Source organism: Balaenoptera acutorostrata, chromosome 17 (assembly GCF_949987535.1).
Source record: "Balaenoptera acutorostrata chromosome 17, mBalAcu1.1, whole genome shotgun sequence".
Lineage (NCBI taxonomy): Eukaryota > Metazoa > Chordata > Mammalia > Artiodactyla > Balaenopteridae > Balaenoptera > Balaenoptera acutorostrata.
Window position 1 is genome coordinate 47,238,514 of NC_080080.1, and position 140,314 is coordinate 47,378,827.

A 140,314-nucleotide genomic window follows, 5' to 3' on the forward strand; every position below is an offset into this window, starting at 1 on the left:
CTCCACTCAGCATACACAGAGTGACTGGGAAAGGTTTCCGGGCCTGGATGTTTCTTAGCAGCCCAGTGGAGCCTGCCGGTCCTCGGTGTTCTTGCAGGGAATAGGGTGCCCACGCGAGGTCCTCGGTGTCTTGAAAAGCTTACTAACCTTAAAAGAAAACAGACCTGAAACTAAGGCCTCAAGGCAACTGCTCCAAGCTGAGCTTCGGCCGGGCTAGTCAAGGCTTTACCTTGAGAAAAGGACTCACGTCACGTTTCCTTTCAGCTCTAGGGCGTCTCTGGAGCAGCTCCCACCCCGGCTATGAAAGCACCCTGTTGATGTAGAGAACACTCGTTCCCTTCCCAGAGCCCTGCCTACAGTGACTAAAAGCACGTCCTAAAACTGTTATTTAGGTAGCTTCCGGGCAGCATGAATGGAGCTTTCAAAATGGGAAAGCAAGGCTTGTGCCATAAGGTCCCCGCTTCCAGCGAACACGCAGCCTACCTCCTTGTGATTTCTACCAAGTAAATATACACTCTAGCTACACACTGGTCCCTTCCTTGAATAAAGTTTATTTGGCACGGAGTTCTGCGTGTAGCCAACCGCCTCCCCCAAGGAGCGCTCTAGGTAGGCTATCGGGCTTAGCTTCTTCTAAAACCCTGCAGTGTAAGAGGAAGAACTGTGCTTTGGTTACAGCAGGAACGCAGGCCGACTTTCTCCTGTAAGGATGGGGTCCTAAGGTATGACTTTGTAGGAGGAATGCGAAGCAGTTTGGGTTTCTCAGTGCCGCTCAGCCTAGGGCAATGAGGCAGATTAGCATGACATGTAGGACGGGAGAGAACACATTTCCTGGAGCTGTTGGAGTGCTGAGGAAATCTAGCTCTCCCAAGGAAGAGTGCAGTGTGTTGCCCTCCACTCAGCATACACAGAGTGACTGGGAAAGGTTTCCGGGCCTGGATGTTTCTTAGCAGCCCAGTGGAGCCTGCCGGTCCTCGGTGTTCTTGCAGGGAATAGGGTGCCCACGGGAGGTCCTCGGTGTCTTGAAAAGCTTACTAACCTTAAAAGAAAACAGACCTGAAACTAAGGCCTCAAGGCAACTGCTCCAAGCTGAGCTTCGGCCGGGCTAGTCAAGGCTTTACCTTGAGAAAAGGACTCACGTCACGTTTCCTTTCAGCTCTAGGGCGTCTCTGGAGCAGCTCCCACCCCGGCTATGAAAGCACCCTGTTGATGTAGAGAACACTCGTTCCCTTCCCAGAGCCCTGCCTACAGTGACTAAAAGCACGTCCTAAAACTGTTATTTAGGTAGCTTCCGGGCAGCATGAATGGAGCTTTCAAAATGGGAAAGCAAGGCTTGTGCCATAAGGTCCCCGCTTCCAGCGAACACGCAGCCTACCTCCTTGTGATTTCTACCAAGTAAATATACACTCTAGCTACACACTGGTCCCTTCCTTGAATAAAGTTTATTTGGCACGGAGTTCTGCGTGTAGCCAACCGCCTCCCCCAAGGAGCGCTCTAGGTAGGCTATCGGGCTTAGCTTCTTCTAAAACCCTGCAGTGTAAGAGGAAGAACTGTGCTTTGGTTACAGCAGGAACGCAGGCCGACTTTCTCCTGTAAGGATGGGGTCTTAAGGTATGACTTTGTAGGAGGAATGCGAAGCAGTTTGGGTTTCTCAGTGCCGCTCAGCCTAGAGCAATGAGGCAGATTAGCATGACATGTAGGACGGGAGAGAACACATTTCCTGGAGCTGTTGGAGTGCTGAGGAAATCTAGCTCTCCCAAGGAAGAGTACAGTGTGTTGCCCTCCACTCAGGATACACAGAGTGACTGGGAAAGGTTTCCGGGCCTGGATGTTTCTTAGCAGCCCAGTGGAGCCTGCCGGTCCTCGGTGTTCTTGCAGGGAATAGGGTGCCCACGCGAGGTCCTCGGTGTCTTGAAAAGCTTACTAACCTTAAAAGAAAACAGACCTGAAACTAAGGCCTCAAGGCAACTGCTCCAAGCTGAGCTTCGGCCGGGCTAGTCAAGGCTTTACCTTGAGAAAAGGACTCACGTCACGTTTCCTTTCAGCTCTAGGGCGTCTCTGGAGCAGCTCCCACCCCGGCTATGAAAGCACCCTGTTGATGTAGAGAACACTCGTTCCCTTCCCAGAGCCCTGCCTACAGTGACTAAAAGCACGTCCTAAAACTGTTATTTAGGTAGCTTCCGGGCAGCATGAATGGAGCTTTCAAAATGGGAAAGCAAGGCTTGTGCCATAAGGTCCCCGCTTCCAGCGAACACGCAGCCTACCTCCTTGTGATTTCTACCAAGTAAATATACACTCTAGCTACACACTGGTCCCTTCCTTGAATAAAGTTTATTTGGCACGGAGTTCTGCGTGTAGCCAACCGCCTCCCCCAAGGAGCGCTTTAGGTAGGCTATCGGGCTTAGCTTCTTCTAAAACCCTGCAGTGTAAGAGGAAGAACTGTGCATTGGTTACAGCAGGAACGCAGGCCGACTTTCTCCTGTAAGGATGGGGTCCTAAGGTATGACTTTGTAGGAGGAATGCGAAGCAGTTTGGGTTTCTCAGTGCCGCTCAGCCTAGGGCAATGAGGCAGATTAGCATGACATGTAGGACGGGAGAGAACACATTTCCTGGAGCTGTTGGAGTGCTGAGGAAATCTAGCTCTCCCAAGGAAGAGTGCAGTGTGTTGCCCTCCACTCAGCATACACAGAGTGACTGGGAAAGGTTTCCGGGCCTTGATGTTTCTTAGCAGCCCAGTGGAGCCTGCCGGTCCTCGGTGTTCTTGCAGGGAATAGGGTGCCCACGCGAGGTCCTCGGTGTCTTAAAAAGCTTACTAACCTTAAAAGAAAACACACCTGAAACTAAGGCCTCAAGGCAACTGCTCCAAGCTGAGCTTCGGCCGGGCTAGTCAAGGCTTTACCTTGAGAAAAGGACTCACGTCACGTTTCCTTTCAGCTCTAGGGCGTCTCTGGAGCAGCTCCCACCCCGGCTATGAAAGCACCCTGTTGATGTAGAGAACACTCGTTCCCTTCCCAGAGCCCTGCCTACAGTGACTAAAAGCACGTCCTAAAACTGTTATTTAGGTAGCTTCCGGGCAGCATGAATGGAGCTTTCAAAATGGGAAAGCAAGGCTTGTGCCATAAGGTCCCCGCTTCCAGCGAACACGCAGCCTACCTCCTTGTGATTTCTACCAAGTAAATATACACTCTAGCTACACACTGGTCCCTTCCTTGAATAAAGTTTATTTGGCACGGAGTTCTGCGTGTAGCCAACCGCCTCCCCCAAGGAGCGCTCTAGGTAGGCTATCGGGCTTAGCTTCTTCTAAAACCCTGCAGTGTAAGAGGAAGAACTGTGCATTGGTTACAGCAGGAACGCAGGCCGACTTTCTCCTGTAAGGATGGGGTCTTAAGGTATGACTTTGTATGAGGAATGCGAAGCAGTTTGGGTTTCTCAGTGCCGCTCAGCCTAGAGCAATGAGGCAGATTAGCATGACATGTAGGAGGTGAGAGAACACATTTCCTGGAGCTGTTAGAGTGCTGAGGAAATCTAGCTCTCCCAAGGAAGAGTGCAGTGTGTTGCCCTCCACTCAGCATACACAGAGTGACTGGGAAATGTTTCCGGGCCTGGATGTTTCTTAGCAGCCCAGTGGAGCCTGCCGGTCCTCGGTGTTCTTGCAGGGAATAGGGTGCCCACGGGAGGTCCTCGGTGTCTTGAAAAGCTTACTAACCTTAAAAGAAAACAGACCTGAAACTAAGGCCTCAAGGCAACTGCTCCAAGCTGAGCTTCGGCCGGGCTAGTCAAGGCTTTACCTTGAGAAAAGGACTCACGTCACGTTTCCTTTCAGCTCTAGGGCGTCTCTGGAGCAGCTCCCACCCCGGCTATGAAAGCACCCTGTTGATGTAGAGAACACTCGTTCCCTTCCCAGAGCCCTGCCTACAGTGACTAAAAGCACGTCCTAAAACTGTTATTTAGGTAGCTTCCGGGCAGCATGAATGGAGCTTTCAAAATGGGAAAGCAAGGCTTGTGCCATAAGGTCCCCGCTTCCAGCGAACACGCAGCCTACCTCCTTGTGATTTCTACCAAGTAAATATGCACTCTAGCTACACACTGGTCCCTTCCTTGAATAAAGTTTATTTGGCATGGAGTTCTGCGTTTAGCCAACCGCCTCTCACAAGGAGCGCTCTAGGTAGGCTATCGGGCTTAGCTTCTTCTAAAACCCTGCAGTGTAAGAGGAAGAACTGTGCATTGGTTACAGCAGGAACGCAGGCCGACTTTCTCCTGTAAGGATGGGGTCTTAAGGTATGACTTTGTAGGAGGAATGCGAAGCAGTTTGGGTTTCTCAGTGCCGCTCAGCCTAGGGCAATGAGGCAGATTAGCATGACATGTAGGACGGGAGAGAACACATTTCCTGGAGCTGTTGGAGTGCTGAGGAAATCTAGCTCTCCCAAGGAAGAGTGCAGTGTGTTGCCCTCCACTCAGCATACACAGAGTGACTGGGAAAGGTTTCCGGGCCTGGATGTTTCTTAGCAGCCCAGTGGAGCCTGCCGGTCCTCGGTGTTCTTGCAGGGAATAGGGTGCCCACGCGAGGTCCTCGGTGTCTTGAAAAGCTTACTAACCTTAAAAGAAAACAGACCTGAAACTAAGGCCTCAAGGCAACTGCTCCAAGCTGAGCTTCGGCCGGGCTAGTCAAGGCTTTACCTTGAGAAAAGGACTCACGTCACGTTTCCTTTCAGCTCTAGGGCGTCTCTGGAGCAGCTCCCACCCCGGCTATGAAAGCACCCTGTTGATGTAGAGAACACTCGTTCCCTTCCCAGAGCCCTGCCTACAGTGACTAAAAGCACGTCCTAAAACTGTTATTTAGGTAGCTTCCGGGCAGCATGAATGGAGCTTTCAAAATGGGAAAGCAAGGCTTGTGCCATAAGGTCCCCGCTTCCAGCGAACACGCAGCCTACCTCCTTGTGATTTCTACCAAGTAAATATACACTCTAGCTACACACTGGTCCCTTCCTTGAATAAAGTTTATTTGGCACGGAGTTCTGCGTGTAGCCAACCGCCTCCCCCAAGGAGCGCTCTAGGTAGGCTATCGGGCTTAGCTTCTTCTAAAACCCTGCAGTGTAAGAGGAAGAACTGTGCATTGGTTACAGCAGGAACGCAGGCCGACTTTCTCCTGTAAGGATGGGGTCTTAAGGTATGACTTTGTATGAGGAATGCGAAGCAGTTTGGGTTTCTCAGTGCCGCTCAGCCTAGAGCAATGAGGCAGATTAGCATGACATGTAGGAGGTGAGAGAACACATTTCCTGGAGCTGTTGGAGTGCTGAGGAAATCTAGCTCTCCCAAGGAAGAGTGCAGTGTGTTGCCCTCCACTCAGCATACACAGAGTGACTGGGAAATGTTTCCGGGCCTGGATGTTTCTTAGCAGCCCAGTGGAGCCTGCCGGTCCTCGGTGTTCTTGCAGGGAATAGGGTGCCCACGGGAGGTCCTCGGTGTCTTGAAAAGCTTACTAACCTTAAAAGAAAACAGACCTGAAACTAAGGCCTCAAGGCAACTGCTCCAAGCTGAGCTTCGGCCGGGCTAGTCAAGGCTTTACCTTGAGAGAAGGACTCACGTCACGTTTCCTTTCAGCTCTAGGGCGTCTCTGGAGCAGCTCCCACCCCGGCTATGAAAGCACCCTGTTGATGTAGAGAACACTCGTTCCCTTCCCAGAGCCCTGCCTACAGTGACTAAAAGCACGTCCTAAAACTGTTATTTAGGTAGCTTCCGGGCAGCATGAATGGAGCTTTCAAAATGGGAAAGCAAGGCTTGTGCCATAAGGTCCCCGCTTCCAGCGAACACGCAGCCTACCTCCTTGTGATTTCTACCAAGTAAATATGCACTCTAGCTACACACTGGTCCCTTCCTTGAATAAAGTTTATTTGGCATGGAGTTCTGCGTGTAGCCAACCGCCTCTCCCAAGGAGCGCTCTAGGTAGGCTATCGGGCTTAGCTTCTTCTAAAACCCTGCAGTGTAAGAGGAAGAACTGTGCATTGGTTACAGCAGGAACGCAGGCCGACTTTCTCCTGTAAGGATGGGGTCTTAAGGTATGACTTTGTAGGAGGAATGCGAAGCAGTTTGGGTTTCTCAGTGCCGCTCAGCCTAGGGCAATGAGGCAGATTAGCATGACATGTAGGACGGGAGAGAACACATTTCCTGGAGCTGTTGGAGTGCTGAGGAAATCTAGCTCTCCCAAGGAAGAGTGCAGTGTGTTGCCCTCCACTCAGCATACACAGAGTGACTGGGAAAGGTTTCCGGGCCTGGATGTTTCTTAGCAGCCCAGTGGAGCCTGCCGGTCCTCGGTGTTCTTGCAGGGAATAGGGTGCCCACGCGAGGTCCTCGGTGTCTTGAAAAGCTTACTAACCTTAAAAGAAAACAGACCTGAAACTAAGGCCTCAAGGCAACTGCTCCAAGCTGAGCTTCGGCCGGGCTAGTCAAGGCTTTACCTTGAGAAAAGGACTCACGTCACGTTTCCTTTCAGCTCTAGGGCGTCTCTGGAGCAGCTCCCACCCCGGCTATGAAAGCACCCTGTTGATGTAGAGAACACTCGTTCCCTTCCCAGAGCCCTGCCTACAGTGACTAAAAGCACGTCCTAAAACTGTTATTTAGGTAGCTTCCGGGCAGCATGAATGGAGCTTTCAAAATGGGAAAGCAAGGCTTGTGCCATAAGGTCCCCGCTTCCAGCGAACACGCAGCCTACCTCCTTGTGATTTCTACCAAGTAAATATACACTCTAGCTACACACTTGTCCCTTCCTTGAATAAAGTTTATTTGGCACGGAGTTCTGCGTGTAGCCAACCGCCTCTCCCAAGGAGCGCTCTAGGTAGGCTATCGGGCTTAGCTTCTTCTAAAACCCTGCAGTGTAAGAGGAAGAACTGTGCATTGGTTACAGCAGGAACGCAGGCCGACTTTCTCCTGTAAGGATGGGGTCTTAAGGTATGACTTTGTAGGAGGAATGCGAAGCAGTTTGGGTTTCTCAGTGCCGCTCAGCCTAGGGCAATGAGGCAGATTAGCATGACATGTAGGACGGGAGAGAACACATTTCCTGGAGCTGTTGGAGTGCTGAGGAAATCTAGCTCTCCCAAGGAAGAGTGCAGTGTGTTGCCCTCCACTCAGCATACACAGAGTGACTGGGAAAGGTTTCCGGGCCTGGATGTTTCTTAGCAGCCCAGTGGAGCCTGCCGGTCCTCGGTGTTCTTGCAGGGAATAGGGTGCCCACGCGAGGTCCTCGGTGTCTTGAAAAGCTTACTAACCTTAAAAGAAAACAGACCTGAAACTAAGGCCTCAAGGCAACTGCTCCAAGCTGAGCTTCGGCCGGGCTAGTCAAGGCTTTACCTTGAGAAAAGGACTCACGTCACGTTTCCTTTCAGCTCTAGGGCGTCTCTGGAGCAGCTCCCACCCCGGCTATGAAAGCACCCTGTTGATGTAGAGAACACTCGTTCCCTTCCCAGAGCCCTGCCTACAGTGACTAAAAGCACGTCCTAAAACTGTTATTTAGGTAGCTTCCGGGCAGCATGAATGGAGCTTTCAAAATGGGAAAGCAAGGCTTGTGCCATAAGGTCCCCGCTTCCAGCGAACACGCAGCCTACCTCCTTGTGATTTCTACCAAGTAAATATGCACTCTAGCTACACACTGGTCCCTTCCTTGAATAAAGTTTATTTGGCATGGAGTTCTGCGTGTAGCCAACCGCCTCTCCCAAGGAGCGCTCTAGGTAGGCTATCGGGCTTAGCTTCTTCTAAAACCCTGCAGTGTAAGAGGAAGAACTGTGCATTGGTTACAGCAGGAACGCAGGCCGACTTTCTCCTGTAAGGATGGGGTCTTAAGGTATGACTTTGTAGGAGGAATGCGAAGCAGTTTGGGTTTCTCAGTGCCGCTCAGCCTAGGGCAATGAGGCAGATTAGCATGACATGTAGGACGGGAGAGAACACATTTCCTGGAGCTGTTGGAGTGCTGAGGAAATCTAGCTCTCCCAAGGAAGAGTGCAGTGTGTTGCCCTCCACTCAGCATACACAGAGTGACTGGGAAAGGTTTCCGGGCCTGGATGTTTCTTAGCAGCCCAGTGGAGCCTGCCGGTCCTCGGTGTTCTTGCAGGGAATAGGGTGCCCACGCGAGGTCCTCGGTGTCTTGAAAAGCTTACTAACCTTAAAAGAAAACAGACCTGAAACTAAGGCCTCAAGGCAACTGCTCCAAGCTGAGCTTCGGCCGGGCTAGTCAAGGCTTTACCTTGAGAAAAGGACTCACGTCACGTTTCCTTTCAGCTCTAGGGCGTCTCTGGAGCAGCTCCCACCCCGGCTATGAAAGCACCCTGTTGATGTAGAGAACACTCGTTCCCTTCCCAGAGCCCTGCCTACAGTGACTAAAAGCACGTCCTAAAACTGTTATTTAGGTAGCTTCCGGGCAGCATGAATGGAGCTTTCAAAATGGGAAAGCAAGGCTTGTGCCATAAGGTCCCCGCTTCCAGCGAACACGCAGCCTACCTCCTTGTGATTTCTACCAAGTAAATATACACTCTAGCTACACACTTGTCCCTTCCTTGAATAAAGTTTATTTGGCACGGAGTTCTGCGTGTAGCCAACCGCCTCTCCCAAGGAGCGCTCTAGGTAGGCTATCGGGCTTAGCTTCTTCTAAAACCCTGCAGTGTAAGAGGAAGAACTGTGCATTGGTTACAGCAGGAACGCAGGCCGACTTTCTCCTGTAAGGATGGGGTCTTAAGGTATGACTTTGTAGGAGGAATGCGAAGCAGTTTGGGTTTCTCAGTGCCGCTCAGCCTAGGGCAATGAGGCAGATTAGCATGACATGTAGGACGGGAGAGAACACATTTCCTGGAGCTGTTGGAGTGCTGAGGAAATCTAGCTCTCCCAAGGAAGAGTGCAGTGTGTTGCCCTCCACTCAGCATACACAGAGTGACTGGGAAAGGTTTCCGGGCCTGGATGTTTCTTAGCAGCCCAGTGGAGCCTGCCGGTCCTCGGTGTTCTTGCAGGGAATAGGGTGCCCACGCGAGGTCCTCGGTGTCTTGAAAAGCTTACTAACCTTAAAAGAAAACAGACCTGAAACTAAGGCCTCAAGGCAACTGCTCCAAGCTGAGCTTCGGCCGGGCTAGTCAAGGCTTTACCTTGAGAAAAGGACTCACGTCACGTTTCCTTTCAGCTCTAGGGCGTCTCTGGAGCAGCTCCCACCCCGGCTATGAAAGCACCCTGTTGATGTAGAGAACACTCGTTCCCTTCCCAGAGCCCTGCCTACAGTGACTAAAAGCACGTCCTAAAACTGTTATTTAGGTAGCTTCCGGGCAGCATGAATGGAGCTTTCAAAATGGGAAAGCAAGGCTTGTGCCATAAGGTCCCCGCTTCCAGCGAACACGCAGCCTACCTCCTTGTGATTTCTACCAAGTAAATATACACTCTAGCTACACACTTGTCCCTTCCTTGAATAAAGTTTATTTGGCACGGAGTTCTGCGTGTAGCCAACCGCCTCTCCCAAGGAGCGCTCTAGGTAGGCTATCGGGCTTAGCTTCTTCTAAAACCCTGCAGTGTAAGAGGAAGAACTGTGCATTGGTTACAGCAGGAACGCAGGCCGACTTTCTCCTGTAAGGATGGGGTCTTAAGGTATGACTTTGTAGGAGGAATGCGAAGCAGTTTGGGTTTCTCAGTGCCGCTCAGCCTAGGGCAATGAGGCAGATTAGCATGACATGTAGGACGGGAGAGAACACATTTCCTGGAGCTGTTGGAGTGCTGAGGAAATCTAGCTCTCCCAAGGAAGAGTGCAGTGTGTTGCCCTCCACTCAGCATACACAGAGTGACTGGGAAAGGTTTCCGGGCCTGGATGTTTCTTAGCAGCCCAGTGGAGCCTGCCGGTCCTCGGTGTTCTTGCAGGGAATAGGGTGCCCACGCGAGGTCCTCGGTGTCTTGAAAAGCTTACTAACCTTAAAAGAAAACAGACCTGAAACTAAGGCCTCAAGGCAACTGCTCCAAGCTGAGCTTCGGCCGGGCTAGTCAAGGCTTTACCTTGAGAAAAGGACTCACGTCACGTTTCCTTTCAGCTCTAGGGCGTCTCTGGAGCAGCTCCCACCCCGGCTATGAAAGCACCCTGTTGATGTAGAGAACACTCGTTCCCTTCCCAGAGCCCTGCCTACAGTGACTAAAAGCACGTCCTAAAACTGTTATTTAGGTAGCTTCCGGGCAGCATGAATGGAGCTTTCAAAATGGGAAAGCAAGGCTTGTGCCATAAGGTCCCCGCTTCCAGCGAACACGCAGCCTACCTCCTTGTGATTTCTACCAAGTAAATATACACTCTAGCTACACACTTGTCCCTTCCTTGAATAAAGTTTATTTGGCACGGAGTTCTGCGTGTAGCCAACCGCCTCTCCCAAGGAGCGCTCTAGGTAGGCTATCGGGCTTAGCTTCTTCTAAAACCCTGCAGTGTAAGAGGAAGAACTGTGCATTGGTTACAGCAGGAACGCAGGCCGACTTTCTCCTGTAAGGATGGGGTCTTAAGGTATGACTTTGTAGGAGGAATGCGAAGCAGTTTGGGTTTCTCAGTGCCGCTCAGCCTAGGGCAATGAGGCAGATTAGCATGACATGTAGGACGGGAGAGAACACATTTCCTGGAGCTGTTGGAGTGCTGAGGAAATCTAGCTCTCCCAAGGAAGAGTGCAGTGTGTTGCCCTCCACTCAGCATACACAGAGTGACTGGGAAAGGTTTCCGGGCCTGGATGTTTCTTAGCAGCCCAGTGGAGCCTGCCGGTCCTCGGTGTTCTTGCAGGGAATAGGGTGCCCACGCGAGGTCCTCGGTGTCTTGAAAAGCTTACTAACCTTAAAAGAAAACAGACCTGAAACTAAGGCCTCAAGGCAACTGCTCCAAGCTGAGCTTCGGCCGGGCTAGTCAAGGCTTTACCTTGAGAAAAGGACTCACGTCACGTTTCCTTTCAGCTCTAGGGCGTCTCTGGAGCAGCTCCCACCCCGGCTATGAAAGCACCCTGTTGATGTAGAGAACACTCGTTCCCTTCCCAGAGCCCTGCCTACAGTGACTAAAAGCACGTCCTAAAACTGTTATTTAGGTAGCTTCCGGGCAGCATGAATGGAGCTTTCAAAATGGGAAAGCAAGGCTTGTGCCATAAGGTCCCCGCTTCCAGCGAACACGCAGCCTACCTCCTTGTGATTTCTACCAAGTAAATATACACTCTAGCTACACACTTGTCCCTTCCTTGAATAAAGTTTATTTGGCACGGAGTTCTGCGTGTAGCCAACCGCCTCTCCCAAGGAGCGCTCTAGGTAGGCTATCGGGCTTAGCTTCTTCTAAAACCCTGCAGTGTAAGAGGAAGAACTGTGCATTGGTTACAGCAGGAACGCAGGCCGACTTTCTCCTGTAAGGATGGGGTCTTAAGGTATGACTTTGTAGGAGGAATGCGAAGCAGTTTGGGTTTCTCAGTGCCGCTCAGCCTAGGGCAATGAGGCAGATTAGCATGACATGTAGGACGGGAGAGAACACATTTCCTGGAGCTGTTGGAGTGCTGAGGAAATCTAGCTCTCCCAAGGAAGAGTGCAGTGTGTTGCCCTCCACTCAGCATACACAGAGTGACTGGGAAAGGTTTCCGGGCCTGGATGTTTCTTAGCAGCCCAGTGGAGCCTGCCGGTCCTCGGTGTTCTTGCAGGGAATAGGGTGCCCACGCGAGGTCCTCGGTGTCTTGAAAAGCTTACTAACCTTAAAAGAAAACAGACCTGAAACTAAGGCCTCAAGGCAACTGCTCCAAGCTGAGCTTCGGCCGGGCTAGTCAAGGCTTTACCTTGAGAAAAGGACTCACGTCACGTTTCCTTTCAGCTCTAGGGCGTCTCTGGAGCAGCTCCCACCCCGGCTATGAAAGCACCCTGTTGATGTAGAGAACACTCGTTCCCTTCCCAGAGCCCTGCCTACAGTGACTAAAAGCACATCCTAAAACTGTTATTTAGGTAGCTTCAGGGCAGCACGAATGGAGCTTTCAAAATGGGAAAGCAAGGCTTGTGCCATAAGGTCCCCGCTTCCAGCGAACACGCAGCCTACCTCCTTGTGATTTCTACCAAGTAAATATGCACTCTAGCTACACACTGGTCCCTTCCTTGAATAAAGTTTATTTGGCATGGAGTTCTGCGTGTAGCCAACCGCCTCCCCCAAGGAGCGCTTTAGGTAGGCTATCGGGCTTAGCTTCTTCTAAAACCCTGCAGTGTAAGAGGAAGAACTGTGCATTGGTTACAGCAGGAACGCAGGCCGACTTTCTCCTGTAAGGATGGGGTCCTAAGGTATGACTTTGTAGGAGGAATGCGAAGCAGTTTGGGTTTCTCAGTGCCGCTCAGCCTAGGGCAATGAGGCAGATTAGCATGACATGTAGGACGGGAGAGAACACATTTCCTGGAGCTGTTGGAGTGCTGAGGAAATCTAGCTCTCCCAAGGAAGAGTGCAGTGTGTTGCCCTCCACTCAGCATACACAGAGTGACTGGGAAAGGTTTCCGGGCCTTGATGTTTCTTAGCAGCCCAGTGGAGCCTGCCGGTCCTCGGTGTTCTTGCAGGGAATAGGGTGCCCACGCGAGGTCCTCGGTGTCTTAAAAAGCTTACTAACCTTAAAAGAAAACAGACCTGAAACTAAGGCCTCAAGGCAACTGCTCCAAGCTGAGCTTCGGCCGGGCTAGTCAAGGCTTTACCTTGAGAAAAGGACTCACGTCACGTTTCCTTTCAGCTCTAGGGCGTCTCTGGAGCAGCTCCCACCCCGGCTATGAAAGCACCCTGTTGATGTAGAGAACACTCGTTCCCTTCCCAGAGCCCTGCCTACAGTGACTAAAAGCACGTCCTAAAACTGTTATTTAGGTAGCTTCCGGGCAGCATGAATGGAGCTTTCAAAATGGGAAAGCAAGGCTTGTGCCATAAGGTCCCCGCTTCCAGCGAACACGCAGCCTACCTCCTTGTGATTTCTACCAAGTAAATATACACTCTAGCTACACACTGGTCCCTTCCTTGAATAAAGTTTATTTGGCACGGAGTTCTGCGTGTAGCCAACCGCCTCCCCCAAGGAGCGCTCTAGGTAGGCTATCGGGCTTAGCTTCTTCTAAAACCCTGCAGTGTAAGAGGAAGAACTGTGCATTGGTTACAGCAGGAACGCAGGCCGACTTTCTCCTGTAAGGATGGGGTCTTAAGGTATGACTTTGTATGAGGAATGCGAAGCAGTTTGGGTTTCTCAGTGCCGCTCAGCCTAGAGCAATGAGGCAGATTAGCATGACATGTAGGAGGTGAGAGAACACATTTCCTGGAGCTGTTAGAGTGCTGAGGAAATCTAGCTCTCCCAAGGAAGAGTGCAGTGTGTTGCCCTCCACTCAGCATACACAGAGTGACTGGGAAATGTTTCCGGGCCTGGATGTTTCTTAGCAGCCCAGTGGAGCCTGCCGGTCCTCGGTGTTCTTGCAGGGAATAGGGTGCCCACGGGAGGTCCTCGGTGTCTTGAAAAGCTTACTAACCTTAAAAGAAAACAGACCTGAAACTAAGGCCTCAAGGCAACTGCTCCAAGCTGAGCTTCGGCCGGGCTAGTCAAGGCTTTACCTTGAGAAAAGGACTCACGTCACGTTTCCTTTCAGCTCTAGGGCGTCTCTGGAGCAGCTCCCACCCCGGCTATGAAAGCACCCTGTTGATGTAGAGAACACTCGTTCCCTTCCCAGAGCCCTGCCTACAGTGACTAAAAGCACGTCCTAAAACTGTTATTTAGGTAGCTTCCGGGCAGCATGAATGGAGCTTTCAAAATGGGAAAGCAAGGCTTGTGCCATAAGGTCCCCGCTTCCAGCGAACACGCAGCCTACCTCCTTGTGATTTCTACCAAGTAAATATGCACTCTAGCTACACACTGGTCCCTTCCTTGAATAAAGTTTATTTGGCATGGAGTTCTGCGTTTAGCCAACCGCCTCTCACAAGGAGCGCTCTAGGTAGGCTATCGGGCTTAGCTTCTTCTAAAACCCTGCAGTGTAAGAGGAAGAACTGTGCATTGGTTACAGCAGGAACGCAGGCCGACTTTCTCCTGTAAGGATGGGGTCTTAAGGTATGACTTTGTAGGAGGAATGCGAAGCAGTTTGGGTTTCTCAGTGCCGCTCAGCCTAGGGCAATGAGGCAGATTAGCATGACATGTAGGACGGGAGAGAACACATTTCCTGGAGCTGTTGGAGTGCTGAGGAAATCTAGCTCTCCCAAGGAAGAGTGCAGTGTGTTGCCCTCCACTCAGCATACACAGAGTGACTGGGAAAGGTTTCCGGGCCTGGATGTTTCTTAGCAGCCCAGTGGAGCCTGCCGGTCCTCGGTGTTCTTGCAGGGAATAGGGTGCCCACGCGAGGTCCTCGGTGTCTTGAAAAGCTTACTAACCTTAAAAGAAAACAGACCTGAAACTAAGGCCTCAAGGCAACTGCTCCAAGCTGAGCTTCGGCCGGGCTAGTCAAGGCTTTACCTTGAGAAAAGGACTCACGTCACGTTTCCTTTCAGCTCTAGGGCGTCTCTGGAGCAGCTCCCACCCCGGCTATGAAAGCACCCTGTTGATGTAGAGAACACTCGTTCCCTTCCCAGAGCCCTGCCTACAGTGACTAAAAGCACGTCCTAAAACTGTTATTTAGGTAGCTTCCGGGCAGCATGAATGGAGCTTTCAAAATGGGAAAGCAAGGCTTGTGCCATAAGGTCCCCGCTTCCAGCGAACACGCAGCCTACCTCCTTGTGATTTCTACCAAGTAAATATACACTCTAGCTACACACTGGTCCCTTCCTTGAATAAAGTTTATTTGGCACGGAGTTCTGCGTGTAGCCAACCGCCTCCCCCAAGGAGCGCTCTAGGTAGGCTATCGGGCTTAACTTCTTCTAAAACCCTGCAGTGTAAGAGGAAGAACTGTGCATTGGTTACAGCAGGAACGCAGGCCGACTTTCTCCTGTAAGGATGGGGTCTTAAGGTATGACTTTGTAGGAGGAATGCGAAGCAGTTTGGGTTTCTCAGTGCCGCTCAGCCTAGGGCAATGAGGCAGATTAGCATGACATGTAGGACGGGAGAGAACACATTTCCTGGAGCTGTTGGAGTGCTGAGGAAATCTAGCTCTCCCAAGGAAGAGTGCAGTGTGTTGCCCTCCACTCAGCATACACAGAGTGACTGGGAAAGGTTTCCGGGCCTGGATGTTTCTTAGCAGCCCAGTGGAGCCTGCCGGTCCTCGGTGTTCTTGCAGGGAATAGGGTGCCCACGCGAGGTCCTCGGTGTCTTGAAAAGCTTACTAACCTTAAAAGAAAACAGACCTGAAACTAAGGCCTCAAGGCAACTGCTCCAAGCTGAGCTTCGGCCGGGCTAGTCAAGGCTTTACCTTGAGAAAAGGACTCACGTCACGTTTCCTTTCAGCTCTAGGGCGTCTCTGGAGCAGCTCCCACCCCGGCTATGAAAGCACCCTGTTGATGTAGAGAACACTCGTTCCCTTCCCAGAGCCCTGCCTACAGTGACTAAAAGCACGTCCTAAAACTGTTATTTAGGTAGCTTCCGGGCAGCATGAATGGAGCTTTCAAAATGGGAAAGCAAGGCTTGTGCCATAAGGTCCCCGCTTCCAGCGAACACGCAGCCTACCTCCTTGTGATTTCTACCAAGTAAATATACACTCTAGCTACACACTGGTCCCTTCCTTGAATAAAGTTTATTTGGCACGGAGTTCTGCGTGTAGCCAACCGCCTCCCCCAAGGAGCGCTCTAGGTAGGCTATCGGGCTTAGCTTCTTCTAAAACCCTGCAGTGTAAGAGGAAGAACTGTGCATTGGTTACAGCAGGAACGCAGGCCGACTTTCTCCTGTAAGGATGGGGTCTTAAGGTATAACTTTGTATGAGGAATGCGAAGCAGTTTGGGTTTCTCAGTGCCGCTCAGCCTAGAGCAATGAGGCAGATTAGCATGACATGTAGGAGGTGAGAGAACACATTTCCTGGAGCTGTTGGAGTGCTGAGGAAATCTAGCTCTCCCAAGGAAGAGTGCAGTGTGTTGCCCTCCACTCAGCATATACAGAGTGACTGGGAAATGTTTCCGGGCCTGGATGTTTCTTAGCAGCCCAGTGGAGCCTGCCGGTCCTCGGTGTTCTTGCAGGGAATAGGGTGCCCACGGGAGGTCCTCGGTGTCTTGAAAAGCTTACTAACCTTAAAAGAAAACAGACCTGAAACTAAGGCCTCAAGGCAACTGCTCCAAGCTGAGCTTCGGCCGGGCTAGTCAAGGCTTTACCTTGAGAGAAGGACTCACGTCACGTTTCCTTTCAGCTCTAGGGCGTCTCTGGAGCAGCTCCCACCCCGGCTATGAAAGCACCCTGTTGATGTAGAGAACACTCGTTCCCTTCCCAGAGCCCTGCCTACAGTGACTAAAAGCACGTCCTAAAACTGTTATTTAGGTAGCTTCCGGGCAGCATGAATGGAGCTTTCAAAATGGGAAAGCAAGGCTTGTGCCATAAGGTCCCCGCTTCCAGCGAACACGCAGCCTACCTCCTTGTGATTTCTACCAAGTAAATATGCACTCTAGCTACACACTGGTCCCTTCCTTGAATAAAGTTTATTTGGCATGGAGTTCTGCGTGTAGCCAACCGCCTCTCACAAGGAGCGCTCTAGGTAGGCTATCGGGCTTAGCTTCTTCTAAAACCCTGCAGTGTAAGAGGAAGAACTGTGCATTGGTTACAGCAGGAACGAAGGCCGACTTTCTCCTGTAAGGATGGGGTCTTAAGGTATGACTTTGTAGGAGGAATGCGAAGCAGTTTGGGTTTCTCAGTGCCGCTCAGCCTAGGGCAATGAGGCAGATTAGCATGACATGTAGGACGGGAGAGAACACATTTCCTGGAGCTGTTGGAGTGCTGAGGAAATCTAGCTCTCCCAAGGAAGAGTGCAGTGTGTTGCCCTCCACTCAGCATACACAGAGTGACTGGGAAAGTTTTCCGGGCCTGGATGTTTCTTAGCAGCCCAGTGGAGCCTGCCGGTCCTCGGTGTTCTTGCAGGGAATAGGGTGCCCACGGGAGGTCCTCGGTGTCTTGAAAAGCTTACTAACCTTAAAAGAAAACAGACCTGAAACTAAGGCCTCAAGGCAACTGCTCCAAGCTGAGCTTCGGCCGGGCTAGTCAAGGCTTTACCTTGAGAAAAGGACTCACGTCACGTTTCCTTTCAGCTCTAGGGCGTCTCTGGAGCAGCTCCCACCCCGGCTATGAAAGCACCCTGTTGATGTAGAGAACACTCGTTCCCTTCCCAGAGCCCTGCCTACAGTGACTAAAAGCACGTCCTAAAACTGTTATTTAGGTAGCTTCCGGGCAGCATGAATGGAGCTTTCAAAATGGGAAAGCAAGGCTTGTGCCATAAGGTCCCCGCTTCCAGCGAACACGCAGCCTACCTCCTTGTGATTTCTACCAAGTAAATATACACTCTAGCTACACACTGGTCCCTTCCTTGAATAAAGTTTATTTGGCACGGAGTTCTGCGTGTAGCCAACCGCCTCTCCCAAGGAGCGCTCTAGGTAGGCTATCGGGCTTAGCTTCTTCTAAAACCCTGCAGTGTAAGAGGAAGAACTGTGCATTGGTTACAGCAGGAACGCAGGCCGACTTTCTCCTGTAAGGATGGGGTCTTAAGGTATGACTTTGTAGGAGGAATGCGAAGCAGTTTGGGTTTCTCAGTGCCGCTCAGCCTAGGGCAATGAGGCAGATTAGCATGACATGTAGGACGGGAGAGAACACATTTCCTGGAGCTGTTGGAGTGCTGAGGAAATCTAGCTCTCCCAAGGAAGAGTGCAGTGTGTTGCCCTCCACTCAGCATACACAGAGTGACTGGGAAAGGTTTCCGGGCCTGGATGTTTCTTAGCAGCCCAGTGGAGCCTGCCGGTCCTCGGTGTTCTTGCAGGGAATAGGGTGCCCACGCGAGGTCCTCGGTGTCTTGAAAAGCTTACTAACCTTAAAAGAAAACAGACCTGAAACTAAGGCCTCAAGGCAACTGCTCCAAGCTGAGCTTCGGCCGGGCTAGTCAAGGCTTTACCTTGAGAAAAGGACTCACGTCACGTTTCCTTTCAGCTCTAGGGCGTCTCTGGAGCAGCTCCCACCCCGGCTATGAAAGCACCCTGTTGATGTAGAGAACACTCGTTCCCTTCCCAGAGCCCTGCCTACAGTGACTAAAAGCACGTCCTAAAACTGTTATTTAGGTAGCTTCCGGGCAGCATGAATGGAGCTTTCAAAATGGGAAAGCAAGGCTTGTGCCATAAGGTCCCCGCTTCCAGCGAACACGCAGCCTACCTCCTTGTGATTTCTACCAAGTAAATATACACTCTAGCTACACACTTGTCCCTTCCTTGAATAAAGTTTATTTGGCACGGAGTTCTGCGTGTAGCCAACCGCCTCTCCCAAGGAGCGCTCTAGGTAGGCTATCGGGCTTAGCTTCTTCTAAAACCCTGCAGTGTAAGAGGAAGAACTGTGCATTGGTTACAGAAGGAACGCAGGCCGACTTTCTCCTGTAAGGATGGGGTCTTAAGGTATGACTTTGTAGGAGGAATGCGAAGCAGTTTGGGTTTCTCAGTGCCGCTCAGCCTAGGGCAATGAGGCAGATTAGCATGACATGTAGGACGGGAGAGAACACATTTCCTGGAGCTGTTGGAGTGCTGAGGAAATCTAGCTCTCCCAAGGAAGAGTGCAGTGTGTTGCCCTCCACTCAGCATACACAGAGTGACTGGGAAAGGTTTCCGGGCCTGGATGTTTCTTAGCAGCCCAGTGGAGCCTGCCGGTCCTCGGTGTTCTTGCAGGGAATAGGGTGCCCACGCGAGGTCCTCGGTGTCTTGAAAAGCTTACTAACCTTAAAAGAAAACAGACCTGAAACTAAGGCCTCAAGGCAACTGCTCCAAGCTGAGCTTCGGCCGGGCTAGTCAAGGCTTTACCTTGAGAAAAGGACTCACGTCACGTTTCCTTTCAGCTCTAGGGCGTCTCTGGAGCAGCTCCCACCCCGGCTATGAAAGCACCCTGTTGATGTAGAGAACACTCGTTCCCTTCCCAGAGCCCTGCCTACAGTGACTAAAAGCACGTCCTAAAACTGTTATTTAGGTAGCTTCCGGGCAGCATGAATGGAGCTTTCAAAATGGGAAAGCAAGGCTTGTGCCATAAGGTCCCCGCTTCCAGCGAACACGCAGCCTACCTCCTTGTGATTTCTACCAAGTAAATATGCACTCTAGCTACACACTGGTCCCTTCCTTGAATAAAGTTTATTTGGCATGGAGTTCTGCGTGTAGCCAACCGCCTCTCAAAAGGAGCGCTCTAGGTAGGCTATCGGGCTTAGCTTCTTCTAAAACCCTGCAGTGTAAGAGGAAGAACTGTGCATTGGTTACAGCAGGAACGCAGGCCGACTTTCTCCTGTAAGGATGGGGTCTTAAGGTATGACTTTGTAGGAGGAATGCGAAGCAGTTTGGGTTTCTCAGTGCCGCTCAGCCTAGGGCAATGAGGCAGATTAGCATGACATGTAGGACGGGAGAGAACACATTTCCTGGAGCTGTTGGAGTGCTGAGGAAATCTAGCTCTCCCAAGGAAGAGTGCAGTGTGTTGCCCTCCACTCAGCATACACAGAGTGACTGGGAAAGGTTTCCGGGCCTGGATGTTTCTTAGCAGCCCAGTGGAGCCTGCCGGTCCTCGGTGTTCTTGCAGGGAATAGGGTGCCCACGGGAGGTCCTCGGTGTCTTGAAAAGCTTACTAACCTTAAAAGAAAACAGACCTGAAACTAAGGCCTCAAGGCAACTGCTCCAAGCTGAGCTTCGGCCGGGCTAGTCAAGGCTTTACCTTGAGAAAAGGACTCACGTCACGTTTCCTTTCAGCTCTAGGGCGTCTCTGGAGCAGCTCCCACCCCGGCTATGAAAGCACCCTGTTGATGTAGAGAACACTCGTTCCCTTCCCAGAGCCCTGCCTACAGTGACTAAAAGCACGTCCTAAAACTGTTATTTAGGTAGCTTCCGGGCAGCATGAATGGAGCTTTCAAAATGGGAAAGCAAGGCTTGTGCCATAAGGTCCCCGCTTCCAGCGAACACGCAGCCTACCTCCTTGTGATTTCTACCAAGTAAATATACACTCTAGCTACACACTGGTCCCTTCCTTGAATAAAGTTTATTTGGCACGGAGTTCTGCGTGTAGCCAACCGCCTCCCCCAAGGAGCGCTCTAGGTAGGCTATCGGGCTTAGCTTCTTCTAAAACCCTGCAGTGTAAGAGGAAGAACTGTGCATTGCTTACAGCAGGAACGCAGGCCGACTTTCTCCTGTAAGGATGGGGTCTTAAGGTATGACTTTGTAGGAGGAATGCGAAGCAGTTTGGGTTTCTCAGTGCCGCTCAGCCTAGAGCAATGAGGCAGATTAGCATGACATGTAGGAGGTGAGAGAACACATTTCCTGGAGCTGTTGGAGAGCTGAGGAAATCTAGCTCTCCCAAGGAAGAGTACAGTCTGTTGCCCTCCACTCAGCATACACAGAGTGACTGGGAAAGGTTTCCGGGCCTGGATGTTTCTTAGCAGCCCAGTGGAGCTTGCCGGTACTCGGTGTTCTTGCAGTTAATAGGGTGCCCACGCGAGGTCCACGGTGTCTTGAAAAGCTTACTAACCTTAAAAGAAAACAGACCTGAAACTAAGGCCTCAAGGCAACTGCTCCAAGCTGAGCTTCGGCCGGGCTAGTCAAGGCTTTACCTTGAGAAAAGGACTCACGTCACGTTTCCTTTCAGCTCTAGGGCGTCTCTGGAGCAGCTCCCACCCCGGCTATGAAAGCACCCTGTTGATGTAGAGAACACTCGTTCCCTTCCCAGAGCCCTGCCTACAGTGACTAAAAGCACGTCCTAAAACTGTTATTTAGGTAGCTTCCGGGCAGCACGAATGGAGCTTTCAAAATGGGAAAGCAAGGCTTGTGCCATAAGGTCCCCGCTTCCAGGGAACACGCAGCCTACCTCCTTGTGATTTCTACCAAGTAAATATACACTCTAGCTACACACTGGTCCCTTCCTTGAATAAAGTTTATTTGGCACGGAGTTCTGCGTGTAGCCAACCGCCTCCCACAAGGAGCGCTCTCGGTAGGCTATCGGGCTTAGCTTCTTCTAAAACCCTGCAGTGTAAGAGGAAGAACTGTGCATTGGTTACAGCAGGAACGCAGGCCGACTTTCTCCTGTAAGGATGGGGTCTTAAGGTATGACTTTGTAGGAGGAATGCGAAGCAGTTTGGGTTTCTCAGTGCCGCTCAGCCTAGGGCAATGAGGCAGATTAGCATGACATGTAGGACGGGAGAGAACACATTTCCTGGAGCTGTTGGAGTGCTGAGGAAATCTAGCTTTCCCAAGGAAGAGTGCAGTGTGTTGCCCTCCACTCAGCATACACAGAGTGACTGGGAAAGGTTTCCGGGCCTGGATGTTTCTTAGCAGCCCAGTGGAGCCTGCCGGTCCTCGGTGTTCTTGCAGGGAATAGGGTGCCCACGCGAGGTCCTCGGTGTCTTGAAAAGCTTACTAACCTTAAAAGAAAACAGACCTGAAACTAAGGCCTCAAGGCAACTGCTCCAAGCTGAGCTTCGGCCGGGCTAGTCAAGGCTTTACCTTGAGAAAAGGACTCACGTCACGTTTCCTTTCAGCTCTAGGGCGTCTCTGGAGCAGCTCCCACCCCGGCTATGAAAGCACCCTGTTGATGTAGAGAACACTCGTTCCCTTCCCAGAGCCCTGCCTACAGTGACTAAAGGCACGTCCTAAAACTGTTATTTAGGTAGCTTCCGGGCAGCATGAATGGAGCTTTCAAAATGGGAAAGCAAGGCTTGTGCCATAAGGTCCCCGCTTCCAGCGAACACGCAGCCTACCTCCTTGTGATTTCTACCAAGTAAATATACACTCTAGCTACACACTGGTCCCTTCCTTGAATAAAGTTTATTTGGCACGGAGTTCTGCGTGTAGCCAACCGCCTCCCCCAAGGAGCGCTCTAGGTAGGCTATCGGGCTTAGCTTCTTCTAAAACCCTGCAGTGTAAGAGGAAGAACTGTGCATTGGTTACAGCAGGAACGCAGGCCGACTTTCTCCTGTAAGGATGGGGTCTTAAGGTATGACTTTGTAAGAGGAATGCGAAGCAGTTTGGGTTTCTCAGTGCCGCTCAGCCTAGGGCAATGAGGCAGATTAGCATGACATGTAGGACGGGAGAGAACACATTTCCTGGAGCTGTTGGAGTGCTGAGGAAATCTAGCTCTCCCAAGGAAGAGTGCAGTGTGTTGCCCTCCACTCAGCATACACAGAGTGACTGGGAAAGGTTTCCGGGCCTGGATGTTTCTTAGCAGCCCAGTGGAGCCTGCCGGTCCTCGGTGTTCTTGCAGGGAATAGGGTGCCCACGCGAGGTCCTCGGTGTCTTGAAAAGCTTACTAACCTTAAAAGAAAACAGACCTGAAACTAAGGCCTCAAGGCAACTGCTCCAAGCTGAGCTTCGGCCGGGCTAGTCAAGGCTTTACCTTGAGAAAAGGACTCACGTCACGTTTCCTTTCAGCTCTAGGGCGTCTCTGGAGCAGCTCCCACCCCGGCTATGAAAGCACCCTGTTGATGTAGAGAACACTCGTTCCCTTCCCAGAGCCCTGCCTACAGTGACTAAAAGCACGTCCTAAAACTGTTATTTAGGTAGCTTCCGGGCAGCATGAATGGAGCTTTCAAAATGGGAAAGCAAGGCTTGTGCCATAAGGTCCCCGCTTCCAGCGAACACGCAGCCTACCTCCTTGTGATTTCTACCAAGTAAATATGCACTCTAGCTACACACTGGTCCCTTCCTTGAATAAAGTTTATTTGGCATGGAGTTCTGCGTGTAGCCAACCGCCTCTCACAAGGAGCGCTCTAGGTAGGCTATCGGGCTTAGCTTCTTCTAAAACCCTGCAGTGTAAGAGGAAGAACTGTGCATTGGTTACAGCAGGAACGCAGGCCGACTTTCTCCTGTAAGGATGGGGTCTTAAGGTATGACTTTGTAGGAGGAATGCGAAGCAGTTTGGGTTTCTCAGTGCCGCTCAGCCTAGGGCAATGAGGCAGATTAGCATGACATGTAGGACGGGAGAGAACACATTTCCTGGAGCTGTTGGAGTGCTGAGGAAATCTAGCTCTCCCAAGGAAGAGTGCAGTGTGTTGCCCTCCACTCAGCATACACAGAGTGACTGGGAAAGGTTTCCGGGCCTGGATGTTTCTTAGCAGCCCAGTGGAGCCTGCCGGTCCTCGGTGTTCTTGCAGGGAATAGGGTGCCCACGCGAGGTCCTCGGTGTCTTGAAAAGCTTACTAACCTTAAAAGAAAACAGACCTGAAACTAAGGCCTCAAGGCAACTGCTCCAAGCTGAGCTTCGGCCGGGCTAGTCAAGGCTTTACCTTGAGAAAAGGACTCACGTCACGTTTCCTTTCAGCTCTAGGGCGTCTCTGGAGCAGCTCCCACCCCGGCTATGAAAGCACCCTGTTGATGTAGAGAACACTCGTTCCCTTCCCAGAGCCCTGCCTACAGTGACTAAAAGCACGTCCTAAAACTGTTATTTAGGTAGCTTCCGGGCAGCATGAATGGAGCTTTCAAAATGGGAAAGCAAGGCTTGTGCCATAAGGTCCCCGCTTCCAGCGAACACGCAGCCTACCTCCTTGTGATTTCTACCAAGTAAATATACACTCTAGCTACACACTGGTCCCTTCCTTGAATAAAGTTTATTTGGCACGGAGTTCTGCGTGTAGCCAACCGCCTCCCCCAAGGAGCGCTCTAGGTAGGCTATCGGGCTTAGCTTCTTCTAAAACCCTGCAGTGTAAGAGGAAGAACTGTGCATTGCTTACAGCAGGAACGCAGGCCGACTTTCTCCTGTAAGGATGGGGTCTTAAGGTATGACTTTGTAGGAGGAATGCGAAGCAGTTTGGGTTTCTCAGTGCCGCTCAGCCTAGAGCAATGAGGCAGATTAGCATGACATGTAGGAGGTGAGAGAACACATTTCCTGGAGCTGTTGGAGAGCTGAGGAAATCTAGCTCTCCCAAGGAAGAGTACAGTCTGTTGCCCTCCACTCAGCATACACAGAGTGACTGGGAAAGGTTTCCGGGCCTGGATGTTTCTTAGCAGCCCAGTGGAGCTTGCCGGTACTCGGTGTTCTTGCAGTTAATAGGGTGCCCACGCGAGGTCCACGGTGTCTTGAAAAGCTTACTAACCTTAAAAGAAAACAGACCTGAAACTAAGGCCTCAAGGCAACTGCTCCAAGCTGAGCTTCGGCCGGGCTAGTCAAGGCTTTACCTTGAGAAAAGGACTCACGTCACGTTTCCTTTCAGCTCTAGGGCGTCTCTGGAGCAGCTCCCACCCCGGCTATGAAAGCACCCTGTTGATGTAGAGAACACTCGTTCCCTTCCCAGAGCCCTGCCTACAGTGACTAAAAGCACGTCCTAAAACTGTTATTTAGGTAGCTTCCGGGCAGCACGAATGGAGCTTTCAAAATGGGAAAGCAAGGCTTGTGCCATAAGGTCCCCGCTTCCAGGGAACACGCAGCCTACCTCCTTGTGATTTCTACCAAGTAAATATACACTCTAGCTACACACTGGTCCCTTCCTTGAATAAAGTTTATTTGGCACGGAGTTCTGCGTGTAGCCAACCGCCTCCCACAAGGAGCGCTCTCGGTAGGCTATCGGGCTTAGCTTCTTCTAAAACCCTGCAGTGTAAGAGGAAGAACTGTGCATTGGTTACAGCAGGAACGCAGGCCGACTTTCTCCTGTAAGGATGGGGTCTTAAGGTATGACTTTGTAGGAGGAATGCGAAGCAGTTTGGGTTTCTCAGTGCCGCTCAGCCTAGGGCAATGAGGCAGATTAGCATGACATGTAGGACGGGAGAGAACACATTTCCTGGAGCTGTTGGAGTGCTGAGGAAATCTAGCTTTCCCAAGGAAGAGTGCAGTGTGTTGCCCTCCACTCAGCATACACAGAGTGACTGGGAAAGGTTTCCGGGCCTGGATGTTTCTTAGCAGCCCAGTGGAGCCTGCCGGTCCTCGGTGTTCTTGCAGGGAATAGGGTGCCCACGCGAGGTCCTCGGTGTCTTGAAAAGCTTACTAACCTTAAAAGAAAACAGACCTGAAACTAAGGCCTCAAGGCAACTGCTCCAAGCTGAGCTTCGGCCGGGCTAGTCAAGGCTTTACCTTGAGAAAAGGACTCACGTCACGTTTCCTTTCAGCTCTAGGGCGTCTCTGGAGCAGCTCCCACCCCGGCTATGAAAGCACCCTGTTGATGTAGAGAACACTCGTTCCCTTCCCAGAGCCCTGCCTACAGTGACTAAAGGCACGTCCTAAAACTGTTATTTAGGTAGCTTCCGGGCAGCATGAATGGAGCTTTCAAAATGGGAAAGCAAGGCTTGTGCCATAAGGTCCCCGCTTCCAGCGAACACGCAGCCTACCTCCTTGTGATTTCTACCAAGTAAATATACACTCTAGCTACACACTGGTCCCTTCCTTGAATAAAGTTTATTTGGCACGGAGTTCTGCGTGTAGCCAACCGCCTCCCCCAAGGAGCGCTCTAGGTAGGCTATCGGGCTTAGCTTCTTCTAAAACCCTGCAGTGTAAGAGGAAGAACTGTGCATTGGTTACAGCAGGAACGCAGGCCGACTTTCTCCTGTAAGGATGGGGTCTTAAGGTATGACTTTGTAAGAGGAATGCGAAGCAGTTTGGGTTTCTCAGTGCCGCTCAGCCTAGGGCAATGAGGCAGATTAGCATGACATGTAGGACGGGAGAGAACACATTTCCTGGAGCTGTTGGAGTGCTGAGGAAATCTAGCTCTCCCAAGGAAGAGTGCAGTGTGTTGCCCTCCACTCAGCATACACAGAGTGACTGGGAAAGGTTTCCGGGCCTGGATGTTTCTTAGCAGCCCAGTGGAGCCTGCCGGTCCTCGGTGTTCTTGCAGGGAATAGGGTGCCCACGCGAGGTCCTCGGTGTCTTGAAAAGCTTACTAACCTTAAAAGAAAACAGACCTGAAACTAAGGCCTCAAGGCAACTGCTCCAAGCTGAGCTTCGGCCGGGCTAGTCAAGGCTTTACCTTGAGAAAAGGACTCACGTCACGTTTCCTTTCAGCTCTAGGGCGTCTCTGGAGCAGCTCCCACCCCGGCTATGAAAGCACCCTGTTGATGTAGAGAACACTCGTTCCCTTCCCAGAGCCCTGCCTACAGTGACTAAAAGCACGTCCTAAAACTGTTATTTAGGTAGCTTCCGGGCAGCATGAATGGAGCTTTCAAAATGGGAAAGCAAGGCTTGTGCCATAAGGTCCCCGCTTCCAGCGAACACGCAGCCTACCTCCTTGTGATTTCTACCAAGTAAATATACACTCTAGCTACACACTTGTCCCTTCCTTGAATAAAGTTTATTTGGCACGGAGTTCTGCGTGTAGCCAACCGCCTCTCCCAAGGAGCGCTCTAGGTAGGCTATCGGGCTTAGCTTCTTCTAAAACCCTGCAGTGTAAGAGGAAGAACTGTGCATTGGTTACAGAAGGAACGCAGGCCGACTTTCTCCTGTAAGGATGGGGTCTTAAGGTATGACTTTGTAGGAGGAATGCGAAGCAGTTTGGGTTTCTCAGTGCCGCTCAGCCTAGGGCAATGAGGCAGATTAGCATGACATGTAGGACGGGAGAGAACACATTTCCTGGAGCTGTTGGAGTGCTGAGGAAATCTAGCTCTCCCAAGGAAGAGTGCAGTGTGTTGCCCTCCACTCAGCATACACAGAGTGACTGGGAAAGGTTTCCGGGCCTGGATGTTTCTTAGCAGCCCAGTGGAGCCTGCCGGTCCTCGGTGTTCTTGCAGGGAATAGGGTGCCCACGGGAGGTCCTCGGTGTCTTGAAAAGCTTACTAACCTTAAAAGAAAACAGACCTGAAACTAAGGCCTCAAGGCAACTGCTCCAAGCTGAGCTTCGGCCGGGCTAGTCAAGGCTTTACCTTGAGAAAAGGACTCACGTCACGTTTCCTTTCAGCTCTAGGGCGTCTCTGGAGCAGCTCCCACCCCGGCTATGAAAGCACCCTGTTGATGTAGAGAACACTCGTTCCCTTCCCAGAGCCCTGCCTACAGTGACTAAAAGCACGTCCTAAAACTGTTATTTAGGTAGCTTCCGGGCAGCATGAATGGAGCTTTCAAAATGGGAAAGCAAGGCTTGTGCCATAAGGTCCCCGCTTCCAGCGAACACGCAGCCTACCTCCTTGTGATTTCTACCAAGTAAATATACACTCTAGCTACACACTGGTCCCTTCCTTGAATAAAGTTTATTTGGCACGGAGTTCTGCGTGTAGCCAACCGCCTCCCCCAAGGAGCGCTCTAGGTAGGCTATCGGGCTTAGCTTCTTCTAAAACCCTGCAGTGTAAGAGGAAGAACTGTGCATTGCTTACAGCAGGAACGCAGGCCGACTTTCTCCTGTAAGGATGGGGTCTTAAGGTATGACTTTGTAGGAGGAATGCGAAGCAGTTTGGGTTTCTCAGTGCCGCTCAGCCTAGAGCAATGAGGCAGATTAGCATGACATGTAGGAGGTGAGAGAACACATTTCCTGGAGCTGTTGGAGAGCTGAGGAAATCTAGCTCTCCCAAGGAAGAGTACAGTCTGTTGCCCTCCACTCAGCATACACAGAGTGACTGGGAAAGGTTTCCGGGCCTGGATGTTTCTTAGCAGCCCAGTGGAGCTTGCCGGTACTCGGTGTTCTTGCAGTTAATAGGGTGCCCACGCGAGGTCCACGGTGTCTTGAAAAGCTTACTAACCTTAAAAGAAAACAGACCTGAAACTAAGGCCTCAAGGCAACTGCTCCAAGCTGAGCTTCGGCCGGGCTAGTCAAGGCTTTACCTTGAGAAAAGGACTCACGTCACGTTTCCTTTCAGCTCTAGGGCGTCTCTGGAGCAGCTCCCACCCCGGCTATGAAAGCACCCTGTTGATGTAGAGAACACTCGTTCCCTTCCCAGAGCCCTGCCTACAGTGACTAAAAGCACGTCCTAAAACTGTTATTTAGGTAGCTTCCGGGCAGCACGAATGGAGCTTTCAAAATGGGAAAGCAAGGCTTGTGCCATAAGGTCCCCGCTTCCAGGGAACACGCAGCCTACCTCCTTGTGATTTCTACCAAGTAAATATACACTCTAGCTACACACTGGTCCCTTCCTTGAATAAAGTTTATTTGGCACGGAGTTCTGCGTGTAGCCAACCGCCTCCCACAAGGAGCGCTCTCGGTAGGCTATCGGGCTTAGCTTCTTCTAAAACCCTGCAGTGTAAGAGGAAGAACTGTGCATTGGTTACAGCAGGAACGCAGGCCGACTTTCTCCTGTAAGGATGGGGTCTTAAGGTATGACTTTGTAGGAGGAATGCGAAGCAGTTTGGGTTTCTCAGTGCCGCTCAGCCTAGGGCAATGAGGCAGATTAGCATGACATGTAGGACGGGAGAAAACACATTTCCTGGAGCTGTTGGAGTGCTGAGGAAATCTAGCTTTCCCAAGGAAGAGTGCAGTGTGTTGCCCTCCACTCAGCATACACAGAGTGACTGGGAAAGGTTTCCGGGCCTGGATGTTTCTTAGCAGCCCAGTGGAGCCTGCCGGTCCTCGGTGTTCTTGCAGGGAATAGGGTGCCCACGCGAGGTCCTCGGTGTCTTGAAAAGCTTACTAACCTTAAAAGAAAACAGACCTGAAACTAAGGCCTCAAGGCAACTGCTCCAAGCTGAGCTTCGGCCGGGCTAGTCAAGGCTTTACCTTGAGAAAAGGACTCACGTCACGTTTCCTTTCAGCTCTAGGGCGTCTCTGGAGCAGCTCCCACCCCGGCTATGAAAGCACCCTGTTGATGTAGAGAACACTCGTTCCCTTCCCAGAGCCCTGCCTACAGTGACTAAAGGCACGTCCTAAAACTGTTATTTAGGTAGCTTCCGGGCAGCATGAATGGAGCTTTCAAAATGGGAAAGCAAGGCTTGTGCCATAAGGTCCCCGCTTCCAGCGAACACGCAGCCTACCTCCTTGTGATTTCTACCAAGTAAATATACACTCTAGCTACACACTGGTCCCTTCCTTGAATAAAGTTTATTTGGCACGGAGTTCTGCGTGTAGCCAACCGCCTCCCCCAAGGAGCGCTCTAGGTAGGCTATCGGGCTTAGCTTCTTCTAAAACCCTGCAGTGTAAGAGGAAGAACTGTGCATTGGTTACAGCAGGAACGCAGGCCGACTTTCTCCTGTAAGGATGGGGTCTTAAGGTATGACTTTGTAAGAGGAATGCGAAGCAGTTTGGGTTTCTCAGTGCCGCTCAGCCTAGGGCAATGAGGCAGATTAGCATGACATGTAGGACGGGAGAGAACACATTTCCTGGAGCTGTTGGAGTGCTGAGGAAATCTAGCTCTCCCAAGGAAGAGTGCAGTGTGTTGCCCTCCACTCAGCATACACAGAGTGACTGGGAAAGGTTTCCGGGCCTGGATGTTTCTTAGCAGCCCAGTGGAGCCTGCCGGTCCTCGGTGTTCTTGCAGGGAATAGGGTGCCCACGCGAGGTCCTCGGTGTCTTGAAAAGCTTACTAACCTTAAAAGAAAACAGACCTGAAACTAAGGCCTCAAGGCAACTGCTCCAAGCTGAGCTTCGGCCGGGCTAGTCAAGGCTTTACCTTGAGAAAAGGACTCACGTCACGTTTCCTTTCAGCTCTAGGGCGTCTCTGGAGCAGCTCCCACCCCGGCTATGAAAGCACCCTGTTGATGTAGAGAACACTCGTTCCCTTCCCAGAGCCCTGCCTACAGTGACTAAAAGCACGTCCTAAAACTGTTATTTAGGTAGCTTCCGGGCAGCATGAATGGAGCTTTCAAAATGGGAAAGCAAGGCTTGTGCCATAAGGTCCCCGCTTCCAGCGAACACGCAGCCTACCTCCTTGTGATTTCTACCAAGTAAATATACACTCTAGCTACACACTGGTCCCTTCCTTGAATAAAGTTTATTTGGCACGGAGTTCTGCGTGTAGCCAACCGCCTCCCCCAAGGAGCGCTCTAGGTAGGCTATCGGGCTTAGCTTCTTCTAAAACCCTGCAGTGTAAGAGGAAGAACTGTGCATTGGTTACAGCAGGAACGCAGGCCGACTTTCTCCTGTAAGGATGGGGTCTTAAGGTATGACTTTGTAGGAGGAATGCGAAGCAGTTTGGGTTTCTCAGTGCCGCTCAGCCTAGGGCAATGAGGCAGATTAGCATGACATGTAGGACGGGAGAGAACACATTTCCTGGAGCTGTTGGAGTGCTGAGGAAATCTAGCTCTCCCAAGGAAGAGTGCAGTGTGTTGCCCTCCACTCAGCATACACAGAGTGACTGGGAAAGGTTTCCGGGCCTGGATGTTTCTTAGCAGCCCAGTGGAGCCTGCCGGTCCTCGGTGTTCTTGCAGGGAATAGGGTGCCCACGCGAGGTCCTCGGTGTCTTGAAAAGCTTACTAACCTTAAAAGAAAACAGACCTGAAACTAAGGCCTCAAGGCAACTGCTCCAAGCTGAGCTTCGGCCGGGCTAGTCAAGGCTTTACCTTGAGAAAAGGACTCACGTCACGTTTCCTTTCAGCTCTAGGGCGTCTCTGGAGCAGCTCCCACCCCGGCTATGAAAGCACCCTGTTGATGTAGAGAACACTCGTTCCCTTCCCAGAGCCCTGCCTACAGTGACTAAAAGCACGTCCTAAAACTGTTATTTAGGTAGCTTCCGGGCAGCATGAATGGAGCTTTCAAAATGGGAAAGCAAGGCTTGTGCCATAAGGTCCCCGCTTCCAGCGAACACGCAGCCTACCTCCTTGTGATTTCTACCAAGTAAATATACACTCTAGCTACACACTGGTCCCTTCCTTGAATAAAGTTTATTTGGCACGGAGTTCTGCGTGTAGCCAACCGCCTCCCCCAAGGAGCGCTCTAGGTAGGCTATCGGGCTTAGCTTCTTCTAAAACCCTGCAGTGTAAGAGGAAGAACTGTGCATTGGTTACAGCAGGAACGCAGGCCGACTTTCTCCTGTAAGGATGGGGTCTTAAGGTATGACTTTGTAGGAGGAATGCGAAGCAGTTTGGGTTTCTCAGTGCCGCTCAGCCTAGAGCAATGAGGCAGATTAGCATGACATGTAGGAGGTGAGAGAACACATATCCTGGAGCTGTTGGAGAGCTGAGGAAATCTAGCTCTCCCAAGGAAGAGTACAGTGTGTTGCCCTCCACTCAGCATACACAGAGTGACTGGGAAAGGTTTCCGGGCCTGGATGTTTCTTAGCAGCCCAGTGGAGCTTGCCGGTACTCGGTGTTCTTGCAGTTAATAGGGTGCCCACGCGAGGTCCACGGTGTCTTGAAAAGCTTACTAACCTTAAAAGAAAACAGACCTGAAACTAAGGCCTCAAGGCAACTGCTCCAAGCTGAGCTTCGGCCGGGCTAGTCAAGGCTTTACCTTGAGAAAAGGACTCACGTCACGTTTCCTTTCAGCTCTAGGGCGTCTCTGGAGCAGCTCCCACCCCGGCTATGAAAGCACCCTGTTGATGTAGAGAACACTCGTTCCCTTCCCAGAGCCCTGCCTACAGTGACTAAAAGCACGTCCTAAAACTGTTATTTAGGTAGCTTCCGGGCAGCACGAATGGAGCTTTCAAAATGGGAAAGCAAGGCTTGTGCCATAAGGTCCCCGCTTCCAGGGAACACGCAGCCTACCTCCTTGTGATTTCTACCAAGTAAATATACACTCTAGCTACACACTGGTCCCTTCCTTGAATAAAGTTTATTTGGCACGGAGTTCTGCGTGTAGCCAACCGCCTCCCACAAGGAGCGCTCTCGGTAGGCTATCGGGCTTAGCTTCTTCTAAAACCCTGCAGTGTAAGAGGAAGAACTGTGCATTGGTTACAGCAGGAACGCAGGCCGACTTTCTCCTGTAAGGATGGGGTCTTAAGGTATGACTTTGTAGGAGGAATGCGAAGCAGTTTGGGTTTCTCAGTGCCGCTCAGCCTAGGGCAATGAGGCAGATTAGCATGACATGTAGGACGGGAGAGAACACATTTCCTGGAGCTGTTGGAGTGCTGAGGAAATCTAGCTTTCCCAAGGAAGAGTGCAGTGTGTTGCCCTCCACTCAGCATACACAGAGTGACTGGGAAAGGTTTCCGGGCCTGGATGTTTCTTAGCAGCCCAGTGGAGCCTGCCGGTCCTCGGTGTTCTTGCAGGGAATAGGGTGCCCACGCGAGGTCCTCGGTGTCTTGAAAAGCTTACTAACCTTAAAAGAAAACAGACCTGAAACTAAGGCCTCAAGGCAACTGCTCCAAGCTGAGCTTCGGCCGGGCTAGTCAAGGCTTTACCTTGAGAAAAGGACTCACGTCACGTTTCCTTTCAGCTCTAGGGCGTCTCTGGAGCAGCTCCCACCCCGGCTATGAAAGCACCCTGTTGATGTAGAGAACACTCGTTCCCTTCCCAGAGCCCTGCCTACAGTGACTAAAGGCACGTCCTAAAACTGTTATTTAGGTAGCTTCCGGGCAGCATGAATGGAGCTTTCAAAATGGGAAAGCAAGGCTTGTGCCATAAGGTCCCCGCTTCCAGCGAACACGCAGCCTACCTCCTTGTGATTTCTACCAAGTAAATATACACTCTAGCTACACACTGGTCCCTTCCTTGAATAAAGTTTATTTGGCACGGAGTTCTGCGTGTAGCCAACCGCCTCCCCCAAGGAGCGCTCTAGGTAGGCTATCGGGCTTAGCTTCTTCTAAAACCCTGCAGTGTAAGAGGAAGAACTGTGCATTGGTTACAGCAGGAACGCAGGCCGACTTTCTCCTGTAAGGATGGGGTCTTAAGGTATGACTTTGTAAGAGGAATGCGAAGCAGTTTGGGTTTCTCAGTGCCGCTCAGCCTAGGGCAATGAGGCAGATTAGCATGACATGTAGGACGGGAGAGAACACATTTCCTGGAGCTGTTGGAGTGCTGAGGAAATCTAGCTCTCCCAAGGAAGAGTGTAGTGTGTTGCCCTCCACTCAGCATACACAGAGTGACTGGGAAAGGTTTCCGGGCCTGGATGTTTCTTAGCAGCCCAGTGGAGCCTGCCGGTCCTCGGTGTTCTTGCAGGGAATAGGGTGCCCACGCGAGGTCCTCGGTGTCTTGAAAAGCTTACTAACCTTAAAAGAAAACAGACCTGAAACTAAGGCCTCAAGGCAACTGCTCCAAGCTGAGCTTCGGCCGGGCTAGTCAAGGCTTTACCTTGAGAAAAGGACTCACGTCACGTTTCCTTTCAGCTCTAGGGCGTCTCTGGAGCAGCTCCCACCCCGGCTATGAAAGCACCCTGTTGATGTAGAGAACACTCGTTCCCTTCCCAGAGCCCTGCCTACAGTGACTAAAAGCACGTCCTAAAACTGTTATTTAGGTAGCTTCCGGGCAGCATGAATGGAGCTTTCAAAATGGGAAAGCAAGGCTTGTGCCATAAGGTCCCCGCTTCCAGCGAACACGCAGCCTACCTCCTTGTGATTTCTACCAAGTAAATATACACTCTAGCTACACACTGGTCCCTTCCTTGAATAAAGTTTATTTGGCACGGAGTTCTGCGTGTAGCCAACCGCCTCCCCCAAGGAGCGCTCTAGGTAGGCTATCGGGCTTAGCTTCTTCTAAAACCCTGCAGTGTAAGAGGAAGAACTGTGCATTGGTTACAGCAGGAACGCAGGCCGACTTTCTCCTGTAAGGATGGGGTCTTAAGGTATGACTTTGTATGAGGAATGCGAAGCAGTTTGGGTTTCTCAGTGCCGCTCAGCCTAGAGCAATGAGGCAGATTAGCATGACATGTAGGAGGTGAGAGAACACATTTCCTGGAGCTGTTGGAGTGCTGAGGAAATCTAGCTCTCCCAAGGAAGAGTGCAGTGTGTTGCCCTCCACTCAGCATACACAGAGTGACTGGGAAATGTTTCCGGGCCTGGATGTTTCTTAGCAGCCCAGTGGAGCCTGCCGGTCCTCGGTGTTCTTGCAGGGAATAGGGTGCCCACGGGAGGTCCTCGGTGTCTTGAAAAGCTTACTAACCTTAAAAGAAAACAGACCTGAAACTAAGGCCTCAAGGCAACTGCTCCAAGCTGAGCTTCGGCCGGGCTAGTCAAGGCTTTACCTTGAGAGAAGGACTCACGTCACGTTTCCTTTCAGCTCTAGGGCGTCTCTGGAGCAGCTCCCACCCCGGCTATGAAAGCACCCTGTTGATGTAGAGAACACTCGTTCCCTTCCCAGAGCCCTGCCTACAGTGACTAAAAGCACGTCCTAAAACTGTTATTTAGGTAGCTTCCGGGCAGCATGAATGGAGCTTTCAAAATGGGAAAGCAAGGCTTGTGCCATAAGGTCCCCGCTTCCAGGGAACACGCAGCCTACCTCCTTGTGATTTCTACCAAGTAAATATACACTCTAGCTACACACTGGTCCCTTCCTTGAATAAAGTTTATTTGGCACGGAGTTCTGCGTGTAGCCAACCGCCTCCCACAAGGAGCGCTCTCGGTAGGCTATCGGGCTTAGCTTCTTCTAAAACCCTGCAGTGTAAGAGGAAGAACTGTGCATTGGTTACAGCAGGAACGCAGGCCGACTTTCTCCTGTAAGGATGGGGTCTTAAGGTATGACTTTGTAGGAGGAATGCGAAGCAGTTTGGGTTTCTCAGTGCCGCTCAGCCTAGGGCAATGAGGCAGATTAGCATGACATGTAGGACGGGAGAGAACACATTTCCTGGAGCTGTTGGAGTGCTGAGGAAATCTAGCTTTCCCAAGGAAGAGTGCAGTGTGTTGCCCTCCACTCAGCATACACAGAGTGACTGGGAAAGGTTTCCGGGCCTGGATGTTTCTTAGCAGCCCAGTGGAGCCTGCCGGTCCTCGGTGTTCTTGCAGGGAATAGGGTGCCCACGCGAGGTCCTCGGTGTCTTGAAAAGCTTACTAACCTTAAAAGAAAACAGACCTGAAACTAAGGCCTCAAGGCAACTGCTCCAAGCTGAGCTTCGGCCGGGCTAGTCAAGGCTTTACCTTGAGAAAAGGACTCACGTCACGTTTCCTTTCAGCTCTAGGGCGTCTCTGGAGCAGCTCCCACCCCGGCTATGAAAGCACCCTGTTGATGTAGAGAACACTCGTTCCCTTCCCAGAGCCCTGCCTACAGTGACTAAAGGCACGTCCTAAAACTGTTATTTAGGTAGCTTCCGGGCAGCATGAATGGAGCTTTCAAAATGGGAAAGCAAGGCTTGTGCCATAAGGTCCCCGCTTCCAGCGAACACGCAGCCCACCTCCTTGTGATTTCTACCAAGTAAATATACACTCTAGCTACACACTGGTCCCTTCCTTGAATAAAGTTTATTTGGCACGGAGTTCTGCGTGTAGCCAACCGCCTCCCCCAAGGAGCGCTCTAGGTAGGCTATCGGGCTTAGCTTCTTCTAAAACCCTGCAGTGTAAGAGGAAGAACTGTGCATTGGTTACAGCAGGAACGCAGGCCGACTTTCTCCTGTAAGGATGGGGTCTTAAGGTATGACTTTGTAAGAGGAATGCGAAGCAGTTTGGGTTTCTCAGTGCCGCTCAGCCTAGGGCAATGAGGCAGATTAGCATGACATGTAGGACGGGAGAGAACACATTTCCTGGAGCTGTTGGAGTGCTGAGGAAATCTAGCTCTCCCAAGGAAGAGTGCAGTGTGTTGCCCTCCACTCAGCATACACAGAGTGACTGGGAAAGGTTTCCGGGCCTGGATGTTTCTTAGCAGCCCAGTGGAGCCTGCCGGTCCTCGGTGTTCTTGCAGGGAATAGGGTGCCCACGCGAGGTCCTCGGTGTCTTGAAAAGCTTACTAACCTTAAAAGAAAACAGACCTGAAACTAAGGCCTCAAGGCAACTGCTCCAAGCTGAGCTTCGGCCGGGCTAGTCAAGGCTTTACCTTGAGAAAAGGACTCACGTCACGTTTCCTTTCAGCTCTAGGGCGTCTCTGGAGCAGCTCCCACCCCGGCTATGAAAGCACCCTGTTGATGTAGAGAACACTCGTTCCCTTCCCAGAGCCCTGCCTACAGTGACTAAAAGCACGTCCTAAAACTGTTATTTAGGTAGCTTCCGGGCAGCATGAATGGAGCTTTCAAAATGGGAAAGCAAGGCTTGTGCCATAAGGTCCCCGCTTCCAGCGAACACGCAGCCTACCTCCTTGTGATTTCTACCAAGTAAATATACACTCTAGCTACACACTGGTCCCTTCCTTGAATAAAGTTTATTTGGCACGGAGTTCTGCGTGTAGCCAACCGCCTCCCCCAAGGAGCGCTCTAGGTAGGCTATCGGGCTTAGCTTCTTCTAAAACCCTGCAGTGTAAGAGGAAGAACTGTGCATTGGTTACAGCAGGAACGCAGGCCGACTTTCTCCTGTAAGGATGGGGTCTTAAGGTATGACTTTGTATGAGGAATGCGAAGCAGTTTGGGTTTCTCAGTGCCGCTCAGCCTAGAGCAATGAGGCAGATTAGCATGACATGTAGGAGGTGAGAGAACACATTTCCTGGAGCTGTTGGAGTGCTGAGGAAATCTAGCTCTCCCAAGGAAGAGTGCAGTGTGTTGCCCTCCACTCAGCATACACAGAGTGACTGGGAAATGTTTCCGGGCCTGGATGTTTCTTAGCAGCCCAGTGGAGCCTGCCGGTCCTCGGTGTTCTTGCAGGGAATAGGGTGCCCACGGGAGGTCCTCGGTGTCTTGAAAAGCTTACTAACCTTAAAAGAAAACAGACCTGAAACTAAGGCCTCAAGGCAACTGCTCCAAGCTGAGCTTCGGCCGGGCTAGTCAAGGCTTTACCTTGAGAGAAGGACTCACGTCACGTTTCCTTTCAGCTCTAGGGCGTCTCTGGAGCAGCTCCCACCCCGGCTATGAAAGCACCCTGTTGATGTAGAGAACACTCGTTCCCTTCCCAGAGCCCTGCCTACAGTGACTAAAAGCACGTCCTAAAACTGTTATTTAGGTAGCTTCCGGGCAGCATGAATGGAGCTTTCAAAATGGGAAAGCAAGGCTTGTGCCATAAGGTCCCCGCTTCCAGCGAACACGCAGCCTACCTCCTTGTGATTTCTACCAAGTAAATATGCACTCTAGCTACACACTGGTCCCTTCCTTGAATAAAGTTTATTTGGCATGGAGTTCTGCGTGTAGCCAACCGCCTCTCCCAAGGAGCGCTCTAGGTAGGCTATCGGGCTTAGCTTCTTCTAAAACCCTGCAGTGTAAGAGGAAGAACTGTGCATTGGTTACAGCAGGAACGCAGGCCGACTTTCTCCTGTAAGGATGGGGTCTTAAGGTATGACTTTGTAGGAGGAATGCGAAGCAGTTTGGGTTTCTCAGTGCCGCTCAGCCTAGGGCAATGAGGCAGATTAGCATGACATGTAGGACGGGAGAGAACACATTTCCTGGAGCTGTTGGAGTGCTGAGGAAATCTAGCTCTCCCAAGGAAGAGTGCAGTGTGTTGCCCTCCACTCAGCATACACAGAGTGACTGGGAAAGGTTTCCGGGCCTGGATGTTTCTTAGCAGCCCAGTGGAGCCTGCCGGTCCTCGGTGTTCTTGCAGGGAATAGGGTGCCCACGCGAGGTCCTCGGTGTCTTGAAAAGCTTACTAACCTTAAAAGAAAACAGACCTGAAACTAAGGCCTCAAGGCAACTGCTCCAAGCTGAGCTTCGGCCGGGCTAGTCAAGGCTTTACCTTGAGAAAAGGACTCACGTCACGTTTCCTTTCAGCTCTAGGGCGTCTCTGGAGCAGCTCCCACCCCGGCTATGAAAGCACCCTGTTGATGTAGAGAACACTCGTTCCCTTCCCAGAGCCCTGCCTACAGTGACTAAAAGCACGTCCTAAAACTGTTATTTAGGTAGCTTCCGGGCAGCATGAATGGAGCTTTCAAAATGGGAAAGCAAGGCTTGTGCCATAAGGTCCCCGCTTCCAGCGAACACGCAGCCTACCTCCTTGTGATTTCTACCAAGTAAATATACACTCTAGCTACACACTGGTCCCTTCCTTGAATAAAGTTTATTTGGCACGGAGTTCTGCGTGTAGCCAACCGCCTCCCCCAAGGAGCGCTCTAGGTAGGCTATCGGGCTTAGCTTCTTCTAAAACCCTGCAGTGTAAGAGGAAGAACTGTGCATTGGTTACAGCAGGAACGCAGGCCGACTTTCTCCTGTAAGGATGGGGTCTTAAGGTATGACTTTGTAGGAGGAATGCGAAGCAGTTTGGGTTTCTCAGTGCCGCTCAGCCTAGGGCAATGAGGCAGATTAGCATGACATGTAGGACGGGAGAGAACACATTTCCTGGAGCTGTTGGAGTGCTGAGGAAATCTAGCTCTCCCAAGGAAGAGTGCAGTGTGTTGCCCTCCACTCAGCATACACAGAGTGACTGGGAAATGTTTCCGGGCCTGGATGTTTCTTAGCAGCCCAGTGGAGCCTGCCGGTCCTCGGTGTTCTTGCAGGGAATAGGGTGCCCACGGGAGGTCCTCGGTGTCTTGAAAAGCTTACTAACCTTAAAAGAAAACAGACCTGAAACTAAGGCCTCAAGGCAACTGCTCCAAGCTGAGCTTCGGCCGGGCTAGTCAAGGCTTTACCTTGAGAGAAGGACTCACGTCACGTTTCCTTTCAGCTCTAGGGCGTCTCTGGAGCAGCTCCCACCCCGGCTATGAAAGCACCCTGTTGATGTAGAGAACACTCGTTCCCTTCCCAGAGCCCTGCCTACAGTGACTAAAAGCACGTCCTAAAACTGTTATTTAGGTAGCTTCCGGGCAGCATGAATGGAGCTTTCAAAATGGGAAAGCAAGGCTTGTGCCATAAGGTCCCCGCTTCCAGCGAACACGCAGCCTACCTCCTTGTGATTTCTACCAAGTAAATATGCACTCTAGCTACACACTGGTCCCTTCCTTGAATAAAGTTTATTTGGCATGGAGTTCTGCGTGTAGCCAACCGCCTCTCCCAAGGAGCGCTCTAGGTAGGCTATCGGGCTTAGCTTCTTCTAAAACCCTGCAGTGTAAGAGGAAGAACTGTGCATTGGTTACAGCAGGAACGCAGGCCGACTTTCTCCTGTAAGGATGGGGTCTTAAGGTATGACTTTGTAGGAGGAATGCGAAGCAGTTTGGGTTTCTCAGTGCCGCTCAGCCTAGGGCAATGAGGCAGATTAGCATGACATGTAGGACGGGAGAGAACACATTTCCTGGAGCTGTTGGAGTGCTGAGGAAATCTAGCTCTCCCAAGGAAGAGTGCAGTGTGTTGCCCTCCACTCAGCATACACAGAGTGACTGGGAAAGGTTTCCGGGCCTGGATGTTTCTTAGCAGCCCAGTGGAGCCTGCCGGTCCTCGGTGTTCTTGCAGGGAATAGGGTGCCCACGCGAGGTCCTCGGTGTCTTGAAAAGCTTACTAACCTTAAAAGAAAACAGACCTGAAACTAAGGCCTCAAGGCAACTGCTCCAAGCTGAGCTTCGGCCGGGCTAGTCAAGGCTTTACCTTGAGAAAAGGACTCACGTCACGTTTCCTTTCAGCTCTAGGGCGTCTCTGGAGCAGCTCCCACCCCGGCTATGAAAGCACCCTGTTGATGTAGAGAACACTCGTTCCCTTCCCAGAGCCCTGCCTACAGTGACTAAAAGCACGTCCTAAAACTGTTATTTAGGTAGCTTCCGGGCAGCATGAATGGAGCTTTCAAAATGGGAAAGCAAGGCTTGTGCCATAAGGTCCCCGCTTCCAGCGAACACGCAGCCTACCTCCTTGTGATTTCTACCAAGTAAATATACACTCTAGCTACACACTGGTCCCTTCCTTGAATAAAGTTTATTTGGCACGGAGTTCTGCGTGTAGCCAACCGCCTCCCCCAAGGAGCGCTCTAGGTAGGCTATCGGGCTTAGCTTCTTCTAAAACCCTGCAGTGTAAGAGGAAGAACTGTGCATTGGTTACAGCAGGAACGCAGGCCGACTTTCTCCTGTAAGGATGGGGTCTTAAGGTATGACTTTGTAGGAGGAATGCGAAGCAGTTTGGGTTTCTCAGTGCCGCTCAGCCTAGGGCAATGAGGCAGATTAGCATGACATGTAGGACGGGAGAGAACACATTTCCTGGAGCTGTTGGAGTGCTGAGGAAATCTAGCTCTCCCAAGGAAGAGTGCAGTGTGTTGCCCTCCACTCAGCATACACAGAGTGACTGGGAAAGGTTTCCGGGCCTGGATGTTTCTTAGCAGCCCAGTGGAGCCTGCCGGTCCTCGGTGTTCTTGCAGGGAATAGGGTGCCCACGCGAGGTCCTCGGTGTCTTGAAAAGCTTACTAACCTTAAAAGAAAACAGACCTGAAACTAAGGCCTCAAGGCAACTGCTCCAAGCTGAGCTTCGGCCGGGCTAGTCAAGGCTTTACCTTGAGAAAAGGACTCACGTCACGTTTCCTTTCAGCTCTAGGGCGTCTCTGGAGCAGCTCCCACCCCGGCTATGAAAGCACCCTGTTGATGTAGAGAACACTCGTTCCCTTCCCAGAGCCCTGCCTACAGTGACTAAAAGCACGTCCTAAAACTGTTATTTAGGTAGCTTCCGGGCAGCATGAATGGAGCTTTCAAAATGGGAAAGCAAGGCTTGTGCCATAAGGTCCCCGCTTCCAGCGAACACGCAGCCTACCTCCTTGTGATTTCTACCAAGTAAATATACACTCTAGCTACACACTTGTCCCTTCCTTGAATAAAGTTTATTTGGCACGGAGTTCTGCGTGTAGCCAACCGCCTCTCCCAAGGAGCGCTCTAGGTAGGCTATCGGGCTTAGCTTCTTCTAAAACCCTGCAGTGTAAGAGGAAGAACTGTGCATTGGTTACAGCAGGAACGCAGGCCGACTTTCTCCTGTAAGGATGGGGTCTTAAGGTATGACTTTGTAGGAGGAATGCGAAGCAGTTTGGGTTTCTCAGTGCCGCTCAGCCTAGGGCAATGAGGCAGATTAGCATGACATGTAGGACGGGAGAGAACACATTTCCTGGAGCTGTTGGAGTGCTGAGGAAATCTAGCTCTCCCAAGGAAGAGTGCAGTGTGTTGCCCTCCACTCAGCATACACAGAGTGACTGGGAAAGGTTTCCGGGCCTGGATGTTTCTTAGCAGCCCAGTGGAGCCTGCCGGTCCTCGGTGTTCTTGCAGGGAATAGGGTGCCCACGCGAGGTCCTCGGTGTCTTGAAAAGCTTACTAACCTTAAAAGAAAACAGACCTGAAACTAAGGCCTCAAGGCAACTGCTCCAAGCTGAGCTTCGGCCGGGCTAGTCAAGGCTTTACCTTGAGAAAAGGACTCACGTCACGTTTCCTTTCAGCTCTAGGGCGTCTCTGGAGCAGCTCCCACCCCGGCTATGAAAGCACCCTGTTGATGTAGAGAACACTCGTTCCCTTCCCAGAGCCCTGCCTACAGTGACTAAAAGCACGTCCTAAAACTGTTATTTAGGTAGCTTCCGGGCAGCATGAATGGAGCTTTCAAAATGGGAAAGCAAGGCTTGTGCCATAAGGTCCCCGCTTCCAGCGAACACGCAGCCTACCTCCTTGTGATTTCTACCAAGTAAATATACACTCTAGCTACACACTGGTCCCTTCCTTGAATAAAGTTTATTTGGCACGGAGTTCTGCGTGTAGCCAACCGCCTCCCCCAAGGAGCGCTTTAGGTAGGCTATCGGGCTTAGCTTCTTCTAAAACCCTGCAGTGTAAGAGGAAGAACTGTGCATTGGTTACAGCAGGAACGCAGGCCGACTTTCTCCTGTAAGGATGGGGTCCTAAGGTATGACTTTGTAGGAGGAATGCGAAGCAGTTTGGGTTTCTCAGTGCCGCTCAGCCTAGGGCAATGAGGCAGATTAGCATGACATGTAGGACGGGAGAGAACACATTTCCTGGAGCTGTTGGAGTGCTGAGGAAATCTAGCTCTCCCAAGGAAGAGTGCAGTGTGTTGGCCTCCACTCAGCATACACAGAGTGACTGGGAAAGGTTTCCGGGCCTTGATGTTTCTTAGCAGCCCAGTGGAGCCTGCCGGTCCTCGGTGTTCTTGCAGGGAATAGGGTGCCCTCGCGAGGTCCTCGGTGTCTTAAAAAGCTTACTAACCTTAAAAGAAAACACACCTGAAACTAAGGCCTCAAGGCAACTGCTCCAAGCTGAGCTTCGGCCGGGCTAGTCAAGGCTTTACCTTGAGAAAAGGACTCACGTCACGTTTCCTTTCAGCTCTAGGGCGTCTCTGGAGCAGCTCCCACCCCGGCTATGAAAGCACCCTGTTGATGTAGAGAACACTCGTTCCCTTCCCAGAGCCCTGCCTACAGTGACTAAAAGCACGTCCTAAAACTGTTATTTAGGTAGCTTCCGGGCAGCATGAATGGAGCTTTCAAAATGGGAAAGCAAGGCTTGTGCCATAAGGTCCCCGCTTCCAGCGAACACGCAGCCTACCTCCTTGTGATTTCTACCAAGTAAATATACACTCTAGCTACACACTGGTCCCTTCCTTGAATAAAGTTTATTTGGCACGGAGTTCTGCGTGTAGCCAACCGCCTCCCCCAAGGAGCGCTCTAGGTAGGCTATCGGGCTTAGCTTCTTCTAAAACCCTGCAGTGTAAGAGGAAGAACTGTGCATTGGTTACAGCAGGAACGCAGGCCGACTTTCTCCTGTAAGGATGGGGTCTTAAGGTATGACTTTGTATGAGGAATGCGAAGCAGTTTGGGTTTCTCAGTGCCGCTCAGCCTAGAGCAATGAGGCAGATTAGCATGACATGTAGGAGGTGAGAGAACACATTTCCTGGAGCTGTTAGAGTGCTGAGGAAATCTAGCTCTCCCAAGGAAGAGTGCAGTGTGTTGCCCTCCACTCAGCATACACAGAGTGACTGGGAAATGTTTCCGGGCCTGGATGTTTCTTAGCAGCCCAGTGGAGCCTGCCGGTCCTCGGTGTTCTTGCAGGGAATAGGGTGCCCACGGGAGGTCCTCGGTGTCTTGAAAAGCTTACTAACCTTAAAAGAAAACAGACCTGAAACTAAGGCCTCAAGGCAACTGCTCCAAGCTGAGCTTCGGCCGGGCTAGTCAAGGCTTTACCTTGAGAGAAGGACTCACGTCACGTTTCCTTTCAGCTCTAGGGCGTCTCTGGAGCAGCTCCCACCCCGGCTATGAAAGCACCCTGTTGATGTAGAGAACACTCGTTCCCTTCCCAGAGCCCTGCCTACAGTGACTAAGAGCACGTCCTAAAACTGTTATTTAGGTAGCTTCCGGGCAGCATGAATGGAGCTTTCAAAATGGGAAAGCAAGGCTTGTGCCATAAGGTCCCCGCTTCCAGCGAACACGCAGCCTACCTCCTTGTGATTTCTACCAAGTAAATATGCACTCTAGCTACACACTGGTCCCTTCCTTGAATAAAGTTTATTTGGCATGGAGTTCTGCGTTTAGCCAACCGCCTCTCACAAGGAGCGCTCTAGGTAGGCTATCGGGCTTAGCTTCTTCTAAAACCCTGCAGTGTAAGAGGAAGAACTGTGCATTGGTTACAGCAGGAACGCAGGCCGACTTTCTCCTGTAAGGATGGGGTCTTAAGGTATGACTTTGTAGGAGGAATGCGAAGCAGTTTGGGTTTCTCAGTGCCGCTCAGCCTAGGGCAATGAGGCAGATTAGCATGACATGTAGGACGGGAGAGAACACATTTCCTGGAGCTGTTGGAGTGCTGAGGAAATCTAGCTCTCCCAAGGAAGAGTGCAGTGTGTTGCCCTCCACTCAGCATACACAGAGTGACTGGGAAAGGTTTCCGGGCCTGGATGTTTCTTAGCAGCCCAGTGGAGCCTGCCGGTCCTCGGTGTTCTTGCAGGGAATAGGGTGCCCACGCGAGGTCCTCGGTGTCTTGAAAAGCTTACTAACCTTAAAAGAAAACAGACCTGAAACTAAGGCCTCAAGGCAACTGCTCCAAGCTGAGCTTCGGCCGGGCTAGTCAAGGCTTTACCTTGAGAAAAGGACTCACGTCACGTTTCCTTTCAGCTCTAGGGCGTCTCTGGAGCAGCTCCCACCCCGGCTATGAAAGCACCCTGTTGATGTAGAGAACACTCGTTCCCTTCCCAGAGCCCTGCCTACAGTGACTAAAAGCACGTCCTAAAACTGTTATTTAGGTAGCTTCCGGGCAGCATGAATGGAGCTTTCAAAATGGGAAAGCAAGGCTTGTGCCATAAGGTCCCCGCTTCCAGCGAACACGCAGCCTACCTCCTTGTGATTTCTACCAAGTAAATATGCACTCTAGCTACACACTGGTCCCTTCCTTGAATAAAGTTTATTTGGCATGGAGTTCTGCGTTTAGCCAACCGCCTCTCACAAGGAGCGCTCTAGGTAGGCTATCGGGCTTAGCTTCTTCTAAAACCCTGCAGTGTAAGAGGAAGAACTGTGCATTGGTTACAGCAGGAACGCAGGCCGACTTTCTCCTGTAAGGATGGGGTCTTAAGGTATGACTTTGTAGGAGGAATGCGAAGCAGTTTGGGTTTCTCAGTGCCGCTCAGCCTAGGGCAATGAGGCAGATTAGCATGACATGTAGGACGGGAGAGAACACATTTCCTGGAGCTGTTGGAGTGCTGAGGAAATCTAGCTCTCCCAAGGAAGAGTGCAGTGTGTTGCCCTCCACTCAGCATACACAGAGTGACTGGGAAAGGTTTCCGGGCCTGGATGTTTCTTAGCAGCCCAGTGGAGCCTGCCGGTCCTCGGTGTTCTTGCAGGGAATAGGGTGCCCACGCGAGGTCCTCGGTGTCTTGAAAAGCTTACTAACCTTAAAAGAAAACAGACCTGAAACTAAGGCCTCAAGGCAACTGCTCCAAGCTGAGCTTCGGCCGGGCTAGTCAAGGCTTTACCTTGAGAAAAGGACTCACGTCACGTTTCCTTTCAGCTCTAGGGCGTCTCTGGAGCAGCTCCCACCCCGGCTATGAAAGCACCCTGTTGATGTAGAGAACACTCGTTCCCTTCCCAGAGCCCTGCCTACAGTGACTAAAAGCACGTCCTAAAACTGTTATTTAGGTAGCTTCCGGGCAGCATGAATGGAGCTTTCAAAATGGGAAAGCAAGGCTTGTGCCATAAGGTCCCCGCTTCCAGCGAACACGCAGCCTACCTCCTTGTGATTTCTACCAAGTAAATATACACTCTAGCTACACACTGGTCCCTTCCTTGAATAAAGTTTATTTGGCACGGAGTTCTGCGTGTAGCCAACCGCCTCCCCCAAGGAGCGCTCTAGGTAGGCTATCGGGCTTAGCTTCTTCTAAAACCCTGCAGTGTAAGAGGAAGAACTGTGCATTGGTTACAGCAGGAACGCAGGCCGACTTTCTCCTGTAAGGATGGGGTCTTAAGGTATGACTTTGTATGAGGAATGCGAAGCAGTTTGGGTTTCTCAGTGCCGCTCAGCCTAGAGCAATGAGGCAGATTAGCATGACATGTAGGAGGTAAGAGAACACATTTCCTGGAGCTGTTGGAGTGCTGAGGAAATCTAGCTCTCCCAAGGAAGAGTGCAGTGTGTTGCCCTCCACTCAGCATACACAGAGTGACTGGGAAATGTTTCCGGGCCTGGATGTTTCTTAGCAGCCCAGTGGAGCCTGCCGGTCCTCGGTGTTCTTGCAGGGAATAGGGTGCCCACGGGAGGTCCTCGGTGTCTTGAAAAGCTTACTAACCTTAAAAGAAAACAGACCTGAAACTAAGGCCTCAAGGCAACTGCTCCAAGCTGAGCTTCGGCCGGGCTAGTCAAGGCTTTACCTTGAGAGAAGGACTCACGTCACGTTTCCTTTCAGCTCTAGGGCGTCTCTGGAGCAGCTCCCACCCCGGCTATGAAAGCACCCTGTTGATGTAGAGAACACTCGTTCCCTTCCCAGAGCCCTGCCTACAGTGACTAAAAGCACGTCCTAAAACTGTTATTTAGGTAGCTTCCGGGCAGCATGAATGGAGCTTTCAAAATGGGAAAGCAAGGCTTGTGCCATAAGGTCCCCGCTTCCAGCGAACACGCAGCCTACCTCCTTGTGATTTCTACCAAGTAAATATGCACTCTAGCTACACACTGGTCCCTTCCTTGAATAAAGTTTATTTGGCATGGAGTTCTGCGTGTAGCCAACCGCCTCTCACAAGGAGCGCTCTAGGTAGGCTATCGGGCTTAGCTTCTTCTAAAACCCTGCAGTGTAAGAGGAAGAACTGTGCATTGGTTACAGCAGGAACGCAGGCCGACTTTCTCCTGTAAGGATGGGGTCTTAAGGTATGACTTTGTAGGAGGAATGCGAAGCAGTTTGGGTTTCTCAGTGCCGCTCAGCCTAGGGCAATGAGGCAGATTAGCATGACATGTAGGACGGGAGAGAACACATTTCCTGGAGCTGTTGGAGTGCTGAGGAAATCTAGCTCTCCCAAGGAAGAGTGCAGTGTGTTGCCCTCCACTCAGCATACACAGAGTGACTGGGAAAGGTTTCCGGGCCTGGATGTTTCTTAGCAGCCCAGTGGAGCCTGCCGGTCCTCGGTGTTCTTGCAGGGAATAGGGTGCCCACGGGAGGTCCTCGGTGTCTTGAAAAGCTTACTAACCTTAAAAGAAAACAGACCTGAAACTAAGGCCTCAAGGCAACTGCTCCAAGCTGAGCTTCGGCCGGGCTAGTCAAGGCTTTACCTTGAGAAAAGGACTCACGTCACGTTTCCTTTCAGCTCTAGGGCGTCTCTGGAGCAGCTCCCACCCCGGCTATGAAAGCACCCTGTTGATGTAGAGAACACTCGTTCCCTTCCCAGAGCCCTGCCTACAGTGACTAAAAGCACGTCCTAAAACTGTTATTTAGGTAGCTTCCGGGCAGCATGAATGGAGCTTTCAAAATGGGAAAGCAAGGCTTGTGCCATAAGGTCCCCGCTTCCAGCGAACACGCAGCCTACCTCCTTGTGATTTCTACCAAGTAAATATACACTCTAGCTACACACTGGTCCCTTCCTTGAATAAAGTTTATTTGGCACGGAGTTCTGCGTGTAGCCAACCGCCTCTCCCAAGGAGCGCTCTAGGTAGGCTATCGGGCTTAGCTTCTTCTAAAACCCTGCAGTGTAAGAGGAAGAACTGTGCATTGGTTACAGCAGGAACGCAGGCCGACTTTCTCCTGTAAGGATGGGGTCTTAAGGTATGACTTTGTAGGAGGAATGCGAAGCAGTTTGGGTTTCTCAGTGCCGCTCAGCCTAGGGCAATGAGGCAGATTAGCATGACATGTAGGACGGGAGAGAACACATTTCCTGGAGCTGTTGGAGTGCTGAGGAAATCTAGCTCTCCCAAGGAAGAGTGCAGTGTGTTGCCCTCCACTCAGCATACACAGAGTGACTGGGAAAGGTTTCCGGGCCTGGATGTTTCTTAGCAGCCCAGTGGAGCCTGCCGGTCCTCGGTGTTCTTGCAGGGAATAGGGTGCCCACGCGAGGTCCTCGGTGTCTTGAAAAGCTTACTAACCTTAAAAGAAAACAGACCTGAAACTAAGGCCTCAAGGCAACTGCTCCAAGCTGAGCTTCGGCCGGGCTAGTCAAGGCTTTACCTTGAGAAAAGGACTCACGTCACGTTTCCTTTCAGCTCTAGGGCGTCTCTGGAGCAGCTCCCACCCCGGCTATGAAAGCACCCTGTTGATGTAGAGAACACTCGTTCCCTTCCCAGAGCCCTGCCTACAGTGACTAAAAGCACGTCCTAAAACTGTTATTTAGGTAGCTTCCGGGCAGCATGAATGGAGCTTTCAAAATGGGAAAGCAAGGCTTGTGCCATAAGGTCCCCGCTTCCAGCGAACACGCAGCCTACCTCCTTGTGATTTCTACCAAGTAAATATACACTCTAGCTACACACTTGTCCCTTCCTTGAATAAAGTTTATTTGGCACGGAGTTCTGCGTGTAGCCAACCGCCTCTCCCAAGGAGCGCTCTAGGTAGGCTATCGGGCTTAGCTTCTTCTAAAACCCTGCAGTGTAAGAGGAAGAACTGTGCATTGGTTACAGCAGGAACGCAGGCCGACTTTCTCCTGTAAGGATGGGGTCTTAAGGTATGACTTTGTAGGAGGAATGCGAAGCCGTTTGGGTTTCTCAGTGCCGCTCAGCCTAGGGCAATGAGGCAGATTAGCATGACATGTAGGACGGGAGAGAACACATTTCCTGGAGCTGTTGGAGTGCTGAGGAAATCTAGCTCTCCCAAGGAAGAGTGCAGTGTGTTGCCCTCCACTCAGCATACACAGAGTGACTGGGAAAGGTTTCCGGGCCTGGATGTTTCTTAGCAGCCCAGTGGAGCCTGCCGGTCCTCGGTGTTCTTGCAGGGAATAGGGTGCCCACGCGAGGTCCTCGGTGTCTTGAAAAGCTTACTAACCTTAAAAGAAAACAGACCTGAAACTAAGGCCTCAAGGCAACTGCTCCAAGCTGAGCTTCGGCCGGGCTAGTCAAGGCTTTACCTTGAGAGAAGGACTCACGTCACGTTTCCTTTCAGCTCTAGGGCGTCTCTGGAGCAGCTCCCACCCCGGCTATGAAAGCACCCTGTTGATGTAGAGAACACTCGTTCCCTTCCCAGAGCCCTGCCTACAGTGACTAAAAGCACATCCTAAAACTGTTATTTAGGTAGCTTCAGGGCAGCACGAATGGAGCTTTCAAAATGGGAAAGCAAGGCTTGTGCCATAAGGTCCCCGCTTCCAGCGAACACGCAGCCTACCTCCTTGTGATTTCTACCAAGTAAATATGCACTCTAGCTACACACTGGTCCCTTCCTTGAATAAAGTTTATTTGGCATGGAGTTCTGCGTGTAGCCAACCGCCTCCCCCAAGGAGCGCTTTAGGTAGGCTATCGGGCTTAGCTTCTTCTAAAACCCTGCAGTGTAAGAGGAAGAACTGTGCATTGGTTACAGCAGGAACGCAGGCCGACTTTCTCCTGTAAGGATGGGGTCCTAAGGTATGACTTTGTAGGAGGAATGCGAAGCAGTTTGGGTTTCTCAGTGCCGCTCAGCCTAGGGCAATGAGGCAGATTAGCATGACATGTAGGACGGGAGAGAACACATTTCCTGGAGCTGTTGGAGTGCTGAGGAAATCTAGCTCTCCCAAGGAAGAGTGCAGTGTGTTGCCCTCCACTCAGCATACACAGAGTGACTGGGAAAGGTTTCCGGGCCTGGATGTTTCTTAGCAGCCCAGTGGAGCCTGCCGGTCCTCGGTGTTCTTGCAGGGAATAGGGTGCCCACGCGAGGTCCTCGGTGTCTTAAAAAGCTTACTAACCTTAAAAGAAAACAGACCTGAAACTAAGGCCTCAAGGCAACTGCTCCAAGCTGAGCTTCGGCCGGGCTAGTCAAGGCTTTACCTTGAGAAAAGGACTCACGTCACGTTTCCTTTCAGCTCTAGGGCGTCTCTGGAGCAGCTCCCACCCCGGCTATGAAAGCACCCTGTTGATGTAGAGAACACTCGTTCCCTTCCCAGAGCCCTGCCTACAGTGACTAAAAGCACGTCCTAAAACTGTTATTTAGGTAGCTTCCGGGCAGCATGAATGGAGCTTTCAAAATGGGAAAGCAAGGCTTGTGCCATAAGGTCCCCGCTTCCAGCGAACACGCAGCCTACCTCCTTGTGATTTCTACCAAGTAAATATGCACTCTAGCTACACACTGGTCCCTTCCTTGAATAAAGTTTATTTGGCATGGAGTTCTGCGTGTAGCCAACCGCCTCTCACAAGGAGCGCTCTAGGTAGGCTATCGGGCTTAGCTTCTTCTAAAACCCTGCAGTGTAAGAGGAAGAACTGTGCATTGGTTACAGCAGGAACGCAGGCCGACTTTCTCCTGTAAGGATGGGGTCTTAAGGTATGACTTTGTAGGAGGAATGCGAAGCAGTTTGGGTTTCTCAGTGCCGCTCAGCCTAGGGCAATGAGGCAGATTAGCATGACATGTAGGACGGGAGAGAACACATTTCCTGGAGCTGTTGGAGTGCTGAGGAAATCTAGCTCTCCCAAGGAAGAGTGCAGTGTGTTGCCCTCCACTCAGCATACACAGAGTGACTGGGAAAGGTTTCCGGGCCTGGATGTTTCTTAGCAGCCCAGTGGAGCCTGCCGGTCCTCGGTGTTCTTGCAGGGAATAGGGTGCCCACGGGAGGTCCTCGGTGTCTTGAAAAGCTTACTAACCTTAAAAGAAAACAGACCTGAAACTAAGGCCTCAAGGCAACTGCTCCAAGCTGAGCTTCGGCCGGGCTAGTCAAGGCTTTACCTTGAGAAAAGGACTCACGTCACGTTTCCTTTCAGCTCTAGGGCGTCTCTGGAGCAGCTCCCACCCCGGCTATGAAAGCACCCTGTTGATGTAGAGAACACTCGTTCCCTTCCCAGAGCCCTGCCTACAGTGACTAAAAGCACGTCCTAAAACTGTTATTTAGGTAGCTTCCGGGCAGCATGAATGGAGCTTTCAAAATGGGAAAGCAAGGCTTGTGCCATAAGGTCCCCGCTTCCAGCGAACACGCAGCCTACCTCCTTGTGATTTCTACCAAGTAAATATGCACTCTAGCTACACACTGGTCCCTTCCTTGAATAAAGTTTATTTGGCATGGAGTTCTGCGTGTAGCCAACCGCCTCTCACAAGGAGCGCTCTAGGTAGGCTATCGGGCTTAGCTTCTTCTAAAACCCTGCAGTGTAAGAGGAAGAACTGTGCATTGGTTACAGCAGGAACGCAGGCCGACTTTCTCCTGTAAGGATGGGGTCTTAAGGTATGACTTTGTAGGAGGAATGCGAAGCAGTTTGGGTTTCTCAGTGCCGCTCAGCCTAGGGCAATGAGGCAGATTAGCATGACATGTAGGACGGGAGAGAACACATTTCCTGGAGCTGTTGGAGTGCTGAGGAAATCTAGCTCTCCCAAGGAAGAGTGCAGTGTGTTGCCCTCCACTCAGCATACACAGAGTGACTGGGAAAGGTTTCCGGGCCTGGATGTTTCTTAGCAGCCCAGTGGAGCCTGCCGGTCCTCGGTGTTCTTGCAGGGAATAGGGTGCCCACGGGAGGTCCTCGGTGTCTTGAAAAGCTTACTAACCTTAAAAGAAAACAGACCTGAAACTAAGGCCTCAAGGCAACTGCTCCAAGCTGAGCTTCGGCCGGGCTAGTCAAGGCTTTACCTTGAGAAAAGGACTCACGTCACGTTTCCTTTCAGCTCTAGGGCGTCTCTGGAGCAGCTCCCACCCCGGCTATGAAAGCACCCTGTTGATGTAGAGAACACTCGTTCCCTTCCCAGAGCCCTGCCTACAGTGACTAAAAGCACGTCCTAAAACTGTTATTTAGGTAGCTTCCGGGCAGCATGAATGGAGCTTTCAAAATGGGAAAGCAAGGCTTGTGCCATAAGGTCCCCGCTTCCAGCGAACACGCAGCCTACCTCCTTGTGATTTCTACCAAGTAAATATACACTCTAGCTACACACTGGTCCCTTCCTTGAATAAAGTTTATTTGGCACGGAGTTCTGCGTGTAGCCAACCGCCTCCCCCAAGGAGCGCTCTAGGTAGGCTATCGGGCTTAGCTTCTTCTAAAACCCTGCAGTGTAAGAGGAAGAACTGTGCATTGGTTACAGCAGGAACGCAGGCCGACTTTCTCCTGTAAGGATGGGGTCTTAAGGTATGACTTTGTAGGAGGAATGCGAAGCAGTTTGGGTTTCTCAGTGCCGCTCAGCCTAGAGCAATGAGGCAGATTAGCATGACATGTAGGAGGTGAGAGAACACATTTCCTGGAGCTGTTGGAGAGCTGAGGAAATCTAGCTCTCCCAAGGAAGAGTACAGTGTGTTGCCCTCCACTCAGCATACACAGAGTGACTGGGAAAGGTTTCCGGGCCTGGATGTTTCTTAGCAGCCCAGTGGAGCTTGCCGGTACTCGGTGTTCTTGCAGTTAATAGGGTGCCCACGCGAGGTCCACGGTGTCTTGAAAAGCTTACTAACCTTAAAAGAAAACAGACCTGAAACTAAGGCCTCAAGGCAACTGCTCCAAGCTGAGCTTCGGCCGGGCTAGTCAAGGCTTTACCTTGAGAAAAGGACTCACGTCACGTTTCCTTTCAGCTCTAGGGCGTCTCTGGAGCAGCTCCCACCCCGGCTATGAAAGCACCCTGTTGATGTAGAGAACACTCGTTCCCTTCCCAGAGCCCTGCCTACAGTGACTAAAAGCACGTCCTAAAACTGTTATTTAGGTAGCTTCCGGGCAGCACGAATGGAGCTTTCAAAATGGGAAAGCAAGGCTTGTGCCATAAGGTCCCCGCTTCCAGGGAACACGCAGCCTACCTCCTTGTGATTTCTACCAAGTAAATATACACTCTAGCTACACACTGGTCCCTTCCTTGAATAAAGTTTATTTGGCACGGAGTTCTGCGTGTAGCCAACCGCCTCCCACAAGGAGCGCTCTCGGTAGGCTATCGGGCTTAGCTTCTTCTAAAACCCTGCAGTGTAAGAGGAAGAACTGTGCATTGGTTACAGCAGGAACGCAGGCCGACTTTCTCCTGTAAGGATGGGGTCTTAAGGTATGACTTTGTAGGAGGAATGCGAAGCAGTTTGGGTTTCTCAGTGCCGCTCAGCCTAGGGCAATGAGGCAGATTAGCATGACATGTAGGACGGGAGAGAACACATTTCCTGGAGCTGTTGGAGTGCTGAGGAAATCTAGCTTTCCCAAGGAAGAGTGCAGTGTGTTGCCCTCCACTCAGCATACACAGAGTGACTGGGAAAGGTTTCCGGGCCTGGATGTTTCTTAGCAGCCCAGTGGAGCCTGCCGGTCCTCGGTGTTCTTGCAGGGAATAGGGTGCCCACGCGAGGTCCTCGGTGTCTTGAAAAGCTTACTAACCTTAAAAGAAAACAGACCTGAAACTAAGGCCTCAAGGCAACTGCTCCAAGCTGAGCTTCGGCCGGGCTAGTCAAGGCTTTACCTTGAGAAAAGGACTCACGTCACGTTTCCTTTCAGCTCTAGGGCGTCTCTGGAGCAGCTCCCACCCCGGCTATGAAAGCACCCTGTTGATGTAGAGAACACTCGTTCCCTTCCCAGAGCCCTGCCTACAGTGACTAAAGGCACGTCCTAAAACTGTTATTTAGGTAGCTTCCGGGCAGCATGAATGGAGCTTTCAAAATGGGAAAGCAAGGCTTGTGCCATAAGGTCCCCGCTTCCAGCGAACACGCAGCCTACCTCCTTGTGATTTCTACCAAGTAAATATACACTCTAGCTACACACTGGTCCCTTCCTTGAATAAAGTTTATTTGGCACGGAGTTCTGTGTGTAGCCAACCGCCTCCCCCAAGGAGCGCTCTAGGTAGGCTATCGGGCTTAGCTTCTTCTAAAACCCTGCAGTGTAAGAGGAAGAACTGTGCATTGGTTACAGCAGGAACGCAGGCCGACTTTCTCCTGTAAGGATGGGGTCTTAAGGTATGACTTTGTAAGAGGAATGCGAAGCAGTTTGGGTTTCTCAGTGCCGCTCAGCCTAGGGCAATGAGGCAGATTAGCATGACATGTAGGACGGGAGAGAACACATTTCCTGGAGCTGTTGGAGTGCTGAGGAAATCTAGCTCTCCCAAGGAAGAGTGCAGTGTGTTGCCCTCCACTCAGCATACACAGAGTGACTGGGAAAGGTTTCCGGGCCTGGATGTTTCTTAGCAGCCCAGTGGAGCCTGCCGGTCCTCGGTGTTCTTGCAGGGAATAGGGTGCCCACGCGAGGTCCTCGGTGTCTTGAAAAGCTTACTAACCTTAAAAGAAAACAGACCTGAAACTAAGGCCTCAAGGCAACTGCTCCAAGCTGAGCTTCGGCCGGGCTAGTCAAGGCTTTACCTTGAGAAAAGGACTCACGTCACGTTTCCTTTCAGCTCTAGGGCGTCTCTGGAGCAGCTCCCACCCCGGCTATGAAAGCACCCTGTTGATGTAGAGAACACTCGTTCCCTTCCCAGAGCCCTGCCTACAGTGACTAAAAGCACGTCCTAAAACTGTTATTTAGGTAGCTTCCGGGCAGCATGAATGGAGCTTTCAAAATGGGAAAGCAAGGCTTGTGCCATAAGGTCCCCGCTTCCAGCGAACACGCAGCCTACCTCCTTGTGATTTCTACCAAGTAAATATGCACTCTAGCTACACACTGGTCCCTTCCTTGAATAAAGTTTATTTGGCATGGAGTTCTGCGTGTAGCCAACCGCCTCTCACAAGGAGCGCTCTAGGTAGGCTATCGGGCTTAGCTTCTTCTAAAACCCTGCAGTGTAAGAGGAAGAACTGTGCATTGGTTACAGCAGGAACGCAGGCCGACTTTCTCCTGTAAGGATGGGGTCTTAAGGTATGACTTTGTAAGAGGAATGCGAAGCAGTTTGGGTTTCTCAGTGCCGCTCAGCCTAGGGCAATGAGGCAGATTAGCATGACATGTAGGACGGGAGAGAACACATTTCCTGGAGCTGTTGGAGTGCTGAGGAAATCTAGCTCTCCCAAGGAAGAGTGCAGTGTGTTGCCCTCCACTCAGCATACACAGAGTGACTGGGAAAGGTTTCCGGGCCTGGATGTTTCTTAGCAGCCCAGTGGAGCCTGCCGGTCCTCGGTGTTCTTGCAGGGAATAGGGTGCCCACGCGAGGTCCTCGGTGTCTTAAAAAGCTTACTAACCTTAAAAGAAAACAGACCTGAAACTAAGGCCTCAAGGCAACTGCTCCAAGCTGAGCTTCGGCCGGGCTAGTCAAGGCTTTACCTTGAGAAAAGGACTCACGTCACGTTTCCTTTCAGCTCTAGGGCGTCTCTGGAGCAGCTCCCACCCCGGCTATGAAAGCACCCTGTTGATGTAGAGAACACTCGTTCCCTTCCCAGAGCCCTGCCTACAGTGACTAAAAGCACGTCCTAAAACTGTTATTTAGGTAGCTTCCGGGCAGCATGAATGGAGCTTTCAAAATGGGAAAGCAAGGCTTGTGCCATAAGGTCCCCGCTTCCAGCGAACACGCAGCCTACCTCCTTGTGATTTCTACCAAGTAAATATGCACTCTAGCTACACACTGGTCCCTTCCTTGAATAAAGTTTATTTGGCATGGAGTTCTGCGTGTAGCCAACCGCCTCTCACAAGGAGCGCTCTAGGTAGGCTATCGGGCTTAGCTTCTTCTAAAACCCTGCAGTGTAAGAGGAAGAACTGTGCATTGGTTACAGCAGGAACGCAGGCCGACTTTCTCCTGTAAGGATGGGGTCTTAAGGTATGACTTTGTAGGAGGAATGCGAAGCAGTTTGGGTTTCTCAGTGCCGCTCAGCCTAGGGCAATGAGGCAGATTAGCATGACATGTAGGACGGGAGAGAACACATTTCCTGGAGCTGTTGGAGTGCTGAGGAAATCTAGCTCTCCCAAGGAAGAGTGCAGTGTGTTGCCCTCCACTCAGCATACACAGAGTGACTGGGAAAGGTTTCCGGGCCTGGATGTTTCTTAGCAGCCCAGTGGAGCCTGCCGGTCCTCGGTGTTCTTGCAGGGAATAGGGTGCCCACGGGAGGTCCTCGGTGTCTTGAAAAGCTTACTAACCTTAAAAGAAAACAGACCTGAAACTAAGGCCTCAAGGCAACTGCTCCAAGCTGAGCTTCGGCCGGGCTAGTCAAGGCTTTACCTTGAGAAAAGGACTCACGTCACGTTTCCTTTCAGCTCTAGGGCGTCTCTGGAGCAGCTCCCACCCCGGCTATGAAAGCACCCTGTTGATGTAGAGAACACTCGTTCCCTTCCCAGAGCCCTGCCTACAGTGACTAAAAGCACGTCCTAAAACTGTTATTTAGGTAGCTTCCGGGCAGCATGAATGGAGCTTTCAAAATGGGAAAGCAAGGCTTGTGCCATAAGGTCCCCGCTTCCAGCGAACACGCAGCCTACCTCCTTGTGATTTCTACCAAGTAAATATGCACTCTAGCTACACACTGGTCCCTTCCTTGAATAAAGTTTATTTGGCATGGAGTTCTGCGTGTAGCCAACCGCCTCTCACAAGGAGCGCTCTAGGTAGGCTATCGGGCTTAGCTTCTTCTAAAACCCTGCAGTGTAAGAGGAAGAACTGTGCATTGGTTACAGCAGGAACGCAGGCCGACTTTCTCCTGTAAGGATGGGGTCTTAAGGTATGACTTTGTAGGAGGAATGCGAAGCAGTTTGGGTTTCTCAGTGCCGCTCAGCCTAGGGCAATGAGGCAGATTAGCATGACATGTAGGACGGGAGAGAACACATTTCCTGGAGCTGTTGGAGTGCTGAGGAAATCTAGCTCTCCCAAGGAAGAGTGCAGTGTGTTGCCCTCCACTCAGCATACACAGAGTGACTGGGAAAGGTTTCCGGGCCTGGATGTTTCTTAGCAGCCCAGTGGAGCCTGCCGGTCCTCGGTGTTCTTGCAGGGAATAGGGTGCCCACGGGAGGTCCTCGGTGTCTTGAAAAGCTTACTAACCTTAAAAGAAAACAGACCTGAAACTAAGGCCTCAAGGCAACTGCTCCAAGCTGAGCTTCGGCCGGGCTAGTCAAGGCTTTACCTTGAGAAAAGGACTCACGTCACGTTTCCTTTCAGCTCTAGGGCGTCTCTGGAGCAGCTCCCACCCCGGCTATGAAAGCACCCTGTTGATGTAGAGAACACTCGTTCCCTTCCCAGAGCCCTGCCTACAGTGACTAAAAGCACGTCCTAAAACTGTTATTTAGGTAGCTTCCGGGCAGCATGAATGGAGCTTTCAAAATGGGAAAGCAAGGCTTGTGCCATAAGGTCCCCGCTTCCAGCGAACACGCAGCCTACCTCCTTGTGATTTCTACCAAGTAAATATACACTCTAGCTACACACTGGTCCCTTCCTTGAATAAAGTTTATTTGGCACGGAGTTCTGCGTGTAGCCAACCGCCTCCCCCAAGGAGCGCTCTAGGTAGGCTATCGGGCTTAGCTTCTTCTAAAACCCTGCAGTGTAAGAGGAAGAACTGTGCATTGGTTACAGCAGGAACGCAGGCCGACTTTCTCCTGTAAGGATGGGGTCTTAAGGTATGACTTTGTAGGAGGAATGCGAAGCAGTTTGGGTTTCTCAGTGCCGCTCAGCCTAGAGCAATGAGGCAGATTAGCATGACATGTAGGAGGTGAGAGAACACATTTCCTGGAGCTGTTGGAGAGCTGAGGAAATCTAGCTCTCCCAAGGAAGAGTACAGTGTGTTGCCCTCCACTCAGCATACACAGAGTGACTGGGAAAGGTTTCCGGGCCTGGATGTTTCTTAGCAGCCCAGTGGAGCTTGCCGGTACTCGGTGTTCTTGCAGTTAATAGGGTGCCCACGCGAGGTCCACGGTGTCTTGAAAAGCTTACTAACCTTAAAAGAAAACAGACCTGAAACTAAGGCCTCAAGGCAACTGCTCCAAGCTGAGCTTCGGCCGGGCTAGTCAAGGCTTTACCTTGAGAAAAGGACTCACGTCACGTTTCCTTTCAGCTCTAGGGCGTCTCTGGAGCAGCTCCCACCCCGGCTATGAAAGCACCCTGTTGATGTAGAGAACACTCGTTCCCTTCCCAGAGCCCTGCCTACAGTGACTAAAAGCACGTCCTAAAACTGTTATTTAGGTAGCTTCCGGGCAGCACGAATGGAGCTTTCAAAATGGGAAAGCAAGGCTTGTGCCATAAGGTCCCCGCTTCCAGGGAACACGCAGCCTACCTCCTTGTGATTTCTACCAAGTAAATATACACTCTAGCTACACACTGGTCCCTTCCTTGAATAAAGTTTATTTGGCACGGAGTTCTGCGTGTAGCCAACCGCCTCCCACAAGGAGCGCTCTCGGTAGGCTATCGGGCTTAGCTTCTTCTAAAACCCTGCAGTGTAAGAGGAAGAACTGTGCATTGGTTACAGCAGGAACGCAGGCCGACTTTCTCCTGTAAGGATGGGGTCTTAAGGTATGACTTTGTAGGAGGAATGCGAAGCAGTTTGGGTTTCTCAGTGCCGCTCAGCCTAGGGCAATGAGGCAGATTAGCATGACATGTAGGACGGGAGAGAACACATTTCCTGGAGCTGTTGGAGTGCTGAGGAAATCTAGCTTTCCCAAGGAAGAGTGCAGTGTGTTGCCCTCCACTCAGCATACACAGAGTGACTGGGAAAGGTTTCCGTGCCTGGATGTTTCTTAGCAGCCCAGTGGAGCCTGCCGGTCCTCGGTGTTCTTGCAGGGAATAGGGTGCCCACGCGAGGTCCTCGGTGTCTTGAAAAGCTTACTAACCTTAAAAGAAAACAGACCTGAAACTAAGGCCTCAAGGCAACTGCTCCAAGCTGAGCTTCGGCCGGGCTAGTCAAGGCTTTACCTTGAGAAAAGGACTCACGTCACGTTTCCTTTCAGCTCTAGGGCGTCTCTGGAGCAGCTCCCACCCCGGCTATGAAAGCACCCTGTTGATGTAGAGAACACTCGTTCCCTTCCCAGAGCCCTGCCTACAGTGACTAAAGGCACGTCCTAAAACTGTTATTTAGGTAGCTTCCGGGCAGCATGAATGGAGCTTTCAAAATGGGAAAGCAAGGCTTGTGCCATAAGGTCCCCGCTTCCAGCGAACACGCAGCCTACCTCCTTGTGATTTCTACCAAGTAAATATACACTCTAGCTACACACTGGTCCCTTCCTTGAATAAAGTTTATTTGGCACGGAGTTCTGCGTGTAGCCAACCGCCTCCCCCAAGGAGCGCTCTAGGTAGGCTATCGGGCTTAGCTTCTTCTAAAACCCTGCAGTGTAAGAGGAAGAACTGTGCATTGGTTACAGCAGGAACGCAGGCCGACTTTCTCCTGTAAGGATGGGGTCTTAAGGTATGACTTTGTAAGAGGAATGCGAAGCAGTTTGGGTTTCTCAGTGCCGCTCAGCCTAGGGCAATGAGGCAGATTAGCATGACATGTAGGACGGGAGAGAACACATTTCCTGGAGCTGTTGGAGTGCTGAGGAAATCTAGCTCTCCCAAGGAAGAGTGCAGTGTGTTGCCCTCCACTCAGCATACACAGAGTGACTGGGAAAGGTTTCCGGGCCTGGATGTTTCTTAGCAGCCCAGTGGAGCCTGCCGGTCCTCGGTGTTCTTGCAGGGAATAGGGTGCCCACGCGAGGTCCTCGGTGTCTTGAAAAGCTTACTAACCTTAAAAGAAAACAGACCTGAAACTAAGGCCTCAAGGCAACTGCTCCAAGCTGAGCTTCGGCCGGGCTAGTCAAGGCTTTACCTTGAGAAAAGGACTCACGTCACGTTTCCTATCAGCTCTAGGGCGTCTCTGGAGCAGCTCCCACCCCGGCTATGAAAGCACCCTGTTGATGTAGAGAACACTCGTTCCCTTCCCAGAGCCCTGCCTACAGTGACTAAAAGCACGTCCTAAAACTGTTATTTAGGTAGCTTCCGGGCAGCATGAATGGAGCTTTCAAAATGGGAAAGCAAGGCTTGTGCCATAAGGTCCCCGCTTCCAGCGAACACGCAGCCTACCTCCTTGTGATTTCTACCAAGTAAATATGCACTCTAGCTACACACTGGTCCCTTCCTTGAATAAAGTTTATTTGGCATGGAGTTCTGCGTGTAGCCAACCGCCTCTCACAAGGAGCGCTCTAGGTAGGCTATCGGGCTTAGCTTCTTCTAAAACCCTGCAGTGTAAGAGGAAGAACTGTGCATTGGTTACAGCAGGAACGCAGGCCGACTTTCTCCTGTAAGGATGGGGTCTTAAGGTATGACTTTGTAAGAGGAATGCGAAGCAGTTTGGGTTTCTCAGTGCCGCTCAGCCTAGGGCAATGAGGCAGATTAGCATGACATGTAGGACGGGAGAGAACACATTTCCTGGAGCTGTTGGAGTGCTGAGGAAATCTAGCTCTCCCAAGGAAGAGTGCAGTGTGTTGCCCTCCACTCAGCATACACAGAGTGACTGGGAAAGGTTTCCGGGCCTGGATGTTTCTTAGCAGCCCAGTGGAGCCTGCCGGTCCTCGGTGTTCTTGCAGGGAATAGGGTGCCCACGCGAGGTCCTCGGTGTCTTGAAAAGCTTACTAACCTTAAAAGAAAACAGACCTGAAACTAAGGCCTCAAGGCAACTGCTCCAAGCTGAGCTTCGGCCGGGCTAGTCAAGGCTTTACCTTGAGAAAAGGACTCACGTCACGTTTCCTTTCAGCTCTAGGGCGTCTCTGGAGCAGCTCCCACCCCGGCTATGAAAGCACCCTGTTGATGTAGAGAACACTCGTTCCCTTCCCAGAGCCCTGCCTACAGTGACTAAAAGCACGTCCTAAAACTGTTATTTAGGTAGCTTCCGGGCAGCATGAATGGAGCTTTCAAAATGGGAAAGCAAGGCTTGTGCCATAAGGTCCCCGCTTCCAGCGAACACGCAGCCTACCTCCTTGTGATTTCTACCAAGTAAATATACACTCTAGCTACACACTGGTCCCTTCCTTGAATAAAGTTTATTTGGCACGGAGTTCTGCGTGTAGCCAACCGCCTCCCCCAAGGAGCGCTCTAGGTAGGCTATCGGGCTTAGCTTCTTCTAAAACCCTGCAGTGTAAGAGGAAGAACTGTGCATTGGTTACAGCAGGAACGCAGGCCGACTTTCTCCTGTAAGGATGGGGTCTTAAGGTATGACTTTGTATGAGGAATGCGAAGCAGTTTGGGTTTCTCAGTGCCGCTCAGCCTAGAGCAATGAGGCAGATTAGCATGACATGTAGGAGGTGAGAGAACACATTTCCTGGAGCTGTTGGAGTGCTGAGGAAATCTAGCTCTCCCAAGGAAGAGTGCAGTGTGTTGCCCTCCACTCAGCATACACAGAGTGACTGGGAAATGTTTCCGGGCCTGGATGTTTCTTAGCAGCCCAGTGGAGCCTGCCGGTCCTCGGTGTTCTTGCAGGGAATAGGGTGCCCACGGGAGGTCCTCGGTGTCTTGAAAAGCTTACTAACCTTAAAAGAAAACAGACCTGAAACTAAGGCCTCAAGGCAACTGCTCCAAGCTGAGCTTCGGCCGGGCTAGTCAAGGCTTTACCTTGAGAGAAGGACTCACGTCACGTTTCCTTTCAGCTCTAGGGCGTCTCTGGAGCAGCTCCCACCCCGGCTATGAAAGCACCCTGTTGATGTAGAGAACACTCGTTCCCTTCCCAGAGCCCTGCCTACAGTGACTAAAAGCACGTCCTAAAACTGTTATTTAGGTAGCTTCCGGGCAGCATGAATGGAGCTTTCAAAATGGGAAAGCAAGGCTTGTGCCATAAGGTCCCCGCTTCCAGCGAACACGCAGCCTACCTCCTTGTGATTTCTACCAAGTAAATATGCACTCTAGCTACACACTGGTCCCTTCCTTGAATAAAGTTTATTTGGCATGGAGTTCTGCGTGTAGCCAACCGCCTCTCACAAGGAGCGCTCTAGGTAGGCTATCGGGCTTAGCTTCTTCTAAAACCCTGCAGTGTAAGAGGAAGAACTGTGCATTGGTTACAGCAGGAACGCAGGCCGACTTTCTCCTGTAAGGATGGGGTCTTAAGGTATGACTTTGTAGGAGGAATGCGAAGCAGTTTGGGTTTCTCAGTGCCGCTCAGCCTAGGGCAATGAGGCAGATTAGCATGACATGTAGGACGGGAGAGAACACATTTCCTGGAGCTGTTGGAGTGCTGAGGAAATCTAGCTCTCCCAAGGAAGAGTGCAGTGTGTTGCCCTCCACTCAGCATACACAGAGTGACTGGGAAAGGTTTCCGGGCCTGGATGTTTCTTAGCAGCCCAGTGGAGCCTGCCGGTCCTCGGTGTTCTTGCAGGGAATAGGGTGCCCACGGGAGGTCCTCGGTGTCTTGAAAAGCTTACTAACCTTAAAAGAAAACAGACCTGAAACTAAGGCCTCAAGGCAACTGCTCCAAGCTGAGCTTCGGCCGGGCTAGTCAAGGCTTTACCTTGAGAAAAGGACTCACGTCACGTTTCCTTTCAGCTCTAGGGCGTCTCTGGAGCAGCTCCCACCCCGGCTATGAAAGCACCCTGTTGATGTAGAGAACACTCGTTCCCTTCCCAGAGCCCTGCCTACAGTGACTAAAAGCACGTCCTAAAACTGTTATTTAGGTAGCTTCCGGGCAGCATGAATGGAGCTTTCAAAATGGGAAAGCAAGGCTTGTGCCATAAGGTCCCCGCTTCCAGCGAACACGCAGCCTACCTCCTTGTGATTTCTACCAAGTAAATATACACTCTAGCTACACACTGGTCCCTTCCTTGAATAAAGTTTATTTGGCACGGAGTTCTGCGTGTAGCCAACCGCCTCTCCCAAGGAGCGCTCTAGGTAGGCTATCGGGCTTAGCTTCTTCTAAAACCCTGCAGTGTAAGAGGAAGAACTGTGCATTGGTTACAGCAGGAACGCAGGCCGACTTTCTCCTGTAAGGATGGGTTCTTAAGGTATGACTTTGTAGGAGGAATGCGAAGCAGTTTGGGTTTCTCAGTGCCGCTCAGCCTAGGGCAATGAGGCAGATTAGCATGACATGTAGGACGGGAGAGAACACATTTCCTGGAGCTGTTGGAGTGCTGAGGAAATCTAGCTCTCCCAAGGAAGAGTGCAGTGTGTTGCCCTCCACTCAGCATACACAGAGTGACTGGGAAAGGTTTCCGGGCCTGGATGTTTCTTAGCAGCCCAGTGGAGCCTGCCGGTCCTCGGTGTTCTTGCAGGGAATAGGGTGCCCACGCGAGGTCCTCGGTGTCTTGAAAAGCTTACTAACCTTAAAAGAAAACAGACCTGAAACTAAGGCCTCAAGGCAACTGCTCCAAGCTGAGCTTCGGCCGGGCTAGTCAAGGCTTTACCTTGAGAAAAGGACTCACGTCACGTTTCCTTTCAGCTCTAGGGCGTCTCTGGAGCAGCTCCCACCCCGGCTATGAAAGCACCCTGTTGATGTAGAGAACACTCGTTCCCTTCCCAGAGCCCTGCCTACAGTGACTAAAAGCACGTCCTAAAACTGTTATTTAGGTAGCTTCCGGGCAGCATGAATGGAGCTTTCAAAATGGGAAAGCAAGGCTTGTGCCATAAGGTCCCCGCTTCCAGCGAACACGCAGCCTACCTCCTTGTGATTTCTACCAAGTAAATATGCACTCTAGCTACACACTGGTCCCTTCCTTGAATAAAGTTTATTTGGCATGGAGTTCTGCGTGTAGCCAACCGCCTCTCCCAAGGAGCGCTCTAGGTAGGCTATCGGGCTTAGCTTCTTCTAAAACCCTGCAGTGTAAGAGGAAGAACTGTGCATTGGTTACAGCAGGAACGCAGGCCGACTTTCTCCTGTAAGGATGGGGTCTTAAGGTATGACTTTGTAGGAGGAATGCGAAGCAGTTTGGGTTTCTCAGTGCCGCTCAGCCTAGGGCAATGAGGCAGATTAGCATGACATGTAGGACGGGAGAGAACACATTTCCTGGAGCTGTTGGAGTGCTGAGGAAATCTAGCTCTCCCAAGGAAGAGTGCAGTGTGTTGCCCTCCACTCAGCATACACAGAGTGACTGGGAAAGTTTTCCGGGCCTGGATGTTTCTTAGCAGCCCAGTGGAGCCTGCCGGTCCTCGGTGTTCTTGCAGGGAATAGGGTGCCCACGGGAGGTCCTCGGTGTCTTGAAAAGCTTACTAACCTTAAAAGAAAACAGACCTGAAACTAAGGCCTCAAGGCAACTGCTCCAAGCTGAGCTTCGGCCGGGCTAGTCAAGGCTTTACCTTGAGAAAAGGACTCACGTCACGTTTCCTTTCAGCTCTAGGGCGTCTCTGGAGCAGCTCCCACCCCGGCTATGAAAGCACCCTGTTGATGTAGAGAACACTCGTTCCCTTCCCAGAGCCCTGCCTACAGTGACTAAAAGCACGTCCTAAAACTGTTATTTAGGTAGCTTCCGGGCAGCATGAATGGAGCTTTCAAAATGGGAAAGCAAGGCTTGTGCCATAAGGTCCCCGCTTCCAGCGAACACGCAGCCTACCTCCTTGTGATTTCTACCAAGTAAATATACACTCTAGCTACACACTGGTCCCTTCCTTGAATAAAGTTTATTTGGCACGGAGTTCTGCGTGTAGCCAACCGCCTCTCCCAAGGAGCGCTCTAGGTAGGCTATCGGGCTTAGCTTCTTCTAAAACCCTGCAGTGTAAGAGGAAGAACTGTGCATTGGTTACAGCAGGAACGCAGGCCGACTTTCTCCTGTAAGGATGGGGTCTTAAGGTATGACTTTGTAGGAGGAATGCGAAGCAGTTTGGGTTTCTCAGTGCCGCTCAGCCTAGGGCAATGAGGCAGATTAGCATGACATGTAGGACGGGAGAGAACACATTTCCTGGAGCTGTTGGAGTGCTGAGGAAATCTAGCTCTCCCAAGGAAGAGTGCAGTGTGTTGCCCTCCACTCAGCATACACAGAGTGACTGGGAAAGGTTTCCGGGCCTGGATGTTTCTTAGCAGCCCAGTGGAGCCTGCCGGTCCTCGGTGTTCTTGCAGGGAATAGGGTGCCCACGCGAGGTCCTCGGTGTCTTGAAAAGCTTACTAACCTTAAAAGAAAACAGACCTGAAACTAAGGCCTCAAGGCAACTGCTCCAAGCTGAGCTTCGGCCGGGCTAGTCAAGGCTTTACCTTGAGAAAAGGACTCACGTCACGTTTCCTTTCAGCTCTAGGGCGTCTCTGGAGCAGCTCCCACCCCGGCTATGAAAGCACCCTGTTGATGTAGAGAACACTCGTTCCCTTCCCAGAGCCCTGCCTACAGTGACTAAAAGCACGTCCTAAAACTGTTATTTAGGTAGCTTCCGGGCAGCATGAATGGAGCTTTCAAAATGGGAAAGCAAGGCTTGTGCCATAAGGTCCCCGCTTCCAGCGAACACGCAGCCTACCTCCTTGTGATTTCTACCAAGTAAATATACACTCTAGCTACACACTGGTCCCTTCCTTGAATAAAGTTTATTTGGCACGGAGTTCTGCGTGTAGCCAACCGCCTCTCCCAAGGAGCGCTCTAGGTAGGCTATCGGGCTTAGCTTCTTCTAAAACCCTGCAGTGTAAGAGGAAGAACTGTGCATTGGTTACAGCAGGAACGCAGGCCGACTTTCTCCTGTAAGGATGGGGTCTTAAGGTATGACTTTGTAGGAGGAATGCGAAGCAGTTTGGGTTTCTCAGTGCCGCTCAGCCTAGGGCAATGAGGCAGATTAGCATGACATGTAGGACGGGAGAGAACACATTTCCTGGAGCTGTTGGAGTGCTGAGGAAATCTAGCTCTCCCAAGGAAGAGTGCAGTGTGTTGCCCTCCACTCAGCATACACAGAGTGACTGGGAAAGGTTTCCGGGCCTGGATGTTTCTTAGCAGCCCAGTGGAGCCTGCCGGTCCTCGGTGTTCTTGCAGGGAATAGGGTGCCCACGGGAGGTCCTCGGTGTCTTGAAAAGCTTACTAACCTTAAAAGAAAACAGACCTGAAACTAAGGCCTCAAGGCAACTGCTCCAAGCTGAGCTTCGGCCGGGCTAGTCAAGGCTTTACCTTGAGAAAAGGACTCACGTCACGTTTCCTTTCAGCTCTAGGGCGTCTCTGGAGCAGCTCCCATCCCGGCTATGAAAGCACCCTGTTGATGTAGAGAACACTCGTTCCCTTCCCAGAGCCCTGCCTACAGTGACTAAAAGCACGTCCTAAAACTGTTATTTAGGTAGCTTCAGGGCAGCACGAATGGAGCTTTCAAAATGGGAAAGCAAGGCTTGTGCCATAAGGTCCCCGCTTCCAGCGAACACGCAGCCTACCTCCTTGTGATTTCTACCAAGTAAATATACACTCTAGCTACACACTGGTCCCTTCCTTGAATAAAGTTTATTTGGCACGGAGTTCTGCGTGTAGCCAACCGCCTCTCCCAAGGAGCGCTCTAGGTAGGCTATCGGGCTTAGCTTCTTCTAAAACCCTGCAGTGTAAGAGGAAGAACTGTGCATTGGTTACAGCAGGAACGCAGGCCGACTTTCTCCTGTAAGGATGGGGTCTTAAGGTATGACTTTGTAGGAGGAATGCGAAGCAGTTTGGGTTTCTCAGTGCCGCTCAGCCTAGAGCAATGAGGTAGATTAGCATGACATGTAGGAGGTGAGAGAACACATTTCCTGGAGCTGTTGGAGAGCTGAGGAAATCTAGCTCTCCCAAGGAAGAGTACAGTGTGTTGCCCTCCACTCAGCATACACAGAGTGACTGGGAAAGGTTTCCGGGCCTGGATGTTCCTTAGCAGCCCAGTGGAGCGTGCCGGTACTCGGTGTCCTTGCAGGGAATAGGGTGCCCACGCGAGGTCCTCGGTGTCTTGAAAAGCTTACTAACCTTAAAAGAAAACAGACCTGAAACTAAGGCCTCAAGGCAACTGCTCCAAGCTGAGCTTCGGCCGGGCTAGTCAAGGCTTTACCTTGAGAAAAGGACTCACGTCACGTTTCCTTTCAGCTCTAGGGCGTCTCTGGAGCAGCTCCCACCCCGGCTATGAAAGCACCCTGTTGATGTAGAGAACACTCGTTCCCTTCCCAGAGCCCTGCCTACAGTGACTAAAAGCACGTCCTAAAACTGTTATTTAGGTAGCTTCCGGGCAGCATGAATGGAGCTTTCAAAATGGGAAAGCAAGGCTTGTGCCATAAGGTCCCCGCTTCCAGCGAACACGCAGCCTACCTCCTTGTGATTTCTACCAAGTAAATATACACTCTAGCTACACACTGGTCCCTTCCTTGAATAAAGTTTATTTGGCACGGAGTTCTGCGTGTAGCCAACCGCCTCTCCCAAGGAGCGCTCTAGGTAGGCTATCGGGCTTAGCTTCTTCTAAAACCCTGCAGTGTAAGAGGAAGAACTGTGCATTGGTTACAGCAGGAACGCAGGCCGACTTTCTCCTGTAAGGATGGGGTCTTAAGGTATGACTTTGTAGGAGGAATGCGAAGCAGTTTGGGTTTCTCAGTGCCGCTCAGCCTAGGGCAATGAGGCAGATTAGCATGACATGTAGGACGGGAGAGAACACATTTCCTGGAGCTGTTGGAGTGCTGAGGAAATCTAGCTCTCCCAAGGAAGAGTGCAGTGTGTTGCCCTCCACTCAGCATACACAGAGTGACTGGGAAAGGTTTCCGGGCCTGGATGTTTCTTAGCAGCCCAGTGGAGCCTGCCGGTCCTCGGTGTTCTTGCAGGGAATAGGGTGCCCACGCGAGGTCCTCGGTGTCTTGAAAAGCTTACTAACCTTAAAAGAAAACAGACCTGAAACTAAGGCCTCAAGGCAACTGCTCCAAGCTGAGCTTCGGCCGGGCTAGTCAAGGCTTTACCTTGAGAAAAGGACTCACGTCACGTTTCCTTTCAGCTCTAGGGCGTCTCTGGAGCAGCTCCCATCCCGGCTATGAAAGCACCCTGTTGATGTAGAGAACACTCGTTCCCTTCCCAGAGCCCTGCCTACAGTGACTAAAAGCACGTCCTAAAACTGTTATTTAGGTAGCTTCAGGGCAGCACGAATGGAGCTTTCAAAATGGGAAAGCAAGGCTTGTGCCATAAGGTCCCCGCTTCCAGCGAACACGCAGCCTACCTCCTTGTGATTTCTACCAAGTAAATATACACTCTAGCTACACACTGGTCCCTTCCTTGAATAAAGTTTATTTGGCACGGAGTTCTGCGTGTAGCCAACCGCCTCTCCCAAGGAGCGCTCTAGGTAGGCTATCGGGCTTAGCTTCTTCTAAAACCCTGCAGTGTAAGAGGAAGAACTGTGCATTGGTTACAGCAGGAACGCAGGCCGACTTTCTCCTGTAAGGATGGGGTCTTAAGGTATGACTTTGTAGGAGGAATGCGAAGCAGTTTGGGTTTCTCAGTGCCGCTCAGCCTAGAGCAATGAGGTAGATTAGCATGACATGTAGGAGGTGAGAGAACACATTTCCTGGAGCTGTTGGAGAGCTGAGGAAATCTAGCTCTCCCAAGGAAGAGTACAGTGTGTTGCCCTCCACTCAGCATACACAGAGTGACTGGGAAAGGTTTCCGGGCCTGGATGTTCCTTAGCAGCCCAGTGGAGCGTGCCGGTACTCGGTGTCCTTGCAGGGAATAGGGTGCCCACGCGAGGTCCTCGGTGTCTTGAAAAGCTTACTAACCTTAAAAGAAAACAGACCTGAAACTAAGGCCTCAAGGCAACTGCTCCAAGCTGAGCTTCGGCCGGGCTAGTCAAGGCTTTACCTTGAGAAAAGGACTCACGTCACGTTTCCTTTCAGCTCTAGGGCGTCTCTGGAGCAGCTCCCACCCCGGCTATGAAAGCACCCTGTTGATGTAGAGAACACTCGTTCCCTTCCCAGAGCCCTGCCTACAGTGACTAAAAGCACGTCCTAAAACTGTTATTTAGGTAGCTTCCGGGCAGCATGAATGGAGCTTTCAAAATGGGAAAGCAAGGCTTGTGCCATAAGGTCCCCGCTTCCAGCGAACACGCAGCCTACCTCCTTGTGATTTCTACCAAGTAAATATACACTCTAGCTACACACTGGTCCCTTCCTTGAATAAAGTTTATTTGGCACGGAGTTCTGCGTGTAGCCAACCGCCTCTCCCAAGGAGCGCTCTAGGTAGGCTATCGGGCTTAGCTTCTTCTAAAACCCTGCAGTGTAAGAGGAAGAACTGTGCATTGGTTACAGCAGGAACGCAGGCCGACTTTCTCCTGTAAGGATGGGGTCTTAAGGTATGACTTTGTAGGAGGAATGCGAAGCAGTTTGGGTTTCTCAGTGCCGCTCAGCCTAGGGCAATGAGGCAGATTAGCATGACATGTAGGACGGGAGAGAACACATTTCCTGGAGCTGTTGGAGTGCTGAGGAAATCTAGCTCTCCCAAGGAAGAGTGCAGTGTGTTGCCCTCCACTCAGCATACACAGAGTGACTGGGAAAGGTTTCCGGGCCTGGATGTTTCTTAGCAGCCCAGTGGAGCCTGCCGGTCCTCGGTGTTCTTGCAGGGAATAGGGTGCCCACGCGAGGTCCTCGGTGTCTTGAAAAGCTTACTAACCTTAAAAGAAAACAGACCTGAAACTAAGGCCTCAAGGCAACTGCTCCAAGCTGAGCTTCGGCCGGGCTAGTCAAGGCTTTACCTTGAGAAAAGGACTCACGTCACGTTTCCTTTCAGCTCTAGGGCGTCTCTGGAGCAGCTCCCACCCCGGCTATGAAAGCACCCTGTTGATGTAGAGAACACTCGTTCCCTTCCCAGAGCCCTGCCTACAGTGACTAAAAGCACGTCCTAAAACTGTTATTTAGGTAGCTTCCGGGCAGCATGAATGGAGCTTTCAAAATGGGAAAGCAAGGCTTGTGCCATAAGGTCCCCGCTTCCAGCGAACACGCAGCCTACCTCCTTGTGATTTCTACCAAGTAAATATACACTCTAGCTACACACTGGTCCCTTCCTTGAATAAAGTTTATTTGGCACGGAGTTCTGCGTGTAGCCAACCGCCTCTCCCAAGGAGCGCTCTAGGTAGGCTATCGGGCTTAGCTTCTTCTAAAACCCTGCAGTGTAAGAGGAAGAACTGTGCATTGGTTACAGCAGGAACGCAGGCCGACTTTCTCCTGTAAGGATGGGGTCTTAAGGTATGACTTTGTAGGAGGAATGCGAAGCAGTTTGGGTTTCTCAGTGCCGCTCAGCCTAGGGCAATGAGGCAGATTAGCATGACATGTAGGACGGGAGAGAACACATTTCCTGGAGCTGTTGGAGTGCTGAGGAAATCTAGCTCTCCCAAGGAAGAGTGCAGTGTGTTGCCCTCCACTCAGCATACACAGAGTGACTGGGAAAGGTTTCCGGGCCTGGATGTTTCTTAGCAGCCCAGTGGAGCCTGCCGGTCCTCGGTGTTCTTGCAGGGAATAGGGTGCCCACGCGAGGTCCTCGGTGTCTTGAAAAGCTTACTAACCTTAAAAGAAAACAGACCTGAAACTAAGGCCTCAAGGCAACTGCTCCAAGCTGAGCTTCGGCCGGGCTAGTCAAGGCTTTACCTTGAGAAAAGGACTCACGTCACGTTTCCTTTCAGCTCTAGGGCGTCTCTGGAGCAGCTCCCACCCCGGCTATGAAAGCACCCTGTTGATGTAGAGAACACTCGTTCCCTTCCCAGAGCCCTGCCTACAGTGACTAAAAGCACGTCCTAAAACTGTTATTTAGGTAGCTTCCGGGCAGCATGAATGGAGCTTTCAAAATGGGAAAGCAAGGCTTGTGCCATAAGGTCCCCGCTTCCAGCGAACACGCAGCCTACCTCCTTGTGATTTCTACCAAGTAAATATACACTCTAGCTACACACTGGTCCCTTCCTTGAATAAAGTTTATTTGGCACGGAGTTCTGCGTGTAGCCAACCGCCTCTCCCAAGGAGCGCTCTAGGTAGGCTATCGGGCTTAGCTTCTTCTAAAACCCTGCAGTGTAAGAGGAAGAACTGTGCATTGGTTACAGCAGGAACGCAGGCCGACTTTCTCCTGTAAGGATGGGGTCTTAAGGTATGACTTTGTAGGAGGAATGCGAAGCAGTTTGGGTTTCTCAGTGCCGCTCAGCCTAGGGCAATGAGGCAGATTAGCATGACATGTAGGACGGGAGAGAACACATTTCCTGGAGCTGTTGGAGTGCTGAGGAAATCTAGCTCTCCCAAGGAAGAGTGCAGTGTGTTGCCCTCCACTCAGCATACACAGAGTGACTGGGAAAGGTTTCCGGGCCTGGATGTTTCTTAGCAGCCCAGTGGAGCCTGCCGGTCCTCGGTGTTCTTGCAGGGAATAGGGTGCCCACGGGAGGTCCTCGGTGTCTTGAAAAGCTTACTAACCTTAAAAGAAAACAGACCTGAAACTAAGGCCTCAAGGCAACTGCTCCAAGCTGAGCTTCGGCCGGGCTAGTCAAGGCTTTACCTTGAGAAAAGGACTCACGTCACGTTTCCTTTCAGCTCTAGGGCGTCTCTGGAGCAGCTCCCACCCCGGCTATGAAAGCACCCTGTTGATGTAGAGAACACTCGTTCCCTTCCCAGAGCCCTGCCTACAGTGACTAAAGGCACGTCCTAAAACTGTTATTTAGGTAGCTTCCGGGCAGCATGAATGGAGCTTTCAAAATGGGAAAGCAAGGCTTGTGCCATAAGGTCCCCGCTTCCAGCGAACACGCAGCCTACCTCCTTGTGATTTCTACCAAGTAAATATACACTCTAGCTACACACTGGTCCCTTCCTTGAATAAAGTTTATTTGGCACGGAGTTCTGCGTTTAGCCAACCGCCTCCCCCAAGGAGCGCTTTAGGTAGGCTATCGGGCTTAGCTTCTTCTAAAACCCTGCAGTGTAAGAGGAAGAACTGTGCATTGGTTACAGCAGGAACGCAGGCCGACTTTCTCCTGTAAGGATGGGGTCTTAAGGTATGGCTTTGTAGGAGGAAAGCGAAGCAGTTTGGGTTTCTCAGTGCCGCTCAGCCTAGAGCAATGAGGCAGATTAGCATGACATGTAGGAGGTGAGAGAACACATTTCCTGGAGCTGTTGGAGAGCTGAGGAAATCTAGCTCTCCCAAGGAAGAGTGCACTGTGTTGCCCTCCACTCAGCATACACAGAGTGACTGGGAAAGGTTTCCGCGCCTGGATGTTTCTTAGCAGCCCAGTGGAGCCTGCCGGTCCTCGGTGTTCTTGCAGGGAATAGGGTGCCCACGCGAGGTCCTCGGTGTCTTGAAAAGCTTACTAACCTTAAAAGAAAACAGACCTGAAACTAAGGCCTCAAGGCAACTGCTCCAAGCTGAGCTTCGGCCGGGCTAGTCAAGGCTTTACCTTGAGAAAAGGACTCACGTCACGTTTCCTTTCAGCTCTAGGGCGTCTCTGGAGCAGCTCCCACCCCGGCTATGAAAGCACCCTGTTGATGTAGAGAACACTCGTTCCCTTCCCAGAGCCCTGCCTACAGTGACTAAAGGCACGTCCTAAAACTGTTATTTAGGTAGCTTCCGGGCAGCATGAATGGAGCTTTCAAAATGGGAAAGCAAGGCTTGTGCCATAAGGTCCCCGCTTCCAGCGAACACGCAGCCTACCTCCTTGTGATTTCTACCAAGTAAATATACACTCTAGCTACACACTGGTCCCTTCCTTGAATAAAGTTTATTTGGCACGGAGTTCTGCGTGTAGCCAACCGCCTCCCCCAAGGAGCGCTCTAGGTAGGCTATCGGGCTTAGCTTCTTCTAAAACCCTGCAGTGTAAGAGGAAGAACTGTGCATTGGTTACAGCAGGAACGCAGGCCGACTTTCTCCTGTAAGGATGGGGTCTTAAGGTATGACTTTGTAAGAGGAATGCGAAGCAGTTTGGGTTTCTCAGTGCCGCTCAGCCTAGGGCAATGAGGCAGATTAGCATGACATGTAGGACGGGAGAGAACACATTTCCTGGAGCTGTTGGAGTGCTGAGGAAATCTAGCTCTCCCAAGGAAGAGTGCAGTGTGTTGCCCTCCACTCAGCATACACAGAGTGACTGGGAAAGGTTTCCGGGCCTGGATGTTTCTTAGCAGCCCAGTGGAGCCTGCCGGTCCTCGGTGTTCTTGCAGGGAATAGGGTGCCCACGCGAGGTCCTCGGTGTCTTGAAAAGCTTACTAACCTTAAAAGAAAACAGACCTGAAACTAAGGCCTCAAGGCAACTGCTCCAAGCTGAGCTTCGGCCGGGCTAGTCAAGGCTTTACCTTGAGAAAAGGACTCACGTCACGTTTCCTTTCAGCTCTAGGGCGTCTCTGGAGCAGCTCCCACCCCGGCTATGAAAGCACCCTGTTGATGTAGAGAACACTCGTTCCCTTCCCAGAGCCCTGCCTACAGTGACTAAAAGCACGTCCTAAAACTGTTATTTAGGTAGCTTCCGGGCAGCATGAATGGAGCTTTCAAAATGGGAAAGCAAGGCTTGTGCCATAAGGTCCCCGCTTCCAGCGAACACGCAGCCTACCTCCTTGTGATTTCTACCAAGTAAATATACACTCTAGCTACACACTGGTCCCTTCCTTGAATAAAGTTTATTTGGCACGGAGTTCTGCGTGTAGCCAACCGCCTCCCCCAAGGAGCGCTCTAGGTAGGCTATCGGGCTTAGCTTCTTCTAAAACCCTGCAGTGTAAGAGGAAGAACTGTGCATTGGTTACAGCAGGAACGCAGGCCGACTTTCTCCTGTAAGGATGGGGTCTTAAGGTATGACTTTGTATGAGGAATGCGAAGCAGTTTGGGTTTCTCAGTGCCGCTCAGCCTAGAGCAATGAGGCAGATTAGCATGACATGTAGGAGGTGAGAGAACACATTTCCTGGAGCTGTTGGAGTGCTGAGGAAATCTAGCTCTCCCAAGGAAGAGTGCAGTGTGTTGCCCTCCACTCAGCATACACAGAGTGACTGGGAAATGTTTCCGGGCCTGGATGTTTCTTAGCAGCCCAGTGGAGCCTGCCGGTCCTCGGTGTTCTTGCAGGGAATAGGGTGCCCACGGGAGGTCCTCGGTGTCTTGAAAAGCTTACTAACCTTAAAAGAAAACAGACCTGAAACTAAGGCCTCAAGGCAACTGCTCCAAGCTGAGCTTCGGCCGGGCTAGTCAAGGCTTTACCTTGAGAGAAGGACTCACGTCACGTTTCCTTTCAGCTCTAGGGCGTCTCTGGAGCAGCTCCCACCCCGGCTATGAAAGCACCCTGTTGATGTAGAGAACACTCGTTCCCTTCCCAGAGCCCTGCCTACAGTGACTAAAAGCACGTCCTAAAACTGTTATTTAGGTAGCTTCCGGGCAGCATGAATGGAGCTTTCAAAATGGGAAAGCAAGGCTTGTGCCATAAGGTCCCCGCTTCCAGCGAACACGCAGCCTACCTCCTTGTGATTTCTACCAAGTAAATATGCACTCTAGCTACACACTGGTCCCTTCCTTGAATAAAGTTTATTTGGCATGGAGTTCTGCGTGTAGCCAACCGCCTCTCACAAGGAGCGCTCTAGGTAGGCTATCGGGCTTAGCTTCTTCTAAAACCCTGCAGTGTAAGAGGAAGTACTGTGCATTGGTTACAGCAGGAACGCAGGCCGACTTTCTCCTGTAAGGATGGGGTCTTAAGGTATGACTTTGTAGGAGGAATGCGAAGCAGTTTGGGTTTCTCAGTGCCGCTCAGCCTAGGGCAATGAGGCAGATTAGCATGACATGTAGGACGGGAGAGAACACATTTCCTGGAGCTGTTGGAGTGCTGAGGAAATCTAGCTCTCCCAAGGAAGAGTGCAGTGTGTTGCCCTCCACTCAGCATACACAGAGTGACTGGGAAAGTTTTCCGGGCCTGGATGATTCTTAGCAGCCCAGTGGAGCCTGCCGGTCCTCGGTGTTCTTGCAGGGAATAGGGTGCCCACGGGAGGTCCTCGGTGTCTTGAAAAGCTTACTAACCTTAAAAGAAAACAGACCTGAAACTAAGGCCTCAAGGCAACTGCTCCAAGCTGAGCTTCGGCCGGGCTAGTCAAGGCTTTACCTTGAGAAAAGGACTCACGTCACGTTTCCTTTCAGCTCTAGGGCGTCTCTGGAGCAGCTCCCACCCCGGCTATGAAAGCACCCTGTTGATGTAGAGAACACTCGTTCCCTTCCCAGAGCCCTGCCTACAGTGACTAAAAGCACGTCCTAAAACTGTTATTTAGGTAGCTTCCGGGCAGCATGAATGGAGCTTTCAAAATGGGAAAGCAAGGCTTGTGCCATAAGGTCCCCGCTTCCAGCGAACACGCAGCCTACCTCCTTGTGATTTCTACCAAGTAAATATACACTCTAGCTACACACTGGTCCCTTCCTTGAATAAAGTTTATTTGGCACGGAGTTCTGCGTGTAGCCAACCGCCTCTCCCAAGGAGCGCTCTAGGTAGGCTATCGGGCTTAGCTTCTTCTAAAACCCTGCAGTGTAAGAGGAAGAACTGTGCATTGGTTACAGCAGGAACGCAGGCCGACTTTCTCCTGTAAGGATGGGGTCTTAAGGTATGACTTTGTAGGAGGAATGCGAAGCAGTTTGGGTTTCTCAGTGCCGCTCAGCCTAGGGCAATGAGGCAGATTAGCATGACATGTAGGACGGGAGAGAACACATTTCCTGGAGCTGTTGGAGTGCTGAGGAAATCTAGCTCTCCCAAGGAAGAGTGCAGTGTGTTGCCCTCCACTCAGCATACACAGAGTGACTGGGAAAGGTTTCCGGGCCTGGATGTTTCTTAGCAGCCCAGTGGAGCCTGCCGGTCCTCGGTGTTCTTGCAGGGAATAGGGTGCCCACGCGAGGTCCTCGGTGTCTTGAAAAGCTTACTAACCTTAAAAGAAAACAGACCTGAAACTAAGGCCTCAAGGCAACTGCTCCAAGCTGAGCTTCGGCCGGGCTAGTCAAGGCTTTACCTTGAGAAAAGGACTCACGTCACGTTTCCTTTCAGCTCTAGGGCGTCTCTGGAGCAGCTCCCACCCCGGCTATGAAAGCACCCTGTTGATGTAGAGAACACTCGTTCCCTTCCCAGAGCCCTGCCTACAGTGACTAAAAGCACGTCCTAAAACTGTTATTTAGGTAGCTTCAGGGCAGCACGAATGGAGCTTTCAAAATGGGAAAGCAAGGCTTGTGCCATAAGGTCCCCGCTTCCAGCGAACACGCAGCCTACCTCCTTGTGATTTCTACCAAGTAAATATACACTCTAGCTACACACTGGTCCCTTCCTTGAATAAAGTTTATTTGGCACGGAGTTCTGCGTTTAGCCAACCGCCTCCCCCAAGGAGCGCTTTAGGTAGGCTATCGGGCTTAGCTTCTTCTAAAACCCTGCAGTGTAAGAGGAAGAACTGTGCATTGGTTACAGCAGGAACGCAGGCCGACTTTCTCCTGTAAGGATGGGGTCTTAAGGTATGGCTTTGTAGGAGGAAAGCGAAGCAGTTTGGGTTTCTCAGTGCCGCTCAGCCTAGAGCAATGAGGCAGATTAGCATGACATGTAGGAGGTGAGAGAACACATTTCCTGGAGCTGTTGGAGAGCTGAGGAAATCTAGCTCTCCCAAGGAAGAGTGCACTGTGTTGCCCTCCACTCAGCATACACAGAGTGACTGGGAAAGGTTTCCGCGCCTGGATGTTTCTTAGCAGCCCAGTGGAGCCTGCCGGTCCTCGGTGTTCTTGCAGGGAATAGGGTGCCCACGCGAGGTCCTCGGTGTCTTGAAAAGCTTACTAACCTTAAAAGAAAACAGACCTGAAACTAAGGCCTCAAGGCAACTGCTCCAAGCTGAGCTTCGGCCGGGCTAGTCAAGGCTTTACCTTGAGAAAAGGACTCACGTCACGTTTCCTTTCAGCTCTAGGGCGTCTCTGGAGCAGCTCCCACCCCGGCTATGAAAGCACCCTGTTGATGTAGAGAACACTCGTTCCCTTCCCAGAGCCCTGCCTACAGTGACTAAAGGCACGTCCTAAAACTGTTATTTAGGTAGCTTCCGGGCAGCATGAATGGAGCTTTCAAAATGGGAAAGCAAGGCTTGTGCCATAAGGTCCCCGCTTCCAGCGAACACGCAGCCTACCTCCTTGTGATTTCTACCAAGTAAATATACACTCTAGCTACACACTGGTCCCTTCCTTGAATAAAGTTTATTTGGCACGGAGTTCTGCGTGTAGCCAACCGCCTCCCCCAAGGAGCGCTCTAGGTAGGCTATCGGGCTTAGCTTCTTCTAAAACCCTGCAGTGTAAGAGGAAGAACTGTGCATTGGTTACAGCAGGAACGCAGGCCGACTTTCTCCTGTAAGGATGGGGTCTTAAGGTATGACTTTGTAAGAGGAATGCGAAGCAGTTTGGGTTTCTCAGTGCCGCTCAGCCTAGGGCAATGAGGCAGATTAGCATGACATGTAGGACGGGAGAGAACACATTTCCTGGAGCTGTTGGAGTGCTGAGGAAATCTAGCTCTCCCAAGGAAGAGTGCAGTGTGTTGCCCTCCACTCAGCATACACAGAGTGACTGGGAAAGGTTTCCGGGCCTGGATGTTTCTTAGCAGCCCAGTGGAGCCTGCCGGTCCTCGGTGTTCTTGCAGGGAATAGGGTGCCCACGCGAGGTCCTCGGTGTCTTGAAAAGCTTACTAACCTTAAAAGAAAACAGACCTGAAACTAAGGCCTCAAGGCAACTGCTCCAAGCTGAGCTTCGGCCGGGCTAGTCAAGGCTTTACCTTGAGAAAAGGACTCACGTCACGTTTCCTTTCAGCTCTAGGGCGTCTCTGGAGCAGCTCCCACCCCGGCTATGAAAGCACCCTGTTGATGTAGAGAACACTCGTTCCCTTCCCAGAGCCCTGCCTACAGTGACTAAAAGCACGTCCTAAAACTGTTATTTAGGTAGCTTCCGGGCAGCATGAATGGAGCTTTCAAAATGGGAAAGCAAGGCTTGTGCCATAAGGTCCCCGCTTCCAGCGAACACGCAGCCTACCTCCTTGTGATTTCTACCAAGTAAATATACACTCTAGCTACACACTGGTCCCTTCCTTGAATAAAGTTTATTTGGCACGGAGTTCTGCGTGTAGCCAACCGCCTCTCCCAAGGAGCGCTCTAGGTAGGCTATCGGGCTTAGCTTCTTCTAAAACCCTGCAGTGTAAGAGGAAGAACTGTGCATTGGTTACAGCAGGAACGCAGGCCGACTTTCTCCTGTAAGGATGGGGTCTTAAGGTATGACTTTGTAGGAGGAATGCGAAGCAGTTTGGGTTTCTCAGTGCCGCTCAGCCTAGGGCAATGAGGCAGATTAGCATGACATGTAGGACGGGAGAGAACACATTTCCTGGAGCTGTTGGAGTGCTGAGGAAATCTAGCTCTCCCAAGGAAGAGTGCAGTGTGTTGCCCTCCACTCAGCATACACAGAGTGACTGGGAAAGGTTTCCGGGCCTGGATGTTTCTTAGCAGCCCAGTGGAGCCTGCCGGTCCTCGGTGTTCTTGCAGGGAATAGGGTGCCCACGCGAGGTCCTCGGTGTCTTGAAAAGCTTACTAACCTTAAAAGAAAACAGACCTGAAACTAAGGCCTCAAGGCAACTGCTCCAAGCTGAGCTTCGGCCGGGCTAGTCAAGGCTTTACCTTGAGAAAAGGACTCACGTCACGTTTCCTTTCAGCTCTAGGGCGTCTCTGGAGCAGCTCCCACCCCGGCTATGAAAGCACCCTGTTGATGTAGAGAACACTCGTTCCCTTCCCAGAGCCCTGCCTACAGTGACTAAAAGCACGTCCTAAAACTGTTATTTAGGTAGCTTCCGGGCAGCATGAATGGAGCTTTCAAAATGGGAAAGCAAGGCTTGTGCCATAAGGTCCCCGCTTCCAGCGAACACGCAGCCTACCTCCTTGTGATTTCTACCAAGTAAATATACACTCTAGCTACACACTGGTCCCTTCCTTGAATAAAGTTTATTTGGCACGGAGTTCTGCGTGTAGCCAACCGCCTCTCCCAAGGAGCGCTCTAGGTAGGCTATCGGGCTTAGCTTCTTCTAAAACCCTGCAGTGTAAGAGGAAGAACTGTGCATTGGTTACAGCAGGAACGCAGGCCGACTTTCTCCTGTAAGGATGGGGTCTTAAGGTATGACTTTGTAGGAGGAATGCGAAGCAGTTTGGGTTTCTCAGTGCCGCTCAGCCTAGGGCAATGAGGCAGATTAGCATGACATGTAGGACGGGAGAGAACACATTTCCTGGAGCTGTTGGAGTGCTGAGGAAATCTAGCTCTCCCAAGGAAGAGTGCAGTGTGTTGCCCTCCACTCAGCATACACAGAGTGACTGGGAAAGGTTTCCGGGCCTGGATGTTTCTTAGCAGCCCAGTGGAGCCTGCCGGTCCTCGGTGTTCTTGCAGGGAATAGGGTGCCCACGGGAGGTCCTCGGTGTCTTGAAAAGCTTACTAACCTTAAAAGAAAACAGACCTGAAACTAAGGCCTCAAGGCAACTGCTCCAAGCTGAGCTTCGGCCGGGCTAGTCAAGGCTTTACCTTGAGAAAAGGACTCACGTCACGTTTCCTTTCAGCTCTAGGGCGTCTCTGGAGCAGCTCCCACCCCGGCTATGAAAGCACCCTGTTGATGTAGAGAACACTCGTTCCCTTCCCAGAGCCCTGCCTACAGTGACTAAAGGCACGTCCTAAAACTGTTATTTAGGTAGCTTCCGGGCAGCATGAATGGAGCTTTCAAAATGGGAAAGCAAGGCTTGTGCCATAAGGTCCCCGCTTCCAGCGAACACGCAGCCTACCTCCTTGTGATTTCTACCAAGTAAATATACACTCTAGCTACACACTGGTCCCTTCCTTGAATAAAGTTTATTTGGCACGGAGTTCTGCGTTTAGCCAACCGCCTCCCCCAAGGAGCGCTTTAGGTAGGCTATCGGGCTTAGCTTCTTCTAAAACCCTGCAGTGTAAGAGGAAGAACTGTGCATTGGTTACAGCAGGAACGCAGGCCGACTTTCTCCTGTAAGGATGGGGTCTTAAGGTATGGCTTTGTAGGAGGAAAGCGAAGCAGTTTGGGTTTCTCAGTGCCGCTCAGCCTAGAGCAATGAGGCAGATTAGCATGACATGTAGGAGGTGAGAGAACACATTTCCTGGAGCTGTTGGAGAGCTGAGGAAATCTAGCTCTCCCAAGGAAGAGTGCACTGTGTTGCCCTCCACTCAGCATACACAGAGTGACTGGGAAAGGTTTCCGCGCCTGGATGTTTCTTAGCAGCCCAGTGGAGCCTGCCGGTCCTCGGTGTTCTTGCAGGGAATAGGGTGCCCACGCGAGGTCCTCGGTGTCTTGAAAAGCTTACTAACCTTAAAAGAAAACAGACCTGAAACTAAGGCCTCAAGGCAACTGCTCCAAGCTGAGCTTCGGCCGGGCTAGTCAAGGCTTTACCTTGAGAAAAGGACTCACGTCACGTTTCCTTTCAGCTCTAGGGCGTCTCTGGAGCAGCTCCCACCCCGGCTATGAAAGCACCCTGTTGATGTAGAGAACACTCGTTCCCTTCCCAGAGCCCTGCCTACAGTGACTAAAGGCACGTCCTAAAACTGTTATTTAGGTAGCTTCCGGGCAGCATGAATGGAGCTTTCAAAATGGGAAAGCAAGGCTTGTGCCATAAGGTCCCCGCTTCCAGCGAACACGCAGCCTACCTCCTTGTGATTTCTACCAAGTAAATATACACTCTAGCTACACACTGGTCCCTTCCTTGAATAAAGTTTATTTGGCACGGAGTTCTGCGTGTAGCCAACCGCCTCCCCCAAGGAGCGCTCTAGGTAGGCTATCGGGCTTAGCTTCTTCTAAAACCCTGCAGTGTAAGAGGAAGAACTGTGCATTGGTTACAGCAGGAACGCAGGCCGACTTTCTCCTGTAAGGATGGGGTCTTAAGGTATGACTTTGTAAGAGGAATGCGAAGCAGTTTGGGTTTCTCAGTGCCGCTCAGCCTAGGGCAATGAGGCAGATTAGCATGACATGTAGGACGGGAGAGAACACATTTCCTGGAGCTGTTGGAGTGCTGAGGAAATCTAGCTCTCCCAAGGAAGAGTGCAGTGTGTTGCCCTCCACTCAGCATACACAGAGTGACTGGGAAAGGTTTCCGGGCCTGGATGTTTCTTAGCAGCCCAGTGGAGCCTGCCGGTCCTCGGTGTTCTTGCAGGGAATAGGGTGCCCACGCGAGGTCCTCGGTGTCTTGAAAAGCTTACTAACCTTAAAAGAAAACAGACCTGAAACTAAGGCCTCAAGGCAACTGCTCCAAGCTGAGCTTCGGCCGGGCTAGTCAAGGCTTTACCTTGAGAAAAGGACTCACGTCACGTTTCCTTTCAGCTCTAGGGCGTCTCTGGAGCAGCTCCCACCCCGGCTATGAAAGCACCCTGTTGATGTAGAGAACACTCGTTCCCTTCCCAGAGCCCTGCCTACAGTGACTAAAAGCACGTCCTAAAACTGTTATTTAGGTAGCTTCCGGGCAGCATGAATGGAGCTTTCAAAATGGGAAAGCAAGGCTTGTGCCATAAGGTCCCCGCTTCCAGCGAACACGCAGCCTACCTCCTTGTGATTTCTACCAAGTAAATATACACTCTAGCTACACACTGGTCCCTTCCTTGAATAAAGTTTATTTGGCACGGAGTTCTGCGTGTAGCCAACCGCCTCCCCCAAGGAGCGCTCTAGGTAGGCTATCGGGCTTAGCTTCTTCTAAAACCCTGCAGTGTAAGAGGAAGAACTGTGCATTGGTTACAGCAGGAACGCAGGCCGACTTTCTCCTGTAAGGATGGGGTCTTAAGGTATGACTTTGTATGAGGAATGCGAAGCAGTTTGGGTTTCTCAGTGCCGCTCAGCCTAGAGCAATGAGGCAGATTAGCATGACATGTAGGAGGTGAGAGAACACATTTCCTGGAGCTGTTGGAGTGCTGAGGAAATCTAGCTCTCCCAAGGAAGAGTGCAGTGTGTTGCCCTCCACTCAGCATACACAGAGTGACTGGGAAATGTTTCCGGGCCTGGATGTTTCTTAGCAGCCCAGTGGAGCCTGCCGGTCCTCGGTGTTCTTGCAGGGAATAGGGTGCCCACGGGAGGTCCTCGGTGTCTTGAAAAGCTTACTAACCTTAAAAGAAAACAGACCTGAAACTAAGGCCTCAAGGCAACTGCTCCAAGCTGAGCTTCGGCCGGGCTAGTCAAGGCTTTACCTTGAGAGAAGGACTCACGTCACGTTTCCTTTCAGCTCTAGGGCGTCTCTGGAGCAGCTCCCACCCCGGCTATGAAAGCACCCTGTTGATGTAGAGAACACTCGTTCCCTTCCCAGAGCCCTGCCTACAGTGACTAAAAGCACGTCCTAAAACTGTTATTTAGGTAGCTTCCGGGCAGCATGAATGGAGCTTTCAAAATGGGAAAGCAAGGCTTGTGCCATAAGGTCCCCGCTTCCAGCGAACACGCAGCCTACCTCCTTGTGATTTCTACCAAGTAAATATGCACTCTAGCTACACACTGGTCCCTTCCTTGAATAAAGTTTATTTGGCATGGAGTTCTGCGTGTAGCCAACCGCCTCTCACAAGGAGCGCTCTAGGTAGGCTATCGGGCTTAGCTTCTTCTAAAACCCTGCAGTGTAAGAGGAAGTACTGTGCATTGGTTACAGCAGGAACGCAGGCCGACTTTCTCCTGTAAGGATGGGGTCTTAAGGTATGACTTTGTAGGAGGAATGCGAAGCAGTTTGGGTTTCTCAGTGCCGCTCAGCCTAGGGCAATGAGGCAGATTAGCATGACATGTAGGACGGGAGAGAACACATTTCCTGGAGCTGTTGGAGTGCTGAGGAAATCTAGCTCTCCCAAGGAAGAGTGCAGTGTGTTGCCCTCCACTCAGCATACACAGAGTGACTGGGAAAGTTTTCCGGGCCTGGATGATTCTTAGCAGCCCAGTGGAGCCTGCCGGTCCTCGGTGTTCTTGCAGGGAATAGGGTGCCCACGGGAGGTCCTCGGTGTCTTGAAAAGCTTACTAACCTTAAAAGAAAACAGACCTGAAACTAAGGCCTCAAGGCAACTGCTCCAAGCTGAGCTTCGGCCGGGCTAGTCAAGGCTTTACCTTGAGAAAAGGACTCACGTCACGTTTCCTTTCAGCTCTAGGGCGTCTCTGGAGCAGCTCCCACCCCGGCTATGAAAGCACCCTGTTGATGTAGAGAACACTCGTTCCCTTCCCAGAGCCCTGCCTACAGTGACTAAAAGCACGTCCTAAAACTGTTATTTAGGTAGCTTCCGGGCAGCATGAATGGAGCTTTCAAAATGGGAAAGCAAGGCTTGTGCCATAAGGTCCCCGCTTCCAGCGAACACGCAGCCTACCTCCTTGTGATTTCTACCAAGTAAATATACACTCTAGCTACACACTGGTCCCTTCCTTGAATAAAGTTTATTTGGCACGGAGTTCTGCGTGTAGCCAACCGCCTCTCCCAAGGAGCGCTCTAGGTAGGCTATCGGGCTTAGCTTCTTCTAAAACCCTGCAGTGTAAGAGGAAGAACTGTGCATTGGTTACAGCAGGAACGCAGGCCGACTTTCTCCTGTAAGGATGGGGTCTTAAGGTATGACTTTGTAGGAGGAATGCGAAGCAGTTTGGGTTTCTCAGTGCCGCTCAGCCTAGGGCAATGAGGCAGATTAGCATGACATGTAGGACGGGAGAGAACACATTTCCTGGAGCTGTTGGAGTGCTGAGGAAATCTAGCTCTCCCAAGGAAGAGTGCAGTGTGTTGCCCTCCACTCAGCATACACAGAGTGACTGGGAAAGGTTTCCGGGCCTGGATGTTTCTTAGCAGCCCAGTGGAGCCTGCCGGTCCTCGGTGTTCTTGCAGGGAATAGGGTGCCCACGCGAGGTCCTCGGTGTCTTGAAAAGCTTACTAACCTTAAAAGAAAACAGACCTGAAACTAAGGCCTCAAGGCAACTGCTCCAAGCTGAGCTTCGGCCGGGCTAGTCAAGGCTTTACCTTGAGAAAAGGACTCACGTCACGTTTCCTTTCAGCTCTAGGGCGTCTCTGGAGCAGCTCCCACCCCGGCTATGAAAGCACCCTGTTGATGTAGAGAACACTCGTTCCCTTCCCAGAGCCCTGCCTACAGTGACTAAAAGCACGTCCTAAAACTGTTATTTAGGTAGCTTCAGGGCAGCACGAATGGAGCTTTCAAAATGGGAAAGCAAGGCTTGTGCCATAAGGTCCCCGCTTCCAGCGAACACGCAGCCTACCTCCTTGTGATTTCTACCAAGTAAATATACACTCTAGCTACACACTGGTCCCTTCCTTGAATAAAGTTTATTTGGCACGGAGTTCTGCGTTTAGCCAACCGCCTCCCCCAAGGAGCGCTTTAGGTAGGCTATCGGGCTTAGCTTCTTCTAAAACCCTGCAGTGTAAGAGGAAGAACTGTGCATTGGTTACAGCAGGAACGCAGGCCGACTTTCTCCTGTAAGGATGGGGTCTTAAGGTATGGCTTTGTAGGAGGAAAGCGAAGCAGTTTGGGTTTCTCAGTGCCGCTCAGCCTAGAGCAATGAGGCAGATTAGCATGACATGTAGGAGGTGAGAGAACACATTTCCTGGAGCTGTTGGAGAGCTGAGGAAATCTAGCTCTCCCAAGGAAGAGTGCACTGTGTTGCCCTCCACTCAGCATACACAGAGTGACTGGGAAAGGTTTCCGCGCCTGGATGTTTCTTAGCAGCCCAGTGGAGCCTGCCGGTCCTCGGTGTTCTTGCAGGGAATAGGGTGCCCACGCGAGGTCCTCGGTGTCTTGAAAAGCTTACTAACCTTAAAAGAAAACAGACCTGAAACTAAGGCCTCAAGGCAACTGCTCCAAGCTGAGCTTCGGCCGGGCTAGTCAAGGCTTTACCTTGAGAAAAGGACTCACGTCACGTTTCCTTTCAGCTCTAGGGCGTCTCTGGAGCAGCTCCCACCCCGGCTATGAAAGCACCCTGTTGATGTAGAGAACACTCGTTCCCTTCCCAGAGCCCTGCCTACAGTGACTAAAGGCACGTCCTAAAACTGTTATTTAGGTAGCTTCCGGGCAGCATGAATGGAGCTTTCAAAATGGGAAAGCAAGGCTTGTGCCATAAGGTCCCCGCTTCCAGCGAACACGCAGCCTACCTCCTTGTGATTTCTACCAAGTAAATATACACTCTAGCTACACACTGGTCCCTTCCTTGAATAAAGTTTATTTGGCACGGAGTTCTGCGTGTAGCCAACCGCCTCCCCCAAGGAGCGCTCTAGGTAGGCTATCGGGCTTAGCTTCTTCTAAAACCCTGCAGTGTAAGAGGAAGAACTGTGCATTGGTTACAGCAGGAACGCAGGCCGACTTTCTCCTGTAAGGATGGGGTCTTAAGGTATGACTTTGTAAGAGGAATGCGAAGCAGTTTGGGTTTCTCAGTGCCGCTCAGCCTAGGGCAATGAGGCAGATTAGCATGACATGTAGGACGGGAGAGAACACATTTCCTGGAGCTGTTGGAGTGCTGAGGAAATCTAGCTCTCCCAAGGAAGAGTGCAGTGTGTTGCCCTCCACTCAGCATACACAGAGTGACTGGGAAAGGTTTCCGGGCCTGGATGTTTCTTAGCAGCCCAGTGGAGCCTGCCGGTCCTCGGTGTTCTTGCAGGGAATAGGGTGCCCACGCGAGGTCCTCGGTGTCTTGAAAAGCTTACTAACCTTAAAAGAAAACAGACCTGAAACTAAGGCCTCAAGGCAACTGCTCCAAGCTGAGCTTCGGCCGGGCTAGTCAAGGCTTTACCTTGAGAAAAGGACTCACGTCACGTTTCCTTTCAGCTCTAGGGCGTCTCTGGAGCAGCTCCCACCCCGGCTATGAAAGCACCCTGTTGATGTAGAGAACACTCGTTCCCTTCCCAGAGCCCTGCCTACAGTGACTAAAAGCACGTCCTAAAACTGTTATTTAGGTAGCTTCCGGGCAGCATGAATGGAGCTTTCAAAATGGGAAAGCAAGGCTTGTGCCATAAGGTCCCCGCTTCCAGCGAACACGCAGCCTACCTCCTTGTGATTTCTACCAAGTAAATATACACTCTAGCTACACACTGGTCCCTTCCTTGAATAAAGTTTATTTGGCACGGAGTTCTGCGTGTAGCCAACCGCCTCCCCCAAGGAGCGCTCTAGGTAGGCTATCGGGCTTAGCTTCTTCTAAAACCCTGCAGTGTAAGAGGAAGAACTGTGCATTGGTTACAGCAGGAACGCAGGCCGACTTTCTCCTGTAAGGATGGGGTCTTAAGGTATGACTTTGTATGAGGAATGCGAAGCAGTTTGGGTTTCTCAGTGCCGCTCAGCCTAGAGCAATGAGGCAGATTAGCATGACATGTAGGAGGTGAGAGAACACATTTCCTGGAGCTGTTGGAGTGCTGAGGAAATCTAGCTCTCCCAAGGAAGAGTGCAGTGTGTTGCCCTCCACTCAGCATACACAGAGTGACTGGGAAATGTTTCCGGGCCTGGATGTTTCTTAGCAGCCCAGTGGAGCCTGCCGGTCCTCGGTGTTCTTGCAGGGAATAGGGTGCCCACGGGAGGTCCTCGGTGTCTTGAAAAGCTTACTAACCTTAAAAGAAAACAGACCTGAAACTAAGGCCTCAAGGCAACTGCTCCAAGCTGAGCTTCGGCCGGGCTAGTCAAGGCTTTACCTTGAGAGAAGGACTCACGTCACGTTTCCTTTCAGCTCTAGGGCGTCTCTGGAGCAGCTCCCACCCCGGCTATGAAAGCACCCTGTTGATGTAGAGAACACTCGTTCCCTTCCCAGAGCCCTGCCTACAGTGACTAAAAGCACGTCCTAAAACTGTTATTTAGGTAGCTTCCGGGCAGCATGAATGGAGCTTTCAAAATGGGAAAGCAAGGCTTGTGCCATAAGGTCCCCGCTTCCAGCGAACACGCAGCCTACCTCCTTGTGATTTCTACCAAGTAAATATGCACTCTAGCTACACACTGGTCCCTTCCTTGAATAAAGTTTATTTGGCATGGAGTTCTGCGTGTAGCCAACCGCCTCTCACAAGGAGCGCTCTAGGTAGGCTATCGGGCTTAGCTTCTTCTAAAACCCTGCAGTGTAAGAGGAAGTACTGTGCATTGGTTACAGCAGGAACGCAGGCCGACTTTCTCCTGTAAGGATGGGGTCTTAAGGTATGACTTTGTAGGAGGAATGCGAAGCAGTTTGGGTTTCTCAGTGCCGCTCAGCCTAGGGCAATGAGGCAGATTAGCATGACATGTAGGACGGGAGAGAACACATTTCCTGGAGCTGTTGGAGTGCTGAGGAAATCTAGCTCTCCCAAGGAAGAGTGCAGTGTGTTGCCCTCCACTCAGCATACACAGAGTGACTGGGAAAGTTTTCCGGGCCTGGATGATTCTTAGCAGCCCAGTGGAGCCTGCCGGTCCTCGGTGTTCTTGCAGGGAATAGGGTGCCCACGGGAGGTCCTCGGTGTCTTGAAAAGCTTACTAACCTTAAAAGAAAACAGACCTGAAACTAAGGCCTCAAGGCAACTGCTCCAAGCTGAGCTTCGGCCGGGCTAGTCAAGGCTTTACCTTGAGAAAAGGACTCACGTCACGTTTCCTTTCAGCTCTAGGGCGTCTCTGGAGCAGCTCCCACCCCGGCTATGAAAGCACCCTGTTGATGTAGAGAACACTCGTTCCCTTCCCAGAGCCCTGCCTACAGTGACTAAAAGCACGTCCTAAAACTGTTATTTAGGTAGCTTCCGGGCAGCATGAATGGAGCTTTCAAAATGGGAAAGCAAGGCTTGTGCCATAAGGTCCCCGCTTCCAGCGAACACGCAGCCTACCTCCTTGTGATTTCTACCAAGTAAATATACACTCTAGCTACACACTGGTCCCTTCCTTGAATAAAGTTTATTTGGCACGGAGTTCTGCGTGTAGCCAACCGCCTCTCCCAAGGAGCGCTCTAGGTAGGCTATCGGGCTTAGCTTCTTCTAAAACCCTGCAGTGTAAGAGGAAGAACTGTGCATTGGTTACAGCAGGAACGCAGGCCGACTTTCTCCTGTAAGGATGGGGTCTTAAGGTATGACTTTGTAGGAGGAATGCGAAGCAGTTTGGGTTTCTCAGTGCCGCTCAGCCTAGGGCAATGAGGCAGATTAGCATGACATGTAGGACGGGAGAGAACACATTTCCTGGAGCTGTTGGAGTGCTGAGGAAATCTAGCTCTCCCAAGGAAGAGTGCAGTGTGTTGCCCTCCACTCAGCATACACAGAGTGACTGGGAAAGGTTTCCGGGCCTGGATGTTTCTTAGCAGCCCAGTGGAGCCTGCCGGTCCTCGGTGTTCTTGCAGGGAATAGGGTGCCCACGCGAGGTCCTCGGTGTCTTGAAAAGCTTACTAACCTTAAAAGAAAACAGACCTGAAACTAAGGCCTCAAGGCAACTGCTCCAAGCTGAGCTTCGGCCGGGCTAGTCAAGGCTTTACCTTGAGAAAAGGACTCACGTCACGTTTCCTTTCAGCTCTAGGGCGTCTCTGGAGCAGCTCCCACCCCGGCTATGAAAGCACCCTGTTGATGTAGAGAACACTCGTTCCCTTCCCAGAGCCCTGCCTACAGTGACTAAAAGCACGTCCTAAAACTGTTATTTAGGTAGCTTCAGGGCAGCACGAATGGAGCTTTCAAAATGGGAAAGCAAGGCTTGTGCCATAAGGTCCCCGCTTCCAGCGAACACGCAGCCTACCTCCTTGTGATTTCTACCAAGTAAATATACACTCTAGCTACACACTGGTCCCTTCCTTGAATAAAGTTTATTTGGCACGGAGTTCTGCGTTTAGCCAACCGCCTCCCCCAAGGAGCGCTTTAGGTAGGCTATCGGGCTTAGCTTCTTCTAAAACCCTGCAGTGTAAGAGGAAGAACTGTGCATTGGTTACAGCAGGAACGCAGGCCGACTTTCTCCTGTAAGGATGGGGTCTTAAGGTATGGCTTTGTAGGAGGAAAGCGAAGCAGTTTGGGTTTCTCAGTGCCGCTCAGCCTAGAGCAATGAGGCAGATTAGCATGACATGTAGGAGGTGAGAGAACACATTTCCTGGAGCTGTTGGAGAGCTGAGGAAATCTAGCTCTCCCAAGGAAGAGTGCACTGTGTTGCCCTCCACTCAGCATACACAGAGTGACTGGGAAAGGTTTCCGCGCCTGGATGTTTCTTAGCAGCCCAGTGGAGCCTGCCGGTCCTCGGTGTTCTTGCAGGGAATAGGGTGCCCACGCGAGGTCCTCGGTGTCTTGAAAAGCTTACTAACCTTAAAAGAAAACAGACCTGAAACTAAGGCCTCAAGGCAACTGCTCCAAGCTGAGCTTCGGCCGGGCTAGTCAAGGCTTTACCTTGAGAAAAGGACTCACGTCACGTTTCCTTTCAGCTCTAGGGCGTCTCTGGAGCAGCTCCCACCCCGGCTATGAAAGCACCCTGTTGATGTAGAGAACACTCGTTCCCTTCCCAGAGCCCTGCCTACAGTGACTAAAGGCACGTCCTAAAACTGTTATTTAGGTAGCTTCCGGGCAGCATGAATGGAGCTTTCAAAATGGGAAAGCAAGGCTTGTGCCATAAGGTCCCCGCTTCCAGCGAACACGCAGCCTACCTCCTTGTGATTTCTACCAAGTAAATATACACTCTAGCTACACACTGGTCCCTTCCTTGAATAAAGTTTATTTGGCACGGAGTTCTGCGTGTAGCCAACCGCCTCCCCCAAGGAGCGCTCTAGGTAGGCTATCGGGCTTAGCTTCTTCTAAAACCCTGCAGTGTAAGAGGAAGAACTGTGCATTGGTTACAGCAGGAACGCAGGCCGACTTTCTCCTGTAAGGATGGGGTCTTAAGGTATGACTTTGTAAGAGGAATGCGAAGCAGTTTGGGTTTCTCAGTGCCGCTCAGCCTAGGGCAATGAGGCAGATTAGCATGACATGTAGGACGGGAGAGAACACATTTCCTGGAGCTGTTGGAGTGCTGAGGAAATCTAGCTCTCCCAAGGAAGAGTGCAGTGTGTTGCCCTCCACTCAGCATACACAGAGTGACTGGGAAAGGTTTCCGGGCCTGGATGTTTCTTAGCAGCCCAGTGGAGCCTGCCGGTCCTCGGTGTTCTTGCAGGGAATAGGGTGCCCACGCGAGGTCCTCGGTGTCTTGAAAAGCTTACTAACCTTAAAAGAAAACAGACCTGAAACTAAGGCCTCAAGGCAACTGCTCCAAGCTGAGCTTCGGCCGGGCTAGTCAAGGCTTTACCTTGAGAAAAGGACTCACGTCACGTTTCCTTTCAGCTCTAGGGCGTCTCTGGAGCAGCTCCCACCCCGGCTATGAAAGCACCCTGTTGATGTAGAGAACACTCGTTCCCTTCCCAGAGCCCTGCCTACAGTGACTAAAAGCACGTCCTAAAACTGTTATTTAGGTAGCTTCCGGGCAGCATGAATGGAGCTTTCAAAATGGGAAAGCAAGGCTTGTGCCATAAGGTCCCCGCTTCCAGCGAACACGCAGCCTACCTCCTTGTGATTTCTACCAAGTAAATATACACTCTAGCTACACACTGGTCCCTTCCTTGAATAAAGTTTATTTGGCACGGAGTTCTGCGTGTAGCCAACCGCCTCCCCCAAGGAGCGCTCTAGGTAGGCTATCGGGCTTAGCTTCTTCTAAAACCCTGCAGTGTAAGAGGAAGAACTGTGCATTGGTTACAGCAGGAACGCAGGCCGACTTTCTCCTGTAAGGATGGGGTCTTAAGGTATGACTTTGTATGAGGAATGCGAAGCAGTTTGGGTTTCTCAGTGCCGCTCAGCCTAGAGCAATGAGGCAGATTAGCATGACATGTAGGAGGTGAGAGAACACATTTCCTGGAGCTGTTGGAGTGCTGAGGAAATCTAGCTCTCCCAAGGAAGAGTGCAGTGTGTTGCCCTCCACTCAGCATACACAGAGTGACTGGGAAATGTTTCCGGGCCTGGATGTTTCTTAGCAGCCCAGTGGAGCCTGCCGGTCCTCGGTGTTCTTGCAGGGAATAGGGTGCCCACGGGAGGTCCTCGGTGTCTTGAAAAGCTTACTAACCTTAAAAGAAAACAGACCTGAAACTAAGGCCTCAAGGCAACTGCTCCAAGCTGAGCTTCGGCCGGGCTAGTCAAGGCTTTACCTTGAGAGAAGGACTCACGTCACGTTTCCTTTCAGCTCTAGGGCGTCTCTGGAGCAGCTCCCACCCCGGCTATGAAAGCACCCTGTTGATGTAGAGAACACTCGTTCCCTTCCCAGAGCCCTGCCTACAGTGACTAAAAGCACGTCCTAAAACTGTTATTTAGGTAGCTTCCGGGCAGCATGAATGGAGCTTTCAAAATGGGAAAGCAAGGCTTGTGCCATAAGGTCCCCGCTTCCAGCGAACACGCAGCCTACCTCCTTGTGATTTCTACCAAGTAAATATGCACTCTAGCTACACACTGGTCCCTTCCTTGAATAAAGTTTATTTGGCATGGAGTTCTGCGTGTAGCCAACCGCCTCTCACAAGGAGCGCTCTAGGTAGGCTATCGGGCTTAGCTTCTTCTAAAACCCTGCAGTGTAAGAGGAAGAACTGTGCATTGGTTACAGCAGGAACGCAGGCCGACTTTCTCCTGTAAGGATGGGGTCTTAAGGTATGACTTTGTAGGAGGAATGCGAAGCAGTTTGGGTTTCTCAGTGCCGCTCAGCCTAGGGCAATGAGGCAGATTAGCATGACATGTAGGACGGGAGAGAACACATTTCCTGGAGCTGTTGGAGTGCTGAGGAAATCTAGCTCTCCCAAGGAAGAGTGCAGTGTGTTGCCCTCCACTCAGCATACACAGAGTGACTGGGAAAGGTTTCCGGGCCTGGATGTTTCTTAGCAGCCCAGTGGAGCCTGCCGGTCCTCGGTGTTCTTGCAGGGAATAGGGTGCCCACGCGAGGTCCTCGGTGTCTTGAAAAGCTTACTAACCTTAAAAGAAAACAGACCTGAAACTAAGGCCTCAAGGCAACTGCTCCAAGCTGAGCTTCGGCCGGGCTAGTCAAGGCTTTACCTTGAGAAAAGGACTCACGTCACGTTTCCTTTCAGCTCTAGGGCGTCTCTGGAGCAGCTCCCACCCCGGCTATGAAAGCACCCTGTTGATGTAGAGAACACTCGTTCCCTTCCCAGAGCCCTGCCTACAGTGACTAAAGGCACGTCCTAAAACTGTTATTTAGGTAGCTTCCGGGCAGCATGAATGGAGCTTTCAAAATGGGAAAGCAAGGCTTGTGCCATAAGGTCCCCGCTTCCAGCGAACACGCAGCCTACCTCCTTGTGATTTCTACCAAGTAAATATACACTCTAGCTACACACTGGTCCCTTCCTTGAATAAAGTTTATTTGGCACGGAGTTCTGCGTGTAGCCAACCGCCTCCCCCAAGGAGCGCTCTAGGTAGGCTATCGGGCTTAGCTTCTTCTAAAACCCTGCAGTGTAAGAGGAAGAACTGTGCATTGGTTACAGCAGGAACGCAGGCCGACTTTCTCCTGTAAGGATGGGGTCTTAAGGTATGACTTTGTAAGAGGAATGCGAAGCAGTTTGGGTTTCTCAGTGCCGCTCAGCCTAGGGCAATGAGGCAGATTAGCATGACATGTAGGACGGGAGAGAACACATTTCCTGGAGCTGTTGGAGTGCTGAGGAAATCTAGCTCTCCCAAGGAAGAGTGCAGTGTGTTGCCCTCCACTCAGCATACACAGAGTGACTGGGAAAGGTTTCCGGGCCTGGATGTTTCTTAGCAGCCCAGTGGAGCCTGCCGGTCCTCGGTGTTCTTGCAGGGAATAGGGTGCCCACGCGAGGTCCTCGGTGTCTTGAAAAGCTTACTAACCTTAAAAGAAAACAGACCTGAAACTAAGGCCTCAAGGCAACTGCTCCAAGCTGAGCTTCGGCCGGGCTAGTCAAGGCTTTACCTTGAGAAAAGGACTCACGTCACGTTTCCTTTCAGCTCTAGGGCGTCTCTGGAGCAGCTCCCACCCCGGCTATGAAAGCACCCTGTTGATGTAGAGAACACTCGTTCCCTTCCCAGAGCCCTGCCTACAGTGACTAAAAGCACGTCCTAAAACTGTTATTTAGGTAGCTTCCGGGCAGCATGAATGGAGCTTTCAAAATGGGAAAGCAAGGCTTGTGCCATAAGGTCCCCGCTTCCAGCGAACACGCAGCCTACCTCCTTGTGATTTCTACCAAGTAAATATACACTCTAGCTACACACTGGTCCCTTCCTTGAATAAAGTTTATTTGGCACGGAGTTCTGCGTGTAGCCAACCGCCTCCCCCAAGGAGCGCTCTAGGTAGGCTATCGGGCTTAGCTTCTTCTAAAACCCTGCAGTGTAAGAGGAAGAACTGTGCATTGGTTACAGCAGGAACGCAGGCCGACTTTCTCCTGTAAGGATGGGGTCTTAAGGTATGACTTTGTATGAGGAATGCGAAGCAGTTTGGGTTTCTCAGTGCCGCTCAGCCTAGAGCAATGAGGCAGATTAGCATGACATGTAGGAGGTGAGAGAACACATTTCCTGGAGCTGTTGGAGTGCTGAGGAAATCTAGCTCTCCCAAGGAAGAGTGCAGTGTGTTGCCCTCCACTCAGCATACACAGAGTGACTGGGAAATGTTTCCGGGCCTGGATGTTTCTTAGCAGCCCAGTGGAGCCTGCCGGTCCTCGGTGTTCTTGCAGGGAATAGGGTGCCCACGGGAGGTCCTCGGTGTCTTGAAAAGCTTACTAACCTTAAAAGAAAACAGACCTGAAACTAAGGCCTCAAGGCAACTGCTCCAAGCTGAGCTTCGGCCGGGCTAGTCAAGGCTTTACCTTGAGAGAAGGACTCACGTCACGTTTCCTTTCAGCTCTAGGGCGTCTCTGGAGCAGCTCCCACCCCGGCTATGAAAGCACCCTGTTGATGTAGAGAACACTCGTTCCCTTCCCAGAGCCCTGCCTACAGTGACTAAAAGCACGTCCTAAAACTGTTATTTAGGTAGCTTCCGGGCAGCATGAATGGAGCTTTCAAAATGGGAAAGCAAGGCTTGTGCCATAAGGTCCCCGCTTCCAGCGAACACGCAGCCTACCTCCTTGTGATTTCTACCAAGTAAATATGCACTCTAGCTACACACTGGTCCCTTCCTTGAATAAAGTTTATTTGGCATGGAGTTCTGCGTGTAGCCAACCGCCTCTCACAAGGAGCGCTCTAGGTAGGCTATCGGGCTTAGCTTCTTCTAAAACCCTGCAGTGTAAGAGGAAGAACTGTGCATTGGTTACAGCAGGAACGCAGGCCGACTTTCTCCTGTAAGGATGGGGTCTTAAGGTATGACTTTGTAGGAGGAATGCGAAGCAGTTTGGGTTTCTCAGTGCCGCTCAGCCTAGGGCAATGAGGCAGATTAGCATGACATGTAGGACGGGAGAGAACACATTTCCTGGAGCTGTTGGAGTGCTGAGGAAATCTAGCTCTCCCAAGGAAGAGTGCAGTGTGTTGCCCTCCACTCAGCATACACAGAGTGACTGGGAAAGGTTTCCGGGCCTGGATGTTTCTTAGCAGCCCAGTGGAGCCTGCCGGTCCTCGGTGTTCTTGCAGGGAATAGGGTGCCCACGCGAGGTCCTCGGTGTCTTGAAAAGCTTACTAACCTTAAAAGAAAACAGACCTGAAACTAAGGCCTCAAGGCAACTGCTCCAAGCTGAGCTTCGGCCGGGCTAGTCAAGGCTTTACCTTGAGAAAAGGACTCACGTCACGTTTCCTTTCAGCTCTAGGGCGTCTCTGGAGCAGCTCCCACCCCGGCTATGAAAGCACCCTGTTGATGTAGAGAACACTCGTTCCCTTCCCAGAGCCCTGCCTACAGTGACTAAAAGCACGTCCTAAAACTGTTATTTAGGTAGCTTCCGGGCAGCATGAATGGAGCTTTCAAAATGGGAAAGCAAGGCTTGTGCCATAAGGTCCCCGCTTCCAGCGAACACGCAGCCTACCTCCTTGTGATTTCTACCAAGTAAATATACACTCTAGCTACACACTGGTCCCTTCCTTGAATAAAGTTTATTTGGCACGGAGTTCTGCGTGTAGCCAACCGCCTCCCCCAAGGAGCGCTCTAGGTAGGCTATCGGGCTTAGCTTCTTCTAAAACCCTGCAGTGTAAGAGGAAGAACTGTGCATTGGTTACAGCAGGAACGCAGGCCGACTTTCTCCTGTAAGGATGGGGTCTTAAGGTATGACTTTGTATGAGGAATGCGAAGCAGTTTGGGTTTCTCAGTGCCGCTCAGCCTAGAGCAATGAGGCAGATTAGCATGACATGTAGGAGGTGAGAGAACACATTTCCTGGAGCTGTTGGAGTGCTGAGGAAATCTAGCTCTCCCAAGGAAGAGTGCAGTGTGTTGCCCTCCACTCAGCATACACAGAGTGACTGGGAAATGTTTCCGGGCCTGGATGTTTCTTAGCAGCCCAGTGGAGCCTGCCGGTCCTCGGTGTTCTTGCAGGGAATAGGGTGCCCACGGGAGGTCCTCGGTGTCTTGAAAAGCTTACTAACCTTAAAAGAAAACAGACCTGAAACTAAGGCCTCAAGGCAACTGCTCCAAGCTGAGCTTCGGCCGGGCTAGTCAAGGCTTTACCTTGAGAGAAGGACTCACGTCACGTTTCCTTTCAGCTCTAGGGCGTCTCTGGAGCAGCTCCCACCCCGGCTATGAAAGCACCCTGTTGATGTAGAGAACACTCGTTCCCTTCCCAGAGCCCTGCCTACAGTGACTAAAAGCACGTCCTAAAACTGTTATTTAGGTAGCTTCCGGGCAGCATGAATGGAGCTTTCAAAATGGGAAAGCAAGGCTTGTGCCATAAGGTCCCCGCTTCCAGCGAACACGCAGCCTACCTCCTTGTGATTTCTACCAAGTAAATATGCACTCTAGCTACACACTGGTCCCTTCCTTGAATAAAGTTTATTTGGCATGGAGTTCTGCGTGTAGCCAACCGCCTCTCACAAGGAGCGCTCTAGGTAGGCTATCGGGCTTAGCTTCTTCTAAAACCCTGCAGTGTAAGAGGAAGAACTGTGCATTGGTTACAGCAGGAACGCAGGCCGACTTTCTCCTGTAAGGATGGGGTCTTAAGGTATGACTTTGTAGGAGGAATGCGAAGCAGTTTGGGTTTCTCAGTGCCGCTCAGCCTAGGGCAATGAGGCAGATTAGCATGACATGTAGGACGGGAGAGAACACATTTCCTGGAGCTGTTGGAGTGCTGAGGAAATCTAGCTCTCCCAAGGAAGAGTGCAGTGTGTTGCCCTCCACTCAGCATACACAGAGTGACTGGGAAAGTTTTCCGGGCCTGGATGTTTCTTAGCAGCCCAGTGGAGCCTGCCGGTCCTCGGTGTTCTTGCAGGGAATAGGGTGCCCACGGGAGGTCCTCGGTGTCTTGAAAAGCTTACTAACCTTAAAAGAAAACAGACCTGAAACTAAGGCCTCAAGGCAACTGCTCCAAGCTGAGCTTCGGCCGGGCTAGTCAAGGCTTTACCTTGAGAAAAGGACTCACGTCACGTTTCCTTTCAGCTCTAGGGCGTCTCTGGAGCAGCTCCCACCCCGGCTATGAAAGCACCCTGTTGATGTAGAGAACACTCGTTCCCTTCCCAGAGCCCTGCCTACAGTGACTAAAAGCACGTCCTAAAACTGTTATTTAGGTAGCTTCCGGGCAGCATGAATGGAGCTTTCAAAATGGGAAAGCAAGGCTTGTGCCATAAGGTCCCCGCTTCCAGCGAACACGCAGCCTACCTCCTTGTGATTTCTACCAAGTAAATATACACTCTAGCTACACACTGGTCCCTTCCTTGAATAAAGTTTATTTGGCACGGAGTTCTGCGTGTAGCCAACCGCCTCTCCCAAGGAGCGCTCTAGGTAGGCTATCGGGCTTAGCTTCTTCTAAAACCCTGCAGTGTAAGAGGAAGAACTGTGCATTGGTTACAGCAGGAACGCAGGCCGACTTTCTCCTGTAAGGATGGGGTCTTAAGGTATGACTTTGTAGGAGGAATGCGAAGCAGTTTGGGTTTCTCAGTGCCGCTCAGCCTAGGGCAATGAGGCAGATTAGCATGACATGTAGGACGGGAGAGAACACATTTCCTGGAGCTGTTGGAGTGCTGAGGAAATCTAGCTCTCCCAAGGAAGAGTGCAGTGTGTTGCCCTCCACTCAGCATACACAGAGTGACTGGGAAAGGTTTCCGGGCCTGGATGTTTCTTAGCAGCCCAGTGGAGCCTGCCGGTCCTCGGTGTTCTTGCAGGGAATAGGGTGCCCACGCGAGGTCCTCGGTGTCTTGAAAAGCTTACTAACCTTAAAAGAAAACAGACCTGAAACTAAGGCCTCAAGGCAACTGCTCCAAGCTGAGCTTCGGCCGGGCTAGTCAAGGCTTTACCTTGAGAAAAGGACTCACGTCACGTTTCCTTTCAGCTCTAGGGCGTCTCTGGAGCAGCTCCCACCCCGGCTATGAAAGCACCCTGTTGATGTAGAGAACACTCGTTCCCTTCCCAGAGCCCTGCCTACAGTGACTAAAAGCACGTCCTAAAACTGTTATTTAGGTAGCTTCAGGGCAGCACGAATGGAGCTTTCAAAATGGGAAAGCAAGGCTTGTGCCATAAGGTCCCCGCTTCCAGCGAACACGCAGCCTACCTCCTTGTGATTTCTACCAAGTAAATATACACTCTAGCTACACACTGGTCCCTTCCTTGAATAAAGTTTATTTGGCACGGAGTTCTGCGTGTAGCCAACCGCCTCCCCCAAGGAGCGCTCTAGGTAGGCTATCGGGCTTAGCTTCTTCTAAAACCCTGCAGTGTAAGAGGAAGAACTGTGCATTGGTTACAGCAGGAACGCAGGCCGACTTTCTCCTGTAAGGATGGGGTCTTAAGGTATGACTTTGTAAGAGGAATGCGAAGCAGTTTGGGTTTCTCAGTGCCGCTCAGCCTAGGGCAATGAGGCAGATTAGCATGACATGTAGGACGGGAGAGAACACATTTCCTGGAGCTGTTGGAGTGCTGAGGAAATCTAGCTCTCCCAAGGAAGAGTGCAGTGTGTTGCCCTCCACTCAGCATACACAGAGTGACTGGGAAAGGTTTCCGGGCCTGGATGTTTCTTAGCAGCCCAGTGGAGCCTGCCGGTCCTCGGTGTTCTTGCAGGGAATAGGGTGCCCACGCGAGGTCCTCGGTGTCTTGAAAAGCTTACTAACCTTAAAAGAAAACAGACCTGAAACTAAGGCCTCAAGGCAACTGCTCCAAGCTGAGCTTCGGCCGGGCTAGTCAAGGCTTTACCTTGAGAAAAGGACTCACGTCACGTTTCCTTTCAGCTCTAGGGCGTCTCTGGAGCAGCTCCCACCCCGGCTATGAAAGCACCCTGTTGATGTAGAGAACACTCGTTCCCTTCCCAGAGCCCTGCCTACAGTGACTAAAAGCACGTCCTAAAACTGTTATTTAGGTAGCTTCCGGGCAGCATGAATGGAGCTTTCAAAATGGGAAAGCAAGGCTTGTGCCATAAGGTCCCCGCTTCCAGCGAACACGCAGCCTACCTCCTTGTGATTTCTACCAAGTAAATATACACTCTAGCTACACACTGGTCCCTTCCTTGAATAAAGTTTATTTGGCACGGAGTTCTGCGTGTAGCCAACCGCCTCCCCCAAGGAGCGCTCTAGGTAGGCTATCGGGCTTAGCTTCTTCTAAAACCCTGCAGTGTAAGAGGAAGAACTGTGCATTGGTTACAGCAGGAACGCAGGCCGACTTTCTCCTGTAAGGATGGGGTCTTAAGGTATGACTTTGTATGAGGAATGCGAAGCAGTTTGGGTTTCTCAGTGCCGCTCAGCCTAGAGCAATGAGGCAGATTAGCATGACATGTAGGAGGTGAGAGAACACATTTCCTGGAGCTGTTGGAGTGCTGAGGAAATCTAGCTCTCCCAAGGAAGAGTGCAGTGTGTTGCCCTCCACTCAGCATACACAGAGTGACTGGGAAATGTTTCCGGGCCTGGATGTTTCTTAGCAGCCCAGTGGAGCCTGCCGGTCCTCGGTGTTCTTGCAGGGAATAGGGTGCCCACGGGAGGTCCTCGGTGTCTTGAAAAGCTTACTAACCTTAAAAGAAAACAGACCTGAAACTAAGGCCTCAAGGCAACTGCTCCAAGCTGAGCTTCGGCCGGGCTAGTCAAGGCTTTACCTTGAGAGAAGGACTCACGTCACGTTTCCTTTCAGCTCTAGGGCGTCTCTGGAGCAGCTCCCACCCCGGCTATGAAAGCACCCTGTTGATGTAGAGAACACTCGTTCCCTTCCCAGAGCCCTGCCTACAGTGACTAAAAGCACGTCCTAAAACTGTTATTTAGGTAGCTTCCGGGCAGCATGAATGGAGCTTTCAAAATGGGAAAGCAAGGCTTGTGCCATAAGGTCCCCGCTTCCAGCGAACACGCAGCCTACCTCCTTGTGATTTCTACCAAGTAAATATGCACTCTAGCTACACACTGGTCCCTTCCTTGAATAAAGTTTATTTGGCATGGAGTTCTGCGTGTAGCCAACCGCCTCTCACAAGGAGCGCTCTAGGTAGGCTATCGGGCTTAGCTTCTTCTAAAACCCTGCAGTGTAAGAGGAAGAACTGTGCATTGGTTACAGCAGGAACGCAGGCCGACTTTCTCCTGTAAGGATGGGGTCTTAAGGTATGACTTTGTAGGAGGAATGCGAAGCAGTTTGGGTTTCTCAGTGCCGCTCAGCCTAGGGCAATGAGGCAGATTAGCATGACATGTAGGACGGGAGAGAACACATTTCCTGGAGCTGTTGGAGTGCTGAGGAAATCTAGCTCTCCCAAGGAAGAGTGCAGTGTGTTGCCCTCCACTCAGCATACACAGAGTGACTGGGAAAGGTTTCCGGGCCTGGATGTTTCTTAGCAGCCCAGTGGAGCCTGCCGGTCCTCGGTGTTCTTGCAGGGAATAGGGTGCCCACGCGAGGTCCTCGGTGTCTTGAAAAGCTTACTAACCTTAAAAGAAAACAGACCTGAAACTAAGGCCTCAAGGCAACTGCTCCAAGCTGAGCTTCGGCCGGGCTAGTCAAGGCTTTACCTTGAGAAAAGGACTCACGTCACGTTTCCTTTCAGCTCTAGGGCGTCTCTGGAGCAGCTCCCACCCCGGCTATGAAAGCACCCTGTTGATGTAGAGAACACTCGTTCCCTTCCCAGAGCCCTGCCTACAGTGACTAAAAGCACGTCCTAAAACTGTTATTTAGGTAGCTTCCGGGCAGCATGAATGGAGCTTTCAAAATGGGAAAGCAAGGCTTGTGCCATAAGGTCCCCGCTTCCAGCGAACACGCAGCCTACCTCCTTGTGATTTCTACCAAGTAAATATACACTCTAGCTACACACTGGTCCCTTCCTTGAATAAAGTTTATTTGGCACGGAGTTCTGCGTGTAGCCAACCGCCTCCCCCAAGGAGCGCTCTAGGTAGGCTATCGGGCTTAGCTTCTTCTAAAACCCTGCAGTGTAAGAGGAAGAACTGTGCATTGGTTACAGCAGGAACGCAGGCCGACTTTCTCCTGTAAGGATGGGGTCTTAAGGTATGACTTTGTATGAGGAATGCGAAGCAGTTTGGGTTTCTCAGTGCCGCTCAGCCTAGAGCAATGAGGCAGATTAGCATGACATGTAGGAGGTGAGAGAACACATTTCCTGGAGCTGTTGGAGTGCTGAGGAAATCTAGCTCTCCCAAGGAAGAGTGCAGTGTGTTGCCCTCCACTCAGCATACACAGAGTGACTGGGAAATGTTTCCGGGCCTGGATGTTTCTTAGCAGCCCAGTGGAGCCTGCCGGTCCTCGGTGTTCTTGCAGGGAATAGGGTGCCCACGGGAGGTCCTCGGTGTCTTGAAAAGCTTACTAACCTTAAAAGAAAACAGACCTGAAACTAAGGCCTCAAGGCAACTGCTCCAAGCTGAGCTTCGGCCGGGCTAGTCAAGGCTTTACCTTGAGAGAAGGACTCACGTCACGTTTCCTTTCAGCTCTAGGGCGTCTCTGGAGCAGCTCCCACCCCGGCTATGAAAGCACCCTGTTGATGTAGAGAACACTCGTTCCCTTCCCAGAGCCCTGCCTACAGTGACTAAAAGCACGTCCTAAAACTGTTATTTAGGTAGCTTCCGGGCAGCATGAATGGAGCTTTCAAAATGGGAAAGCAAGGCTTGTGCCATAAGGTCCCCGCTTCCAGCGAACACGCAGCCTACCTCCTTGTGATTTCTACCAAGTAAATATGCACTCTAGCTACACACTGGTCCCTTCCTTGAATAAAGTTTATTTGGCATGGAGTTCTGCGTGTAGCCAACCGCCTCTCACAAGGAGCGCTCTAGGTAGGCTATCGGGCTTAGCTTCTTCTAAAACCCTGCAGTGTAAGAGGAAGAACTGTGCATTGGTTACAGCAGGAACGCAGGCCGACTTTCTCCTGTAAGGATGGGGTCTTAAGGTATGACTTTGTAGGAGGAATGCGAAGCAGTTTGGGTTTCTCAGTGCCGCTCAGCCTAGGGCAATGAGGCAGATTAGCATGACATGTAGGACGGGAGAGAACACATTTCCTGGAGCTGTTGGAGTGCTGAGGAAATCTAGCTCTCCCAAGGAAGAGTGCAGTGTGTTGCCCTCCACTCAGCATACACAGAGTGACTGGGAAAGTTTTCCGGGCCTGGATGTTTCTTAGCAGCCCAGTGGAGCCTGCCGGTCCTCGGTGTTCTTGCAGGGAATAGGGTGCCCACGGGAGGTCCTCGGTGTCTTGAAAAGCTTACTAACCTTAAAAGAAAACAGACCTGAAACTAAGGCCTCAAGGCAACTGCTCCAAGCTGAGCTTCGGCCGGGCTAGTCAAGGCTTTACCTTGAGAAAAGGACTCACGTCACGTTTCCTTTCAGCTCTAGGGCGTCTCTGGAGCAGCTCCCACCCCGGCTATGAAAGCACCCTGTTGATGTAGAGAACACTCGTTCCCTTCCCAGAGCCCTGCCTACAGTGACTAAAAGCACGTCCTAAAACTGTTATTTAGGTAGCTTCCGGGCAGCATGAATGGAGCTTTCAAAATGGGAAAGCAAGGCTTGTGCCATAAGGTCCCCGCTTCCAGCGAACACGCAGCCTACCTCCTTGTGATTTCTACCAAGTAAATATACACTCTAGCTACACACTGGTCCCTTCCTTGAATAAAGTTTATTTGGCACGGAGTTCTGCGTGTAGCCAACCACCTCTCCCAAGGAGCGCTCTAGGTAGGCTATCGGGCTTAGCTTCTTCTAAAACCCTGCAGTGTAAGAGGAAGAACTGTGCATTGGTTACAGCAGGAACGCAGGCCGACTTTCTCCTGTAAGGATGGGGTCTTAAGGTATGACTTTGTAGGAGGAATGCGAAGCAGTTTGGGTTTCTCAGTGCCGCTCAGCCTAGGGCAATGAGGCAGATTAGCATGACATGTAGGACGGGAGAGAACACATTTCCTGGAGCTGTTGGAGTGCTGAGGAAATCTAGCTCTCCCAAGGAAGAGTGCAGTGTGTTGCCCTCCACTCAGCATACACAGAGTGACTGGGAAAGGTTTCCGGGCCTGGATGTTTCTTAGCAGCCCAGTGGAGCCTGCCGGTCCTCGGTGTTCTTGCAGGGAATAGGGTGCCCACGCGAGGTCCTCGGTGTCTTGAAAAGCTTACTAACCTTAAAAGAAAACAGACCTGAAACTAAGGCCTCAAGGCAACTGCTCCAAGCTGAGCTTCGGCCGGGCTAGTCAAGGCTTTACCTTGAGAAAAGGACTCACGTCACGTTTCCTTTCAGCTCTAGGGCGTCTCTGGAGCAGCTCCCACCCCGGCTATGAAAGCACCCTGTTGATGTAGAGAACACTCGTTCCCTTCCCAGAGCCCTGCCTACAGTGACTAAAAGCACGTCCTAAAACTGTTATTTAGGTAGCTTCCGGGCAGCATGAATGGAGCTTTCAAAATGGGAAAGCAAGGCTTGTGCCATAAGGTCCCCGCTTCCAGCGAACACGCAGCCTACCTCCTTGTGATTTCTACCAAGTAAATATGCACTCTAGCTACACACTGGTCCCTTCCTTGAATAAAGTTTATTTGGCACGGAGTTCTGCGTGTAGCCAACCGCCTCCCACAAGGAGCGCTCTAGGTAGGCTATCGGGCTTAGCTTCTTCTAAAACCCTGCAGTGTAAGAGGAAGAACTGTGCATTGGTTACAGCAGGAACGCAGGCCGACTTTCTCCTGTAAGGATGGGGTCTTAAGGTATGACTTTGTAGGAGGAATGCGAAGCAGTTTGGGTTTCTCAGTGCCGCTCAGCCTAGAGCAATGAGGCAGATTAGCATGACATGTAGGAGGTGAGAGAACACATTTCCTGGAGCTCTTGGAGTGCTGAGGAAATCTAGCTCTCCCAAGGAAGAGTGCAGTGTGTTGCCCTCCACTCAGCATACACAGAGTGACTGGGAAAGGTTTCCGGGCCTGGATGTTTCTTAGCAGCCCAGTGGAGCCTGCCGGTCCTCGGTGTTCTTGCAGGGAATAGGGTGCCCACGCGAGGTCCTCGGTGTCTTGAAAAGCTTACTAACCTTAAAAGAAAACAGACCTGAAACTAAGGCCTCAAGGCAACTGCTCCAAGCTGAGCTTCGGCCGGGCTAGTCAAGGCTTTACCTTGAGAAAAGGACTCACGTCACGTTTCCTTTCAGCTCTAGGGCGTCTCTGGAGCAGCTCCCACCCCGGCTATGAAAGCACCCTGTTGATGTAGAGAACACTCGTTCCCTTCCCAGAGCCCTGCCTACAGTGACTAAAAGCACGTCCTAAAACTGTTATTTAGGTAGCTTCCGGGCAGCATGAATGGAGCTTTCAAAATGGGAAAGCAAGGCTTGTGCCATAAGGTCCCCGCTTCCAGCGAACACGCAGCCTACCTCCTTGTGATTTCTACCAAGTAAATATACACTCTAGCTACACACTGGTCCCTTCCTTGAATAAAGTTTATTTGGCACGGAGTTCTGCGTGTAGCCAACCGCCTCTCCCAAGGAGCGCTCTAGGTAGGCTATCGGGCTTAGCTTCTTCTAAAACCCTGCAGTGTAAGAGGAAGAACTGTGCATTGGTTACAGCAGGAACGCAGGCCGACTTTCTCCTGTAAGGATGGGTTCTTAAGGTATGACTTTGTAGGAGGACTGCGAAGCAGTTTGGGTTTCTCAGTGCCGCTCAGCCTAGGGCAATGAGGCAGATTAGCATGACATGTAAGACGGGAGAGAACACATTTCCTGGAGCTGTTGGAGTGCTGAGGAAATCTAGCTCTCCCAAGGAAGAGTGCAGTGTGTTGCCCTCCACTCAGCATACACAGAGTGACTGGGAAAGGTTTCCGGGCCTGGATGTTTCTTAGCAGCCCAGTGGAGCCTGCCGGTCCTCGGTGTTCTTGCAGGGAATAGGGTGCCCACGCGAGGTCCTCGGTGTCTTGAAAAGCTTACTAACCTTAAAAGAAAACAGACCTGAAACTAAGGCCTCAAGGCAACTGCTCCAAGCTGAGCTTCGGCCGGGCTAGTCAAGGCTTTACCTTGAGAAAAGGACTCACGTCACGTTTCCTTTCAGCTCTAGGGCGTCTCTGGAGCAGCTCCCACCCCGGCTATGAAAGCACCCTGTTGATGTAGAGAACACTCGTTCCCTTCCCAGAGCCCTGCCTACAGTGACTAAAAGCACATCCTAAAACTGTTATTTAGGTAGCTTCAGGGCAGCACGAATGGAGCTTTCAAAATGGGAAAGCAAGGCTTGTGCCATAAGGTCCCCGCTTCCAGCGAACACGCAGCCTACCTCCTTGTGATTTCTACCAAGTAAATATACACTCTAGCTACACACTGGTCCCTTCCTTGAATAAAGTTTATTTGGCACGGAGTTCTGCGTGTAGCCAACCGCCTCCCCCAAGGAGCGCTTTAGGTAGGCTATCGGGCTTAGCTTCTTCTAAAACCCTGCAGTGTAAGAGGAAGAACTGTGCATTGGTTACAGCAGGAACGCAGGCCGACTTTCTCCTGTAAGGATGGGGTCTTAAGGTATGACTTTGTAGGAGGAATGCGAAGCAGTTTGGGTTTCTCAGTGCCGCTCAGCCTAGAGCAATGAGGCAGATTAGCATGACATGTAGGAGGTGAGAGAACACATTTCCTGGAGCTGTTGGAGAGCTGAGGAAATCTAGCTCTCCCAAGGAAGAGTACAGTGTGTTGCCCTCCACTCAGCATACACAGAGTGACTGGGAAAGGTTTCCGGGCCTGGATGTTCCTTAGCAGCCCAGTGGAGCGTGCCGGTACTCGGTGTTCTTGCAGGGAATAGGGTGCCCACGCGAGGTCCTCGCTGTCTTGAAAAGCTTACTAACCTTAAAAGAAAACAGACCTGAAACGAAGGCCTCAAGGCAACTGCTCCAAGCTGAGCTTCGGCAGGGCTAGTCAAGGCTTTACCTTGAGGAAAGGACTCACGTCACGTTTCCTTTCAGCTCTAGGGCGTCTCTGGAGCAGCTCCCACCCCGGCTATGAAAGCACCCTGTTGATGTAGAGAACACTCGTTCCCTTCCCAGAGCCCTGCCTACAGTGACTAAAAGCACGTCCTAAAACTGTTATTTAGGTAGCTTCCGGGCAGCATAAATGGAGCTTTCAAAATGGGAAAGCAAGGCTTGTGCCATAAGGTCCCCGCTTCCAGCGAACACGCAGCCTACCTCCTTGTGATTTCTACCAAGTAAATATACACTCTAGCTACACACTGGTCCCTTCCTTGAATAAAGTTTATTTGGCACGGAGTTCTGCGTTTAGCCAACCGCCTCCCCCAAGGAGCGCTTTAGGTAGGCTATCGGGCTTAGCTTCTTCTAAAACCCTGCAGTGTAAGAGGAAGAACTGTGCATTGGTTACAGCAGGAACGCAGGCCGACTTTCTCCTGTAAGGATGGGGTCTTAAGGTATGGCTTTGTAGGAGGAAAGCGAAGCAGTTTGGGTTTCTCAGTGCCGCTCAGCCTAGAGCAATGAGGCAGATTAGCATGACATGTAGGAGGTGAGAGAACACATTTCCTGGAGCTGTTGGAGAGCTGAGGAAATCTAGCTCTCCCAAGGAAGAGTGCACTGTGTTGCCCTCCACTCAGCATACACAGAGTGACTGGGAAAGTTTTCCGCGCCTGGATGTTTCTTAGCAGCCCAGTGGAGCCTGCCGATCCTCGGTGTTCTTGCAGGGAATAGGGTGCCCACGCGAGGTCCTCGGTGTCTTGAAAAGCTTACTAACCTTAAAAGGAAACAGACCTGAAACTAAGGCCTCAAGGCAACTGCTCCAAGCTGAGCTTCGGCCGGGCTAGTCAAGGCTTTACCTTGAGGAAAGGACTCACGTCACTTTTCCTTTCAGCTCTAGGGCGTCTCTGGAGCAGCTCCCACCCCGGCTATGAAAGCACCCTGTTGATGTAGAGAACACTCGTTCCCTTCCCAGAGCCCTGCCTACAGTGACTAAAAGCACGTCCTAAAACTGTTATTTAGGTAGCTTCCGGGCAGCACGAATGGAGCTTTCAAAATGGGAAAGCAAGTCTTGTGCCATAAGGTCCCCGCTTCCAGCGAACACGCAGCCTACCTCCTTGTGATTTCTACCAAGTAAATATGCACTCTAGCTACACACTGGTCCCTTCCTTGAAAAAAGTTTATTTGGCATGGAGTTCTGCGTGTAGCCAACCGCCTCTCCCAAGGAGCGCTCTAGGTAGGCTATCGGGCTTAGCTTCTTCTAAAACCCTGCAGTGTAAGAGGAAGAACTGTGCATTGGTTACAGCAGGAACGCAGGCCGACTTTCTCCTGTAAGGATGGGGTCTTAAGGTATGACTTTGTAGGAGGAATGCGAAGCAGTTTGGGTTTCTCAGTGCCGCTCAGCCTAGGGCAATGAGGCAGATTAGCATGACATGTAGGACGGGAGAGAACACATTTCCTGGAGCTGTTGGAGTGCTGAGGAAATCTAGCTCTCCCAAGGAAGAGTGCAGTGTGTTGCCCTCCACTCAGCATACACAGAGTGACTGGGAAAGGTTTCCGGGCCTGGATGTTTCTTAGCAGCCCAGTGGAGCCTGCCGGTCCTCGGTGTTCTTGCAGGGAATAGGGTGCCCACGCGAGGTCCTCGGTGTCTTAAAAAGCTTACTAACCTTAAAAGAAAACAGACCTGAAACTAAGGCCTCAAGGCAACTGCTCCAAGCTGAGCTTCGGCCGGGCTAGTCAAGGCTTTACCTTGAGAAAAGGACTCACGTCACGTTTCCTTTCAGCTCTAGGGCGTCTCTGGAGCAGCTCCCACCCCGGCTATGAAAGCACCCTGTTGATGTAGAGAACACTCGTTCCCTTCCCAGAGCCCTGCCTACAGTGACTAAAAGCACGTCCTAAAACTGTTATTTAGGTAGCTTCCGGGCAGCATGAATGGAGCTTTCAAAATGGGAAAGCAAGGCTTGTGCCATAAGGTCCCCGCTTCCAGCGAACACGCAGCCTACCTCCTTGTGATTTCTACCAAGTAAATATACATTCTAGCTACACACTGGTCCCTTCCTTGAATAAAGTTTATTTGGCACGGAGTTCTGCGTTTAGCCAACCGCCTCCCCCAAGGAGCGCTTTAGGTAGGCTATCGGGCTTAGCTTCTTCTAAAACCCTGCAGTGTAAGAGGAAGAACTGTGCATTGGTTACAGCAGGAACGCAGGCCGACTTTCTCCTGTAAGGATGGGGTCCTAAGGTATGACTTTGTAGGAGGAATGCGAAGCAGTTTGGGTTTCTCAGTGCCGCTCAGCCTATGGCAATGAGGCAGATTAGCATGACATGTAGGACGGGAGAGAACACATTTCCTGGAGCTGTTGGAGTGCTGAGGAAATCTAGCTCTCCCAAGGAAGAGTGCAGTGTGTTGCCCTCCACTCAGCATACACAGAGTGACTGGGAAAGGTTTCCGGGCCTGGATGTTTCTTAGCAGCCCAGTGGAGCCTGCCGGTCCTCGGTGTTCTTGCAGGGAATAGGGTGCCCACGCGAGGTCCTCGGTGTCTTGAAAAGCTTACTAACCTTAAAAGAAAACAGACCTGAAACTAAGGCCTCAAGGCAACTGCTCCAAGCTGAGCTTCGGCCGGGCTAGTCAAGGCTTTACCTTGAGAAAAGGACTCACGTCACGTTTCCTTTCAGCTCTAGGGCGTCTCTGGAGCAGCTCCCACCCCGGCTATGAAAGCACCCTGTTGATGTAGAGAACACTCGTTCCCTTCCCAGAGCCCTGCCTACAGTGACTAAAAGCACGTCCTAAAACTGTTATTTAGGTAGCTTCCGGGCAGCATGAATGGAGCTTTCAAAATGGGAAAGCAAGGCTTGTGCCATAAGGTCCCCGCTTCCAGCGAACACGCAGCCTACCTCCTTGTGATTTCTACCAAGTAAATATGCACTCTAGCTACACACTGGTCCCTTCCTTGAATAAAGTTTATTTGGCATGGAGTTCTGCGTGTAGCCAACCGCCTCTCACAAGGAGCGCTCTAGGTAGGCTATCGGGCTTAGCTTCTTCTAAAACCCTGCAGTGTAAGAGGAAGAACTGTGCATTGGTTACAGCAGGAACGCAGGCCGACTTTCTCCTGTAAGGATGGGGTCTTAAGGTATGACTTTGTAGGAGGAATGCGAAGCAGTTTGGGTTTCTCAGTGCCGCTCAGCCTAGGGCAATGAGGCAGATTAGCATGACATGTAGGACGGGAGAGAACACATTTCCTGGAGCTGTTGGAGTGCTGAGGAAATCTAGCTCTCCCAAGGAAGAGTGCAGTGTGTTGCCCTCCACTCAGCATACACAGAGTGACTGGGAAAGGTTTCCGGGCCTGGATGTTTCTTAGCAGCCCAGTGGAGCCTGCCGGTCCTCGGTGTTCTTGCAGGGAATAGGGTGCCCACGGGAGGTCCTCGGTGTCTTGAAAAGCTTACTAACCTTAAAAGAAAACAGACCTGAAACTAAGGCCTCAAGGCAACTGCTCCAAGCTGAGCTTCGGCCGGGCTAGTCAAGGCTTTACCTTGAGAAAAGGACTCACGTCACGTTTCCTTTCAGCTCTAGGGCGTCTCTGGAGCAGCTCCCACCCCGGCTATGAAAGCACCCTGTTGATGTAGAGAACACTCGTTCCCTTCCCAGAGCCCTGCCTACAGTGACTAAAAGCACGTCCTAAAACTGTTATTTAGGTAGCTTCCGGGCAGCATGAATGGAGCTTTCAAAATGGGAAAGCAAGGCTTGTGCCATAAGGTCCCCGCTTCCAGCGAACACGCAGCCTACCTCCTTGTGATTTCTACCAAGTAAATATACACTCTAGCTACACACTGGTCCCTTCCTTGAATAAAGTTTATTTGGCACGGAGTTCTGCGTGTAGCCAACCGCCTCCCCCAAGGAGCGCTCTAGGTAGGCTATCGGGCTTAGCTTCTTCTAAAACCCTGCAGTGTAAGAGGAAGAACTGTGCATTGGTTACAGCAGGAACGCAGGCCGACTTTCTCCTGTAAGGATGGGGTCTTAAGGTATGACTTTGTAGGAGGAATGCGAAGCAGTTTGGGTTTCTCAGTGCCGCTCAGCCTAGAGCAATGAGGCAGATTAGCATGACATGTAGGAGGTGAGAGAACACATTTCCTGGAGCTGTTGGAGAGCTGAGGAAATCTAGCTCTCCCAAGGAAGAGTACAGTGTGTTGCCCTCCACTCAGCATACACAGAGTGACTGGGAAAGGTTTCCGGGCCTGGATGTTTCTTAGCAGCCCAGTGGAGCTTGCCGGTACTCGGTGTTCTTGCAGTTAATAGGGTGCCCACGCGAGGTCCACGGTGTCTTGAAAAGCTTACTAACCTTAAAAGAAAACAGACCTGAAACTAAGGCCTCAAGGCAACTGCTCCAAGCTGAGCTTCGGCCGGGCTAGTCAAGGCTTTACCTTGAGAAAAGGACTCACGTCACGTTTCCTTTCAGCTCTAGGGCGTCTCTGGAGCAGCTCCCACCCCGGCTATGAAAGCACCCTGTTGATGTAGAGAACACTCGTTCCCTTCCCAGAGCCCTGCCTACAGTGACTAAAAGCACGTCCTAAAACTGTTATTTAGGTAGCTTCCGGGCAGCACGAATGGAGCTTTCAAAATGGGAAAGCAAGGCTTGTGCCATAAGGTCCCCGCTTCCAGGGAACACGCAGCCTACCTCCTTGTGATTTCTACCAAGTAAATATACACTCTAGCTACACACTGGTCCCTTCCTTGAATAAAGTTTATTTGGCACGGAGTTCTGCGTGTAGCCAACCGCCTCCCACAAGGAGCGCTCTCGGTAGGCTATCGGGCTTAGCTTCTTCTAAAACCCTGCAGTGTAAGAGGAAGAACTGTGCATTGGTTACAGCAGGAACGCAGGCCGACTTTCTCCTGTAAGGATGGGGTCTTAAGGTATGACTTTGTAGGAGGAATGCGAAGCAGTTTGGGTTTCTCAGTGCCGCTCAGCCTAGGGCAATGAGGCAGATTAGCATGACATGTAGGACGGGAGAGAACACATTTCCTGGAGCTGTTGGAGTGCTGAGGAAATCTAGCTCTCCCAAGGAAGAGTGCAGTGTGTTGCCCTCCACTCAGCATACACAGAGTGACTGGGAAAGGTTTCCGGGCCTGGATGTTTCTTAGCAGCCCAGTGGAGCCTGCCGGTCCTCGGTGTTCTTGCAGGGAATAGGGTGCCCACGCGAGGTCCTCGGTGTCTTGAAAAGCTTACTAACCTTAAAAGAAAACAGACCTGAAACTAAGGCCTCAAGGCAACTGCTCCAAGCTGAGCTTCGGCCGGGCTAGTCAAGGCTTTACCTTGAGAAAAGGACTCACGTCACGTTTCCTTTCAGCTCTAGGGCGTCTCTGGAGCAGCTCCCACCCCGGCTATGAAAGCACCCTGTTGATGTAGAGAACACTCGTTCCCTTCCCAGAGCCCTGCCTACAGTGACTAAAAGCACGTCCTAAAACTGTTATTTAGGTAGCTTCCGGGCAGCATGAATGGAGCTTTCAAAATGGGAAAGCAAGGCTTGTGCCATAAGGTCCCCGCTTCCAGCGAACACGCAGCCTACCTCCTTGTGATTTCTACCAAGTAAATATACACTCTAGCTACACACTGGTCCCTTCCTTGAATAAAGTTTATTTGGCACGGAGTTCTGCGTTTAGCCAACCGCCTCCCCCAAGGAGCGCTTTAGGTAGGCTATCGGGCTTAGCTTCTTCTAAAACCCTGCAGTGTAAGAGGAAGAACTGTGCATTGGTTACAGCAGGAACGCAGGCCGACTTTCTCCTGTAAGGATGGGGTCCTAAGGTATGACTTTGTAGGAGGAATGCGAAGCAGTTTGGGTTTCTCAGTGCCGCTCAGCCTAGGGCAATGAGGCAGATTAGCATGACATGTAGGACGGGAGAGAACACATTTCCTGGAGCTGTTGGAGTGCTGAGGAAATCTAGCTCTCCCAAGGAAGAGTGCAGTGTGTTGCCCTCCACTCAGCATACACAGAGTGACTGGGAAAGGTTTCCGGGCCTGGATGTTTCTTAGCAGCCCAGTGGAGCCTGCCGGTCCTCGGTGTTCTTGCAGGGAATAGGGTGCCCACGCGAGGTCCTCGGTGTCTTAAAAAGCTTACTAACCTTAAAAGAAAACAGACCTGAAACTAAGGCCTCAAGGCAACTGCTCCAAGCTGAGCTTCGGCCGGGCTAGTCAAGGCTTTACCTTGAGAAAAGGACTCACGTCACGTTTCCTTTCAGCTCTAGGGCGTCTCTGGAGCAGCTCCCACCCCGGCTATGAAAGCACCCTGTTGATGTAGAGAACACTCGTTCCCTTCCCAGAGCCCTGCCTACAGTGACTAAAAGCACGTCCTAAAACTGTTATTTAGGTAGCTTCCGGGCAGCATGAATGGAGCTTTCAAAATGGGAAAGCAAGGCTTGTGCCATAAGGTCCCCGCTTCCAGCGAACACGCAGCCTACCTCCTTGTGATTTCTACCAAGTAAATATGCACTCTAGCTACACACTGGTCCCTTCCTTGAATAAAGTTTATTTGGCATGGAGTTCTGCGTGTAGCCAACCGCCTCTCACAAGGAGCGCTCTAGGTAGGCTATCGGGCTTAGCTTCTTCTAAAACCCTGCAGTGTAAGAGGAAGAACTGTGCATTGGTTACAGCAGGAACGCAGGCCGACTTTCTCCTGTAAGGATGGGGTCTTAAGGTATGACTTTGTAGGAGGAATGCGAAGCAGTTTGGGTTTCTCAGTGCCGCTCAGCCTAGGGCAATGAGGCAGATTAGCATGACATGTAGGACGGGAGAGAACACATTTCCTGGAGCTGTTGGAGTGCTGAGGAAATCTAGCTCTCCCAAGGAAGAGTGCAGTGTGTTGCCCTCCACTCAGCATACACAGAGTGACTGGGAAAGGTTTCCGGGCCTGGATGTTTCTTAGCAGCCCAGTGGAGCCTGCCGGTCCTCGGTGTTCTTGCAGGGAATAGGGTGCCCACGGGAGGTCCTCGGTGTCTTGAAAAGCTTACTAACCTTAAAAGAAAACAGACCTGAAACTAAGGCCTCAAGGCAACTGCTCCAAGCTGAGCTTCGGCCGGGCTAGTCAAGGCTTTACCTTGAGAAAAGGACTCACGTCACGTTTCCTTTCAGCTCTAGGGCGTCTCTGGAGCAGCTCCCACCCCGGCTATGAAAGCACCCTGTTGATGTAGAGAACACTCGTTCCCTTCCCAGAGCCCTGCCTACAGTGACTAAAAGCACGTCCTAAAACTGTTATTTAGGTAGCTTCCGGGCAGCATGAATGGAGCTTTCAAAATGGGAAAGCAAGGCTTGTGCCATAAGGTCCCCGCTTCCAGCGAACACGCAGCCTACCTCCTTGTGATTTCTACCAAGTAAATATACACTCTAGCTACACACTGGTCCCTTCCTTGAATAAAGTTTATTTGGCACGGAGTTCTGCGTGTAGCCAACCGCCTCCCCCAAGGAGCGCTCTAGGTAGGCTATCGGGCTTAGCTTCTTCTAAAACCCTGCAGTGTAAGAGGAAGAACTGTGCATTGGTTACAGCAGGAACGCAGGCCGACTTTCTCCTGTAAGGATGGGGTCTTAAGGTATGACTTTGTAGGAGGAATGCGAAGCAGTTTGGGTTTCTCAGTGCCGCTCAGCCTAGAGCAATGAGGCAGATTAGCATGACATGTAGGAGGTGAGAGAACACATTTCCTGGAGCTGTTGGAGAGCTGAGGAAATCTAGCTCTCCCAAGGAAGAGTACAGTGTGTTGCCCTCCACTCAGCATACACAGAGTGACTGGGAAAGGTTTCCGGGCCTGGATGTTTCTTAGCAGCCCAGTGGAGCTTGCCGGTACTCGGTGTTCTTGCAGTTAATAGGGTGCCCACGCGAGGTCCACGGTGTCTTGAAAAGCTTACTAACCTTAAAAGAAAACAGACCTGAAACTAAGGCCTCAAGGCAACTGCTCCAAGCTGAGCTTCGGCCGGGCTAGTCAAGGCTTTACCTTGAGAAAAGGACTCACGTCACGTTTCCTTTCAGCTCTAGGGCGTCTCTGGAGCAGCTCCCACCCCGGCTATGAAAGCACCCTGTTGATGTAGAGAACACTCGTTCCCTTCCCAGAGCCCTGCCTACAGTGACTAAAAGCACGTCCTAAAACTGTTATTTAGGTAGCTTCCGGGCAGCACGAATGGAGCTTTCAAAATGGGAAAGCAAGGCTTGTGCCATAAGGTCCCCGCTTCCAGGGAACACGCAGCCTACCTCCTTGTGATTTCTACCAAGTAAATATACACTCTAGCTACACACTGGTCCCTTCCTTGAATAAAGTTTATTTGGCACGGAGTTCTGCGTGTAGCCAACCGCCTCCCACAAGGAGCGCTCTCGGTAGGCTATCGGGCTTAGCTTCTTCTAAAACCCTGCAGTGTAAGAGGAAGAACTGTGCATTGGTTACAGCAGGAACGCAGGCCGACTTTCTCCTGTAAGGATGGGGTCTTAAGGTATGACTTTGTAGGAGGAATGCGAAGCAGTTTGGGTTTCTCAGTGCCGCTCAGCCTAGGGCAATGAGGCAGATTAGCATGACATGTAGGACGGGAGAGAACACATTTCCTGGAGCTGTTGGAGTGCTGAGGAAATCTAGCTTTCCCAAGGAAGAGTGCAGTGTGTTGCCCTCCACTCAGCATACACAGAGTGACTGGGAAAGGTTTCCGGGCCTGGATGTTTCTTAGCAGCCCAGTGGAGCCTGCCGGTCCTCGGTGTTCTTGCAGGGAATAGGGTGCCCACGCGAGGTCCTCGGTGTCTTGAAAAGCTTACTAACCTTAAAAGAAAACAGACCTGAAACTAAGGCCTCAAGGCAACTGCTCCAAGCTGAGCTTCGGCCGGGCTAGTCAAGGCTTTACCTTGAGAAAAGGACTCACGTCACGTTTCCTTTCAGCTCTAGGGCGTCTCTGGAGCAGCTCCCACCCCGGCTATGAAAGCACCCTGTTGATGTAGAGAACACTCGTTCCCTTCCCAGAGCCCTGCCTACAGTGACTAAAGGCACGTCCTAAAACTGTTATTTAGGTAGCTTCCGGGCAGCATGAATGGAGCTTTCAAAATGGGAAAGCAAGGCTTGTGCCATAAGGTCCCCGCTTCCAGCGAACACGCAGCCTACCTCCTTGTGATTTCTACCAAGTAAATATACACTCTAGCTACACACTGGTCCCTTCCTTGAATAAAGTTTATTTGGCACGGAGTTCTGCGTGTAGCCAACCGCCTCCCCCAAGGAGCGCTCTAGGTAGGCTATCGGGCTTAGCTTCTTCTAAAACCCTGCAGTGTAAGAGGAAGAACTGTGCATTGGTTACAGCAGGAACGCAGGCCGACTTTCTCCTGTAAGGATGGGGTCTTAAGGTATGACTTTGTATGAGGAATGCGAAGCAGTTTGGGTTTCTCAGTGCCGCTCAGCCTAGAGCAATGAGGCAGATTAGCATGACATGTAGGAGGTGAGAGAACACATTTCCTGGAGCTGTTGGAGTGCTGAGGAAATCTAGCTCTCCCAAGGAAGAGTGCAGTGTGTTGCCCTCCACTCAGCATACACAGAGTGACTGGGAAAGGTTTCCGGGCCTGGATGTTTCTTAGCAGCCCAGTGGAGCCTGCCGGTCCTCGGTGTTCTTGCAGGGAATAGGGTGCCCACGGGAGGTCCTCGGTGTCTTGAAAAGCTTACTAACCTTAAAAGAAAACAGACCTGAAACTAAGGCCTCAAGGCAACTGCTCCAAGCTGAGCTTCGGCCGGGCTAGTCAAGGCTTTACCTTGAGAGAAGGACTCACGTCACGTTTCCTTTCAGCTCTAGGGCGTCTCTGGAGCAGCTCCCACCCCGGCTATGAAAGCACCCTGTTGATGTAGAGAACACTCGTTCCCTTCCCAGAGCCCTGCCTACAGTGACTAAAAGCACGTCCTAAAACTGTTATTTAGGTAGCTTCCGGGCAGCATGAATGGAGCTTTCAAAATGGGAAAGCAAGGCTTGTGCCATAAGGTCCCCGCTTCCAGCGAACACGCAGCCTACCTCCTTGTGATTTCTACCAAGTAAATATGCACTCTAGCTACACACTGGTCCCTTCCTTGAATAAAGTTTATTTGGCATGGAGTTCTGCGTGTAGCCAACCGCCTCTCACAAGGAGCGCTCTAGGTAGGCTATCGGGCTTAGCTTCTTCTAAAACCCTGCAGTGTAAGAGGAAGAACTGTGCATTGGTTACAGCAGGAACGCAGGCCGACTTTCTCCTGTAAGGATGGGGTCTTAAGGTATGACTTTGTAGGAGGAATGCGAAGCAGTTTGGGTTTCTCAGTGCCGCTCAGCCTAGGGCAATGAGGCAGATTAGCATGACATGTAGGACGGGATAGAACACATTTCCTGGAGCTGTTGGAGTGCTGAGGAAATCTAGCTCTCCCAAGGAAGAGTGCAGTGTGTTGCCCTCCACTCAGCATACACAGAGTGACTGGGAAAGGTTTCCGGGCCTGGATGTTTCTTAGCAGCCCAGTGGAGCCTGCCGGTCCTAGGTGTTCTTGCAGGGAATAGGGTGCCCACGGGAGGTCCTCGGTGTCTTGAAAAGCTTACTAACCTTAAAAGAAAACAGACCTGAAACTAAGGCCTCAAGGCAACTGCTCCAAGCTGAGCTTCGGCCGGGCTAGTCAAGGCTTTACCTTGAGAAAAGGACTCACGTCACGTTTCCTTTCAGCTCTAGGGCGTCTCTGGAGCAGCTCCCACCCCGGCTATGAAAGCACCCTGTTGATGTAGAGAACACTCGTTCCCTTCCCAGAGCCCTGCCTACAGTGACTAAAAGCACGTCCTAAAACTGTTATTTAGGTAGCTTCCGGGCAGCATGAATGGAGCTTTCAAAATGGGAAAGCAAGGCTTGTGCCATAAGGTCCCCGCTTCCAGCGAACACGCAGCCTACCTCCTTGTGATTTCTACCAAGTAAATATACACTCTAGCTACACACTGGTCCCTTCCTTGAATAAAGTTTATTTGGCACGGAGTTCTGCGTGTAGCCAACCGCCTCCCCCAAGGAGCGCTCTAGGTAGGCTATCGGGCTTAGCTTCTTCTAAAACCCTGCAGTGTAAGAGGAAGAACTGTGCATTGGTTACAGCAGGAACGCAGGCCGACTTTCTCCTGTAAGGATGGGGTCTTAAGGTATGACTTTGTAGGAGGAATGCGAATCAGTTTGGGTTTCTCAGTGCCGCTCAGCCTAGAGCAATGAGGCAGATTAGCATGACATGTAGGAGGTGAGAGAACACATTTCCTGGAGCTGTTGGAGAGCTGAGGAAATCTAGCTCTCCCAAAGAAGAGTACAGTGTGTTGCCCTCCACTCAGCATACACAGAGTGACTGGGAAAGGTTTCCGGGCCTGGATGTTTCTTAGCAGCCCAGTGGAGCTTGCCGGTACTCGGTGTTCTTGCAGTTAATAGGGTGCCCACGCGAGGTCCACGGTGTCTTGAAAAGCTTACTAACCTTAAAAGAAAACAGACCTGAAACTAAGGCCTCAAGGCAACTGCTCCAAGCTGAGCTTCGGCCGGGCTAGTCAAGGCTTTACCTTGAGAAAAGGACTCACGTCACGTTTCCTTTCAGCTCTAGGGCGTCTCTGGAGCAGCTCCCACCCCGGCTATGAAAGCACCCTGTTGATGTAGAGAACACTCGTTCCCTTCCCAGAGCCCTGCCTACAGTGACTAAAAGCACGTCCTAAAACTGTTATTTAGGTAGCTTCCGGGCAGCACGAATGGAGCTTTCAAAATGGGAAAGCAAGGCTTGTGCCATAAGGTCCCCGCTTCCAGGGAACACGCAGCCTACCTCCTTGTGATTTCTACCAAGTAAATATACACTCTAGCTACACACTGGTCCCTTCCTTGAATAAAGTTTATTTGGCACGGAGTTCTGCGTGTAGCCAACCGCCTCCCACAAGGAGCGCTCTCGGTAGGCTATCGGGCTTAGCTTCTTCTAAAACCCTGCAGTGTAAGAGGAAGAACTGTGCATTGGTTACAGCAGGAACGCAGGCCGACTTTCTCCTGTAAGGATGGGGTCTTAAGGTATGACTTTGTAGGAGGAATGCGAAGCAGTTTGGGTTTCTCAGTGCCGCTCAGCCTAGGGCAATGAGGCAGATTAGCATGACATGTAGGACGGGAGAGAACACATTTCCTGGAGCTGTTGGAGTGCTGAGGAAATCTAGCTTTCCCAAGGAAGAGTGCAGTGTGTTGCCCTCCACTCAGCATACACAGAGTGACTGGGAAAGGTTTCCGGGCCTGGATGTTTCTTAGCAGCCCAGTGGAGCCTGCCGGTCCTCGGTGTTCTTGCAGGGAATAGGGTGCCCACGCGAGGTCCTCGGTGTCTTGAAAAGCTTACTAACCTTAAAAGAAAACAGACCTGAAACTAAGGCCTCAAGGCAACTGCTCCAAGCTGAGCTTCGGCCGGGCTAGTCAAGGCTTTACCTTGAGAAAAGGACTCACGTCACGTTTCCTTTCAGCTCTAGGGCGTCTCTGGAGCAGCTCCCACCCCGGCTATGAAAGCACCCTGTTGATGTAGAGAACACTCGTTCCCTTCCCAGAGCCCTGCCTACAGTGACTAAAGGCACGTCCTAAAACTGTTATTTAGGTAGCTTCCGGGCAGCATGAATGGAGCTTTCAAAATGGGAAAGCAAGGCTTGTGCCATAAGGTCCCCGCTTCCAGCGAACACGCAGCCTACCTCCTTGTGATTTCTACCAAGTAAATATACACTCTAGCTACACACTGGTCCCTTCCTTGAATAAAGTTTATTTGGCACGGAGTTCTGCGTGTAGCCAACCGCCTCCCCCAAGGAGCGCTCTAGGTAGGCTATCGGGCTTAGCTTCTTCTAAAACCCTGCAGTGTAAGAGGAAGAACTGTGCATTGGTTACAGCAGGAACGCAGGCCGACTTTCTCCTGTAAGGATGGGGTCTTAAGGTATGACTTTGTAAGAGGAATGCGAAGCAGTTTGGGTTTCTCAGTGCCGCTCAGCCTAGGGCAATGAGGCAGATTAGCATGACATGTAGGACGGGAGAGAACACATTTCCTGGAGCTGTTGGAGTGCTGAGGAAATCTAGCTCTCCCAAGGAAGAGTGCAGTGTGTTGCCCTCCACTCAGCATACACAGAGTGACTGGGAAAGGTTTCCGGGCCTGGATTTTTCTTAGCAGCCCAGTGGAGCCTGCCGGTCCTCGGTGTTCTTGCAGGGAATAGGGTGCCCACGCGAGGTCCTCGGTGTCTTGAAAAGCTTACTAACCTTAAAAGAAAACAGACCTGAAACTAAGGCCTCAAGGCAACTGCTCCAAGCTGAGCTTCGGCCGGGCTAGTCAAGGCTTTACCTTGAGAAAAGGACTCACGTCACGTTTCCTTTCAGCTCTAGGGCGTCTCTGGAGCAGCTCCCACCCCGGCTATGAAAGCACCCTGTTGATGTAGAGAACACTCGTTCCCTTCCCAGAGCCCTGCCTACAGTGACTAAAAGCACGTCCTAAAACTGTTATTTAGGTAGCTTCCGGGCAGCATGAATGGAGCTTTCAAAATGGGAAAGCAAGGCTTGTGCCATAAGGTCCCCGCTTCCAGCGAACACGCAGCCTACCTCCTTGTGATTTCTACCAAGTAAATATACACTCTAGCTACACACTGGTCCCTTCCTTGAATAAAGTTTATTTGGCACGGAGTTCTGCGTGTAGCCAACCGCCTCCCCCAAGGAGCGCTCTAGGTAGGCTATCGGGCTTAGCTTCTTCTAAAACCCTGCAGTGTAAGAGGAAGAACTGTGCATTGGTTACAGCAGGAACGCAGGCCGACTTTCTCCTGTAAGGATGGGGTCTTAAGGTATGACTTTGTATGAGGAATGCGAAGCAGTTTGGGTTTCTCAGTGCCGCTCAGCCTAGAGCAATGAGGCAGATTAGCATGACATGTAGGAGGTGAGAGAACACATTTCCTGGAGCTGTTGGAGTGCTGAGGAAATCTAGCTCTCCCAAGGAAGAGTGCAGTGTGTTGCCCTCCACTCAGCATACACAGAGTGACTGGGAAATGTTTCCGGGCCTGGATGTTTCTTAGCAGCCCAGTGGAGCCTGCCGGTCCTCGGTGTTCTTGCAGGGAATAGGGTGCCCACGGGAGGTCCTCGGTGTCTTGAAAAGCTTACTAACCTTAAAAGAAAACAGACCTGAAACTAAGGCCTCAAGGCAACTGCTCCAAGCTGAGCTTCGGCCGGGCTAGTCAAGGCTTTACCTTGAGAAAAGGACTCACGTCACGTTTCCTTTCAGCTCTAGGGCGTCTCTGGAGCAGCTCCCACCCCGGCTATGAAAGCACCCTGTTGATGTAGAGAACACTCGTTCCCTTCCCAGAGCCCTGCCTACAGTGACTAAAAGCACGTCCTAAAACTGTTATTTAGGTAGCTTCCGGGCAGCATGAATGGAGCTTTCAAAATGGGAAAGCAAGGCTTGTGCCATAAGGTCCCCGCTTCCAGCGAACACGCAGCCTACCTCCTTGTGATTTCTACCAAGTAAATATGCACTCTAGCTACACACTGGTCCCTTCCTTGAATAAAGTTTATTTGGCATGGAGTTCTGCGTGTAGCCAACCGCCTCTCCCAAGGAGCGCTCTAGGTAGGCTATCGGGCTTAGCTTCTTCTAAAACCCTGCAGTGTAAGAGGAAGAACTGTGCATTGGTTACAGCAGGAACGCAGGCCGACTTTCTCCTGTAAGGATGGGGTCTTAAGGTATGACTTTGTAGGAGGAATGCGAAGCAGTTTGGGTTTCTCAGTGCCGCTCAGCCTAGGGCAATGAGGCAGATTAGCATGACATGTAGGACGGGAGAGAACACATTTCCTGGAGCTGTTGGAGTGCTGAGGAAATCTAGCTCTCCCAAGGAAGAGTGCAGTGTGTTGCCCTCCACTCAGCATACACAGAGTGACTGGGAAAGGTTTCCGGGCCTGGATGTTTCTTAGCAGCCCAGTGGAGCCTGCCGGTCCTCGGTGTTCTTGCAGGGAATAGGGTGCCCACGGGAGGTCCTCGGTGTCTTGAAAAGCTTACTAACCTTAAAAGAAAACAGACCTGAAACTAAGGCCTCAAGGCAACTGCTCCAAGCTGAGCTTCGGCCGGGCTAGTCAAGGCTTTACCTTGAGAAAAGGACTCACGTCACGTTTCCTTTCAGCTCTAGGGCGTCTCTGGAGCAGCTCCCACCCCGGCTATGAAAGCACCCTGTTGATGTAGAGAACACTCGTTCCCTTCCCAGAGCCCTGCCTACAGTGACTAAAAGCACGTCCTAAAACTGTTATTTAGGTAGCTTCCGGGCAGCATGAATGGAGCTTTCAAAATGGGAAAGCAAGGCTTGTGCCATAAGGTCCCCGCTTCCAGCGAACACGCAGCCTACCTCCTTGTGATTTCTACCAAGTAAATATACACTCTAGCTACACACTGGTCCCTTCCTTGAATAAAGTTTATTTGGCACGGAGTTCTGCGTGTAGCCAACCGCCTCTCCCAAGGAGCGCTCTAGGTAGGCTATCGGGCTTAGCTTCTTCTAAAACCCTGCAGTGTAAGAGGAAGAACTGTGCATTGGTTACAGCAGGAACGCAGGCCGACTTTCTCCTGTAAGGATGGGTTCTTAAGGTATGACTTTGTAGGAGGAATGGGAAGCAGTTTGGGTTTCTCAGTGCCGCTCAGCCTAGGGCAATGAGGCAGATTAGCATGACATGTAGGACGGGAGAGAACACATTTCCTGGAGCTGTTGGAGTGCTGAGGAAATCTAGCTCTCCCAAGGAAGAGTGCAGTGTGTTGCCCTCCACTCAGCATACACAGAGTGACTGGGAAAGGTTTCCGGGCCTGGATGTTTCTTAGCAGCCCAGTGGAGCCTGCCGGTCCTCGGTGTTCTTGCAGGGAATAGGGTGCCCACGCGAGGTCCTCGGTGTCTTGAAAAGCTTACTAACCTTAAAAGAAAACAGACCTGAAACTAAGGCCTCAAGGCAACTGCTCCAAGCTGAGCTTCGGCCGGGCTAGTCAAGGCTTTACCTTGAGAAAAGGACTCACGTCACGTTTCCTTTCAGCTCTAGGGCGTCTCTGGAGCAGCTCCCACCCCGGCTATGAAAGCACCCTGTTGATGTAGAGAACACTCGTTCCCTTCCCAGAGCCCTGCCTACAGTGACTAAAAGCACGTCCTAAAACTGTTATTTAGGTAGCTTCCGGGCAGCATGAATGGAGCTTTCAAAATGGGAAAGCAAGGCTTGTGCCATAAGGTCCCCGCTTCCAGCGAACACGCAGCCTACCTCCTTGTGATTTCTACCAAGTAAATATACACTCTAGCTACACACTGGTCCCTTCCTTGAATAAAGTTTATTTGGCACGGAGTTCTGCGTGTAGCCAACCGCCTCTCCCAAGGAGCGCTCTAGGTAGGCTATCGGGCTTAGCTTCTTCTAAAACCCTGCAGTGTAAGAGGAAGAACTGTGCATTGGTTACAGCAGGAACGCAGGCCGACTTTCTCCTGTAAGGATGGGGTCTTAAGGTATGACTTTGTAGGAGGAATGCGAAGCAGTTTGGGTTTCTCAGTGCCGCTCAGCCTAGGGCAATGAGGCAGATTAGCATGACATGTAGGACGGGAGAGAACACATTTCCTGGAGCTGTTGGAGTGCTGAGGAAATCTAGCTCTCCCAAGGAAGAGTGCAGTGTGTTGCCCTCCACTCAGCATACACAGAGTGACTGGGAAAGGTTTCCGGGCCTGGATGTTTCTTAGCAGCCCAGTGGAGCCTGCCGGTCCTCGGTGTTCTTGCAGGGAATAGGGTGCCCACGCGAGGTCCTCGGTGTCTTGAAAAGCTTACTAACCTTAAAAGAAAACAGACCTGAAACTAAGGCCTCAAGGCAACTGCTCCAAGCTGAGCTTCGGCCGGGCTAGTCAAGGCTTTACCTTGAGAAAAGGACTCACGTCACGTTTCCTTTCAGCTCTAGGGCGTCTCTGGAGCAGCTCCCACCCCGGCTATGAAAGCACCCTGTTGATGTAGAGAACACTCGTTCCCTTCCCAGAGCCCTGCCTACAGTGACTAAAAGCACGTCCTAAAACTGTTATTTAGGTAGCTTCCGGGCAGCATGAATGGAGCTTTCAAAATGGGAAAGCAAGGCTTGTGCCATAAGGTCCCCGCTTCCAGCGAACACGCAGCCTACCTCCTTGTGATTTCTACCAAGTAAATATACACTCTAGCTACACACTGGTCCCTTCCTTGAATAAAGTTTATTTGGCACGGAGTTCTGCGTGTAGCCAACCGCCTCTCCCAAGGAGCGCTCTAGGTAGGCTATCGGGCTTAGCTTCTTCTAAAACCCTGCAGTGTAAGAGGAAGAACTGTGCATTGGTTACAGCAGGAACGCAGGCCGACTTTCTCCTGTAAGGATGGGGTCTTAAGGTATGACTTTGTAGGAGGAATGCGAAGCAGTTTGGGTTTCTCAGTGCCGCTCAGCCTAGGGCAATGAGGCAGATTAGCATGACATGTAGGACGGGAGAGAACACATTTCCTGGAGCTGTTGGAGTGCTGAGGAAATCTAGCTCTCCCAAGGAAGAGTGCAGTGTGTTGCCCTCCACTCAGCATACACAGAGTGACTGGGAAAGGTTTCCGGGCCTGGATGTTTCTTAGCAGCCCAGTGGAGCCTGCCGGTCCTCGGTGTTCTTGCAGGGAATAGGGTGCCCACGCGAGGTCCTCGGTGTCTTGAAAAGCTTACTAACCTTAAAAGAAAACAGACCTGAAACTAAGGCCTCAAGGCAACTGCTCCAAGCTGAGCTTCGGCCGGGCTAGTCAAGGCTTTACCTTGAGAAAAGGACTCACGTCACGTTTCCTTTCAGCTCTAGGGCGTCTCTGGAGCAGCTCCCACCCCGGCTATGAAAGCACCCTGTTGATGTAGAGAACACTCGTTCCCTTCCCAGAGCCCTGCCTACAGTGACTAAAAGCACGTCCTAAAACTGTTATTTAGGTAGCTTCCGGGCAGCATGAATGGAGCTTTCAAAATGGGAAAGCAAGGCTTGTGCCATAAGGTCCCCGCTTCCAGCGAACACGCAGCCTACCTCCTTGTGATTTCTACCAAGTAAATATGCACTCTAGCTACACACTGGTCCCTTCCTTGAATAAAGTTTATTTGGCATGGAGTTCTGCGTGTAGCCAACCGCCTCTCCCAAGGAGCGCTCTAGGTAGGCTATCGGGCTTAGCTTCTTCTAAAACCCTGCAGTGTAAGAGGAAGAACTGTGCATTGGTTACAGCAGGAACGCAGGCCGACTTTCTCCTGTAAGGATGGGGTCTTAAGGTATGACTTTGTAGGAGGAATGCGAAGCAGTTTGGGTTTCTCAGTGCCGCTCAGCCTAGGGCAATGAGGCAGATTAGCATGACATGTAGGACGGGAGAGAACACATTTCCTGGAGCTGTTGGAGTGCTGAGGAAATCTAGCTCTCCCAAGGAAGAGTGCAGTGTGTTGCCCTCCACTCAGCATACACAGAGTGACTGGGAAAGTTTTCCGGGCCTGGATGTTTCTTAGCAGCCCAGTGGAGCCTGCCGGTCCTCGGTGTTCTTGCAGGGAATAGGGTGCCCACGGGAGGTCCTCGGTGTCTTGAAAAGCTTACTAACCTTAAAAGAAAACAGACCTGAAACTAAGGCCTCAAGGCAACTGCTCCAAGCTGAGCTTCGGCCGGGCTAGTCAAGGCTTTACCTTGAGAAAAGGACTCACGTCACGTTTCCTTTCAGCTCTAGGGCGTCTCTGGAGCAGCTCCCACCCCGGCTATGAAAGCACCCTGTTGATGTAGAGAACACTCGTTCCCTTCCCAGAGCCCTGCCTACAGTGACTAAAAGCACGTCCTAAAACTGTTATTTAGGTAGCTTCCGGGCAGCATGAATGGAGCTTTCAAAATGGGAAAGCAAGGCTTGTGCCATAAGGTCCCCGCTTCCAGCGAACACGCAGCCTACCTCCTTGTGATTTCTACCAAGTAAATATACACTCTAGCTACACACTGGTCCCTTCCTTGAATAAAGTTTATTTGGCACGGAGTTCTGCGTGTAGCCAACCGCCTCTCCCAAGGAGCGCTCTAGGTAGGCTATCGGGCTTAGCTTCTTCTAAAACCCTGCAGTGTAAGAGGAAGAACTGTGCATTGGTTACAGCAGGAACGCAGGCCGACTTTCTCCTGTAAGGATGGGGTCTTAAGGTATGACTTTGTAGGAGGAATGCGAAGCAGTTTGGGTTTCTCAGTGCCGCTCAGCCTAGGGCAATGAGGCAGATTAGCATGACATGTAGGACGGGAGAGAACACATTTCCTGGAGCTGTTGGAGTGCTGAGGAAATCTAGCTCTCCCAAGGAAGAGTGCAGTGTGTTGCCCTCCACTCAGCATACACAGAGTGACTGGGAAAGGTTTCCGGGCCTGGATGTTTCTTAGCAGCCCAGTGGAGCCTGCCGGTCCTCGGTGTTCTTGCAGGGAATAGGGTGCCCACGCGAGGTCCTCGGTGTCTTGAAAAGCTTACTAACCTTAAAAGAAAACAGACCTGAAACTAAGGCCTCAAGGCAACTGCTCCAAGCTGAGCTTCGGCCGGGCTAGTCAAGGCTTTACCTTGAGAAAAGGACTCACGTCACGTTTCCTTTCAGCTCTAGGGCGTCTCTGGAGCAGCTCCCACCCCGGCTATGAAAGCACCCTGTTGATGTAGAGAACACTCGTTCCCTTCCCAGAGCCCTGCCTACAGTGACTAAAAGCACGTCCTAAAACTGTTATTTAGGTAGCTTCCGGGCAGCATGAATGGAGCTTTCAAAATGGGAAAGCAAGGCTTGTGCCATAAGGTCCCCGCTTCCAGCGAACACGCAGCCTACCTCCTTGTGATTTCTACCAAGTAAATATACACTCTAGCTACACACTGGTCCCTTCCTTGAATAAAGTTTATTTGGCACGGAGTTCTGCGTGTAGCCAACCGCCTCTCCCAAGGAGCGCTCTAGGTAGGCTATCGGGCTTAGCTTCTTCTAAAACCCTGCAGTGTAAGAGGAAGAACTGTGCATTGGTTACAGCAGGAACGCAGGCCGACTTTCTCCTGTAAGGATGGGGTCTTAAGGTATGACTTTGTAGGAGGAATGCGAAGCAGTTTGGGTTTCTCAGTGCCGCTCAGCCTAGGGCAATGAGGCAGATTAGCATGACATGTAGGACGGGAGAGAACACATTTCCTGGAGCTGTTGGAGTGCTGAGGAAATCTAGCTCTCCCAAGGAAGAGTGCAGTGTGTTGCCCTCCACTCAGCATACACAGAGTGACTGGGAAAGGTTTCCGGGCCTGGATGTTTCTTAGCAGCCCAGTGGAGCCTGCCGGTCCTCGGTGTTCTTGCAGGGAATAGGGTGCCCACGCGAGGTCCTCGGTGTCTTGAAAAGCTTACTAACCTTAAAAGAAAACAGACCTGAAACTAAGGCCTCAAGGCAACTGCTCCAAGCTGAGCTTCGGCCGGGCTAGTCAAGGCTTTACCTTGAGAAAAGGACTCACGTCACGTTTCCTTTCAGCTCTAGGGCGTCTCTGGAGCAGCTCCCACCCCGGCTATGAAAGCACCCTGTTGATGTAGAGAACACTCGTTCCCTTCCCAGAGCCCTGCCTACAGTGACTAAAAGCACGTCCTAAAACTGTTATTTAGGTAGCTTCCGGGCAGCATGAATGGAGCTTTCAAAATGGGAAAGCAAGGCTTGTGCCATAAGGTCCCCGCTTCCAGCGAACACGCAGCCTACCTCCTTGTGATTTCTACCAAGTAAATATACACTCTAGCTACACACTGGTCCCTTCCTTGAATAAAGTTTATTTGGCACGGAGTTCTGCGTGTAGCCAACCGCCTCTCCCAAGGAGCGCTCTAGGTAGGCTATCGGGCTTAGCTTCTTCTAAAACCCTGCAGTGTAAGAGGAAGAACTGTGCATTGGTTACAGCAGGAACGCAGGCCGACTTTCTCCTGTAAGGATGGGGTCTTAAGGTATGACTTTGTAGGAGGAATGCGAAGCAGTTTGGGTTTCTCAGTGCCGCTCAGCCTAGGGCAATGAGGCAGATTAGCATGACATGTAGGACGGGAGAGAACACATTTCCTGGAGCTGTTGGAGTGCTGAGGAAATCTAGCTCTCCCAAGGAAGAGTGCAGTGTGTTGCCCTCCACTCAGCATACACAGAGTGACTGGGAAAGGTTTCCGGGCCTGGATGTTTCTTAGCAGCCCAGTGGAGCCTGCCGGTCCTCGGTGTTCTTGCAGGGAATAGGGTGCCCACGCGAGGTCCTCGGTGTCTTGAAAAGCTTACTAACCTTAAAAGAAAACAGACCTGAAACTAAGGCCTCAAGGCAACTGCTCCAAGCTGAGCTTCGGCCGGGCTAGTCAAGGCTTTACCTTGAGAAAAGGACTCACGTCACGTTTCCTTTCAGCTCTAGGGCGTCTCTGGAGCAGCTCCCACCCCGGCTATGAAAGCACCCTGTTGATGTAGAGAACACTCGTTCCCTTCCCAGAGCCCTGCCTACAGTGACTAAAAGCACGTCCTAAAACTGTTATTTAGGTAGCTTCCGGGCAGCATGAATGGAGCTTTCAAAATGGGAAAGCAAGGCTTGTGCCATAAGGTCCCCGCTTCCAGCGAACACGCAGCCTACCTCCTTGTGATTTCTACCAAGTAAATATGCACTCTAGCTACACACTGGTCCCTTCCTTGAATAAAGTTTATTTGGCATGGAGTTCTGCGTGTAGCCAACCGCCTCTCCCAAGGAGCGCTCTAGGTAGGCTATCGGGCTTAGCTTCTTCTAAAACCCTGCAGTGTAAGAGGAAGAACTGTGCATTGGTTACAGCAGGAACGCAGGCCGACTTTCTCCTGTAAGGATGGGGTCTTAAGGTATGACTTTGTAGGAGGAATGCGAAGCAGTTTGGGTTTCTCAGTGCCGCTCAGCCTAGGGCAATGAGGCAGATTAGCATGACATGTAGGACGGGAGAGAACACATTTCCTGGAGCTGTTGGAGTGCTGAGGAAATCTAGCTCTCCCAAGGAAGAGTGCAGTGTGTTGCCCTCCACTCAGCATACACAGAGTGACTGGGAAAGTTTTCCGGGCCTGGATGTTTCTTAGCAGCCCAGTGGAGCCTGCCGGTCCTCGGTGTTCTTGCAGGGAATAGGGTGCCCACGGGAGGTCCTCGGTGTCTTGAAAAGCTTACTAACCTTAAAAGAAAACAGACCTGAAACTAAGGCCTCAAGGCAACTGCTCCAAGCTGAGCTTCGGCCGGGCTAGTCAAGGCTTTACCTTGAGAAAAGGACTCACGTCACGTTTCCTTTCAGCTCTAGGGCGTCTCTGGAGCAGCTCCCACCCCGGCTATGAAAGCACCCTGTTGATGTAGAGAACACTCGTTCCCTTCCCAGAGCCCTGCCTACAGTGACTAAAAGCACGTCCTAAAACTGTTATTTAGGTAGCTTCCGGGCAGCATGAATGGAGCTTTCAAAATGGGAAAGCAAGGCTTGTGCCATAAGGTCCCCGCTTCCAGCGAACACGCAGCCTACCTCCTTGTGATTTCTACCAAGTAAATATACACTCTAGCTACACACTGGTCCCTTCCTTGAATAAAGTTTATTTGGCACGGAGTTCTGCGTGTAGCCAACCGCCTCTCCCAAGGAGCGCTCTAGGTAGGCTATCGGGCTTAGCTTCTTCTAAAACCCTGCAGTGTAAGAGGAAGAACTGTGCATTGGTTACAGCAGGAACGCAGGCCGACTTTCTCCTGTAAGGATGGGGTCTTAAGGTATGACTTTGTAGGAGGAATGCGAAGCAGTTTGGGTTTCTCAGTGCCGCTCAGCCTAGGGCAATGAGGCAGATTAGCATGACATGTAGGACGGGAGAGAACACATTTCCTGGAGCTGTTGGAGTGCTGAGGAAATCTAGCTCTCCCAAGGAAGAGTGCAGTGTGTTGCCCTCCACTCAGCATACACAGAGTGACTGGGAAAGGTTTCCGGGCCTGGATGTTTCTTAGCAGCCCAGTGGAGCCTGCCGGTCCTCGGTGTTCTTGCAGGGAATAGGGTGCCCACGCGAGGTCCTCGGTGTCTTGAAAAGCTTACTAACCTTAAAAGAAAACAGACCTGAAACTAAGGCCTCAAGGCAACTGCTCCAAGCTGAGCTTCGGCCGGGCTAGTCAAGGCTTTACCTTGAGAAAAGGACTCACGTCACGTTTCCTTTCAGCTCTAGGGCGTCTCTGGAGCAGCTCCCACCCCGGCTATGAAAGCACCCTGTTGATGTAGAGAACACTCGTTCCCTTCCCAGAGCCCTGCCTACAGTGACTAAAAGCACGTCCTAAAACTGTTATTTAGGTAGCTTCCGGGCAGCATGAATGGAGCTTTCAAAATGGGAAAGCAAGGCTTGTGCCATAAGGTCCCCGCTTCCAGCGAACACGCAGCCTACCTCCTTGTGATTTCTACCAAGTAAATATACACTCTAGCTACACACTGGTCCCTTCCTTGAATAAAGTTTATTTGGCACGGAGTTCTGCGTGTAGCCAACCGCCTCTCCCAAGGAGCGCTCTAGGTAGGCTATCGGGCTTAGCTTCTTCTAAAACCCTGCAGTGTAAGAGGAAGAACTGTGCATTGGTTACAGCAGGAACGCAGGCCGACTTTCTCCTGTAAGGATGGGGTCTTAAGGTATGACTTTGTAGGAGGAATGCGAAGCAGTTTGGGTTTCTCAGTGCCGCTCAGCCTAGGGCAATGAGGCAGATTAGCATGACATGTAGGACGGGAGAGAACACATTTCCTGGAGCTGTTGGAGTGCTGAGGAAATCTAGCTCTCCCAAGGAAGAGTGCAGTGTGTTGCCCTCCACTCAGCATACACAGAGTGACTGGGAAAGGTTTCCGGGCCTGGATGTTTCTTAGCAGCCCAGTGGAGCCTGCCGGTCCTCGGTGTTCTTGCAGGGAATAGGGTGCCCACGCGAGGTCCTCGGTGTCTTGAAAAGCTTACTAACCTTAAAAGAAAACAGACCTGAAACTAAGGCCTCAAGGCAACTGCTCCAAGCTGAGCTTCGGCCGGGCTAGTCAAGGCTTTACCTTGAGAAAAGGACTCACGTCACGTTTCCTTTCAGCTCTAGGGCGTCTCTGGAGCAGCTCCCACCCCGGCTATGAAAGCACCCTGTTGATGTAGAGAACACTCGTTCCCTTCCCAGAGCCCTGCCTACAGTGACTAAAAGCACGTCCTAAAACTGTTATTTAGGTAGCTTCAGGGCAGCACGAATGGAGCTTTCAAAATGGGAAAGCAAGGCTTGTGCCATAAGGTCCCCGCTTCCAGCGAACACGCAGCCTACCTCCTTGTGATTTCTACCAAGTAAATATACACTCTAGCTACACACTGGTCCCTTCCTTGAATAAAGTTTATTTGGCACGGAGTTCTGCGTGTAGCCAACCGCCTCTCCCAAGGAGCGCTCTAGGTAGGCTATCGGGCTTAGCTTCTTCTAAAACCCTGCAGTGTAAGAGGAAGAACTGTGCATTGGTTACAGCAGGAACGCAGGCCGACTTTCTCCTGTAAGGATGGGGTCTTAAGGTATGACTTTGTAGGAGGAATGCGAAGCAGTTTGGGTTTCTCAGTGCCGCTCAGCCTAGAGCAATGAGGTAGATTAGCATGACATGTAGGAGGTGAGAGAACACATTTCCTGGAGCTGTTGGAGAGCTGAGGAAATCTAGCTCTCCCAAGGAAGAATACAGTGTGTTGCCCTCCACTCAGCATACACAGAGTGACTGGGAAAGGTTTCCGGGCCTGGATGTTCCTTAGCAGCCCAGTGGAGCGTGCCGGTACTCGGTGTCCTTGCAGGGAATAGGGTGCCCACGCGAGGTCCTCGGTGTCTTGAAAAGCTTACTAACCTTAAAAGAAAACAGACCTGAAACTAAGGCCTCAAGGCAACTGCTCCAAGCTGAGCTTCGGCCGGGCTAGTCAAGGCTTTACCTTGAGAAAAGGACTCACGTCACGTTTCCTTTCAGCTCTAGGGCGTCTCTGGAGCAGCTCCCACCCCGGCTATGAAAGCACCCTGTTGATGTAGAGAACACTCGTTCCCTTCCCAGAGCCCTGCCTACAGTGACTAAAAGCACGTCCTAAAACTGTTATTTAGGTAGCTTCCGGGCAGCACGAATGGAGCTTTCAAAATGGGAAAGCAAGGCTTGTGCCATAAGGTCCCCGCTTCCAGCGAACACGCAGCCTACCTCCTTGTGATTTCTACCAAGTAAATATACACTCTAGCTACACACTGGTCCCTTCCTTGAATAAAGTTTATTTGGCACGGAGTTCTGCGTGTAGCCAACCGCCTCTCCCAAGGAGCGCTCTAGGTAGGCTATCGGGCTTAGCTTCTTCTAAAACCCTGCAGTGTAAGAGGAAGAACTGTGCATTGGTTACAGCAGGAACGCAGGCCGACTTTCTCCTGTAAGGATGGGGTCTTAAGGTATGACTTTGTAGGAGGAATGCGAAGCAGTTTGGGTTTCTCAGTGCCGCTCAGCCTAGGGCAATGAGGCAGATTAGCATGACATGTAGGACGGGAGAGAACACATTTCCTGGAGCTGTTGGAGTGCTGAGGAAATCTAGCTCTCCCAAGGAAGAGTGCAGTGTGTTGCCCTCCACTCAGCATACACAGAGTGACTGGGAAAGGTTTCCGGGCCTGGATGTTTCTTAGCAGCCCAGTGGAGCCTGCCGGTCCTCGGTGTTCTTGCAGGGAATAGGGTGCCCACGCGAGGTCCTCGGTGTCTTGAAAAGCTTACTAACCTTAAAAGAAAACAGACCTGAAACTAAGGCCTCAAGGCAACTGCTCCAAGCTGAGCTTCGGCCGGGCTAGTCAAGGCTTTACCTTGAGAAAAGGACTCACGTCACGTTTCCTTTCAGCTCTAGGGCGTCTCTGGAGCAGCTCCCACCCCGGCTATGAAAGCACCCTGTTGATGTAGAGAACACTCGTTCCCTTCCCAGAGCCCTGCCTACAGTGACTAAAAGCACGTCCTAAAACTGTTATTTAGGTAGCTTCCGGGCAGCATGAATGGAGCTTTCAAAATGGGAAAGCAAGGCTTGTGCCATAAGGTCCCCGCTTCCAGCGAACACGCAGCCTACCTCCTTGTGATTTCTACCAAGTAAATATACACTCTAGCTACACACTGGTCCCTTCCTTGAATAAAGTTTATTTGGCACGGAGTTCTGCGTGTAGCCAACCGCCTCTCCCAAGGAGCGCTCTAGGTAGGCTATCGGGCTTAGCTTCTTCTAAAACCCTGCAGTGTAAGAGGAAGAACTGTGCATTGGTTACAGCAGGAACGCAGGCCGACTTTCTCCTGTAAGGATGGGGTCTTAAGGTATGACTTTGTAGGAGGAATGCGAAGCAGTTTGGGTTTCTCAGTGCCGCTCAGCCTAGGGCAATGAGGCAGATTAGCATGACATGTAGGACGGGAGAGAACACATTTCCTGGAGCTGTTGGAGTGCTGAGGAAATCTAGCTCTCCCAAGGAAGAGTGCAGTGTGTTGCCCTCCACTCAGCATACACAGAGTGACTGGGAAAGGTTTCCGGGCCTGGATGTTTCTTAGCAGCCCAGTGGAGCCTGCCGGTCCTCGGTGTTCTTGCAGGGAATAGGGTGCCCACGCGAGGTCCTCGGTGTCTTGAAAAGCTTACTAACCTTAAAAGAAAACAGACCTGAAACTAAGGCCTCAAGGCAACTGCTCCAAGCTGAGCTTCGGCCGGGCTAGTCAAGGCTTTACCTTGAGAAAAGGACTCACGTCACGTTTCCTTTCAGCTCTAGGGCGTCTCTGGAGCAGCTCCCACCCCGGCTATGAAAGCACCCTGTTGATGTAGAGAACACTCGTTCCCTTCCCAGAGCCCTGCCTACAGTGACTAAAAGCACGTCCTAAAACTGTTATTTAGGTAGCTTCCGGGCAGCATGAATGGAGCTTTCAAAATGGGAAAGCAAGGCTTGTGCCATAAGGTCCCCGCTTCCAGCGAACACGCAGCCTACCTCCTTGTGATTTCTACCAAGTAAATATGCACTCTAGCTACACACTGGTCCCTTCCTTGAATAAAGTTTATTTGGCATGGAGTTCTGCGTGTAGCCAACCGCCTCTCCCAAGGAGCGCTCTAGGTAGGCTATCGGGCTTAGCTTCTTCTAAAACCCTGCAGTGTAAGAGGAAGAACTGTGCATTGGTTACAGCAGGAACGCAGGCCGACTTTCTCCTGTAAGGATGGGGTCTTAAGGTATGACTTTGTAGGAGGAATGCGAAGCAGTTTGGGTTTCTCAGTGCCGCTCAGCCTAGGGCAATGAGGCAGATTAGCATGACATGTAGGACGGGAGAGAACACATTTCCTGGAGCTGTTGGAGTGCTGAGGAAATCTAGCTCTCCCAAGGAAGAGTGCAGTGTGTTGCCCTCCACTCAGCATACACAGAGTGACTGGGAAAGGTTTCCGGGCCTGGATGTTTCTTAGCAGCCCAGTGGAGCCTGCCGGTCCTCGGTGTTCTTGCAGGGAATAGGGTGCCCACGCGAGGTCCTCGGTGTCTTGAAAAGCTTACTAACCTTAAAAGAAAACAGACCTGAAACTAAGGCCTCAAGGCAACTGCTCCAAGCTGAGCTTCGGCCGGGCTAGTCAAGGCTTTACCTTGAGAAAAGGACTCACGTCACGTTTCCTTTCAGCTCTAGGGCGTCTCTGGAGCAGCTCCCACCCCGGCTATGAAAGCACCCTGTTGATGTAGAGAACACTCGTTCCCTTCCCAGAGCCCTGCCTACAGTGACTAAAAGCACGTCCTAAAACTGTTATTTAGGTAGCTTCCGGGCAGCATGAATGGAGCTTTCAAAATGGGAAAGCAAGGCTTGTGCCATAAGGTCCCCGCTTCCAGCGAACACGCAGCCTACCTCCTTGTGATTTCTACCAAGTAAATATGCACTCTAGCTACACACTGGTCCCTTCCTTGAATAAAGTTTATTTGGCATGGAGTTCTGCGTGTAGCCAACCGCCTCTCCCAAGGAGCGCTCTAGGTAGGCTATCGGGCTTAGCTTCTTCTAAAACCCTGCAGTGTAAGAGGAAGAACTGTGCATTGGTTACAGCAGGAACGCAGGCCGACTTTCTCCTGTAAGGATGGGGTCTTAAGGTATGACTTTGTAGGAGGAATGCGAAGCAGTTTGGGTTTCTCAGTGCCGCTCAGCCTAGGGCAATGAGGCAGATTAGCATGACATGTAGGACGGGAGAGAACACATTTCCTGGAGCTGTTGGAGTGCTGAGGAAATCTAGCTCTCCCAAGGAAGAGTGCAGTGTGTTGCCCTCCACTCAGCATACACAGAGTGACTGGGAAAGTTTTCCGGGCCTGGATGTTTCTTAGCAGCCCAGTGGAGCCTGCCGGTCCTCGGTGTTCTTGCAGGGAATAGGGTGCCCACGCGAGGTCCTCGGTGTCTTGAAAAGCTTACTAACCTTAAAAGAAAACAGACCTGAAACTAAGGCCTCAAGGCAACTGCTCCAAGCTGAGCTTCGGCCGGGCTAGTCAAGGCTTTACCTTGAGAAAAGGACTCACGTCACGTTTCCTTTCAGCTCTAGGGCGTCTCTGGAGCAGCTCCCACCCCGGCTATGAAAGCACCCTGTTGATGTAGAGAACACTCGTTCCCTTCCCAGAGCCCTGCCTACAGTGACTAAAAGCACGTCCTAAAACTGTTATTTAGGTAGCTTCCGGGCAGCACGAATGGAGCTTTCAAAATGGGAAAGCAAGGCTTGTGCCATAAGGTCCCCGCTTCCAGCGAACACGCAGCCTACCTCCTTGTGATTTCTACCAAGTAAATATACACTCTAGCTACACACTGGTCCCTTCCTTGAATAAAGTTTATTTGGCACGGAGTTCTGCGTGTAGCCAACCGCCTCTCCCAAGGAGCGCTCTAGGTAGGCTATCGGGCTTAGCTTCTTCTAAAACCCTGCAGTGTAAGAGGAAGAACTGTGCATTGGTTACAGCAGGAACGCAGGCCGACTTTCTCCTGTAAGGATGGGGTCTTAAGGTATGACTTTGTAGGAGGAATGCGAAGCAGTTTGGGTTTCTCAGTGCCGCTCAGCCTAGGGCAATGAGGCAGATTAGCATGACATGTAGGACGGGAGAGAACACATTTCCTGGAGCTGTTGGAGTGCTGAGGAAATCTAGCTCTCCCAAGGAAGAGTGCAGTGTGTTGCCCTCCACTCAGCATACACAGAGTGACTGGGAAAGGTTTCCGGGCCTGGATGTTTCTTAGCAGCCCAGTGGAGCCTGCCGGTCCTCGGTGTTCTTGCAGGGAATAGGGTGCCCACGCGAGGTCCTCGGTGTCTTGAAAAGCTTACTAACCTTAAAAGAAAACAGACCTGAAACTAAGGCCTCAAGGCAACTGCTCCAAGCTGAGCTTCGGCCGGGCTAGTCAAGGCTTTACCTTGAGAAAAGGACTCACGTCACGTTTCCTTTCAGCTCTAGGGCGTCTCTGGAGCAGCTCCCACCCCGGCTATGAAAGCACCCTGTTGATGTAGAGAACACTCGTTCCCTTCCCAGAGCCCTGCCTACAGTGACTAAAAGCACGTCCTAAAACTGTTATTTAGGTAGCTTCCGGGCAGCATGAATGGAGCTTTCAAAATGGGAAAGCAAGGCTTGTGCCATAAGGTCCCCGCTTCCAGCGAACACGCAGCCTACCTCCTTGTGATTTCTACCAAGTAAATATACACTCTAGCTACACACTGGTCCCTTCCTTGAATAAAGTTTATTTGGCACGGAGTTCTGCGTGTAGCCAACCGCCTCTCCCAAGGAGCGCTCTAGGTAGGCTATCGGGCTTAGCTTCTTCTAAAACCCTGCAGTGTAAGAGGAAGAACTGTGCATTGGTTACAGCAGGAACGCAGGCCGACTTTCTCCTGTAAGGATGGGGTCTTAAGGTATGACTTTGTAGGAGGAATGCGAAGCAGTTTGGGTTTCTCAGTGCCGCTCAGCCTAGGGCAATGAGGCAGATTAGCATGACATGTAGGACGGGAGAGAACACATTTCCTGGAGCTGTTGGAGTGCTGAGGAAATCTAGCTCTCCCAAGGAAGAGTGCAGTGTGTTGCCCTCCACTCAGCATACACAGAGTGACTGGGAAAGGTTTCCGGGCCTGGATGTTTCTTAGCAGCCCAGTGGAGCCTGCCGGTCCTCGGTGTTCTTGCAGGGAATAGGGTGCCCACGCGAGGTCCTCGGTGTCTTGAAAAGCTTACTAACCTTAAAAGAAAACAGACCTGAAACTAAGGCCTCAAGGCAACTGCTCCAAGCTGAGCTTCGGCCGGGCTAGTCAAGGCTTTACCTTGAGAAAAGGACTCACGTCACGTTTCCTTTCAGCTCTAGGGCGTCTCTGGAGCAGCTCCCACCCCGGCTATGAAAGCACCCTGTTGATGTAGAGAACACTCGTTCCCTTCCCAGAGCCCTGCCTACAGTGACTAAAAGCACGTCCTAAAACTGTTATTTAGGTAGCTTCAGGGCAGCACGAATGGAGCTTTCAAAATGGGAAAGCAAGGCTTGTGCCATAAGGTCCCCGCTTCCAGCGAACACGCAGCCTACCTCCTTGTGATTTCTACCAAGTAAATATACACTCTAGCTACACACTGGTCCCTTCCTTGAATAAAGTTTATTTGGCACGGAGTTCTGCGTGTAGCCAACCGCCTCTCCCAAGGAGCGCTCTAGGTAGGCTATCGGGCTTAGCTTCTTCTAAAACCCTGCAGTGTAAGAGGAAGAACTGTGCATTGGTTACAGCAGGAACGCAGGCCGACTTTCTCCTGTAAGGATGGGGTCTTAAGGTATGACTTTGTAGGAGGAATGCGAAGCAGTTTGGGTTTCTCAGTGCCGCTCAGCCTAGAGCAATGAGGTAGATTAGCATGACATGTAGGAGGTGAGAGAACACATTTCCTGGAGCTGTTGGAGAGCTGAGGAAATCTAGCTCTCCCAAGGAAGAGTACAGTGTGTTGCCCTCCACTCAGCATACACAGAGTGACTGGGAAAGGTTTCCGGGCCTGGATGTTCCTTAGCAGCCCAGTGGAGCGTGCCGGTACTCGGTGTCCTTGCAGGGAATAGGGTGCCCACGCGAGGTCCTCGGTGTCTTGAAAAGCTTACTAACCTTAAAAGAAAACAGACCTGAAACTAAGGCCTCAAGGCAACTGCTCCAAGCTGAGCTTCGGCCGGGCTAGTCAAGGCTTTACCTTGAGAAAAGGACTCACGTCACGTTTCCTTTCAGCTCTAGGGCGTCTCTGGAGCAGCTCCCACCCCGGCTATGAAAGCACCCTGTTGATGTAGAGAACACTCGTTCCCTTCCCAGAGCCCTGCCTACAGTGACTAAAAGCACGTCCTAAAACTGTTATTTAGGTAGCTTCAGGGCAGCACGAATGGAGCTTTCAAAATGGGAAAGCAAGGCTTGTGCCATAAGGTCCCCGCTTCCAGCGAACACGCAGCCTACCTCCTTGTGATTTCTACCAAGTAAATATACACTCTAGCTACACACTGGTCCCTTCCTTGAATAAAGTTTATTTGGCACGGAGTTCTGCGTGTAGCCAACCGCCTCTCCCAAGGAGCGCTCTAGGTAGGCTATCGGGCTTAGCTTCTTCTAAAACCCTGCAGTGTAAGAGGAAGAACTGTGCATTGGTTACAGCAGGAACGCAGGCCGACTTTCTCCTGTAAGGATGGGGTCTTAAGGTATGACTTTGTAGGAGGAATGCGAAGCAGTTTGGGTTTCTCAGTGCCGCTCAGCCTAGGGCAATGAGGCAGATTAGCATGACATGTAGGACGGGAGAGAACACATTTCCTGGAGCTGTTGGAGTGCTGAGGAAATCTAGCTCTCCCAAGGAAGAGTGCAGTGTGTTGCCCTCCACTCAGCATACACAGAGTGACTGGGAAAGGTTTCCGGGCCTGGATGTTTCTTAGCAGCCCAGTGGAGCCTGCCGGTCCTCGGTGTTCTTGCAGGGAATAGGGTGCCCACGCGAGGTCCTCGGTGTCTTGAAAAGCTTACTAACCTTAAAAGAAAACAGACCTGAAACTAAGGCCTCAAGGCAACTGCTCCAAGCTGAGCTTCGGCCGGGCTAGTCAAGGCTTTACCTTGAGAAAAGGACTCACGTCACGTTTCCTTTCAGCTCTAGGGCGTCTCTGGAGCAGCTCCCACCCCGGCTATGAAAGCACCCTGTTGATGTAGAGAACACTCGTTCCCTTCCCAGAGCCCTGCCTACAGTGACTAAAAGCACGTCCTAAAACTGTTATTTAGGTAGCTTCCGGGCAGCATGAATGGAGCTTTCAAAATGGGAAAGCAAGGCTTGTGCCATAAGGTCCCCGCTTCCAGCGAACACGCAGCCTACCTCCTTGTGATTTCTACCAAGTAAATATACACTCTAGCTACACACTGGTCCCTTCCTTGAATAAAGTTTATTTGGCACGGAGTTCTGCGTGTAGCCAACCGCCTCTCCCAAGGAGCGCTCTAGGTAGGCTATCGGGCTTAGCTTCTTCTAAAACCCTGCAGTGTAAGAGGAAGAACTGTGCATTGGTTACAGCAGGAACGCAGGCCGACTTTCTCCTGTAAGGATGGGGTCTTAAGGTATGACTTTGTAGGAGGAATGCGAAGCAGTTTGGGTTTCTCAGTGCCGCTCAGCCTAGGGCAATGAGGCAGATTAGCATGACATGTAGGACGGGAGAGAACACATTTCCTGGAGCTGTTGGAGTGCTGAGGAAATCTAGCTCTCCCAAGGAAGAGTGCAGTGTGTTGCCCTCCACTCAGCATACACAGAGTGACTGGGAAAGGTTTCCGGGCCTGGATGTTTCTTAGCAGCCCAGTGGAGCCTGCCGGTCCTCGGTGTTCTTGCAGGGAATAGGGTGCCCACGCGAGGTCCTCGGTGTCTTGAAAAGCTTACTAACCTTAAAAGAAAACAGACCTGAAACTAAGGCCTCAAGGCAACTGCTCCAAGCTGAGCTTCGGCCGGGCTAGTCAAGGCTTTACCTTGAGAAAAGGACTCACGTCACGTTTCCTTTCAGCTCTAGGGCGTCTCTGGAGCAGCTCCCACCCCGGCTATGAAAGCACCCTGTTGATGTAGAGAACACTCGTTCCCTTCCCAGAGCCCTGCCTACAGTGACTAAAAGCACGTCCTAAAACTGTTATTTAGGTAGCTTCAGGGCAGCACGAATGGAGCTTTCAAAATGGGAAAGCAAGGCTTGTGCCATAAGGTCCCCGCTTCCAGCGAACACGCAGCCTACCTCCTTGTGATTTCTACCAAGTAAATATACACTCTAGCTACACACTGGTCCCTTCCTTGAATAAAGTTTATTTGGCACGGAGTTCTGCGTGTAGCCAACCGCCTCTCCCAAGGAGCGCTCTAGGTAGGCTATCGGGCTTAGCTTCTTCTAAAACCCTGCAGTGTAAGAGGAAGAACTGTGCATTGGTTACAGCAGGAACGCAGGCCGACTTTCTCCTGTAAGGATGGGGTCTTAAGGTATGACTTTGTAGGAGGAATGCGAAGCAGTTTGGGTTTCTCAGTGCCGCTCAGCCTAGAGCAATGAGGTAGATTAGCATGACATGTAGGAGGTGAGAGAACACATTTCCTGGAGCTGTTGGAGAGCTGAGGAAATCTAGCTCTCCCAAGGAAGAGTACAGTGTGTTGCCCTCCACTCAGCATACACAGAGTGACTGGGAAAGGTTTCCGGGCCTGGATGTTCCTTAGCAGCCCAGTGGAGCGTGCCGGTACTCGGTGTCCTTGCAGGGAATAGGGTGCCCACGCGAGGTCCTCGGTGTCTTGAAAAGCTTACTAACCTTAAAAGAAAACAGACCTGAAACTAAGGCCTCAAGGCAACTGCTCCAAGCTGAGCTTCGGCCGGGCTAGTCAAGGCTTTACCTTGAGAAAAGGACTCACGTCACGTTTCCTTTCAGCTCTAGGGCGTCTCTGGAGCAGCTCCCACCCCGGCTATGAAAGCACCCTGTTGATGTAGAGAACACTCGTTCCCTTCCCAGAGCCCTGCCTACAGTGACTAAAAGCACGTCCTAAAACTGTTATTTAGGTAGCTTCCGGGCAGCACGAATGGAGCTTTCAAAATGGGAAAGCAAGGCTTGTGCCATAAGGTCCCCGCTTCCAGCGAACACGCAGCCTACCTCCTTGTGATTTCTACCAAGTAAATATACACTCTAGCTACACACTGGTCCCTTCCTTGAATAAAGTTTATTTGGCACGGAGTTCTGCGTGTAGCCAACCGCCTCTCCCAAGGAGCGCTCTAGGTAGGCTATCGGGCTTAGCTTCTTCTAAAACCCTGCAGTGTAAGAGGAAGAACTGTGCATTGGTTACAGCAGGAACGCAGGCCGACTTTCTCCTGTAAGGATGGGGTCTTAAGGTATGACTTTGTAGGAGGAATGCGAAGCAGTTTGGGTTTCTCAGTGCCGCTCAGCCTAGGGCAATGAGGCAGATTAGCATGACATGTAGGACGGGAGAGAACACATTTCCTGGAGCTGTTGGAGTGCTGAGGAAATCTAGCTCTCCCAAGGAAGAGTGCAGTGTGTTGCCCTCCACTCAGCATACACAGAGTGACTGGGAAAGGTTTCCGGGCCTGGATGTTTCTTAGCAGCCCAGTGGAGCCTGCCGGTCCTCGGTGTTCTTGCAGGGAATAGGGTGCCCACGCGAGGTCCTCGGTGTCTTGAAAAGCTTACTAACCTTAAAAGAAAACAGACCTGAAACTAAGGCCTCAAGGCAACTGCTCCAAGCTGAGCTTCGGCCGGGCTAGTCAAGGCTTTACCTTGAGAAAAGGACTCACGTCACGTTTCCTTTCAGCTCTAGGGCGTCTCTGGAGCAGCTCCCACCCCGGCTATGAAAGCACCCTGTTGATGTAGAGAACACTCGTTCCCTTCCCAGAGCCCTGCCTACAGTGACTAAAAGCACGTCCTAAAACTGTTATTTAGGTAGCTTCCGGGCAGCATGAATGGAGCTTTCAAAATGGGAAAGCAAGGCTTGTGCCATAAGGTCCCCGCTTCCAGCGAACACGCAGCCTACCTCCTTGTGATTTCTACCAAGTAAATGTACACTCTAGCTACACACTGGTCCCTTCCTTGAATAAAGTTTATTTGGCACGGAGTTCTGCGTGTAGCCAACCGCCTCTCCCAAGGAGCGCTCTAGGTAGGCTATCGGGCTTAGCTTCTTCTAAAACCCTGCAGTGTAAGAGGAAGAACTGTGCATTGGTTACAGCAGGAACGCAGGCCGACTTTCTCCTGTAAGGATGGGGTCTTAAGGTCTGACTTTGTAGGAGGAATGCGAAGCAGTTTGGGTTTCTCAGTGCCGCTCAGCCTAGGGCAATGAGGCAGATTAGCATGACATGTAGGACGGGAGAGAACACATTTCCTGGAGCTGTTGGAGTGCTGAGGAAATCTAGCTCTCCCAAGGAAGAGTGCAGTGTGTTGCCCTCCACTCAGCATACACAGAGTGACTGGGAAAGGTTTCCGGGCCTGGATGTTTCTTAGCAGCCCAGTGGAGCCTGCCGGTCCTCGGTGTTCTTGCAGGGAATAGGGTGCCCACGCGAGGTCCTCGGTGTCTTGAAAAGCTTACTAACCTTAAAAGAAAACAGACCTGAAACTAAGGCCTCAAGGCAACTGCTCCAAGCTGAGCTTCGGCCGGGCTAGTCAAGGCTTTACCTTGAGAAAAGGACTCACGTCACGTTTCCTTTCAGCTCTAGGGCGTCTCTGGAGCAGCTCCCACCCCGGCTATGAAAGCACCCTGTTGATGTAGAGAACACTCGTTCCCTTCCCAGAGCCCTGCCTACAGTGACTAAAAGCACGTCCTAAAACTGTTATTTAGGTAGCTTCAGGGCAGCACGAATGGAGCTTTCAAAATGGGAAAGCAAGGCTTGTGCCATAAGGTCCCCGCTTCCAGCGAACACGCAGCCTACCTCCTTGTGATTTCTACCAAGTAAATATACACTCTAGCTACACACTGGTCCCTTCCTTGAATAAAGTTTATTTGGCACGGAGTTCTGCGTTTAGCCAACCGCCTCCCCCAAGGAGCGCTTTAGGTAGGCTATCGGGCTTAGCTTCTTCTAAAACCCTGCAGTGTAAGAGGAAGAACTGTGCATTGGTTACAGCAGGAACGCAGGCCGACTTTCTCCTGTAAGGATGGGGTCTTAAGGTATGGCTTTGTAGGAGGAAAG